We start from the raw sequence: 144,179 nt of genomic DNA on the forward strand, positions 1-144,179 counted from the left end.
CGCCCGAGCCACGCGTCTCTCCTGGGAGTGACACACTGCCGCAGGCACTGTGCTGCCCCAAACGGTCCGCCTGCCGCCTCCCCCTCAGCTGTAGGGTGGCTGAGTGGGAGGAGGCAGGCAGACTCCTTGGAGGCCCTGCAGAGCACCCTGCTCCAGCTCATCCTGCCCTGCGGGCGGCTGGCCCCGCTCCTGGGTGCAGGGCACGCGCGCCGCCCCAGGAGCATGATTGTCTTCCTCCGCCGCTGATCTGACTGTGCATAAGTTTCACAATATAAGGCAAAGAAATGCAAATACAGATCTGTGCTCTACTGATTCTATTCCAAAAAAAAGGTTGTGAGCACCAAATTTGCCTGCTAAAGCATATGATTATCCTTTTTCTACTGAGTTAACTGGTATTTGTTTTGCCTCATTCAAGAAAAAACAAAAAGGCTGTTTTTCCGTTATTGAGAAGCCGAGGATTTAAAATTATAAAGACTGTGAAGACAAAAATGATCTATAATTCCTTCTACAGGCTCCTGAAGCAACTGTATTCATTGATTTTGAGTTCATTGTTTACAGCAAAGGTGTCCTGCGCACACTCAGCCAAGGAAAGCAAGCGGCTGATTGTTAATTCTTTATTGACAAAAGGACACACTTACAGAAGCTCCTAAGGTGCACTGGGTGCACATGCACACACACTTCTAGTGTCTATTTAGCTGTATTCCAGGTTCATGCCCAGTGGAGCAGTTGAAGCAACAGTGGGACCAGACACTGGGATTATGTACCCTCGCCTGAAGAATAGTGAAAATGCAACCTGCACAGAAGTCATCACTGCACTTCCCTCTTCAAGCCCCTCCTGGTCCTAGGAGACAGTGGGGAATTGGCTGGTCCACCCCTCACCTGAACCACCTCTTCCTCTGTTTCCAACCTGCACCCCCACCACCACCTCCTTTCCTGAAATTCTACTCAATATTGATCTAGAGCAGAACTCCAGTGTATAGTTAGCAGAGGAAAAACTTAAACATGTTGCAGGATTCCCCCCACAAAAAAATACACCAGAGGCAATTAATATTTAATACAGCAGAGCTTTACTGCTACTGAAGGCAAATGAGCATTATGGTTACCAATCCAATACATTCAGAATTGGCACTGACCATAAGAAATCCAGTTGCAGCAGACTTAACTTAAACTTATAATAAGTCTAAACCTTAACACTAGCATACTATAGAAGGAAAATAGATAGAAAAAGAAAGTGAAACCCAGGCTCCTTCTGGCCCTACTTTTATAGTCAGCATGACCTTGACAGAAGAGATAAGAGAACTAGTTCAAACCAGCTGTACTCAGCTCCATTGAAGGTATAACCCAAACACCATGAACCTTCTGCTTGTTTCTTTCACACAAAGAAGCTTCCAGAACCATCTTGAATTAAGTAGAATAGGAAAAATCTCTACACATCAGATCAATACTTTCTGTACCAAGAAATACAAACTGACATCTCCATTGCTGACTGCTAGGGCCCTCTCCCCCACCCTGGCTCCCACCTCGCCGGTGGCACCAAACTTCTCAAATCACTAGCCACCTCTCCTGGGGTTGCTTCTGCCCCTCCCCCCAGCCGCCTATGTCTCTCACACACATCAGAGCCGTGCCAGTCCCTGACATCACCCCCAATACCTCAGAAATAATCCTGGCGACGGGAGTCCAGTATCTGCCCCACCTCATATTCTACCTCCTCCTGCACCTCCTGCACAGCACAGTGGTAATGGTGTTCCAGGATCTCAGGTGAAAGTAATGGCCTGTGGGACACTGGGTGGACTTTTGTGAAGAGCAGTAGACCTAGGCGGAACACCACCAGGTTGATCTGTTCATCCACCTCAAAGGGACTGGTACACTTTGGGTCCACTTCTTGCACTGCCCCTTCCAAGGCAATCACGGACCGAGAGCCACACATGGTTCCCCCACTTGGATCATGTTCCCTGTTTGCCTGTGGGTGCCCGCTGTCCTCTTGTATGCCATTGTGGCATAGTTGATGTCAGGAATCCAGGTTCCCGGCTTGATAACACAGTAAGCATAGGTCATTAAAAAGGAGGATTTATTGCAAAAACAAACAGATAGCTCCAGACGGCTCTAACAAAGCCACCAACATTATCACTCAAGATGAGCCTTCTGAAGATTCCTTCCGGTTCCTATAGAAGATATTGAACTTTCACCCCTTACTTCTCTTGTTTTCCTTCCTGTCTAGCAGTCCTCCCATTTGGACTCCCAAAGACTCTTTGGACTTATTGGATCAGCTCCAACCTCTTCCTGTTCCGAAAGACTGTATCTGTGTCTGTTCACGCCTGTTTGAGCTTCTTGAGAGCTTTGGCTGTGTTCCAGCCCACTCTCAGTTGTTCCCTTGGCAACCGGTCATCCAAAGTCACGGGGAGTCAATGCTGGCAGCTCTGGCCTCTGCTCAGCCTGCATCAAGTCTAACCTCTCTGTTCCTGCCCGTATTCTACAGCTGGCGGTAAAGTTCCACTTGGAGATGGCTCATTCCTGACAGTTCCCACAGCAGCTGTTGCACCACTTCAGCACCTCTACAAAGTCCACCACAACCAGCACCACCAAGAAGGGAGCTGGTGTCTGGAAGATGCGACTAGGACCACGGCTGCACAGATGTTATGGGCCCAGAGATGGAAAGAACATAAAGTCCCTACCAGAGAAGAATGGCAGGTGAAGTTGATGGACTATGCCAAAATGGCTAAAATGACCGGAAGAATCAGAAATCAGGAAGACCAAGATTTTAATAAGGAGTGGGGAAAATTTATCATTTATCTTAAAGACCATTGTAAACAGTTAAACTCGTTAGTGGGATTGGAATATCACTTGTATTTTAAGGGTGAATTCTGGACACAATGGAGATGTAAAAGATTTGGATAGCATGTTGTTGTATGTGAACTCTGCAAGAGGGAGAAAGGGCATCCAGTTGTCCTCTAGTCACTGACATAGCAGTTTGGGCTGAGTGAGGCGATATTGAATGAGTGGTCCAGACTGGCTGTCCAGCACCCTAGCAGACTTAATTCAGTTTTCGGTGCTGATTGATTGATTGATTGATTGATTGGTGGGTGGGTGGGTGGAGATCCAATGCCTGGCTAAGAAGGTCAGCTCCCATCAAGCCTGGAACGACACCCTCCCTCCCTCACACATGTTTCCTGCCAGCCAGGGGAACCTTGCATGCACCCTGCCAGTCCTTGACAAAGGGCTAGACTCAAGAAAAATCAATCGGGTTATTATGAAAGGCTGCACAGCATGTGAATGCACTATAATAAAGGCCACACAGCATGGCCCTTGGATTAGTGATGCCTTCGAATTATGTGTGTGTGTGTTGTATCTAGAGGAGGAGGGGGCAGTCCCTAGTATTGCAATGTTGGCTTGCCTAAGAAATCCTACTCCTTCACGTTCTGGCTCCTGTCATGTCGGGCTGTGAAAGGCTAAGGATGATTCAGTGATTTATGACCTCGCTGCTGCTGTGCACTGAGGGCTCTTTCACAAAGTCACACTGGTTGCCCAACGGCTCATTGCTCAAAGACATCGCTTCATGACTTGTAATCAAATGTGTGAATTCAATTACATGTTGTATCGGAGGTGATATGGCACCTTTGTCCAGGGTTTTGATTTCTGGTAGCGCGGTTTCACACACGGCAAACCATCGCAGAGGACTTGTCTGGACAATTCCTCTCCTTTCTGTTATTTTGGGAATGCAAGCAAACTTGATTTACCATGGGTGTTGAAGAAACAGCAAGCAAACTTGATTTACCATGGGTGTTGAAGAAACAGAACAAGCTTAGGCATTTTTGCTTGGAAGTATTCCCCACTGTGTTCAATGAGCAGAGCAGGCCCACACACCTGAGTGCCCCACCTGCCCTACCATCTCTGCTGGCAGCAGAGAAGCAGCACCAATTTTGGGCAAGGTCATGTCCATTTTGGGTGAGATCTTGCCTGAAATCAGGACAGTGGCAGCAGCGCTTCTTCCCCAGCAGTGGATGCAGCAGAACACATGGCGGCAGCGGCAAAGCATGTGGTGGCAGGAGCAGATAGGCTGTGGTGGGAACAGCAGCAGCATCAGGACAAGGTAGCCATTCCCATTTTTCATCAAGCAGTGAAATGGAATGTACCATTCCATTGAATGATGATCTACACACTCCCATCATCCAGGGGTGGAGGAAGCCTCTCTGGCACCTGGGGCGGGGCACACATGCTCGGCACCTGTACGGACTGCACATACGTGGCAGCCCGTATGGACACTGCACGTACGCCCTTGGCCACTCTACAGCTAGGGGGGAGGCAGCGGGCCATCTTGTCACCCCCCCCCCAGAGTGGCACCCGGGGCAAGCTGCCTTCCCCTTCATATGCCCCTGCCGTCATCCTTGACCATTAGCCACCCTGGTTTTAGCTGATGGGTGTTGGAGCTACAGGTTCCTTTTCTTGTCCCTTTGTTGTTCCAGGAGTTTGCTTTGCTCTGGGTTCTATTTCTCTTATACAGTGGTTCCTCAGGTTACAGATGCTTCAGGTTACGGACGCTTCAGGTTACAGACTCCGCTAACCCAGAAATAGTACCTCGGGTTAACAACTTTGCTTCAGGATGAGAACAGAAATCGTGCGGTGGCAGCGGGAGGCCCTATTAGCTAAAGTGGTACCTGAAGTTAAGAACAGTTTCAGATTAAGAACAGACCTCCAGAACAAATTAAGTTCTTAACCCGCGGTACCACTGTATTCTGGTTCAAAATTAATTCTATGTTTTGAAGATGTAAAACAACAAATCCAGATTGCTCTGAGTTACAATACACACAGTCCCAAACCAGATGTGGGGGACCTATGGCTCAGCCCTTCAGATGCCACTGAGCTCCCATCAGCCTCCAGGTAGAATAGCAAATAGCTAGTGAGGGTCTTCCTGGTAGTGATGCCCACCCTGTGGAATGTTCTCCCATCAGGTGTCAAGGAGATAAGTAACTATACAACCTTTAGAAGACATCTGGAGGTAGCCCCGTATCGAAAGTTTTTTTAAATGTTTAATATTTTATTATGTTTTCAGAATGAAAATGGCTCAGAGTGGCTGGGGCGGTCCAACCAGATGGATGGGGTACAAATAATAAAATAATTTTTAACAATGGATTACTGAATAGTTTAGTTCATGTAAAATATGCAGGGATGTGTGGTATGCAAAATGAACCACCAAAAGATAAGGGAATTCATTGATTTAAGGTTGTTTAAATGAATATTTTGAAATGTAAATTAGAAAATTTAATAAAAGTTATATATCAAATAAAATTATTATTATTATTATTATTATTATTATTATTATTATTACTACTACTACTACTACTACTACTACTGTATTATTATTAGAGCTGGAGTCCAACAACATCTGGAGGTCCAGATGTTCCCCATCACTGATCTACGTTGCAAAGCACTGACCTACATGTTTTAAAAAAGCATAGAAATGATTTAAATATATAAATAAAGTTTATAGAATAAAGATAAATAAATAAAGAATAAATAAAGGACATGTGTAGCACCCAGTTCTCAATGCTACACATGTTCAAGGGATTTCTAACTCACTGAACATGGAGATGAAGGGGAAGTTGGGGAAATACATTCCCACATACAGTGGTAACTCCGTTTGTGCACGGGATCTGTTCTGGAGCTCCGGTCAGATCCCAAGGTGTGCATATCCAGAGGTGCCACTTCTGCACATGTAAATGCACATGACGTGTAGAGCGCTTCTGCGCATGCGCACATGGGGAAACCTGGAAAAAGACTATTCCGAAGGATACGTAACCGGAGGTGAACGTAAGTAGAGGTACCAATGTACTGAGAAGTAGACACTAGCCCTTCTATTATATTTCCTGCCTTCCACCGGAGGCATGCAAGACAGAATGAAGGAGGAAATTGTTCCAAGGGGAAATAAAACTCAGACAATTATTACTGACTTTTACCACTGAATCATTAAAGTTCCATCAGGCACACTGAGCAGAGTTGGATCACAGGACGCTTTTAAAAGTAATCCAACCCAGGAGGGAATCCAAGATGAATAACTTACTGCTTCTAATATAATGGCAAAATGCCATTCTTCAGCAAGCCCTGTTGCAGGGATCAAGAAATGAAGAAATAAAATGAAATGGGTGTGATAGACACCGACTGATGGACCACAGAGATAGTCAGTGCTTAATTATCTTAATAATGATGACATTTTTTTCAAAATGAGGCTGTAATTGTTGGTGCTGATGGTGGCTCAGAGCAGGCTGATCCAGCTTCCATCCATCTTGTTATAGTTCCATGAGGGATGCTGGATTATAAAGTGCTAGCTCATGGCTGAGAAAGGATTAGTGAGTGTTCATAAAATGTACTTTTATTAAAAGGGAAATCTAATTTTGTGAGCAGAAAAATTACAGCGCATAAACAAACCAAATTCCTTGGTACATGAGAACACTAAAAAAATCAAATAAAGGAATGCACAATGTATTAGAAGCATAAATTCCGGTTACCTTAAAGAATACCTGCTGAAGCTGTTATACAAAATTGATTTTATGTATAATAAAATTGCTTTATACATGTTGTTAAATCACTTTGTGATGTTTCATAGAAAGTGATTCACAAATGAATTATGAGAAAGGCAGAAAGGAACATGTATCTGGGTGTTTTCATATTTTCTGCTTTCATAAAATCTTGTCTACAAGGTACAAGTGATGGTTCTCCAATTTGTCCTGTCCTGAAAGTAATCAAAGCTGCTGCTTCTTTAAGGGTTGTTGTTGTCGTCGTTTTGGCAAACACTCAAAAAACCTTGAGGCTTTCCCAGTATTTGATGGATCATTCCAAAGGTTTTCTGTTGCATTTGCAGCTTCCTCTTAGCCCAAAATTTACTTTAGGGTAGCTATGGGCAACCTGTGGACCTCCAGATATTAATGGATTCCAACACCCAACTGGCATGGTCAGTGTTCAGGGATTACTTTAGGATCATAGGAAGTTGCCTTATACTAAATCGGGCCATGGGTCCATCTATGTCAATATCATGTATATCAGGGGTAATCAATGTGGAGCCCTTCAGCTGCTATTGGACTACAACACCCATTATGCTCAACCATTGGCCCTGTTGGCTAGAGCTGATGGGAGCAGGAGTCCATCAGTATCTGGAAGGCATTACATTAGTTATCCTTGCCACCAATGGGCAGCAGTTCTCTGGGGCTTCAGACAGGAATCTTTCCCACCCTTCAGATGCCAAGAATTGAACCTAGGGACTTCTTGCATGCAAAGCATGTGCTTTTAACCAGAGGCGGAGCTAGCTGCTCTGGCACCTGGAGTGGCGCACACACTGTGCACCCACAGGGCTAGCCGCCTGTGGGGGCGGGGCTAGCTGCCCACAATGAGTGTCCCAGGGGGGTGCTGCCTGTCGCAAGCGTCCTGGGGGGTGCCGTCCATGGTAGGTGAGCGTCCCAGGGGGGCAGGGGGTGATGTCACCCCCCCCCAGGGATGACAAAAGGCAGCACTCTGATTGGTCCTAGAACAATAGGATTCAGAATGCAGCAGTCTAATTGGTCCCAGAACAATAGGATCCAGAATGCAGCAGTCTGATTGGTCCACAGGAGTCACCCAATCCAGCTCTAGGTGGAAGGGAATCCACAATCTGATTGGACTACAGGAGAATCCTGGAATTAGCCAATCATGTGGGGCCCATTGTGTAAATAATGTATATAAGGCAGACATTCTGGGGGAACTTCCATTCCTCCTCACCACTATGAGCTGAATAAAGAGCATGAAATCCACTCTCGACTCTGAGTATATTTCAACTACTGAGCTATTTTAGAACAGGGAGACTGGTGGCAGGCACTCCCAATCCCTGCAGATGTGTCTTTTGTTGATAGGACTGCAATTCCCAGCATTCTCAGTAAAAAAAAGAGAATGTCTCACATGTCATTTTGACCAGGGAGAAAGCCCCCAGATCCACTGCCTTACCCTACCCTTGGGCAGGGCTGGTGGCAGAGAGATTCAACCACAATCAAAGTTGGCACAACCTGTTCCCAACCCATGTGACACCCCCTTCAGATTCTTGAAGCAGCCCTACTTTTCACACTGACTTATCTGATCAGGAACAGCTCACACATTTGCCACAGATATTCAGTGTACAGCGGTACCTCAGGTTACGGACGCTTCAGGTTACAGACTCCGCTAACCCAGAAGTAGTACCTCAGGTAAGTTAAGAACTTTGCTTCAGTATGAGAACAGAAATTGTCTTCCGGCGGCAGTGGCAGCGGGAGTCCCAATTAGCTAGAGTGGTACTTCAGGTTTAGAACAGTTCCAGGTTAAGAACGGACCTCCAGAACAAATTCAGTTCTTAACTCGAGGTACCACTGTATTGCAGAAGATTCTGAGTCGTGTTCTTTGTAGTGATGTTGCTGAGATTTGTATTTCCAAGCTTGGAATTGTGGCTTTCAGGGGCTTAGAATGCCAACTCTGAATATGAGGTGAGCATTGCAGGTAGGAGTACATACTGGTGGAGGAACAGGGGGACGGGGGGAGTGCACCACCCCAGCACCATCGGGGAGGGGATACCATTGCAGCTGCCCCCCTGGACATGCGCCACACATACACCCCCACCACGCTGGGCACCATGCCCCCACAGGTGGTGTGCCACGCCCCCAGGACACACGTCACACCCCCACAAGTGACATGCCACACCCTGGGACACACGCCATGATCCCAGGACGCACACCAGCCATGCCCCCGCCTGCTCTCCGCCCCCGGTGCTGGAGCATGCAGCTTCACCACTGGGAGTACAGAATGAGATTCAGTTTCTTCCTCTCTCTCTTTTTGTTATAAGCTATTTGAATAGCTCCCCCAATTAAATGTTGAATAGCTCATAGGAGCAGGGTAAAGTTGACTCCAAATAGCTCATAGAAGCTGCTCAGTACTGAACTGTACAGAAAAAAAACTTTGAGTTGGATCCAAGTTAAGTTCAACACAGTTCCTGTTGAAATGAATGGGCTTATGTTTTTCTTTTGCTTAACTGATGTACCAGCACACAGATTTATCTTTGTGTTTTGTCCCGTGTTCATAGTTTATATGCATTTTGTGACACATCATTGCTCTTTTACCTGCAAAAGATGATGCATTAGGTAAGAAGGCTTTCAATCCCTTCTTCTACAATACCACACTCCACACTCTCATTTATCTCATGCCATTATGTATTCTGGGCTACTCCGCTGAACTGGGCAATTATCAGTCTCCACAACAGGTATTTTCATTGCTGTGTTTGTGATACCGAAAAGCACTTTGATTCAAGAAGGCTTGACAGGTGTTCTGTTTCTTTAGAAAAGCAATCAGAAACCAGAGAACCCCCGCATTAGAAACTGGAACACTTATTTACAAGAAACAAACCTTGCTTATTTGGCATTCTGATAACATTGCTACATTTTTAAAGAGGCAAGGAAGCTTCTAGGGAGGCTGTTCACAAGCGACAAACGTGACGAGTGCTTAGAATAAAACTGACAAAAGCACTTTTGATTTCAAGTCTGCTAGTGGTCTCACTGTACAGCAGGGATTAGCAACCTTTTTTCTATGGATGGCAGCATTCCCTTGTGGGTGATCTGTTAGAGGTCAAATTATGGTGGTGTTGGGTGGAGTCAAAGCCATGAAAGTGTGTAGAGCCTGATTCAAAGCCAACATGGTCATTCCATTTTCCTTCTAGCCTTATCCTCCTGGAATTTGTCTAATCCTCTTTTAAAGCTATCCAAATCGGTGGCTATTACTCATTCCCATAGCAACAAATTCCATAGTTTAACTGTGTGCTCTGTGAAACAGTTTGCCTGAATCTTCCAGCATTCAGCTTCATTGGTTGTCCACGAATTGTAGCATTATGAGAGAGGGACTAAAACTTCTCCCTGTGCCCTTTCTCTATACCATGCGTAAATTTATATACCGTATTTTTTGCACCATAACACTCACTTTTTTCCTCCTAGAAAGTAAGGGGAAATGTCTGTGCGTGTTATGGAGCGAATGCCTACGGGTGGCGGGGGGGATCTGCTGCAGTCGTGAGCAGAGGACCCATGGTTCCCCTTCCTTCCCTCCTCCTCTTTAAAGAAGAGCCTGCTTCTTTAAAGGAGCAAAGCGGGAGAGGAGAGGAGCCGCTTACACGAGTGTAAGCGGCTCTGTCCGGTTGGTTCCTTTAAAGCAAGCAGGCTCTCTGTCCCTCTCTCCTCCCCACTCAGCTGGCTACATAGCAGCAAAGTTTTTCAGCTCGCTAAGCTGGGGAGGAGGGAGAAAAGCAGAGCCTGCTTGCTTAAAATGAGCAAAGCGGGAGAGGAGAGGAGCCTTCTCTTCTTATACCCCTCTTCTGCATTATTAGCAGCATCCTTCTCCACACACCCCACGTGTGTTCCTTCTCCCCTTAAACCCCTCTCCTGCATTATTAGCAGCATCCTTCTCCAAACACCCCACGCATGCTCCTTGTCCCTTGAGTGCTTTTCCTTCCCTCCCCACTTAAAACGTGGTTACAAAGCATAGATCCACATGGATCCTCAGGATTTTTGCAATGGGCTACTCCAAACTCACTGTCAGATCACAGGTGTGTGGCCACAGCATGAACCACAAAAATCATACATCCACTGTTTCGTATAGAATTTTTTTTCTTCTTGTTTTTCTCCTCTAAAAACTACGTGCGTGTTATGGTCTGGTGCGTGTTATAGAGCGAAAAATACGGTACCTATCGTGTCTCCTCTTACTCACCTTTTTTTCTAAATTAAAAAGCCTCAAACACTGAAACTCATAGCAGAGTTGCTCTAAACACCTTGATCACTTTGGTTGCTCCTCTCTGAACCTCTTCCAGATCTGCAATCCACTTTTTGAGATGAAGTGACTAGCACTATACACAGGGTTTCAAATGTAGTCACACCACAGATTTGTATAATGGCTTTATGACACCAGCAGCTTTGCTTTCAATTCCTTTCCTAATGATCCCTAAGATGGAATTCATCCTTTTCACAGCTGGGTCTCTCTCTCTCTCTCTCTCTCTCTCTCTCTCTTGCTTCTTCTTCTTTCTTCTTCTTCTTCTTCTTCTTCTTCTTCTTCTTCTTCTTCTTCTTCTTCTTCTTCCCCTTCCCCTTCCCCTTCCCCATCCCCTTCCCTTTTCCTGCCTGTTGGTTGCCAGAGAAAACAATGTCTGCCAGGCTGTCGATATGCAATGTCACTGTTTACTGAGCACTTATTCTGACTTGCAAGGAAGTTATAAATCATCACCCAAAGTCGTAATTATCCCACACTTTCCAATGCATCTTCCCATCACTTTTCTGACCACAAAAAAATCCAGTTTGGCAGTTTGAGGAGGGGCTCCAAGAGCACAAAATGTGATTTAGTTGCACAACATAAATTTGCTAATATACCATGGCGCTGTACCACAAAATAGTAACAGGTCTGGTAGTTACCTGGTTGCTTGCTCCACCCTTTATACCCAAGTGCCAGTCAACAGCCAGGGAGGAATACATGTGCAAAATTATGCCAGAATTTAAAACCCTTTGTGGGAAAGATATGCAAGAATGCATATGGATCTTTTCTGCAAGTGACTTTCTTATTCAAACCCTTGCTATTTAAAATTCAAAGGAGGACGATTGATCTCCAGCCAACCCCTAATTTATTTATGGAAGAAAAACACCACATCAGAACAACACCATACACTCAGCATTAAATAAAACACATCCTTTTTTCTTCCTGATTGCCTTGGGCAACCAAACAAATCAACACTGCATTCAGAAATGGAACAAAAGACACAAGAGGCAATGCCTGTCCACATTTCTATATTACTTTAGTGGGGGGTGTTGTTGTTTTTGTTAATTTGCTTCCCTGCTGAATAGAAAAAGTGATTCAGAGACATATGGGAAGCTCAAAGGGAAAAGAAAACAGATTAAATCACTTCGCTGACAAAATGGATTGCCTTGTCTTCCCTCACTACCTCTTAATTTGCCTCTAGATCAAGCTAAATAATATAAAGATAGCCAGCTATACCTTAAGAGAATCTTTGTCTCTGAAGTCTAGCTGCTCGGCATTCCAGAGTTTGAGAAAAGTGAGTAGTTCATCTTCCAAGGAAAGGCAGTTTATCTCAGAGACTTTCCCTCCATGTCAGATTTAGAGTACAGTGGTACCTCGGGTTAAGAACTTAATTCATTCCGGAGGTCTGTTCTTAACCTGAAACTGTTCTTAACCTGAAGCACCACTTTAGCTAATGGGGCCTCCTGCTGCCACCGTGCCGCCGCCACGCAATTTCTGTTCTCATCCTGAAGCAAAGGTCTTAACCTGAGGTACTATTTCTGGGTTAGCGGAGTCTGTAACCTGAAGCATCTGTAACCCGAGGTACCACTGTATGTATCTTATAATACCAGACGTTGTTGGATTCATCCTCCCGTCATCCTTTGCCATTGGCTATGTTGGCTAGGACTGATGGGAACTGGAGTTCAACATCAACTGGAGGGTCACAGTTTCCACATGGCTGCTGTACAGCAAGGAGGGGAAACCTGTAGCCCTTTAGATGTTGTTGGAATTCCAACACCCATCACTTCCAACCTGCATGGTTAATGGTCTAGCATGGTGGGAGCTGGAGCCTAACAACTTCTAGATGGCATCAGGTTCTCCATCCTAGCTGCACACACTTAAAAAAGGTAAAGGTAAAGGATCCCTGACAGTTAGGTCCAGTCACAGACAACTCTGGGGTTGCGTCGCTCATCTTGCTTTAGAGGCCGAGGGAGCCAGCGTTTGTCCACAGACAGTTTTTTCCAGGTCATGTGGCCAGCATCACTAAGCCGCTTCTGGTGCAATGGAACACCGAAACCAGAGCAGCCCACGGAAACGCTGTTTACCTACCCACTGGAGTGGTACCTATTTATCTACTTGCACTTTTTGGCGTGCTTTCAAACCTCTAGGTTGGCAGGAGCTGGGACCAAGGAACAGGAGCTCACCCCATCACAAGGATTTGAACCACCGACCTTCTGATCAGCAAGCCCAAGAGGCTCAGTGGGGGTAATTCCCATTGAAGTCAATGGGGCATGTCTGAGGAGACATGTATAGAATTGTTAGTCAGGATTAGGAGAACAAATTGAAATGACTGGGGTATCTGTCAGGAACGTGAAGCAAAACAGGAAAAAGGTTTGGCAGATCTTGAATACAGACTTCTCAACCCTCCTCTTCCTAATTTCATTCTGCTCCCTAGTATCCTGTTTTACTCAGAGTAAATAACATGGAAAGATAAACATGTTGTTATGCCTTGTAAGTTATTGCACAGATGTGTTATTGACTGGTTTCTTCAAACACTAATTAAGTTGGGGGAAATTAAGTTGTTTGTTTTCTGGCAAATGTATAGCCTGCTCTCTCAGGGAGACAAATAATATTTCTGTCTCATATTCCTTTCAACAGAACCACTGCAAAAGATGTCATCAAAAAGGAGGGGGCTTTACTCCTCGACTGACTGACTGACTGACTGACTGACTGACTGACTGCCAGTCTGGGTAGGCCAACTCACTTACCCTCTGTTCCCTCTAACCCCAAATGGAAGGTGAATTGTGCGGAGGCATAGACCCCATCTGCACTATTTAAAGTGGTGTCATGCCACTTTAAACTGTCCTTGCTTCCCCAAAGAATCCTGGGGGCTGTAGTTTCTTAAGGGCGCTGAGAATTGTTAGGAGACCCCTATTCCCAGAATGATTTAACACTCAATCCCTCTTCCCAGAGAACTCTGGGAATTGTGGCTCTGTGGAGGAGATAAGTATTGCCTAACAACTGTCAGCATCCTTAACGAAGTATACTTTTTATTTTATTTTTAATTGTATTTTTACACAGATATGTTACTGCCCTGAGCTCTTTTGGGAGGAAGGGTGGGCTATAAATATAATAAATAAATAAAATATGTCATGCAGCTACAGACCTACAGATGGTATTTCTACATCAATAACAAGGTCTTGTAATTGATGAGACACAGCATAAAATAAGACACTACAGACCTGGCTGGAAGAAGCAGGGCATATATTAATAACAAGATCTGCTGATCCTCTTTTAAAACAATCCACAAGAGATCACAAGTGACCACTAAAGTTTCTGATGCCTAAGTGATTAATTTTACCTAAATCTCACTGTCTTTTGTATGCATGTCCCTCCACCCACCATTAACATGATTCCAGAAGAGAACTGAGTGATTAACTCACAAATAAAATTTTATAGGATCATCGTTTTGGCCCTTTGCATCATAATTCACACCACACTAGTAAAATGAATGCAGCATTCATGCTCCCAAAATGCTCTCCAGTTACAAATTTCTGATCATAATGTATGGTCAAGCCACTTCTTAAAGGTCACCATAAATTAAAGAGACACCTTTCCCAAGGCAGTTTGGAGAATCTAGTCCAATTTATAATATTTAAAACTTCATCAGTAGAGAAAGAATCTCAAAACCTTATTATGCATCATACATGCATTATCCTTGGACCTACCTATTTTCTTCTCCTCTTGCCCTTCCTTATCCATGAAACATTTCTGATCCTTTAGCTAAACCTTGAACCCATCCAGGTTCAATATATCTACCATGAATTCACTAGTTTCTCTGCTCCTATAAAAACTAACCTACCAAGCTTCACTCTCACATGCCAGCAATTTCCCTGACAGGGAAGTGTTACTATGGAAAGTATTTTTTACACACACTGCCTAGTTTTCTGCACTGTTTGTCAAATTGAACAGAAGGTTCCTGGTTCAATCCCCAGCATCTCCAGGTACGGCTGGGAGAGAAGCTTGCCTGAAATTCTGGAGCACCACTGCTGATGTACACAGCACTGAGCTAGATGAACCAATGATCTGAATCAGTTCAAGACAGCTTCCTATCAGAACAAACATCCTCATAGATGGGCATCAGAAGACACATGCAGCCATTTCAATGGGCCCAGATGAGCACCGCAGTGCAGATAAAATATGCATCTATTCTGTATGTTCGTTCTGAATAAGCTGCTCAGATCTCCTTGATTGGTCCTCGGTCCATGTGATTGACTTGACTGTGATTTGAGCTATCAAACTACATTGGATTAAGTAAGCTTTAAAATAATTAGCAGCACCTTGCCAACAAAGGTCCATATAGTAAAGTCTACAGTTTTCCCAGTAGTGATGTATGGAAGTGAGAGCTGGACCATAAAGAAGGCTGATCGCCGAAGAATTGATGCTTTTGAATTATGGTGCTGGAGGAGACTCTTGAGAGTCCCATGGACTGCAAGAAGATCAAACCTATCCATTCTGAAGGAAATCAGCCCTGAGTGCTCACTGGAAGGACAGATCCTGAAGCTGAGGCTCCAATACTTTGGCCACCTCATGAGAAGAGAAGAGTCCCTGGAAAAGACCCTGATGTTGGGAAAGATGGAGGGCACAAGGAGAAGGGGAAGACAGAGGACGAGATGGTTGGATAGTGTTCGTGAAGCTACCAGCATGAGTTTGGCCAAACTGCGGGAGGCAGTGGAAGACAGAAGTGCCTGGCATGCTCTGGTCCATGAGGTCACAAAGAGTCGGACACGACTAAACGACTAAACAACAACAACAACAACAACAACAACAACAACAACAACAACAACAACATGACTACTTTCCATAAGGATAATGCTCTGGTCCATGGGGTCACGAAGAGTCAGACACGACTAAACAACTAAACAACAACAAAAGAGCAACTGATTGATGATGAAACTGATTGCATTGTGCTGAGACTGATGACTTGTCACCCTCTGCTAACTGAGAAAAATTCTGCTGCGTAGTGATACCCCAATAATGTTAATGGCTCTACCATCTTTCAGATTTCTTACAATAAAACAAATCTCACATTTCATTGCTTAAAACCAGTGAAATATACTCAGAGTCGCAAAGTGATTTCATGCTCTTTATTCAGCTCATAGTGGTGAAGCGGAATGAATGAATGTCCCCTCAAAGGGGGCTTTATATACATTATTTACACAATGGGCTGCACATGATTGGCTAATTCCGGAATTCTACTGTAAGCCAATCAGGTTGTGGATTCACTTCTATCTGGAGCATGATTGGGTGGTTCCTGCCAACCAATCATACTGCTGCATTGTTCTAGGACCAATCAGACTGCTGCATTCTGAATCCTATTGTTCTAGGACCAATCAGACTGCTGCAGTTTGGATCCTATTCAACTCAGTACATAACAACCAGAGAAACCCTGTATTCTCAAAATGCCTAAAATGAATAGTGACAATAGTCTTTTCAGCATCAGTGGGCACTGATGCCTCAATACTTTTTTTACTTAATTTGCCAGAACCAAACTAATAAGATAGCTCTCCTCTCTACTTCTCCTGGAGCAACCACCATGAAATCAGAATGCTAGTATGTGGTGTATGTGAAATTAGATTATTTTTTTTAAAAAAATGAAAGAAAACACGAGCAACAAATCCCAGATATAAAATATGATGGCCAAGGTGGTATGTATTACTCAGAACTGTAGAAGAAGTTCACAATGTAATAATGGGTACAGAATTCAGATTCATCGAGAATCTCAACTTGTGTTTTTAAAAAGGTTGCTAGTCCCTGCTGATATAAAGATACACTCGAAGATGTGTGAGCAACGTCTGTTGAAATCTTAAAAGTCACATGGGTGATTTAATAAGCTTACCAGTTATCAGAAATGAGGTTTCAATGCTGTACAGAAACCTTTTGCCCTTTCCTATAACTTACAGTGAATAGAATAAATTATACAAAATAAGAAAACAATACGCAGGTTGACACAGTCTACATTATTTAGACAGATTGCAAAACCCACCTTTCTTGATGCAAAATTTGACTGCCTGGCATTGACACTGACCTGAATATTTTTCTCTACAGGCAGCAAAGTGCTCAGGGACAGACTCTTTTCCTTCCACTAAAACCTGCAAAGTGATTCATAGCAAATGCACTGAGAAACTGAACTAGGTTCAAGGAAGCTATTCCTGCTGGGAAAAGATTCTAATAACAGGATCCTTTTAGAAAACAGCCTCATTTCTGAACAAAGCCGCATGAAGTAAGGACCCCTTGGTGAAAATAATTTAAAGGTGCTTTTTATACCTCCAGATTCTCTCTAGCAAGAATTTATAGCTGCATGAAGTGATTAAATACATTCTCCTGGTTGTTGTTGTTTTTTAAAAAAAACCATAGGCTCAGCCATGTGAGAACAAGTTGGTCTGTCTCATCAGAGGCAGCTCTGGTCCTACTGTTAGACAAAGTGAGGCAGTTGTCTCAGGCGGCAGGTGCTGAGGGGTGGCTGCAGTCCTCTACACCATTCCCTCTGTGTACCCTAAGTTAACCTGTTCCTCATCTCCCAAGGTAACTGGTGTGTGATATTGTAGTGGTCCAGGGTCATAGGGGTGGGGTCAAAGATCCGCTTCTATTTCTGCAGTGGGGTTCCTGCAGGGGCCCTCTCTCATGTCCTAGAACAGACTGAAAACACGGATGCTTCAATTTCAAGAGAATGGTGTGTGAGTTCGGTTACATACAGTGGAACTTCAGGGAAAGCACCACTTGAGTCACTCTGAAAGACGGTATTAGGTAAAGGTAAAGGGACCCCTGACCATTAGGTCCAGTCGTGGCCGACACTGGGGTTGCAGCGCTCATCTCACTTTATTGGCCGAGGGAACCAGTGTACAGCTTCCGGGTCATGTGGCCAGCATGACTAAGCCGCTTCTGGCGAACCAGAGCAGTGCACGGAAATGCTGTTTACCTTCCCGCCGGAGCGGTACCTATTTATCTACTTGCACTTTGACATGCTTTCGAACTGCTAGGTTGGCAGGAGCAGGGACCGAGCAATGGGAGCTCACCCCGTCACAGGGATTCGAACTGCCGGCCTTCTGATCAGCAAGCCCTAGGCTCTGTGGTTTAACCCACAGCACCACCCGCATCCCTTGAAAGAAGGTATTGGAGCACTCCAAATCATCTGGCCTAGTATGTGCCCAGAAAATAGTAGACCTATCTGAAAAGCAGCACATGGAGTGCTACACTGATCATTGCAATGCATCCCTTATCATTATCATCATCATCTAATTATAAGATGGATGCATAATCATATAAAGTTGTGTAATGTTAGAAGGGGCTGTGACTATCATGAAGGGAGCCTGTTCTTCTGAATTTGCCCCTATATTACTGATCATGTCCCATCTCCAGTGTTGAGCAAAGATTGATTTGCCAGTCTGGTCAAATTCTTGGCCCAGAATGGAGGAGAGTGCTGCCCTGCCCTGCAACACAGGGAGCAAAATATCTTGGCTGGCCTGATCAGTGGCTAATGAACTCCAGTACAGTGGTACCTCGGGATACATATGCTTCAGGTTACATACGCTTCAGGTTACAGACTCCGCTAATGCAGAAATAGTGCTTCAGGTTAAGAACTTTGCTTCAGGATGAGAACAGAAATCATGCTCCAGCGGTGCAGCAGCAGCAGGAGGCCCCATTAGCTAAAGTGGTGCTTCAGGTTAAGAACAGTTTCAGGTTAAGTACGGACCTCCGAAATGAATTAAGTACTTAACCCAAGGTACCACTGTAACTGATTGGTATGACCAGCGCTATTTTTCTAGAAAAAGAGGTGCTGGAACTCACCAGGTACCTTGTTCTCTTATAATGACAATGGTGCCCACCTGAGAGGTGCCAGAAATGAGTTCCAGTGAGTTCCAGCTTGGGGGGGGGAATCCCTGGGTATGCCAATCAATCAGTTTGGAACAGAGGCCTCTAACCAACAGGCTGTTGCAAGGAACAAACCTCCCACGGACTAAGTAGCTTTGGAGGAGACATGCGATGTGCTGAACGATTCTACTGAGAAATCCAATTGCCTTCTATAAGTAATATTCAGTAAATGAAGACTAACTCATGGCAGGACAGAAAACAGATGCCTTGAACAGTACTAATGATTCCCCAAACACAACACAAAGATGATGCACAGATGCAATAAGATGGTTTTCCTGACTTGCTGCCTAAGGGATGATGTGCAACTTTTCCCTCTCTGCATAGTCAAGAGGACTGAAAGCGGTAATATAGCCAAGGCAGACAAACATAGCCAAAAATATTGTTCTAATCTCTCTTTTTATTATTTCAGAAACCTCCTATTCCCTGTAATAAACCCGGTAGTTACAGCTGTAACCAAAAATCTTTTAATAACAGTTATTGCCGGATTTATATTTTGCCATGAAAGAGCTACACATGCACACACAAAAGTGTGCAATTTGTAACCATTACTGCTCTGACAAAGAGAGATCCTCCTCCATCGCTACCCCACTTGAATGTTAAAGGGCAGCGGCTGCAGCATTTGGAAATCTTCATAATTGAAGACCAAGGCTTGCCAAGCTTCTTTCTGACTAGGACAAGCAGAAATTAAGTGGCAGGTTCTGTTGCTGGCATGTAGATTCCATGATTAAGAATCAACACATGCGACCAGCCATTGCTGAGAAAATGACTCATAATTTAAAAGTGAATTTAAAAAGAGAAAAACTGAATTTTTATGCAGGGTATGGTGGCCATTTATTCAATGTACAAATTATACTGGTCTAAACTCTCCAAAGCATTGTTGCAGATGTGGCTACCATGGATAGTACAATCTGTTCCACACTCTTTTCTGGGAATGCATGTCTGTGACAGATAAGATTTTGTGTGTGTGCTGTGTCCAGGACTTTATATGCTGGACTTTGGGATAATATGTACGGACTGATAAGAAGCCCTCGTGTTAAAGTATAACTTAATATTTGTTATAGTGGGGAGACATTAAGGATGTTATGTTATTATACAAAAGCTAATAAACATTTTTTTAAATAGAATCACTGCATACTTAAGACTTCTCCTTACTGGAATAATGTTTCATTTCTTCATTTGTATGTATAATATACATAGATAATTTTTTCTCCTGCCAAAATGTCCATCTAGTTGGTCTTACAGATCAAATATATGTTATTAAGGGATGTCTGGAAGTGACAGAAGAAACATAAGGCATTTTTATTGAATCATGCCTTTCTACTTAGGGCATTCCTACACTACAAACATATCTGCCTTGCACCAGTGTAATAATCATAGCTTTCTCCAAAGACACCTGGAAATTAGAGTCTTGTTTGGAGACTGGGGCTGTGAATCTTCAGTTTGCTGCTTCTAGTGCCCTCTACTGTTCCCTGGGGAGGACATTAAGCCAGCAGTGGGAAGGAGAAATTTGCAAAACCTCTGGGGCCAAAGGAACAGCAGCCATCTTGTGGTGCAATCCAAAGGGGTTTTATGGTATCTAGAGCAGCAGTGGGGACCTGTTACTGGACTCCATCTCCCACCAACCCCATCCAGCAGAACCAATGGTCAGAGGTGATAGATGCTTCATCTGAAGGGGCACAGGTTCTTCCCCTCCTCCATCTCTCTCTCACACTCACTCACTCACTCACTCACTCACTACAGCACCATCCAAGATTAAAAGAGAATTTGGCTGAGAATCCAAAGCTAACCTCCTCAGTCTCAGGCAAACAGGTCAGGTTGTTCCCATTATTAGGCAAGATATTGGCCATATTTCTGATGTGCCCTAAGAAAATAATTCCCACCACTGAGTGGCAGTTCCTCTTCTCTCTCACACAGCTGTTTCAAAAACCCTTTAAATTTGAGACCCTTCCCAGTCTCACCTGTAATGGAATTGTTTTTAAGACGTGCTCCTTGTTTTATCACTTGCTGTTTGCCACCCTGGACTTCATTGGGAGCCAAGGTGGAATAACAATGTTGTATATAATAGAAAAAAATAAATCAATAACATGCATCTCAGTTCCCCAGGCTTTATGATGAGGAAATATATATATATATATATATATATATATATATATATATATATATTCATACTCTCACACACAAGAGAACAAGCAGGCAGAAGCTTCCGCTCTGTGGCTCCAACCAGTTTTGATGAGAACAGCTCCATAAATAAATACAATGAAAATTATCTCGACTCGGAAGCCAGGTAGGGCTGGCAAGCCCAGGAGAATAGCTTAGCACAAATAAGCTGTCACAGCAAACAAGGTATCACCGGGACATTTGTGAATGAAATAGATGAGCAAACTGCGAATCTGGAGCAGGCAGAAAGCACCCCTAGTGTGCAAGAATTTTTTCATCTGTCAAAACACCTGCCAAAGAAGACAGTCCTTCAAGCTCTCTAACCTGCGATTCAGCTGAAGGGTGGGGGTGGGTGGGGGTGGCAAGGGAATTCAAAGTGCCTATAATAGAAAATTAAACCACAAAGAGCTGGTGCAGTGAGATAAACCCTCGGGAGATCAAGAGAGCTAGCTCACATTGGCAAGTCAGACGAGGGATTTTAGTTTATGAATGGATCTCCAAAACCAAAGAAGGAATCATCATCTTGCCATTCGCTTCCTGCCAAAGGAAAGGGAGCCCTGAATTAAATGAATGAGCAGCATGTGCGAAGGTCCTTTTATCTCCAAACACTGTCTGGTGAAATATAATTCCTACCCGAACTAACGAAGGCCAGCAGTGGGTAGAATAATGGGTTAGCGTCAGAGCACACAGTATTGTTAGTTTGTTTGCTTATACAGCTTATTTTAGATAATCATCTCAGCCTTCGGCACAAAAGATCCCAGACCGGTTGGCATAAACATTTCTATAAAAACACAAAATGCAAGTGCCCCCCAAAAAGAACAAAACAATAATTAAAAGAAAGCAACTCTATTCATCAATATGCTGTCCAAAAGGGTTTTGACTAGGGTGGAATTGCTCATCTGCTAGTGTGCCACTGCTGGGGATGATCAAGTGCTGAGAATCCTGGTATACCTGCTAAATCATAGATCTAGTCCCAGCTGTCGTGCTGCTGGTGGTAGATCCCAAAATGGTCCTTGGGACTCTACCCAAGCCACAACCCTCACTGGCCCTGCTTTGCCTCCTCTTTGAGTGTTTTTGCCTGGCTGGGATTTGACCTTGAACTCTGATAATGCCTCTTGCTTGTCTAGGACAGTGAGGAATGTGTGTAGAAACTAGCCTATTGTACAAAGGCCCACCACTGGCCCTGCTCCACAATTTAACCAAATGTTGTGAAGTACAACATACACCCATCTCTTAAGGAACAGCCGTTGCCTTATACTGCACTTTGATCACTGAAGAAGTCTGATGGGGCAGAATTCCCCATGCTCCTGAAGTTCGATTGGCCTTCACCAGAAACTGAGCTTTTGTTGTGGCAGAGCCTGCCCTGTGGAACTCCCTGCCAATAGCGGTTTGTCAGGAATCATCCCTACCTTCTTTCAGACATCTTCTGAAAACTATACCGCTTACACAGGCTTTCACGATATGCGTTTTGTTTTGATTCACCATTATCTACCAATGTTTTGATTATGTTTTATAGGTTATAATACAGGGTGAGTCTTTTAAAAAAGGCCCCATGGAACATGTGTACTCTGTATCCATGGGGCCTCTTTTAAAGGACTCACCCTGTATAACCTTAATTTACTGCATTTTTATATTATAAGCTGCCTTGAAAAATATATACTTGAAAAGTGTGGATTATGAAGAGTTGAATGAATAAATAAATCCCTGTCACACATTCATATGTACACGACTCTGCGTTCCAGATAACAGGCTTTCTTTGTCAAATGTCTCTCCATTTAGTTACTGATTAGTTGGAAGGTCCTTCTGATTAACGTTCCTCTTCTAATTGATAAACACCTCGTAAGCAAAAGACCTGATTGTGGCTCTTGTTATAGCTTCAGATTGTGCTGTCTCCTTGAATTTCTTTAAACCTCTCAGATGCCAACGAAGGCAGCCAGTGTTTCAACCACTTTTAATAGCACCATGCTATGCAAAGACCTCAGCAGGTGTTGACTCAAAATTTTAAGCCGTTCTGCTTGACAACAGGCCTCCAAGGCAGCTGCTGACAAAAGAAAACTAAGACACAAAAAAGCTGTAAAATTCATCTATTAAAAAATGAAGGCAGAGGTAACTGGTGCTAGATGTTACAGCTTCTACAGCTCCAACTGGTGCTCTTTAAAGGTTTAAAGGTCAGTGGTGCAGTGAAGCACAGCTCTATGGTAGTTGTTTTTTCATGGCAGAAATGATGACATCACCCACTAGAGTGTTGGAATAGCTGGTGGCCCCTCTTTGCTCTGGTGACTGAGCTGATAATGAGGCTTTCAAGTTTTTGTGACAGATTAGCCTAGACCAGGGGTAGGCAACCTAAGGCCTGCAGGCAGGATTCAGACCAATCGCCTTCTCAATCCAGCCCACGGATAATCCGGGAATCAGCGTGTTTTTACATGAGTAGAATGTGTGCTTTTATTTAAAATGCATCTCTGGGTTATTTGTGGGGCATAGGAATTTGTTCATTTTTTCCCCAAAATATAGTCCGGCCCACCGCATGGTCTGAGGGACGGTGGACTGGCCCACAGCTGGAAAAGGTTGCTGACCCCTGGCCTAGAGGAAGCCTAAGAATGAAAAAAATAATCAAGCAATGGCTGTGTACTTCTATCCTTTCCTTTGACGCGATTGCTACGTCACACTAGCAGCTTAAACAGTAACCCTTCTTTGCAAGCCTGTTTGCATTTCTAATCAAATGCTAAAGGTTGCCGTTCAGGTGGCTTTTGTTAAATCTCAGTATGTTTTACAAGTTCATCCTATGCAATCAGAAGCAAGCCCCACTGAATTCAATGGGGTTTTCCCCCAGGTAACCTGTATAGGATTGCATTCTTGCTTATCCTAATAAATGGGGAATTAGGCTATGTCGCCTTTGTGTGAGAAGGTGAGAGTGAGCTACAGAAAAATTGCTCTGAATCTTCAGAGGATGTGGTTTATTACAGTGAGTAACAAAACAGAGATGTTAAATTCTTATAGCAAAACGTTTCAGCTTCCCCATTCCTGAGCTACTCTTCTATGAATCAAAGGATGCTGAGACCCTTTGATTCTCATCAGAGCAGCTAAAGAAGGCAAAAGCTGAAATGTTTTGCCATTTCATATCTGCTTTGTTAGTTATATTAATATATTATCAACATAGCTCAGCTGCCTGCATTTTCGGATTGTCCTTGGGCATGGCTGTGGCACCTGTTGTGATGACATTGTACACTTCAAAATGAATCATGACATCACTGAGATATTGATGGTAAGGGAAGAAACATCGCTCCCCTAGACTGCTGCAGCCAAGTGGCACAAGGTGTTTTCATCCCTGGGGAGCAGATCTTTACTTAACCTGGGCAGGTCAAGGGTCTATGACACTGGGGAGAGGGACCCTGATCTATGACATGGTGTCTCTCCTGCAGTCACTGCCCAGAGGGGTTGCCTTGAATTTTTTGTCCCTGCTTGTGACACTGGTGGCATCCTCAGTCCTGGCCACTATGTTTTCTTATGATACTGGGACTGCACATGTGTAAAGCAGTTCAAAGAGACAGGTCATGGGTGTAATGGGGGGGCAGGGGGCAGCTGCACCCCCCTAAATCAAGCAAATAAATAAAAATACTTAACAAAAAGTAGAAATTGTAGGAAGATTTTGACAGATTTTTCTGAGCACTTAGAATCAAAAAAAAATTAAAACAACCATTGATGAGACATTTCATTCTGAATCTGCTAGACAGAGGGTGATGACAAGGGGGTGTCCTGCCCTGCCCCCCAACATAAATCCTAGCTACACCCCGAGACAGGTTCTTGCAATCCTCATGCTATCTCCATGCTGTGAAATGCTTCACCTGCTGATTACCTTCACAGCAAGCAGCTGCTAAATGCACAGGAGGCGTTCAGGCCAGAACAGAGGGTGGGGGCAGGTGGACCAATTGGGAAGGGCCTACGTTTTTGAGGGGGTCAAGATTATTGAAATGGGACCTACGTTTCCAGTCTGGCCTGGGCCTATTTGCAAAGCCCTGAGGCAGGTCATTGGTTAGTTAGCAACCATAGTGCCATCACCTGTCTATCAAAGGTAAGAGGTAAAGGACTCCTGGACAGTTAAATGCAGTCAAAGGTGACTATGGGGTGCAGCTCTCATCTCGCTTTTCAGGCTGAGGGAGCCAGTGTTTGTCCACAGACAGCTTTCTGACACAATGGGACACCTTGACAAGTGCCAGAGCACATGGAAACGTTGTTTACCTTCCCTACTTATGATGTGCTTTCGAACTGCTAGGTTGACAGGAGCTGGGACAGAACAATGGAAGCTCATCCCATTGCGAGGATTCAAACTGCCAACCTTCTGATCGGAAAGCCCGATCAGTGCTACCCACGTCTCTTTTACCTGTCTACTATGATATGTTCTATTTTTTTTTTATTAAATATTTATTAGCATTTTCAAATAACACAGAACAAACAAAAACAAAAAATAAACAAAACAAAAAACACAAAAATACATAACATTCAAAACTAAACAAAAAAAGAATAGAAAAAACACATAAAATTTCTAATACTTATTATTCTTAACCTTATTTCTCAGACTTCCTCACTCCTCCCCTTCTTGTATTCCAATTTAAATTGTCAGTTCAGCAAGTCCTTAACTTATTTCTTTACCTTAGCTTAAACATTTGTTCTAACATACTATTGCTTTACTTTACTTCTTTTTTCCATTTCTTCAATTTATTTTTAACAGCCTTATTTTCAATTAATTTAAAAAGAAAAGAAACCAATTTTACCTTATTAAAATTACACATCAACACTTATACCTCATTAATTATTCTTAAACCTTTTTCCTAAAGTCGACCAAAATTTCCCTTCCACGATTTACCCAATTTCCTTACCACTAACAAAAAATATAAAAAGCAAATTATCCTTATGTACCCTTTGGATTCCCAACCTCCACCCACCCTTTTCCCGGTTCCAGTCCCCAACCAATATCCATCAGTCTTTATGTTATTTATTTAGCCTGGAGATCTCACATCTGAGGCCCTTATATCTCTCTCAGTTCCTTTCTGCCGGTCTCTTTGATAGTCCTTAATGTTAAACCCCAAGTCTCGGAGGGGCTCCGGCCCAACAGAATCCATGTTGCTTCCAGCCAGTCCTCCATACTTAAAGGCAAAGCCTATGGGGTGCTCCAACTCTTGTTTCAAATTTCTTTCAGATCCAGATGTCCCCAAAGCTCCAGCTTTCACCAACAAATTTGTAATCCTCAGGTCTTCAGATCTCCTCCAAAAGGGATCTCTCCATTTTCCAGACTCCCGTTCAGACCAGGCTTTCCACATCCAATTTTTATTGTCCTTTTTTATCATCATGTCAGGCCTCATATTGTAACTCTCCTTTGACTCCTGCAAATCTCCTGCTCCTCCTTCATTTTCTTCAAAAACAACATATTGCTCCATCGTATCTACACTTTCAGTTTCATTTATTTGTTCAGTTGAATGGGCTTCCTGTTTCAAGACCTTATCAGGCTCAAAACTGTTGTTTACTGTCCAGTGTAGTAGTGATACCTTTGTAGACAAAGCATTGTACTCATCTTGCAAGTTTCCCAAGAGAACGAGTGCTCTGTCCAATTCTGCTTGGATTTTACATACTCCAGCCATTTTTGTGATGTAATGTCCCTATTACCCCTCTAGGGGGATTTTAGTTCCTTAATGTTCCTTTCAGCTCAAAACCAAAAGTCCAGTTATTTTGTATCAGCCCTCCTTATTTTCAACAAGTTATACCAAGTAAACCAGCAAAAACAGCAGAAACAATGTTCTCTTTTTCCAGCTGACAACTAGCTGACTAGCAGCTCACGTGACAGCTGTCAAAATCTTCAATGCAACAGGCTTTCTCATAGGACGTTCCCGGGTCTCGGGGGGGGTGAAATTTCAGCTCCCAAGATTCTTTTTATCCTCCAGTAAGTCTTCTTATAGTGTCAAAACCGTGAAGTCAGGATCTTTCATTAAAAAACAAAAAACAGATTCTCTCGACCTTAGCTGCCCAGTCCTTTGCTTTAAATTGTTTACAAAGAGGGGGGGTGAACTTCCTTTTTAGCCCCTTCCCGCTCGTTCCAAATCCAAAATTAAAGATTTTTAAGGTTCCAATCTCCGTATTACTCACGGGTTTATATTTTAGAGTCCAATCGGTCTTGGAAGAAGTTGGCGCTCTCTGTCAATGGCTTGCGGCTTCACTCCGTAGGCGAGGGAGTACTCTCAGCACCACGCCTCACCCTGCCTCCGTTCCGAAGCCTTTAAAAAGGCTCCGTCGCGGATTGGGGGGGCGCAAATGGTGCCCGCCGAGTCTCTGTGTTCACAGGCATCCGCGCCTGTGATTTTAAGGGTCTCCGCTTCGCCGCAGCGGCCAGACCCAGACGCTACGGAGCCGATTCCCTCCGGAGCTTGGAGGGAATCCGCCATTAAACAATGGCGCCAACCCGGAAGTCCCTACTATGATATGTTCTAACATGCCATCTTTGTGGACAATACAAACCAGATAAAGTCAATGAGTCAAAACTTTACTGCTCTCCAAAATCATGATGTGCAACAAATGGCACACCTTTAAACTATGTGTTGACCATGTTTGCTTTCTAATAAGGCAGAGCTCAGGTGCCAGACACCCACAATCCTTCTTTTTCTGGAATCATTTTAAAGAAATTAACCTTCCTCTCCAGGGAAGCTGTGGTGGTTGAGGTTGAGAGGCAGCAGTGGGAAATGACAATCTTATTTAATTTGTCTCAGAAGGATGTCACTGCTACCTTCAATTCCCATCCCTAATAACATCACAGTAGGGAGCAAATGAATCCTATTTAAAAAATCAATGGGATTTCCCCCATTGATTTTAGTGGGGTGTTTTTCATTGAGATATAGACTCAAGCAGTGTGGAAGGAGAGAAAAATCTTTAAATCAAGATGAGTAATTCTGTAAGTCTTGTGTGCAGCAAAAACAACCAAAATAAGAAGAGCTGTATGTCATAAACACATATACTTTGGTGTGAAGACCATTGAATTGGCTGCAGGGCTGCAATCCTATGTACACTTACTTGGGAGTAAAGCACCATTGTACTAATTGGGAACTATACATGTTTACTAGAAACTCAGCAACGTCAGGGTTTTACATACCTTTTACGGTGCAAATTTAAGAATAGAGGAAGAGCCCTATTGGAGCAGGCCCAGTCTCCAAGTGGTGTAAGATTCCAAGGGTTCCAGGCACTTACCCAGGGTTCATGTTTCCTTTGGAAATGAGGCACAGAGGAGTCTGTGGTGTCTTTATGATATATGGTTTATTTACACATATATACAACTTGAGCCTATGATGGAGGGACTTACAGCATTGACACCCCAAGAGGTTCTTGCTTCTCCTACGGCCACAGCAGCCTTGGATTCAAAAAGACACCAGCCATGACACAGCCTCTCTCCAATTTGCCATGTTTTACAGACTGCAATTATTTCCCTCCAGCCCACACCGTCCCCAACGGCAACCCCAAATTCCCCACTCTGCTTTGCCTCTGCTAATTATCTCAGAGCTCAAGAGTCTTTCCTTTCCTGATGGCCCATCTCACTGTCTTCTCTTTTTTTATATATAATTTTTATTGGTTTTTCAACATATAATATAAGACAATACAAACAACAAACACTAACAAACAAACATATAAACATGTATAATTTCATAATTTTTTTCATATACCCAATTTCAACGACTTCCCCATGCCTCCCTTTTCTGCATCCCTGTTTTAAATTTTTTCAGCAACCCCTGGTCTGAATTACTTATTAATTCCTTTCTTTAACCCTTTTCTTTCCTCTTGTCCAATCATTTATCGCTGCAAATCTGCTATGCTTTACCCATGGCATTTTAACACTCAATAATTTTACAAAAGTTTTTAAGATAAAGTTTAAATTTCTTCCAATCTTCCTCCACCGTCTCTTTCCCTTGGTCACGGATTCTGCTCGTCATCTCTGCTAGTCCCATGTAGTCGATCACCTTCGTCTGCCACTCTTCCAGTGTGGGTAGTTCTTGTGTCTTCCAATACTTTGCTAGTAGCACTCTTGCTGCTGTTGTAGCATACATAAAGAACGTCCTATCTTTCTTTGACACCAATTGGCCTACTATGCCCAGGAGAAAAGCCTCTGGTTTTTTGTGAAAGGTACACTTAAGCACCTTCTTAATTTCATTATATATCATTTCCCAGAAGACCTTAATCCTTGGGCACGTCCACCAAAGGTGATAAAAAGTACCTTCAGTTTCATTACATTTCCAGCATTTGTTATTGGGCAAGTGATAAATTTTTGCAAGCTTGACTGGGGTCATGTACCACCTATAAATCATTTTCATAATATTCTCTCTTAAGGCATTACATGCCGTAAATTTTATACCGGTGGTCCATAACTGTTCCCAGTCAGCAAACATAATGTCATGACCAATGTCCTGTGCCCATTTAATCATAGCTGATTTAACCGTTTCGTCCTGTGTATTCCATTTCAGCAGCAAATTGTACATTCTAGACAGATTCTTAGTATTGGGTTCTAACAATTCTGTTTCTAACTTTGATTTCTCCACCTGGAAGCCGATTTTCCTGTCCTGTTTGAAAACTTCATTTATCTGGTAATAATGAAGCCAGTCTCTTACTTTAGACTTCAATTTCTCATAACTCTGTAATTTCACATTTCCACCTTCTTGTTCTACAATTTCCCAATATTTTGGCCATTTAGATTCCATATTAAGTTTTTTAACTTCCTTAGCCTCCATTGGTGACAACCACCTAGGGGTTTTATTTTCCATCAGATCTTTATAACGAATCCAAACATTGTATAGTGCTTTCCTAACAATATGGTTTTTGAAACTTTTATGAATTTTTACCTTGTCATACCATATATATGCATGCCATCCAAATCTATTATTGAACCCTTCTAAGTCCAAAATGTCTGTGTTCTCAAGAAGTAGCCAGTCTTTCAGCCAGCAAAAAGCTGCTGCTTCATAATACAGTTTTAAGTCCGGCAGGGCAAACCCCCCTCTTTCTTTTGCATCAGTTAGTATCTTAAATTTTATTCTGGGCTTTTTGCCCTGCCAGACAAATCTCGATATATCTTTCTGCCACTTCTTGAAACAATCCATTCTGTCCACAATCTGCAGTGTTTGAAACAAAAACAACATTCTTGGCAAAACATTCATCTTAATAACAGCAATACGGCCTAACAAGGAAAGTCTCAAGTTTGACCATATTTCCAAATCTTTCTTAATTTCTGTCCAACATTTCTCATAGTTATCTTTAAATAAGTTCACATTCTTAGTTGTTAAATTGACCCCTAGATATTTCACCTTATTTGCTACACTCTGTCTTCTCATTACAACTAATCCAGAATGCGGCAGCTAGACTGGTGACTGGGAGCGGCCGCCGAGACCATATAACACCGGTCTTGAAAGACCTACATTGGCTCCCAGTACGTTTCCGAGCACAATTCAAAGTGTTGGTGCTGACCTTTAAAGCCCTAAACGGCCTCGGTCCAGTATATCTGAAGGAGCGTCTCCACCCCCATCGTTCTGCCCGGACACTGAGGTCCAGCTCCGAGGGCCTTCTGGCGGTTCCCTCACTGCGAGAGGCCAAGTTACAGGGAACCAGGCAGAGGGCCTTCTCGGTAGTGGCGCCCGCCCTGTGGAACGCCCTCCCATCAGATGTCAAAGCGATAAACAACTACCTGACATTCAGAAGACATCTGAAGGCAGCCCTGTTCAGGGAAGTTTTTAATATGTGACATTTTAGTGTATTTTTCATCTTTGTTGGAAGCCGCCCAGAGTGGCTGGGGAAACCCAGCCAGATGGGCGGTGTACAAATAATAAATTATTATTATTATTATTATTATTATTATTATTATTATTATTATTTCTCTTTTCATGCCCCATCTCTCATGAACACAGGAAGCTGAGTCCAGTTCTTAAGAGTCTGGCTTCCAGTTAAACTCTCCAAGCATTGATTAAATTCTAACACTTACTAAATCCAGAAATTATGAGTGTCTGGCGCACACAAGCTTTGGCACCCACAAACTCTTAACAATATTGTGCACTATTTTCTGTTCTGTCTTGAGTTCTATTCTTCAGTTGTACTTGGATCAGTCACCTCAGGAAGGGGCATTCAAACTTCTAGCTGATAAACCTTTGTACGTTATGCATTTGGCAGCTAAATTAAATGAGGAGGGGAAGAACCATGTGTGCTGCCTTCAGCTCCCCAGAGGAAAAGGTGTGATATAAATGAAATAAATAAAACACAAATAACATTTTTGCACTGACAGTCAAGGGGCTGCATTCTAACCATATCAAGAATTTACAATGAATTATACATTTTAATCTAATGCTATGTTACCCATGGAGCATGGCTATTCACAGTGGCCCTGTGACTTTCCATAACAAATTTCTCCTTCAATTCATGTATTGCTTTAAAATACATGTATAAAATATAAATAAAATTCTGTGTATTGTAAAGGCCTTTGGCTACATACAATAAAGTTGACTGTCTCCCACTTTGGGCAAAAGATTCCTGAATTGCAGGGGGTCAGACTAGATGGCCCTCATGGTTCCTTCCAGCTCTGCAGTTCTATTCTGTTCCGTCCTGTGATTTCAGGCATATGGTATTCAGAAGCATTGCTGCCTCTGACCATGGAAACAGAGCACAGCCATCATGTTCTTACAAGCATCTGATGAATTATGTGCTTCTCAGCATAATGAGTGATGGCAGGGAATGGGAAATGGTTTAACTAATGGTTCCACAAACTCAACACTATGATGATCAGCACAGAAGCAACTGGAGCGCTTAATCTGATTTTCTGCAATCTCAGCTCAGAAATAAGTCCCATTGATATCATTGAAACTACACCTGTGTAAAGTGAGAATAGGACTGCAGCCTCAAAGTATTATAGATACTCCTTGATGAAACGCAGAAGGCATTTGTTTATTTGGTGTCTGTTTTTTAAAGGACCCCTGCTCTCATCCAGGAGATTTATTTAAAGCGTTCATGAAATCACAGCATGGCCAGGCCGTGTTAGAAAAAGTCGGGGCCCTACAATGGACTTTAGTGGAAGCTGGGTGAATATTGGAGAATATCTGCACAGTGAATATAGAACAAAAGAACTCAGCAGTGGTGCCATCGACAGAAACCTAAGGCAGAAGCCAGAGGTCCCACGCAGTAGGAGAGACCCTGGAGAAGGTCCCAGGACCCGGGCTCAATCCCTGGTTTCTCCGGGTAGGACTGGGAATGTCTTCCTGAAACCCTGGAGAGCCTCTGCCGGTCAGTGCAGACAAAACTGAGCCCAATGGACCCATGGTCTGACTTGGTATAAGGCAGCTTCCTATGTTTCCCAAACGCGGGCAAGGCTGGAAGTATCACGGTCTGAGGTCATGCACCTTCTCCTCCGTATAACTCCGGAGCCTCCCATTACCTAAGCGCAGACTCCGTTTCTGCCGCCGTTCAAGTCCATAGATCTGGTCCTCGGCCACTTCATCGCCGACGACCGCTTGAAGCGCACGCTGTTGGCCAAAGCTAGCCAAGGGGAGGGATCGCGCGGCGGATGGAAAGGTGGGGAGGGGCAGTGAGAGCGCTCTCCCCAGCCTATGAAGCCGAGCAGCTTCGACGCCGGATTCACAGACGCCTATAAAAGTGGCGCCGGCAGCGGAGCGCTCCCCCTTTCCAAACAGCATTTCTGAGCAACCCAGAGAAGCGCGCTAAGAGCGCACTTGGAGACGTCGCGGGTCCTCAAGCGGCTTTGCCCCCACCGCAGCGGGGCTGTTGCTTCCAGGCGCGCGCCCCCGCTTTCCTTGCGCCTTCCTTCCCGGGCTGTCCAGGGTGGAGGGGCGCAAGGCGCGCGGTTTCTCTGCCGGGGAAGGCGCTGAGGAGTGAGATGACTTCGGTTCCCGCGGCCAACTGGAGCGGCGGCGGCGCTGGCGCGGAGCTGGGCAGCTGGAACGAGAGCGTATCCCCGACGGCCGGGAATTGGTCGGCAGCCTCGTTCCCGCTGGCGCCCGCCGCCAACTTCTCCAACCGTTTCCTGCAGCCGTCGTGGTGCATAGCGCTCTGGTCCTTGGCGTACGGCGCCGTGGTGGCCGTGGCCGTGTTCGGCAACGTGGTGGTGATCTGGATCATCCTGGCGCACAAGCGCATGAGGACGGTCACCAACTACTTCTTGGTCAACTTGGCTTTCTCCGACGCCTCCGTGGCCGCTTTCAACACGCTCGTCAATTTCATCTACGCGCTCCATGGAGACTGGTACTTCGGGGAGGCCTATTGCCGCTTCCAGAACTTCTTCCCCATCACCGCCGTCTTCGCCAGCATCTACTCCATGACCGTCATTGCGGTGGACAGGTGAGGAAGGGGCGGGCGGGAGAGGCGAGGAGAAGGCAGGCGGGAGAGGTGGGCGCGCCCCGTCGGAACCTCCGTTGCTCGCTCCGTTTGGGTGTCACTACTCAGCTGGAGTCCCCGCGAAAATCTGGTTGTCCCTCCCCCTTCCCCTCCCCCCCCCCGCCTTTGCTCTCTTTTTCTGCACGGTAAAGGGATTGTGGTGTGTATCTTAACAGCATCTTTGAAAGTTATCACAGCAATTGCCCTAACTGGACCGAACGTCGGGTGTTGTAAGCGCGCCTGGCCACGTGTTTCTAGGCTCTCCTAAGCAGGGAACTACTGGGTCTTTTTTTTCCCCTCCCAGGATCTGATATTCGGGGGTTTACTGCGCTTGTCCATGGAGGCTCCACTTTATCTCGGCTTTTAGTCATTGCTACCTACGTGCGTCACTTACCCTTTTGGCCATTCCCGGCTCCGCTCCGCCGCAGTACACACTCCCTTATCAAGCTTGTGAACAGTACTAGGTCAGCTATAATCCTGTAGTAAAAGTGTATTTATTTTCGCGTTTTCTTTCTTAATCCTGATTATCCCCTCCCTTTCCCGGCCCTTTTCATTAGCCTCGCTGCATTGCTTGCCAGCCCTCCCTCGCTGCCAGAGGGTCTGCTCTGATCAGGCGATCCGATCTGCGCAAGCCGTTCAAATCTCCCTCTTCTCTGTATTCTTACGATTATGATTATTTTCGCAGCAGTCATAGGGGAAGAACCATCTCTTCAGAGACGATGGGAGGAGTTGTTGTTTTTGCCCTGCATTTTAGAAAGCTGCATTTTAGAAATTGTGTTTTCTGTTGCCTCCGTCATTGCAACTGTTGAGGTTAATTGATCGCTTCCTGCTATTTTTCTCCCTTTTTTGTCAATGAGCTACTTGTGGCTCTGGGCGGTCTAGTGGGAGTGTCTAGGGCTGCTGTGGAACGTTCTAACAAACGCGCGAGTCTCTTTTGGATACGTTCGGAGGGTTCCGCTCATGAATGAGATCGGCTCCATCACTTTGCTTGGGTGGATAGGAGCGTGCTTGAGAGAGCCATCACCGCTTGCCTTTCATTTTGTGCTGTTGTAGGTTCAGAGAGTTGCTGCCATTTACTGCGTAAAGGACACAAACTTCGGATTCTCGGAGAGTCCGAAGCAACAGGGCACCGATCCCTTGTTTTATTGCTTGATTTCTTTTCTTTTTTTAATGAGAGTTAAAAAAAATCAAATGAGTTCTGGAGAGCTACTCTACTTCCAAAGATGGCGAAATGCTTGGGAAACGAGCCTGCTTATTGGGCAATGAGTGGTGCGTTCTGTGCATGCTCAGAGGCAGGCTCTCCTGATTACTCCAAGAATGCCTCACGGATGGGTGTTAGAATTAATTCATTATCTGATGCAAGCAAAAACAGGCTGTGATCATTCACTAATGAGGGCATACATTCTGTGTATACATGCTCATAGGAAAGCTATTTTTATTGGTCAGTATCGCAGGTGGCGCTGTGGGTTAAACCACAGAGCCTAGGACTTGCTGATCAGAAGGTTGGCGGTTCAAATCCTCGTGATGGGGTGAGCTCCCGTTGCTCAGTCCCTGCTCCTGCCAACCTAGCAGTTCGAAAGCATGTCAAAGTGCAAGTAGATAAATAGGTACTGCTCCAGCGAGAAGGTAAACGGCGTTTCCGTATGCTGCTCTGGTTCGCCAGAAGTGGCTTAGTCCTGCTGGCCACATGACCCGGAAGCTGTATTCCGGCTCCCTCGGCCAATAAAGCGAGATAAGCGCCGCAACCCCAGAGTCAGTCACGACTGGACCTAATGGACTGGACTGGACCCTTTACCTATCCAACTAATTTTTTTTTTTTAGCAGATCCTTGATATATTTTCAGTATTCTATTCAGTAAGTTTCTTTTTTCATTTATTTATTTATTTATTTATTTATTTATTTATTTATTTATTTATTTATTTTGCTAGTGCTCCATAACAGGCCAGTCACCTGGGTGCTATTCTTCTTTGGCCAATGAGTCATTGCTGAGCCTGCTGAGATCAGGCTAAGGTTTACCATGGTGAAAACTTTTCTCTCCTCCTCAAGGAGCCGTTAGCTCCAGTCAAAACAAAAGCTCAGAAAAACCTCCTCTGCGTGGGATCAGCAATGGTACACTTGGACGAAGTGCAATAATAGCTCTTCAGATAATTGCTTGGCTGGCTTCCCGCAGGAGTTGCCCCGAGCAGCTGAACATAAAAGAGACCAAGCAGGAGACAAACAGTTGGTGTGAAACCTCAGCAAGGCAGCTTTCAACTCCAGTGGGCCATTTGGCACATGGCATGGCAGTAAACCTTGGTTCACTATTGCATAGGGCAGCCTTCTTCAACACAGTGCTGTTAAGATATTCTGGACTACAACTTCCGTCAGCCTCAACCAGCATGACTAATGGTGAGGGATGTTGTAGTTCCAACATAAGAAGGAGCATAGAAGGGCACAAAGAGTCATCTAGTCCAACGTCCTGCAATGCAGAGCCCATCTAGTCCAACATCTTCTTCTCATTGTGACCAGCTACATAGATGCCCACAAGCTCCCCAATGTAGCACCATGCTCACCATGTGATTCAACTGGTATTCAGAGGAATACATCCATGGAGGAAGGGCATAGTCATCATGGCTAGTGGTCCTAATCATAATAACTTCCTCTTCTTTCTGAAGGACAGGGATGAGTGTGAATCCTTATTTAGCCAGAACAGTGCCATCCACATATCAGGAAGCTTGGGGAAGGACAAAATAAATTTAGGAGGGTGGGAAATACCCTAAGGAGAGAGAGAGAGTAAAAAATGTTCAGCCCAATGAGGACTGGGCATGCTCAATGGGCCCAGAAAAGTGGAGTACAGTGGTGCCTCGCAAGACGAAATTAATTCGTTCCGCAAGTTTTTTCTTCTTGCGAGTTTATCGTCTTGCGAAGCACGGTTTCCCATAGGAATGCATTGAAAATCAATCAATGCGTTCCTATGGAAACCGCCTTCAGACCAGGTCCGGGGACAGTCTGTCCCCCAACCTCTTCTGAAGGCTGGGGGGGGGGGACAAGGGCTTTTCTCCCCACCTCCCACCCCACAAGCTCCGGGGACAGGAGGGCTTTCCTCCCGACTGCCAGCATTTTAAAAGCCCCCAGGACAGCGGAGACTTCTCCGCTGTCCCGGGGAGATTTTAAAATGCTGGCGGGAGGCAGCGAAGCCTTCGCTGCCGCCCGCCAGCATTTTAAGATCGCCCCGGGACAGCGGAGAAGTCTCCGCTGTCCCGGGAAGGCAGGCGGGGGGGAGCAAAGACTTTTGCCCCCCGCCGGCCTTCAGAAGAGGTCCAGGACCTCTTGTGAAGGCTGGCGGTGGGCGAAAGTCTTTGCTCCCGATGGCCAGCATTTAAAAGAGGTCCCCGGAGATTTCCCTATGGGCTTTCTTCTTGCAAAGCAAGCCCATAGGGAAATTCGTCTTGCGGAACGACTCAAAAACGGAAAACTCTTTCGTCTTGTGAGTTTTTCGTTTTGCGAGGCGTTCATCTTGCGAGGCACCACTGTAATGGAGTATCCGGGGAGAGGGCATGGGAAAATGGGACCATGAACAGGAACACTCCACACTGCAACCTTTCCTTGGAGGTCCCAAATAACTTATTGTTTGTGATGCCCAGACAGAGACTTGCAAACACACAATAGGTAAAGGTAAAGGGACCCCTGACCATTAGGTCCAGTCGTGACCAACTCTGGGGTTGCGGCGCTCATCTCATTTTATTGGCCAAGGGAGCCGGCGTACAGCTTCTGGGTCATGTGGTCAGCTTGACTAAGCCACTTCTGGCGAACCAGAGCAGTGCACGGAAACACCGTTTACCTTCCCGTCGGAGGCCTATTTATCTACTTGCACTTTGACGTGCTTTTGAACTGCTAGGTTGGCAGTAGCAGGGACCGAGCAACGGGAGCTCAACCCGTCGCGGGGATTCGAACCACCGACCTTCTGATCGGCAAGTCCTAGGCTCTGTGGTTTAACCCACAGCGCCACCCGCGTCCCATAAACACACAATATATGAATATAAATGTCCATACGTTTTTTTCCTCGCATTTTATGGCCTTTGAAGCTCACTGTTTACATGTTCCCTTCAGTATGTGTATGAACATGTGTGTGTGTCTAAATATATAATGTGTGTACACATTCTGCCAACTAACTTAATGCATCTGATGAAACATTCTGTTGCCCATGAAAGCATCATAAAACCACAGGGCTCTTTGCTGATTTGACTGCAACTGGCTAACATGGTTCCCACAGGCAATTTGGGTGGATTTTGTGGCACAGGTTAGGTTGCTGTCAGTCCACATATTGCACACTGCTTACAGATGATTGTGACTGAGTAGATTATAAATGGTCAGAAATAAATAAATATTCTTCTAAAGGTGTGAAGGAGTTGTCCTGGGTTGATTCTCACATGTCTAGCAGATTGCTTCTTCCTTGAACTGCATATCGTAGTCACTCCTTGGTACAGCAACCAAGGTATACGATCTAAAGGCACACCCACACTTTTGCTTGACCTCTGTTTTTATTGTATTGTGTACTGATTAACTCCCCCGGGTCCGGTAGCTTTTCTTGGTGTTCTGCTGCTGTGCCTTGCAAAAGGTGGGTCTCACCTGATGAATCAGATCTGATCAGATGCGCAGGAAATCTGAAGAGAGATTTTGCTTAACCAAGCTTCAGTTTAGCGAGTCAGATTGGGTTTTCTCAAGGCACAGGGACAGAAGAAAAGCTCTCAAACCCAAGGGAATTAATTAGTACACAATGCAATCAAAATACAGATCAAGTGAAAGTGTGAATGAGTACTAACTCATTTTGTAAATCTTAGCCACTAGCACAAATGGATTAGAGTCCTGATAATCCCAGATTTCATTTTAAAAATGTAAGGGGAGGACGGGTCTTCATGCCTGTTTAAAAGGAGTGAGGGATGGTGTTTGCCAGATCTCACATAGGACTGAATTCCACAACTGCAAGAGACTAAGAAAATCTATGCTATACATCTCCCCTCTGTGATTTGGCATCTATCAAGCTCATAAGTGATTTGCAAAGCATCTAAATGTGATCATCTGTCTTTTGATGATTCATTTGCATTAGGAAACCAAAACAGCTGTAGCTTTCTTGTTTTGGGTCCTAATTGCATGAAATTTGAAGAAGTGGTAGCCTCCCAAGAGGAGAGAAACCTTGCCAAGTTTCAGACAGGTAGCATAGTGCCAGTGTTTTACTGTGATAGCCACCGTTAATGTTTGATCCCCGCCCCCTGGCACTGTGATTGCAGAGTGTTTGGTGAGATTCTAGCTGTGGATTGGAAGCTAGAGTTGTACATGAGCAAAGTCCTATTCTGCTCACACTGACAGTCATGTTAAATGGTGTTGTAATTAATAATTAATTACAATTAATTAATTAATGATTACTAATTACAACACTTTGGAGACAGGCTACCAGGGCTTTCTTACAGAGCATTTTTCAGCTCTGGAGCACTCTGGAGTGCTCCAAATCATTCTGGGTGGTCCTGACTTGCTCCAGAGCAATCCACAACTGATTTGGTTGAATTGATTGCAAAGTCCTAGCGTTTATTGGAACCCACAGAATAGATGGCTGTGTTTGCTTGTGGTGTGTGTGTGTGTGTGTCTTCACAACAGTTTCTCCCATTTGCAATGTGGCCCCAAAGGTTGGTGGCCTCAGCCTTAATGGTGTTCCAAAATACACTGCCTGCTTCTCCTATCTAGGAGATTGAATCAGTCCCCCGCCCTGTCTCTTCCAACCACCTAACCTTGACTAGATGAAACCATAGGTTCAAACTAGCTTTTCAAATGCTATGTGTTGTTATGCAAGATCTTCTTTTCATTACAGTAGCAAATGAAGCAATCTTTCTGTTTTTCCTACTTCACAAAAAGCCTGAGAAGCTTAATTGAGTTGGAGTCAATAGCACAGTGTGATCACTATGAAAAATGCTAAGTATTTTTTTTATTACTGCTGTTATTTTGCAAGCGGATCATTTCCCCATATCGCGGACATCCACGAAGCTTGGAGTATGGCATTAATATTTATCAGCAATAATTGCCACTTACTTTCCCCCCACAAAAGCCACTGAAAGGAGCAAAATGTTATGAAGGATTAAATTGACAGTTTGTTCATGTATTAATAGCAATATGAGGACATGGTGCACAGGGTATCAAAATTCTTCTGCAAATGAATCTGTTTTCCTTATGAGTGGGAGCTTAATGTTTCTGGCATCAAAGCAAAAAGAACACGGCTAAAAGCCATATGGATCATCATGGCCAAAATGGATCAGGAAAAGGTCCTGAGTGAGATCCATTGAAATGGAAGATGGATATATGTCACTTTGTGCAATGCCAGTTGCAGGTTTCAAGGGGTACCCTCCTACTAGACCCATTCCTGAATCTGTAGGACATCCTGGAGGTGGAGTTGGAGGGTCAACACTCCATGCATCAGCATTGGTGACCACATGCTTGAGGTGGTAGACAATTTTGTCTACCTGGGTTCCACCATAACCAGCATCCCTTCCATCAACAGTGACCTGGACAAGTGTATTGGCAAGGCAGCTAAAGCAATGGCTCGCATCTCCAAAACAGTATGGGAGAATGTGATGCTAACATGCAATACAGTGGTACCTTGGGTTAAGAACTTAATTTGTTTTGGAGGTCCGTTCTTAACCTGAGGTACCACTTTAGCTAATGGGGCCTCCTGCTGCCGTCGCACCACCACCACACGATTTCTGTTCTCATCCTGAAGCAAAGTTCTTAACCCAAGGTACTATTTCTGGGTTAGCAGAGTCTGTAACCTGAAGCGTCTGTAATCTGAAGTGTCTGTAACCCGAGGTACCACTGTATCAAGGTGAAGATCTACCAGGCTTGCATGTTGAGCATGCTGCTTTATGGAAGTGGGTCATGGGGCAACTTATAACTGCCAGGAGCAACGCCTCAACACTTTCCACATGTGCTGTGTCAGGAAGCTTTTGGGCATCACATGGCAGGCCAGAGTCTCAAATAAAGATGTCATCTCCCAAACAAACATTCCCAGCACGTTCACACTCCTGTCTCGGCAACATCTATTCTGGCTTGGTCATGTCCACAAAAATGGAAGATGGAAGAATCTCCAAGGACATGCTCTATGGGGAGCTGGCTTCAGGCACCGGGCTCATTGGCAGACCAACTCTGCACTGCAAAGAGGTCTGCAAACATGACATGATGGCTGGCAAGATCAACCCCACTGCTTGGGAATCCATTGCAGACGACTACAGCGCCTGGAGACAGACAGGTTGTGCATCAGTAACATTGACCAGAGGAGGAATAACTGCTGGGAGGAGCAGAGAGAGAAGAAACGCCATGGTGCGTCTGCAGCAGGATGCCTTCATCTGCCCCAGCTGCAACAAAACATATCTCTCCAATATCAGTCTCTACAGCCACAGCAGGCACTGTAAGCTTTGGTGTGATTCAGCAGTAAAGCACAGGTTTTTCTATGGAGGCGTGGATGGACCATGAATCAGCCCTACAGCAGCAGCTCTCCAGGATAGTATGCAGAAGACCTTCCCAGTCCTATCCTAAGATGCCAAAGATTGAACCTGGGATATGTTGCATGCAGAACATGTGTTCTGCTACAGGCTATTTGCTGGGCAGAGGGGGTTGCCCATGCGTTTTTCTTCCAGATTTTTGTACTTCCTATATCTAAGTTAATGTTCATTTTTTTCTGAAATGACATCCAAGCCTCTTACACTTGCACAGTTTTATGTCCTGTGGGTATGCTGGGACTGAAACAATGTAATTTCACAGATGTTCTTGATGTTTATATTGCTAAAACTGTGGGAAACCTGAGCTGATTATTTCTCCTGGGTTTCCATAGAAAGCCATTGTCTTACAGTGTTTTCTGCAAATGATATTTCCAAAGAGATGGGTACTAAAAGATTATCTTTCTCAAATATGACTTCTTAAAATCTTTTTTTCACAAGACACCATTTTATGGACTATTTGTTTTATTTCCCTCCAGCGTACACACTGCAACGCACAACAAAGTTCTCCCCTGCCACTCTTTACAGTAATGAGTCTGTGGAACTTTTGTTTTCTGCTACCTAATAAGAATAGGAATCTTAATTTGTGAGATTAGGTCGCTGACTGGTAGAGGCGAACAGAGATTGTGTGTGCTTGGGACATGTGTTTTCCCCACTCCTTAAATATACAGAACAACTTCCTTGAAGCATCAACAACAGAATGTTGAAATAACCATCTATCCAATTAAAGCACATCTCCCAAATGTGTATCATCTCATCCAAACGAAATGCTTGTTCACCCATGTGTCTCAGATAACTCACTCGTGAAGTAATCAGGGCTGAAATCTTTCTTTGTTACCTGTCTTATAGCACAGTTTGCAATTCAAGGTTACTACACAAACAGGTACAGTGGTACCTCGGGTTACATACGCTTCAGGTTACAGACGCTTCAGGTTACAGACTCCGCTAACCCAGAATTTCACGATTTGGCACTACAAGTAATTGTACTGGAGGATAAGAGCTAATTTTGAGCTGAGGTACCACCCCCCCTCAGATCCGGGAGGGATCCGCGAGAAAGCCTGTTGGAAAGGTACTGAAGAATTTGACAGCTGTCAAACTAGCTGTCAAGACGGAAAAAGGGAACTTTGTTTCTACTGTTTCTGCTGGTTATATCTGTAACAATTTGATTATACTTTGTTGAAAATAAGGAAGAACTGATACAAATTAACTTGACTTTTGGATTTGAACTGTAAGGAACACTAAGTAACCAAAATCCCTCTAGAGGGGGTTTGGGATATTACAAGAATGGCTGAAGGAAGGGAAATTCAAGCTAAGCTGGACAGAGTTTTTGTTCTCTTGGGAAAGCTACAAGGCCAAGTGGATGTTTTGACTATAAATGTTGAAACTCTGGACTTAACAGTAAACAAATTCATTGAATTTGATAAGGATTTGACCCAGGAAGCCTATGCAGCTGGCCAAGAAGAGAAACTTGAGAGATTTGAGACTGAGGGGAAAGAAGTATATGTTGTTCCGGAAGAAAAGGAAGGAGAAGCTGTAATGTTGTTAAAGAAAAAGGAAGGCCAGAGGCCTGACACGACGGCTACAAAGGAAAATAAGAACTTGATGAAGAAAATCTGGTTTGAATCGGAAACTGAAAAATGGAGGGATCTCCTTATGTGGAGATCTGAAGACCTAAGGATTACAAATTTGATCAAGGTGGAAGATGGAGCTTTGGGGACATTGGGACTTGAAAGGATCAAGAAACAAGATTCAGGCTCCATTTTTAAGTATGGAGGTCTGGCTGGAAGAAACAGGGACCATAATGGACTAGAGCTCCTCCGAGATTTGGTGTTTAATACCAAGGACTATCAAAAAAAACCGGCAGAGAGGAATGGAGAGAGAATTAAGAGCCTCGGACGTGAGGTCTCCAGGCTGATAGTAGATGGACTGATGGACGTTTCAAGGGGATTGAAACCGGGAAAGGGGGGGTGGAGTTTGGGAATCCAAAGGGTGTATAATCTAACTTGTTCTGTTTTTATTTTGTTTGGATATCTATATGAAAATTGGGGAAATCGTGGAAGGGAATTTAGGCCGACTTTAGAAAAAGGTTTAAAGAATAAGCAATGATGCATAAATATGAAGTCTATAAGGTAAAATTGGTTTTTTAGAAAAAGGAACTAAATATAAAAAGGTTTAAAAATAGGGATAAGAGCTTGTTGAACCAACAATTGGACCTGGAATACAAGAGGGAGAGGTGTGGGGAAGTCAGGGAAATATGTTATAGAAAATAAGGATTGTGAACTGTATGTGTTTTTAATTTTTTTTTCTTGTTGTTCTTGTCTTTGCCTTCTTTTTTCTGTCTTTTTTTGGTTTTGTTATTGTATTACGGTGGAAAATTTTAATAAATATCATTAAAAAAAAAAAATACAGACTCCGCTAACCCAGAAATAGTGCTTCGGGTTAAGAACTTTGCTTCAGGATGAGAACAGAAATTGTGCTCCGGCGGCATGGCAGCAGCAGGAGACCCCATTAGCTAAAGTGGTGCTTCAGGTTAAGAACAGTTTCAGGTTAAGTATGGACCTCCGGAATGAATTAAGTACTTAACCTGAGGTACCACTGTATGTACAAAAGTGATAATATTCCTTAGGGTAAGAAAACAGAGGGGCTGCATTGCAAAAAAATAATCATAATAGCTATTTGCCTAGTGCCCTGTGATGAGCTAGAGTTGCTAGAAGTCAGCACCCTCTCATTCATTGCTCCTTCCATCTCCTGGCCAGGGAAAGAGGGAATCAGCAACCCACACCAGGTTCTCTCTTATGAGGTGGGTGCATCATGCCTAGCAATGGGGTGGGGTGGGGTAAGTGACAGTGGATGAGTAAGAGTGAGACACAAATGTAACAATAGAAACAAGACAGGAAAAGGTTTCCCATAGGATTGCAGGTATCGTCCTTACACCAGGTGAGAGACAATTCGTCTATCTAGCCCATCTTGTCCATCTGAGTGACAGCTATTTTCCAGGGTCTTGGGCTGAGGTGATGGAAACGGACCCATCACCTGAACCCCTTTTAACTGGAGATGCTAGGAATTGAACTGGCAACCCTCCACCTGCAAAGCATGGGCTACATTCCCTCCTCTGGAGAAACACAGACCCCATTGTAAGCTATTCAACATCTTTTCCAGGACTGATACTTTGGACCAATTGGACAAATTTCCAATGAATGGGCAAGACTTGGTCCAAGTTCCAACTGTACCAGCATTGCAAACTGGTAAAAAGGTAATGGTAAAGGGACCCCTGACCATTAGGTCCAGTCGTGGCCAACTCTGGAGTTGCGGTGCTCATCTCACTTTATTGGCCAAGGGAGCCGGCGTACAGTTTCTGGGTCATGTGGCCAGCATGACTAAGCCGCTTCTGGCAAACCAGAGCAGCGCACAGAAATGCTGTTTACCTTCCTGCCGGAGCGGTACCTATCTATCTACTTGCACTTTGACATGCTTTCGAATTGCTAGGTTAGCAGGAGCAGGGATCGAGCTACAGGAGCTCACCCCGTCTCGGGGATTCAAACCGCCGACCTTCTGATTGACAAGTCCTAGGCTCTGTGGTTTAACCCAGCGTAGGTTTCCCTTAATTTAACTGTATAAAAATCTGAAATTTTGTTCACCTCATCTTTTTTTAAAAAAAAATGTCCCAGTAGATTCTAGAATGGACATTGAATAGACATTCAGCTCTGTTAGAGTTTGATCAGGGTAATAGCTGTTTATTATACAATTCTCTGCCAAGTCTAGCCAGATAGGCGGGCACTTGTGATTACAAACACAGAACCAATTACCATCCTTTGAACTATCATGATCTACCCCATATATATTTACAAGGTAGTATGGAGAATAATACAGCTTGTTCCATCGCTTAGATTTAGTGCCCCACCAACACCAGTTCTGCTGTCAACAGCAATGTAGACAAGAGCGAATGCACAAAAGGGCCTTGATGCTTTATGAACATCATAAAAAATGATACATAAAAACACTAAAACGAACTGGAATAAAAATCTGCCTGTTGTGCAAATGTTCAGAGGTAATGAAAAAAAAGGAAGAAAGGCATCTTGATCTTGAAATAGCAAACTGGGAAGTTACCGTGTGAAGCCAAAAGAAAAGAAGAAAAGAATGTTAAGAAAAGAAGTTTCCTCTTCCCAGGAACCTCTAGTAATTGTATGGGCATTGGTACACCCACTGTACATTGGTGGGTGTGATTTGAGCCATCTTCTGCCTCCATTACTTTTTTTGTGAGAGAGGGGTGATTACATGAGTCAAGCATATACACATACATTCCAATGAATGGAGCAGCTGTGTAACACATGACCCTATGGACATGTCTGTAGGGAGCATGCTGAGGCTTCTGCTGAATCAAGAGGATTCAGTCCCACGCAATGTCGAGGCAAGACATAATCACTCCTCTGCAGGGGAAACGGAAAGATGAAAGGCCTGAACAATGAATCAAATGGGCGACTTAATGGGCAGTTCCTCTGTGGGTTATTACTTTGGGATCATGGGAGCCTTCAGTTATTTATCTTCTGCCTTGCAGCCCTGTAGCCATCCTATTGCCCAACCACTGAGGAATGGCGAGAGACATCGCAAAAGAGTCATCTTCATTTCCTGCATTGTACTGTATGAAAAAGAAAGCAGTCACACCATTCCTGATTTTGTAACGTTTTCTGCCAATTTTGTTTCCACAGATATATGGCCATTATTGACCCCTTGAAACCTAGACTGTCTGCCACAGCTACGAAAGTGGTAATTGCAAGCATATGGATTCTGGCCTTCCTGCTTGCCTTGCCACAGTGCCTCTTTTCCAAGACGAATGTGATGCCCGCAAGGACTCTGTGCTACGTTTCGTGGCCAGGCGGCATGAAACAGCGATTTACGTAAGTCGCGCTTTAAATGGCAATGCGGTTTTGCATGCTTTGCTGTTGTTGTGTGGGCCTCCTAAGAGCATAGCCTATTGTGCTGGACCAAAGCAAAGATTGCGTAGCTCGTAGCTTGAATTAATAGTGAAAGTCCTTAGTGGAGAGGTGGAGGTAAAGGAGGAAAACGAGTGGCCTTCCTTCATCATTTCTGTTGCCATGGATGCAGTGTCAGCTAGGAAGTTGGCTCCAGCAACCACAGGCCCTCATCAGAAGACCTCGGGTGTCAAGAAGGAGCTCCTATAGGATCAAACATATCCTTAGATCATAAGTGGGCAAACAGTTGCTCTAGGTCCATATACAACCCTGGGCAGCCCTTAGCCACATTTCAACAGCTCTGGAAGCTCAGACCTCTGACAAGAGTAATCTGTTCCTGGCAGCCTTATGGGAAGGTGCAGAGAAAGTGCTTCAGGTGTGCTTTAAAGGTATTGCCTCTGACTAAGGAAAAGGAAGCTAACAGCCTCCCTAGGAAGGTAGGCATGGCTGAGGGCAGACCAAGGTTGGTGGTGCAGTGCCCCATTCACCCAAATGGACCAACCTCCCCTATCTTGGATGGAAGTTCTTTATGCTTTCTTGTTCCCTTTACACAAGATGAAGGGATGTTGTGTGTGAAAAAGAAATTAGTATACTATTCCTAATATTGAATGGGCACACTGCCCACGTTTCCCTATCTTTCAAATGAAGCCTGGTTGTTTTACCAAGACAACCAGATGCTTAACTTCTGAAGGGTCCTTCTCCAAGAATGCTTCAGTTCAGTGCTGCTCTCTTGCAGGTACCACGTCATTGTGATCGCCCTTGTCTATTGTTTCCCACTGCTTGTCATGGGTATCACTTACACAATCGTTGGAATTACCCTTTGGGGTGGAGAGATCCCTGGCGATACATCTGACAAATATCATGAGCAGCTGAAAGCCAAGAGGAAGGTAATGTACTACTAATTCTTGCTTGGTTGGTACAGGATTAATTCCTGTAGCTTTATGGTTGTGATTGCCTGTTTTGTAATGCGCATTCCAATGGTGCAGACAGCACAGTAGGCGTGAGGTCATGGGGTACAGGAGAAGCATCCATCTTCAGGCCAAAGGGCTGAAACTCTCCTTCTCTCCAAAGGAAGTGGGAGCATAGAAGAGGTGGTCAGGACACTGAGGCCCAGAAACTCTCAGCTCTCCTTGGTGTGACGACCGATGTGCATCGCTGCCTTGCTGCTCCAAGGACCAGCACAGGACAATGATAGCGAATGAATGGCTTTTGCACTGCCTCGTCCTTTTGCCCTTGGGATATTTAATAATACAAAACGTGTGATCGGATGGCTCCATGTTGTGGGTTTCCTATTTCCTTCATTCTGCTTCTCTGTGTTGGCTGCTGCTTGGAGGAATAGGAAACATAGAGAAAGGCTGTGTACATGCCATGTGTTTAAAAGCACCTTTTAAAGCCCAACAGCTGTGCCACAGCATTCTACACTAGCCACAGTTTCTGGACCAGCCTCCAAGGCAGCCCTACATAAAATCAAACTCGCCCTTGATATTATCAGTGCATGGATCATTGTAGATAAATGGTCTCTGTCCAGTTGGTGTGTCACATTTATAGGTACCTTAAGCTTTACGCTGGTAAGTGGGAAAGTAGGAGATGATAGATAGATAGATGATAGGTAGTTAGTTAGATAGATAGATGATAGATAGATGATAGATAGATAGATGATAGATAGATGATAGATAGATAGATAGATAGATATAGATAGATAGATAGATAGATAGATAGATAGATGATAGATAGATGATAGATAGATAGATGATAGATAGATGATAGATGAATGGATAGATGGATAGATACAGATAGATGATAGATGAATGGATAGATGGATAGATAGATAGATGATAGATGAATGGATAGAGATTGATAGATGATAGATGATAGATAGATAGATAGATAGATAGATAGATAGATAGATGATAGATAGATAGATGATAGATAGATAGATGATAGATAGATAGATAGATAGATAGATAGATAGATAGATAGATGATAGATAGATGATAGATAGATAGATAGATAGATAGATAGAGATAGATAGATAGATAGATAGATAGATAGATAGATAGATAGATAGATATAGATAGATGATAGATAGATATAGATAGATGATAGATGATAGATAGCTAGATAGATGATAGATAGATGGATGGATAGATGATAGATAGGTAGGTAGATAGATAGATAGATAGATAGATGATAGATGATACGTGTGTGTGTGTGTGTGTGTGTGTGTGTGTGTGTGTTTGTTTATACTTATAGCTAACTGAACAGCCTGGCTCTAATAAATCCACTATGATAACAGGATGTCAGTATCCTGTCTTCTCTGCTGTCGGTTCTGACTTCACTATGGCTTAAAAAAAATATTCTAAGCACTAATGAAAGAGCTCCCAATGGCCTTGGTTAAAATGATGATGCCATTTATCAACCTGACTTTCATCCATGACATTAATGAAGTCCTGCTTCTCCCTGATTGAGCGGGTACTGCCTTTTGCATAATGTATGGCCTGAAATGTTTGGCTGATGGGTTTCCCACCTCCTTTTTATTTTTTCAGTCACACTGAAAAGAACCATGGCACTTTCAATTTCAGGTGTGACTGTTAGCATCTTTTCTGATTGCACAGGCATTTGAGGACCGGCTAGAGGACAGTGTGCGCCTGTTCTCAGGGGGGAAGCTGTTAAAACATACAATATCTGCCTCTCCATCTTGTTGTTTTAATAAAAATATTCTTACCAGCTGTCAACATCTGAGATGAGGGAGATGAGGGAGAATACAATCTAAAATAAATAAAAGACGTGTGGCCTGGATTGGCTGTATCTGAGTTACTGGCATCTCTATAGAAGGTTCTGGAGTGAGTGATCACAGACCAGATCCAGGTGCTCTTGGAAGAAGCTGATTTTTCTGGGTCCATTTCAATTGGGGTTTAGGCCTGGTTTTGACACAGAAACTGCCTTGGTCACCCTTTATGATGACCTCTGTCAAGAGAGAGATAAAGGAAACATGTCCCTGTTAATTCTTTTCGGCTTCTCAGTGGCTTTCGATACCATCAACCATGGTATCCTTCTGGAGCAACTCTCTGAACTAGGAGTGGGTGGCACTGCTTTGCAGTGGTTCCAGTCCTACTCCCAGAGGGTGTTACTTGGGGGGTGTTTTTCAGCCCCATGGAACTTTCAATGTGGGGTTCTGCAGGGCTCAATTCTATCGCCCATGTTGTTTAACATCTACATGAAACTGCTGGGTGGGGTTATCCGGAAGTTTGGAGTATGTTGTCAGCGGTATGCTGATGACACTCAGCTCTATTTCTCCTTTACATCTGCAGGTGAGGCAGTGGAAGTTCTGGACCAGTGTCTTGCCTCAGTAATTGACTAGATGAGAGCCAACAAACTGAAACTCAATCCAGATAAGACTGAGGGTGGGTTAGTGGGTGGTTTCCTAAACCGGGTGGGTGGGAGATCACCTGCTTTTGATGGGGTTACACTTTCTCTGAAGGAGCAGGTCTGTAGCTTGGGGGTACTCCTCGATCCTTTGCTATTACTTGAGGCTCAGGTGGCCTCAGTGGCCTGGAGTGCCTTCCAGCAGCTTCGACTAGTGGCCTAGCTACACCCCTATTTGGACAGGGATAGCCTAACTACTGTTGTCTATGCTTACCAGATGCAAAGGACTGCCTTTGAAGTCGGTTCGGAAACTTCAGCTGTTGCAGAATTCAGTGGCCAGGTTGCTCACCAGAGCAAGACAGTTTGAGCGTATTACACCAATCCTGGTCCAACAGCACTGGCTACCAATTAGTTTCCGGGCCCAATTCAAAGTGCTGGCTTTGACCTATAAAGCCTCAAACGGCTCAGGACCACAATACCTCAAGGACTGCCTCTTCCCATATGAACCCACCCAGACCCTGAGATCATCTTCTGAGGCCCTCCTTCGTGTGCCTCCTTCTCAAGAGGTCCAAAGGGTGGCAACACAAGAACAGGCCTTCTCTGCAGTTGCTCCCCATCTGTGGAAGTTCACCTGGCGCCTTCATTATACACCTTTATGCACCAGGCAAAAACGTTCCTTTTTAACCAGGCCTTTGCCTGACTTGATCTACTTCCTATACCCTTTTTAAAATGCTGGCTCTCTGGGGGAGGGCGTTTTATTGGGTTGTTGTTTTTGTTTTGATTTTATGTATTTGATATTTATGTGAATCGCCTTGAGGCCTTCAGGTATAGTGTGGTATAGAAATAACAAGAACAACAACAACAACACAGGTTGTGCAAAGAGGAATTGGGTCACACCAGTATTTCTGTGCCTAGCACAAGAGGGAACTGGATGAGCCATTTTACTACCTCCTTTTCATTTTGTCAGTGAAACTAAGAGGGTTGAAAATGCAGAGTATAGGATTAACTACAAGACAAGACATGGGAGAACCTGTAAATTCCAGCTTCTCCAGTCTTAAGTCCAGTTCTTAAACCCTTGTGAAAATTCAGTAGTACTTTAGAGTGATATTGACATATTCACCTATTCCCTACTTCAGAATCCCAGTCAGAAGGATTACTTACTGTTTTTCTGATTGCATTTTTATCCTGCCTTTCCTCCATGGAGTCCAAGGTAGTACACATAATTTTCATCCTCCTCACAATCCTGTGAGGTAAATTAGGCTGAGAGAATTGGACTGATCCAAGGTCACCCCGTGAGCTTTATAGCCAAGTGGGAATTTGAACCCTGGTCTCCCAGGTCCTAGGGTATATCTACACTTACCTTTTCTCTGTGCTTCCCAGGCATGGTCCACGCCTCAGATCTCTGTGTCTGAGGACTCTTTCTTTTGCTCCAGAGCTTTCCCCATGAAGATCTACTCTTTAAAGCTGAATTGGAGCCAAGAGCAATCCACAGAAAACCCAAATTACCAATTCAAATCTCTACTCCTCCCCTTGCAGTGGTGGCTGCAGTGCTGATAAAGGGTTGCCGGTGGGCAGTGTTTTTATGTGCCAGATTAATTTCTGCTCTAGTAACTGAGATTGCTGGAGCATTGAGCACCTTGTACAAAACAAATGCTCTCTCCTTCACCCTAGAACTATTTCAGCAGCAGTTTTTCTGAAGCTTGATGCCAGCTTAATTGTGTGCAAGATTTAGTTGCAACCTTCTGCTGTTTAAGAGCGGTCAAATGTCATATCTGAGAGGCAGAAACCTACTTTGGTAACTGAATGTCAAAGCTATCCATATTGCATTGATACAAAAACATTTGGAGCACATCTTCAAAACTTTAAGCTTGACCCAAAAGCTCAAATTCAGATATACAATTTGAAAAACCATTTTAATACCTAAATTCTCTTGTACTTATCCACATACAAGTTATAATTTTTCAATGAGTGAAATGACACATTTCTCCAGATTACTGATGTGGGATCCCCAACACATTGCCCACAGACATTGTGCCTGCTAAAATAAAATGTGACTTTTGCTCTCACTTTTCATTTTGGGGGTAGGGGTTGGAGCGATAAGGACATAAAAAGCTGCCTTATACCAAACCGGAACATTGGTTCATCTAGCTCAATATAGTCCACACTGACTAGCAGTGAGTCTCCAAGTTTTCAGACAAGGAGACTTCCCCAGTCCTATCTGGAGATATCAGAGATTAAACCAAAGACCTTCTGTACACAAAGCAGATGCTCTACCACTCAATTATGGTCCTTCTCCCCCAGCAAGACTTGTCTGCTCTGATCGTGTTTTTGGTCTTTTATTTGTTTTGGGGGTATTTATAATGTGTTGCTTGTTTTGCAGTGGATGGGTGGGTTTTTAGCATCATCAGTGTCCCTCTTGTAATGCCAAGAGGTTGCCCTGGACTCAGAATGGTTGTTGACCTATGCAGTAAATCAACACTCATTTGTCCCAAAGAGCAGATCACTATGCTTAATATTGAAGCACAAGGAACGAGAGAGAGAGAGAGAGAGAGAGAGAGAGAGAGAGAGAGAGAGAAATCAAAACTGGCTAAATATATGCTGAAAGTACCATTCTGGAATGCTACGTTTAGGTCATTAGCATGGTCTGTAAAGAGTGAGAATGGGAACACCATGTACCATGTCATCCATTAAAAAGCTTCCCATTATCTTCAGCTTATAGGCTAAATGCTATAATGAAACAACAGCCAAATCCTTTACAAGGCAATTTTCTAGGTTGGTGCCACCATCTCCTTTTCTGTTAGCAAGAGTCCTTCTGCTGCTAAGGATCTGTCAAAGGTCTGGTGGTGGTGATAAAATGAGAAATCACTCGCTGTGCCAGACACTGTAAAGAAGAAGTGCAGAAGAAAATTTATTTGAAAGCAATGCTCAGAACAAAGAAATCTCTAAGGATGCAATCCTGCATATGCTGGATGTATGCCCCATTGAACACATTGTAATGCACTTCGTGCTAAGCCCAACCCTGATATGTGACCCAGAAGAATAACATGGTGGATGGTTTCAGAAGCTTCTGTAAGGTGTGGGAGAATGATCAGGGCAGCACTTCCATTGCCCAAATCACTCACCAAGACTATTGCCATTCCATGTTGTTGTTGTTTAGTCATTTAGTCGTGTCCGACTCTTCGTGATCCCATGGACCAGAGCACGCCAGGCACTCCTGTCTTCCACTGCCTCCCACAGTTTGGTCAGACTCATGTTTGTAGCCATTCCATAGCTGCACCTAAAGCCAGACTAAGATGGATTCAAGAACGAACCGGAGCACCACCTTAAGGCTTTTAAGAATCACTCCTTCCTTCAAGGAGGCATGAATCACCTCCAAGGTCCAAACACCCTACCCTGATCTCACTGATTTAGCCAGCCAGGGCAGGGAAGCAAACATGTGGAGGGCTTCATTGCTTGCTCCCATGCTGCAGAAGTTCCACCAGAAAACAAGGAAGCTGGCACAAGTCATGTGATGACAGAGACAAGCTAAAAGTACAGACCAAGAGTGCTTTTCTACTCTAGTTGCCCCTTCTTAGTTGTAATGTCTCAAATCTTCCATTCTTGGGCAAGGTGATTGAGCGAGCGGTTGCCGAACAACTCCAGGCACGCCTGGAAGAAGCGGACCATTTGGATCCCTTCCAGTCGGGATTCAGGCCTCATCATGGGACTGAAACTGCCTTGGTCGCACTGGTTGATGATCTCCGGCGGGCTAGGGACAAAGGTGAGAGCTGTTTCCTAGTTCTGCTGGATCTCTCAGCGGCGTTTGATACCATCGACCATAACATCCTTCTGGACCGTCTTGAGGGGCTGGGAGCTGGGGGCACTGTCATACAGTGGTTCCGCTCCTTCCTCCTGGGCCGTGTTCAGAAAGTGGTGGTGGGGGATGAGTGTTCAGACCCCTGGGCTCTCACTTGTGGAGTGCCTCAGGGTTCTGTCCTCTCCCCTATGCTTTTCAACATTTACATGCAGCCGCTGGGAGAGATCATCAGGAGGTTTGGGCTGGGTGTTCATCAGTATGCGGATGATACCCAGCTCTACCTCTCTTTTAAATCAGAACCAGTGAGGGCGGTGAAGGTCCTGTGTGAGTGTCTGGAGGCGGTTGGAGGATGGATGGCGGCTAACAGATTGAGGTTGAATCCTGACAAGACAGAAGTACTGTTTTTGGGGGACAGGAGGCGGGCAGGTGTGGAGGATTCCCTGGTCCTGAATGGGGTAACTGTGCCCCTGAAGGACCAGGTGCGCAGCCTGGGAGTCATTTTGGACTCACAGCTGTCCATGGAGGCACAGGTCAAATCTGTGTCCAGGGCAGCTGTTTACCAGCTCCATCTGGTACGTAGGCTGAGACCCTATCTGCCTGCGGACTGTCTCGCCAGAGTGGTGCATGCTCTGGTTATCTCCCGCTTGGACTACTGCAATGCGCTCTACGTGGGGCTACCTTTGAAGGTGACTCGGAAACTACAACTAATCCAGAATGCAGCAGCTAGACTGGTGACTGGGGGCGGCCGCCGAGACCATATAACACCGGTCTTGAAAGACCTACATTGGCTCCCAGTACGTTTCCGAGCACAATTCAAAGTGTTGGTGCTGACCTTTAAAGCCCTAAACGGCCTCGGTCCAGTATACCTGAAGGAGCGTCTCCACCCCCATCATTCTGCCCGGACACTGAGGTCCAGTGCCGAGGGCCTTCTGGCGGTTCCCTCATTGCGAGAAGCAAAGCTACAGGGAACCAGGCAGAGGGCCTTCTCGGTAGTGGCGCCCGCCCTGTGGAACGCCCTTCCAGCAGATGTCAAAGAGATAAACAACTACCTGACATTCAGAAGACATCTTAAGGCAGCCCTGTTCAGGGAAGTTTTTAACGTGTGATATTTTACTGTATTTTTGGTTTTTATGGAAGCCGCCCAGAGTGGCTGGGGAGGCCCAGCCAGATGGGCGGGGTATAAATAATAAATTATTATTATTATTATTATTATTATTATTATTATTATGCCTGAAGAAGACTTATAAAGTTCACTGGCTTGCCTTGAGCAAACCACTGGTTCAGATCACAGAGCCAAACCATGGTTTATCGCAAGCCGGTGGGTTCCCAGAGAGGATATTTTGGCTGCTTTGTTCCCCCTCTGGTGGTGCTGCTGTGCTACTCTGAAGAGAAGCCATTGTTTGGCTTAGCATGTCATCCAAATTTGGGCTCAGTTTGTCTCCTCCAGGAAAACCACAAGCTGTAAATCCATGAACAAAGCTTTGGTTACCACTCATGGTTTGTGTGGAGCAAGACAAGCAATAAACCCATATTTACCTGAGGCAGCAAATTCTCTTTTGGCTGGCTCCAGTGATCAGCAGTGCTGCCAACAATCTTCACATATGCTTGGGAGTAGTTTCTGTACCTCTAGCTGAGCAGATTCTAGAATTCTGGATGCAATGGGTTTTTCCTCCTTTCAGTAGCCTAACACTGGCGAAAGAGGAGAACCCAACGCAGGACTTGCTTTTGCTCACAGATCTTTCTGGCAGATCAGAGCTAGGATTTATAATAACCACTTGCATCTCCATTTCTTGTTCCAAACATCCAAAAAGAAAGAGCATTTTTTCAGAAATCTCATCTATATTCTCACAGGCATCTCTAATTTGAATTAAGCCTGTTAACGTCAACTTTCCTGCCACTGCATACTATTTATTTAACCATCCCACTACTAAAGGCAATGGAACACATTTCCTTACACTCTGCTAACGGAATAGCAATTAATTCAATTTCCAGCTCTTAATTTAACACTAAAATTGGGAGGGCAGAAGGTCTGTTGATATCAAACTTGGTAATAAATGGATTTAATGCATAGCAATGTAGATATGCTCCCACACCTTGACTTTCCCTGTGATTCATTCAAACCAAATGACTTCTCCCAAAGAACAGAGGCCTCTTCCAAATAAATGGTGTTTTATGTGTCAAACAAGTTCTGTCTTTTCACTCTTATTTTTTTTTTTAATGGGGTTCTCTTATCAATATTGACAATTGCTTCATGCAGCTCAGAACCAAACTAGAGGTGGCATCATTCATGCACTTAGCAATTGCATGGATTGATAGTGGGCAGAATATTAATTAGGCTGCGGGAGCTGAGTCTCAAGTATCCCTGCATCCATGTTATTTTCAAATAGAAAAAGATAGGTGCTTCTCTGCCATTAGCCTTTGCAAGCATCCAGTATTTCATTTTGGGCCATCAATTCCAGTTTCCGTGCAAAGTTTACTGCGGTTGTTAAAAGGCAACTCCAAAGGACAAAGAAATAGTTTATTGCTGAGGTGCTTGGAAAACTTGATAGCATTGCAATTTTGTTGTAATCCTCTTGAGACCAGTGCCAGATTTACATATAAGTTAAACAAGCTGTAGCTTAGGGCCCCACTCTCTTAGGGGCCACCAATAAATGTAAAGGGAAAAAACCTGGATGTACGTTTCCAAAATATAAGATAAAAAAAACAAATAAAATAAAACCTACATACAACAACAGTGTTTTGTGTTGTGTAGGCTCCTATGATGTCAGTAAAGGGCCCCGCCTGCTAGCCTGCTCCCTAAAATATCACTGGTTTGCTCATTTCTATATATAGGGTGCCTACATTCTGCATGTGCAAATGGCTTTAGATACCTATTAGGTCCATAAATTACCATATAGCCTATGTTCAACACAAAAAACAGTGACAATTTGTTGTTGACAAAGGACAGCTGGTCATATAAAGGGCCTCATTACCTTCAGTAGCTTAGGGCCTCATCAAACCTCAGTCTGGCCCTGCTTGAGACCAAGACCCCTTTGATAAGGATAGCTCAATCAGTGTTGTGAGAGGGTTTGTGGTGGTTGCTCTTAGCTTTGCCCGTGATTATGCTAAGAACAGAAAAATTCTGTTCTGTGACATAAGAACATAAAAAGAGCCTGCTGGATCAAACCAATGGCCTATTTAGTCCAGCATCCTGTTCTCACAGTGGCCAACCAGTTGCCTGTGGGAAGCCTGCAAGTGGGACATGAGGGCAACATCAGTATGCCCACCTGTGATTCCCAGTAACTGCTATTCAGGTGCATATACTGCCCCTGACAGTGGAGGCAGGACATAGCTGTCATGGCTAGTAACCACTGAAATACCTTTCCCCATCTGTGCTCCTGTTTCATTCTTCCACAAGAATGCCATGTCAGGGGTGTCAAACAATGTTCCCTAATGCAAACCATGCATCCCATCTATATTCCAGGCAAATGAAGAAACCTCAGATCTTCTTCAGGGATCTATGTAGCACAATGCCCTTACTAGGGCAAAGGGAACTGCTTGCCAATCACTGGCATTTGTGTGTCGGCTCCTCTTCCACCACCACCTCATTCTCCTCAAATTAGAAACTGGATGTCATAGAGCTGGAAGGTGGGCAACATGGGGGCCTTGGCCTAATTTCATCTGAGGAGGAAGGGTGTCAGAGAGGAAGGGAGTGGCAGAAAGAGAGAGAAAGGGGGCGTCCTTCTGGATCTGCCCTTTCTTGCCATGGGAATGACCTCCAAGGGAATGTGACAGTCGATAGAAAAGAAGGTCCCTCACCTCTGCCATGGTGCATGTTGAGTCTATGGTCCCATCTGCCCTAAACATTTTAAACAATATCATGGCACCTTAAATGATCATGGCTTCACCCAAAGCACCTTTGTTAATGGGGCTGAGTTGAAAGAGGACTCCCTGGGCTACAGTTCCCAGACTTCTCTGGGGGGAAGAAGAAGAAGAAGAAGAAGAAGAAGAAGAAGAAGAAGAAGAGGAGGAGGAGGAGGAGGAGGACGACGAGGAGGAGGAGGACGAGGAGGAGGAGGACGAGGAGTTTGGATTTGATATCCCACTTTATCACTACCCTAAGGAGTCTCAAAGCGGCTAACATTCTCCTTTCCCTTCCTCCCCCACAACAAACACTCTGTGAGGTGAGTGGGGCTGAGAGACTTCAGAGAAGTGTGACTAGCCCAAGGTCACCCAGCAGCTGCATGTGGAGGAGCGGAGACGCGAACCCAGTTCCCCAGATTACGAGTCTACCGCTCTTAACCACTACACCACACTGGCTTGAGGACTTGAGTGTTGAACCACTCCAGGAATTTTAGCTCCTCGCAATTCTTGGCACCTTTAACAAACTACAGTTTCCAGGAAGGATAAATATTGATGGAAAGGTGCACTCATTTATGCACTTTTATAGATTTTCAAAGTGACACGTCAGGTTGCTGGATAAAAATTAATAAATTATCTGCTGATTCCTTAGGATAAAGCAGAACTTGGGAGAAGCTGGTGAGAAACAGCCAGACTGATCACCAAGGGCTTAATCATATTGATTGATTGACGCCATATGCCTGCCAGCTAAATGCAAGGAACAACCTAACCCACTGGGAACGGAAGAAATGGAGTGGAGAAATGCAATTTGCCGTGAAAATTGCTGGATGATTTATGACAATATAATAATAATTTTGCCTGTAGTACTGGGTACTGTTTTTCAGTCCACTAATGATGCCATACTATAGACAAGTCAGCATTTCTGGAACGTAAGACAGATAAAAGGTTGAAAATGGGACAGTGGCATCAGAGCTGAGCTTAGAACAAAGTCTGGAGTGGCTGTTTGTTACCTGGTGTGGCCGTGTGCCCTACTCTGCAGAAGGCAGACTTCTCTTTGAAGAGCTGTCCACTACAGGTGTAATTTAAAGATAAAGAACCCAAAACCAGCAGCTGGACTGCAGACTGAGCAGGCACACCATCCACCTGATCCCAGTCTTCCCTACTTTGGAGTAACAAAGGAGTGGAGTCTTTAGCAGAGGAGTCACCACTTCCTAAGCCCTGCTAGGCTTGTCCAAGTCAAGGTGCAGCATGGGTAAAATCACCTAACCATCTATTAGGAAGACCCCAGAGCCTGTGCTACTGAATGTATTTACAGATGATAATACAGACTTGATAAATCCCTGCTTGGCTAATTTTGTAGCTGCGCGTATGACTATTGCCAGCTTTTGGAAGGACCTTAATGGAGCTGATTTAACAGCATTGTGTAAAAGGATTTGGCAGGTAGCCCTAGCAGAGAAACTTACATGTACACTAAGAATAGCTAGAGGAAGTAAATGCAGAGAAAAATTTGCAGGAGACTGGTAGAAATTTATTGCTTATGCAAATATTTCAGACAACGAAAGGAGAGTCCCTAGGGTGTGTGCCAATATATGGATTTGTTAAATGTTTGTCTTCTTCTTGTTGTTGTTTTTGTAACCCTTTACATTTATTCAAAAGTTTTCTTCACAAAGAAACATCTTCATATTTTTGTTTCTGAATTTGTTCAATTGGTTAAGGTCCAGATTTTGTAATGTTCTTTCCTCTCTTTAATTTATTTTTATTGGTTACATTTGTTATACAACTTAAAAATAATTAATAGTGTTTTTAAAGAACGAAAATGGGGTGGCTTTTCCATTTTTTATCCTCGTTTGATTTTCTTTTGCTTTTTCAAATTTTCTCCATCATTGATTCAGAAAATAGTTGTGCAGTGTCAGGGCTTGCAGATCTTTTTTTTCCCAGGGTGAGAAGGCATCTGGGAATTAGGGGCTTTGGATCCAGAAATCACAACCTTCCCCTGTTGCAATCCTGAAATGCCCCACTTTTGCTATTACCACCTGCAGAGAAGCCAGGACAGTGCAACTATCATGATCCCTGAATCCAGCAGCTATCTAGACACAGAGTCAGAGTTGACTGCTGGAAATCAGCAAACCACTGCACTCAAAGCTGTCAAACAGGAGCCCCCAGAATAAATTCCCAAGCCACCAGGGCCTCTGTGATGAGAGCCTGGACCCTATTGGGCACTTTCCCCTAAGCCTGAGGAACCAGATGCCTCCCACCAGCAGAAGGCTATGGATAGACAAAGCATTCCTGTCTTCAGTACAGGGGGTTGGCGCTTTAAAGCTCTGAAGTTCTCCATTAGCAGATAGAGTCTGGAGGAGATAGTCAGGAAACAGTGACTTAAAGGCTCCCAGTCTGCTCTGGACGAAAGTTGGAGCAAGTTGCTCACTTGGAGCTATCCATGGTCCTGAGCAGCCTTGCTGCTTTCCCTGTGGGATCTAGCATTGGACAGCAACAGATCTCTCTCACACACTTTGGAAGTCCATAGGATTTCACCCTTAATTCAACATTTCCATATGTTTTTATGTATAACAGAAGGCTCGTTCACGTGTTACTTTGAACATAAGCACAATCTATCTCTATAGATGCACACAGATGCTGATTTGTAGAGCTCAGCTAACAGACACATAGGTACGCAAATTATACCCTCATAGAACACCCACAGTGTTGCAAAGCCACGCACTTTCTTCCTTCTTTCATCCCAACCTCTTCTATGTTGCTGTCACCACACAAAGTTGGCTCTTGGAGATATTGCCATAGACATCTTTGCCTTCCATTCTTCTTTACCTGCATCATATTTCCTTTCAGTTACAATCCACCAACTACTGCAGCAATTGCATTTAGGTGCTATCCAATACCCACTGACCTGGAAGAAAGTCCCATAGATAGAATTGCACTACTAGTAGTGCAAAAAAAAGGTGATGTGACATCATCATGTTGAAAGACCCCACTTTCCCCAAGGGCAGGAAGGATGGGAAAACTCATAATGCAATCCCATAATGTTTAATAATGCAAAACATGTGACCAAAGCAGAGAGGAGGAGCAAAGTGTGAGTGCTCAGTACTGAGGTCATGTTTCCTTCTTCTCTTTTATGACTAGCAGCTGGAATGGAGAACCTATGTCTCTCTAGATTTTGTTAGATTCCAGTCCCTTCAGACCCAGCCAACATGGTCAGGGATGATGAAAGAGGGAGTCTTGACAACATCTAGAGAGGTACATGTTTCCTATTCCATTTTAGCATCTTCAATCTGAAATGGACTTCAATGATAGGGAAAGAAGCCGTCCATGAACAAAAGCAAAATATTTTCTCTTTAAGTATATGCTGCCTACTCTTTACAAGGAAATGTTCTTGTGTTGGGAGAAAATGCAATAAATAAATGCACACTGTTAAAATGTAAGTGGTAGTTATTGCAGTAGGAGGAGAGCTGGACTACAATTTTCTATATTTATAGGGCTAAAGTAGCACTGAGGAAAAGCACTAGTTTTATTCCTCCCAGAGTGCAGTAATAAAGCAGCTAGCATATTTGCAAAGCTTAAGCAGGGTCTGGTCTGGTTTCAAATTGGATGGGGGACTGTGTGTTGAGATTCCTATCTTACTTAGACAAGTTGACCCTTGGGGTCCCTTCTAACTCTACACTTCTATGATTCTATCATTCTAAGACGCAGTTTTCCAAATCCTCCAAATTCATAGTGGTGAAGCAATGATTTGGCATGTCTTCAAACTTCTTGTGCGGAAATAGATTGATCATTGCAATTGCAGGAGCAATCAAAACAATAGAAACTCTTTTCAGTGGTTCCACACCTGACTGGAGTCCTTTCAACACTTTTATTTATTTTACCATGTCTTGTAACCATAGAATCATTTAAAATGTTAAAATCTAGAAGTACTATTTTCATCTTTGTACTGATGTTGTTTGACGTTGCTGCTTTTAGACTGTTTCATGCTGTTGCTGATTTTGTTTAGTTCTAATTTCATGGAGGTGCTTAAATTGCTTTAAACAATTTCTTGTTGTTGCTGCTGCTGCTGTTATTGTTGTTGTTGTTGTTAGTATTATTTATTGCAAACTACCTGGAGAGCATGTGTTGCTGAGCAGCATGTTAATATTACTGCTTAAGACATGCAACTGCACTTCCAGATAAATATTTAAGGATGAATGTTGGCTGACACATAGTAACCCCTCAAAACCAAACCTTTCCACTATAACTAATTTTTCATGTCTTCATTGATGGGAGCAATTATTTTTTACCCTCCAGCCACCTTGGAGGTTGCTGAGCCAAAGCTCCCTGTTGCCCCACCCCAAAATTGCCTACTGCCAATTTATTTTGACATAAATAATACTCATCTGTATCTCTCTTTCCCTGCTGCAGTTGAAAATTGGCTGGAGTATGTGTTGATGGCATCACAGAGGGTGGACAGATTTGGCCCAGTGGCCTTCAACTGCTGGTGCCCTACTTCAGTGTTTCCCAACCTTGGGTCTCCAGCTGTTTTTGGACTACAATTCCCATCATCCCTGACCACTGGTCTTGCTAGCTAGGGATAGTGGGAGTTGTAGTCGAAAAACAGCTGGAGACCCAAGGTTGGGAAAAACTGCTTTAGATGGTCAAAAAGAATGTGAAAATTAATGAACGCATGGAGATAACTCTAAATAAATGCACTATTAATTCTTGGATCACTAGCACTACCAATTTCAATGGTGGGGGTGGGGAGTATCTTTGTTTTGTCAGTTCTACATATAACAGAAGCAGATAATTATTATTTATTTATTTATACATACATACATACATACATACATACATACATACATACCCCACCCATCTGACTGAGTTTCCCCAGCCACTCTGGGCGGATTCCAGTCAAGTGTTAAAAACAGTATAGCATTAAATATTAAAAACTTCCCTAATCAGGGCTGCCTTCAGATGTCTTTTAAAGAGAAGATAGCTGCTTATTTCCTTCACATCTAAGGGAGGGCGTTTCACAGGGCGGGCGCCACTACCAAGAAGGCCCTCTGTCTGGTTCCCTGTAACCTCACTTCTCGCAATGAGGGAACTGCCAGAAGGCCCTCAGCACTGGACCTCAGTGTCTGGGCTGAACAAAGGGGGTGGAGACGCTCCTTCAGGTATACAGGATCAGATCTCTGAGTTTGCAGTGACATAGGACGGGGAGGTCACAACACTGGGGAAAGCATTCAGTTAACAGTTATAAGCAGGCTTCCATCATCCACAAGCTGCCAAAAGACATGACCCACGGGAACAACAAGACATGAACAAACCCACTTTTGATATTGTATGTCATGGCATTGTGGCCTCTTTGCTTTCAGGCATCATCCAAGCATACACACAGAGAAACTGGGGCAGCAAAAAAAATTAACACTGAAATAGGAAGCTGCCTTATACCAAATCAAAAGGTTGGTCTATTTAACTCAGTATTGTCTACACTGACTGGCAGCATCTTTCTGGGGTTCCACATAAAGCACAACCCCAGTCTTACCTGGATGTGATGTGGATTGAGCCTGGAACCTTCCACCACAAGGCAGATCCTCTTACCATGGAGGTACAGTCATAACTATGCCAAAGGGGAAAAGGATGCCCATTGCTAAATCTCTGCATTCACCTCCTCTACACCTCTCTTGCAGGGGAGGTGGGTGCCCTTGAAGCCATCCCAGTGCATCTTATTTTAGTGTCCATTCTGACAACCATCTTTTTAAAAAAGAGTATTGTGGGTTTCTCCTCATTTAAAGAGTATTTAATCTTTCCTTCTTGTTTAATGCATAACCTAGACCATGGGTAGGCAAACTAAAGCCCAGGGGCTGGATCCGGCCCAATCGCCTTCTAAATCCAGACCGCGGATGGTCCGAGAATCAGCTTGTTTTTACATAAGTAGAATGTGTCCTTTTATTTAAAATGCATCTCTGGGTTATTTGTGAGGCCTGCCTGGTGTTTTTGCATGAGCAGAATGTGTGCTTTTATTTAAAATGCAGCTCTGGGTTATTTGTGGGGCATAGGAATTTGTTCTCCCCCCAAATATATATATATTCTGGCCCCCCACAAGGTCTGAGGGACAGTGGATGGGCCCCCTGCTGAAAAAGTTTGCTGACCCCTGACCTAGACATTTTCTTTCTGTTCTATCCTTTGTGCTCCATTGAGAACCTCTGGTCAAGGAATTCCATATTCTGTTTATGGTTATTACTTTTGAAGTAGAGGGAAATGAATGAAGTTAAGTGTTCCTTATCTAACCATTCTCAAGAGGGTCCACTTCATCGCTTCATGTGTCAAGTCCTTTGTTTTATCCGTTCATACAGTCGCTGGCTTTTTGACCTGCTGACCCCCAAAGTGACTAGACAACAAACTTAAAACTAAAAACTAAAACTAAACCACACACAACAGCACAATAAAGATCAAGTAATGGAGAAGTGGAAGGTGGTATTCATTATGTGTTTGTGGTCTGTGAATCACAAAAGAGATCTAGCTAGCCATTCAGCAAGCCCAAATGCAGATAGTTGCTTTTTCTTAAATCACAGAAGTCACTAAACCAAGCGCCTTGAGATTCAGATGTAAATTCTGTGCGGGCAATTCCCTTCTCAAAAAACAATGTTTGCCACACCAGGGAGAAAGTGCCCTGCAGAAAAACAGCTGCTCACATTAAGCCTTGCAGGGACAGTAACTTGATGAAAACTAATTCAGTCTCTATCCTTTGGCCTGGTTCCCTGCTGGAATGCTTTGTGCTGCCTGGGGGGGGGGGAGGAGGATATTGGCACATGTTTGTCCCTGCTTAATACTCTGCTTTGCCTCTTCCCATTATCATCCATATGTTCAGAATGTTGATAGATTTATCTCAAATTCTAACAGCTGCAAATGGGCAACATTAATAATCTGGTGTTGCATAGAATAAAAGACGTTCAGGAGCTATTATGTCAAAGAGATTATTACACTGTGATTTTTGCCTATTTCCTACATGGAAGCTTCTGATCAAATTCCAGTTTAGTACAGGTGCCTAGCTATCTCTGAATATGATGCACATGTCATATAGTAAGACATATATGCTATCATTTGTGTGCTTGTTATCCCACAAACATGATATACTATGGGTGTGATGGGATGGTGAGCTGCTTGTGCGTAAAATCCTAGTCCCTCAGAGTTTGGCTAAGTCCACAAACCTCTGTCTGTGACGGAGCGCCTTAAGCATGGCTCCATCAGTCGCTCGTTGAATCGGACAGTGGGCGTTTACGGAACTTCTTCCAGCATAAAAGCTCCTTAACGGAAACGCGTCTTCTGGACTCTCGGCGTGACAGTTTCCGGCGAGGAGTGGGTGTCCCTACAGGAGGTCCTGAAACCTCCCCACTGTTTTCGCTTGAAGTGTCTCTGAGCCCTCCCTCCGACTCACTTTCCCTTGGAACTCCACTTCTCCCCCTGCTGGTCCCCTCCTCAGCTGAATGGTCTCTCTCACCCTCCGTGAGCCCTTTCACCTCCTGCGTCTCAGATGGCAGTTCCCTGACATCCACCTCCCCTCCAGGGCCCCCTTCACCCCCTTCCCTCCCCTCCTCTGCGGGAGGCGAGGGAGCAAAACCCCTGAAGGAACCTCCCTCATCTTCCGAAGTTTCGAACACTTCCCTCCACCTCTTGCTGTTTCCGGTTTCCAAGTACTCCTCCTCATCGGAGTCTGTTCCTCCTTCCAACTCCGATTCCCTGAATCCTTCCAGTTCCTCCTCATCGTCGGTGGTGCCAAAGTACTCCCTCCGGAACCTCGCTACTGGCTGAGGTTTCCTGGGGAACCTTTGGTGGAACGTTTCGATCAAGATCTCGTCACGGACCTCCTCTGCCGTCACCCAGGTGTTTTCCGACTCCGGTTCCCCTTCCCACACGACCAAATACTCCACCTGATTACCCTTCCACCTGGAGTCGATGATTTCCGCCACATGGTTGCTGCTTTCCCTTTCTTCTATGGCTGGCCCCCGTGTGGATACCCCTTCACCTTCCCCCCTATATGGTGACAGTAATGACCTGTGGAATACTGGGTGCAGTTTCATGTGGTTCGGTAACCGGAGTCTGAAAGCCACTGGGTTGACCTGTTGGATGACCTCAAATGGTCCCAATCTTTTGGGTCTCAATTTCTTGCAACCCCCCTTGAACGGCAACCCTTGGGTTGATAGCCGGACCTGACTCCCCACCCTAATGGTTTCACCTTCCCTTCTGCTCTTGTCTGCCTGCCTCTTATATTCTTCTTTGGCCCTTTCTAAGTTGAGTTGGAGTTGACGATGGATCGCTTCCATTTCTTCTACAAAATGTTCAGCGGCCGGGACACTCCATCTCTCCCCTCCTCCCCCTGGAAACGCCCTGGGGTGGCACCCATAATTAGCCAAAAAGGGGCTCATCCCGGTGGACACATTCTCTGCATTATTGTAAGCAAATTCCGCTAGCGCCAACTTTTCGACCCAATCGTTCTCTCTGTCATTGACATAACACCTCAGGTATTGTTGAAGGATACCGTTTGCCCTCTCCGCCTGCCCATTGGTCTCAGGGTGCCTGGCAGTCGAAAAGTTGACCTCTACGTGCAACAAGCTCATAAGTTTCCTCCAGAATCTGGACGTGAACTGTTTCCCTCTGTCGGAGACCACCCTCAAGGGGGCGCCATGCAGCCTAAAAATATGTTCTACAAACAATTTCGCTGTCTCTTCCGTCGTGACTGCATGTGAGCAAGCTACAAAGTGACCCATCTTAGTTAACAGGTCTACTACGACTAGTATGGCGGTTTTCCCCTGGGATTTAGGCAGATCAGTCATAAAATCTATCGATACCGCCTCCCACGGTCGTTCTGGTGTGGGTAACGGTTCTAATAACCCCGCTGGTGCCCGCCTTTCTCCTTTGGCTCTCTGGCATTGGTCACACCTTCTCACATACTCCCGTACATCCTCCCTCACCTTGGGCCACCAAAACTCCCTGGTCACCAACCACATGGTCTTGTGTTGCCCAAAATGCCCCGCTGTGGGATTGTCGTGCAGCTGTTTGAGTACTCTCCCCCTCAATTCCCCTTCGGGTATATATAGTGCCCCTTTGTAATACAATGCCCCGTTTCTTTCTTCAAAACCTCCGGGGTCTTCTCCCTCTCTCCTTAAACCTCTGAGCTTATCCTGGGCGTATTCATCATTTACCGTTCCCTCTACCAGTTCTCTTTGCCCCACCCAGGCCGCCCCACACACCCAGTGGTCCTCTGGGATAATATGTCTCTCTTCAGGCGCTCCCTCCCCCTCCAAATATTCAGGTTTGCGAGAGAGAGCGTCCGCTCTGATGTTTTCTGGACCTGGCACATAGCAGATTTCAAAATGGAATTTGGAGAACTCCTGGGCCCATCTCACTTGTCGTTGGTTGAGCACTCGTGCCGTTCTCCAATACTCCAAATTCTTGTGGTCCGTACACACTTGCACCTTATGCTGTGCGCCAATTAGTAAGTGTCTCCATCTCCGGAACGCTTCGTGAATGGCGAGTAGTTCACGGTCATATACGGTGTAGTTCCTCTCGGATTTGTTCAGCTTACGCGAAAAGAAGGCACACGGTCTCCATTCCGACTTATTGCTCCCTGGCTGAAGCAGCACCGCCCCCACCGCCCGGTCTGAGGCATCAGTTTCCACTCTCATGGGTTTTTGTAAATCCACATGCAGGAGCTGTTCTTCCGAAGCGAATGCCCTTTTCAATTCCTCAAATGCTTGCTCCGCCTCCGCCGTCCAAACGAATTTCTTCTTGCTGCTTAGACAGTCCGTGATGGGAGCCGTTAAGTGGGCAAAGTTCTTGATGAATTTACGGTAAAAGTTCCCAAACCCTAAGAACCTTTGCACATCCTTTTTCGTTTTCGGTGTCTTCCATTCCAGCACCGCCTGGACCTTGCCTGGATCCATGGCTAATCCCTTGTCTGATAAGCGGTACCCCAGGAATTCCACCTCCTTGGTGTGAAACTGACACTTCTCCAATTTCACCCACAGCTGGTTTGCTTGTAGCTGGCTCAGCACTTCCCTGACATCCTTTACATGCTGCTCCTCATTCTCTGAATATATCAGCACGTCATCGAGGAAGGCCACGCAATTCTTGTAGAGCAAAGGTCCCAGGACATGGTTCATGAGCGATTGAAAACAGGCGGAGCCTGATTGCAATCCGAATGGCATAACGAGATATTCAAAAGCCCCCAAAGGGGTGAACATGGTGGTTTTCCATTCATCCCCTTTCTTTATTCGTATCAGGTTGTATGCCCCTCTCAGGTCCAGTTTCGTGAATATCTTTCCCTTCCTCACCCTGGTCAAAATGTCATCAATCCTGGGCATGGGGAAAGTCACTGGTTCTGACACGGCATTTAGCCGCCGGTAGTCCACTACAAGCCTGGGTTTATCCGTGTTTTTTTTGTCCACAAAAAACACTGGGCTCCCCCCCACCGCTCTGGACTCTCTGATGAAGCCCCTCTTCAGGTTTTTATCAATAAACTCCCTTAACTCCTGCATTTCCCTGTCTGACATGGCGTACAGCTTGCCCACGGGGAGCTGGGCCCCAGGGACCAGGTTAATTTGGCAGTCAAAGTCTCTATGCGGTGGTAGTTTATCTGCTTCCCTTTCGCTGAAGACCTTGCTTAGGTCAGCGTATTGTTTGGGCACCTTCCCTTTGTCCGCCACTTCCGTCCCTGCTAGAAAGGCTTTTGCCCCTTCTGCCACCTTTCCCTCTCTGCAGTGTTCCAGGCAATGTGCTGACCCAAAGGAGACCACTCTCTGATGCCAGCCCACTAGCGGGTCATGCAACGCTAGCCAGCTCATTCCCAAAATGACGGGAGCCCCTCCCAGGGTGGCCACATTGAACGCTATCCTTTCGGTGTGCCTGGCCACCCTCATAACCATTGGGACGGTCTGTAGGCTAACTTCTCCTCCCAACAGCTCCCTCCCATCGATCGTGGTCACCTGCAGGGGGTTGCTTAAAGGGAGTGTCTGTATCTGGTGTTCAGCTGCAAACTCCTTACTCATAAAATTACAGGAGCTGCCTGAGTCCAACAGCGCCTTTGTCTTTAGTGGGTATCCGTTTGCCAGCTCTAGCAACACCTCTATTACTAGGGCTGGTCTTGGAGGTTCCGGAGTGGGCACTTTTACTGCTCCTTGGCCTGGCTGCAGTGCCCTGACGGTGGCAGCCAGGCGTTGGCTTTTACTGGCTCCTGGACTCCCTCCTCCTTCCCCCCAACAGCTCCTGCCATCCCTTGCCATTCCTTTCTTTGCGGGCAGACTCTGGCAAAGTGACCTGGCTGCTGGCAGAGATAACATTTCTTGGCGCTCTTTCCCTCCTTCTTCCTCCCTTCACTGGGATTTGAAACTGCGCGCGCGCGCACTGTTCCAACTTCCATCGGCTCTCCTGGCGGGAAACTTGGCTCTGGAATCTCTGGAATGCGGAAATCCCTCCAACACTCTCCTTTCCCCTCCCGCTTCTCCAAGGCTCTTGCCTCCTGGCGCGCTCCAATGGTCAGCGCTGATTTGGTCAGCTGGTCCATAGACTCCGCCCTGGGCGCCCGGGAAAGTTCGTCTTTCACCGCCGAAGAAAGCCCTTCTTCAAAGAGCATTTGAATGGGTTCCGCCGATAGGTCCCATCCCAATTTATGTATCAACATTGTAAACTCAGTCCAGTACTCACGAACCGATCGGCTCCCCTGTTTGCAAGCCATCAATTGTCTGCGCACCAGTCCCTGTTCAATCTCACTGGAAAACATCAAATCCATGGCGCGAAAAAACTTCCTCGTGTCCTTCAGCATTTCACTATTCCCTGCCATCAGGGGTCTAACCCAGTCTCTCGCCCCCCCTTCGAGATGGCCAATCACAAACGCCACTCGCGATGCCTCGTCGGGAAAGTCGTTAAACTGCAGTTCGAGAGCATACTGCATCTCTGTCCTAAAGGCTTGGTAGTTCCTGGGGTCCCCCCCAAACTTCTGCACCAATCCTGGCATCTTTCTTGCTAGTGTAGCGCCTTTTGCCTTTTCTGCATCCTGCGCCCTCCTTTCTTCTAGCCTCGCCGTTTGCAGTGCTAGCTGGACTTCCAACACCCTGTACCTTTCTTCCAGGCTTGGACCCTCTCCAGCTCCTCCTGCTCCCCCGGCTCCGGCTGGGTTGCTCATGATGCCTCTCTGCACAAGCTGCTTTCAGGGACTGTCCGATTGCTGTGATGGGATGGTGAGCTGCTTGTGCGTAAAATTCTAGTCCCTCAGAGTTTGGCTAAGTCCACAAACCTCTGTCTGTGACGGAGCGCCTTAAGCATGGCTCCATCAGTCGCTCGTTGAATCGGACAGTGGGCGTTTACGGAACTTCTTCCAGCATAAAAGCTCCTTAACGGAAACGCGTCTTCTGGACTCTCGGCGTGACAGTTTCCGGCGAGGAGTGGGTGTCCCTACAGGAGGTCCTGAAACCTCCCCACTGTTTTCGCTTGAAGTGTCTCTGAGCCCTCCCTCCGACTCACTTTCCCTTGGAACTCCACTTCTCCCCCTGCTGGTCCCCTCCTCAGCTGAATGGTCTCTCTCACCCTCCGTGAGCCCTTTCACCTCCTGCGTCTCAGATGGCAGTTCCCTGACAATGGGCAACCCAGTCAGATGGGCAGAATTATTATTATTATTAGTGAGTTTCTTTATTGGTTTCAGTGTTCTTGTATCGTGTGTGTGTGTGTGTGTTCCCTGTATTTTAGTTCTATTCAAAAAATAAAATTCAATGATTAAAAGACATTCATGTCCACACATTCTTCCAAAACTCCTCTCCTTTTCTGCAGGTGGTTAAAATGATGATTGTTGTCGTCCTGACATTTGCAGTCTGCTGGTTGCCGTACCACATTTATTTTATAGCTACTGGCATCTATGAGAACTTGGGCCGCTGGAAATACATTCAGCAAGTCTACTTAGCCACCTTCTGGCTTGCTATGAGCTCCACCATGTACAACCCGATCATCTACTGCTGCCTCAATAAAAGGTAAGATTGCCTCAGAATTCCGTGAGGCATTTGTGGCTGTAATTTAGGAATAACCTGTTGGACAATTGTAGGCATTTTCGTTTCGCTTATTCACATTTTCAAATCAAGATATCCTATTTCCTCTTGAATCTTGCGGTACTTTATATTTCAAGCAGAAGACTCCTTCAAACAGAGGGCAGGCCTCTGCAAAGCAGAGCACATGGCCACCTTGGCTTCTTGAGAATTCTTTCTGCCTGATACAGTACATTCTAGGGAGGAGATGCCGCTGGAGCCCACCGAATGATAAAGTAGCTTTGAATTTGCTAGACAGATTCCAATTCATGCTGTTTCACACTATCACCACTTCCCTTCTATCTACATAATGAGTAGGAACTGTGTGCCTATTTCGTTGAACTCAGGTGGAATCTACACACATATAAAAACTGTTCTGAAAATGCTTTCTTAAAGCATTTTTAAAAATACATTGAATTTTCCATAAGGCTCACCATTGCCATCTAGCGTCACATTGCATATTGCACTTAAAACACACTTAAAACATTTTATTTGCGGCTGTATAGCTGAATCCTCAGACACGGAGTGGCATTGCCATCTTTTTGGGGGGAACCTTCGCATTTGACACTTGGAAATTCAGCAGATGAAGGTTTGCTCAATATGACACCTAAAACGCTATCTATCCACTGCAGTGCAGCAGGGCGTGATTGGGTATTAACTTGGGAAATCAAAATTCAAATTCGTCTTCTGCTGTGAAATGTATCTTCTACTCTGATCTACTTCTTGGCTTGTTACGAAGCTGAAATGCTCCTCTGAGGTAGAATATAGAAATGTTACAAACAAATGCTAGGAAACAGTTCACCAGTTGACTTCCTGCCCGCCATGAGTTTTTAATGGCACAGGAGCACATTTTGCTTTAGTGATACTGTTAAATGCCAACGAGGAACGGATTGAATTATTTTTTTTAATTAGCAACCCTTCATGACTGAGCCTGATTACACCTTAAAGACTAACAGATTTACAAGCATATGCCACAATAATCTGTTCATCAATATGGTGCTACAAGACTCCGCCTTGTGTTTACTGTAGCAGACTGACACGGCTTCCCTCACCCCTGCCATATTATGCAAGATGCAATGGATTGCAAGATGTGTAGATGTTGGGCTTGGAACACAAAATGAAGTAGCAGAAAACATTGTTTACTTTCTGCTCCCTGAAATGTGAACTATGCTTTTCGATTCATCTGTTAGGCACTGGTCTGCTTTTTAATTCTCATCTGACTTTGATTCACCTGCTTTAACTCAAACAAAGCATTTTGCCTCTGGTGGCTATAGGAACACTAGTTAAACTACATTTCTCACCTTGTTTCAGTCTCAAAACATATGAATGGCATTATTAATACAGAAAATAATGCATCTGTCCCTGCCCAGAGCTTCTGTTATTGCCTACATCTGTAAACATGTTGTTGTTGTTGTTGTTTAGTCATTTAGTCGTGTCCGACTCTTCGTGACCCCATGGACCAGAGCACGCCAGGCACTCCTGTCTTCACTGCCTCCCACAGTTTGGTCAAACTCATGCTGGTAGCTTCGAAGACACTATCCAACCATCTCGTCCTCTGTTGTCCCCTTCTCCTTGTGCCCTCAATCTTTCCCAACATCAGGGTCTTTTCCAGGGAGTCTTCTCTTCTCATGAGGTGGCCAAAGTATTGGAGCCTCAGCTTCAGGATCTGTCCTTCCAGTGAGCACTCAGGGCTGATTTCCTTAAGAATGGATAGGTTTGATCTTCTTGCAGTCCATGGGACTCTCAAGAGTCTCCTCCAACATAGAATCAAACATACACAGTCCTTTGGCTTTTATCAGCAGGTCTTTACAAATCCAGATAACTAACCTAGGCCTTTATTGCAGGGGAGAAGCTAACCTGATTGTAGCTGGACTTTATGCAAAAATCACAGGGTGGTTTACAATATAAAAACACCGAAATGCATACCATAATAAGAAATGAAAACAATACCTCTGTTTAAAAGGCTATAGATTGTTTAATTAGCCAAAGGCCTGGAAGAAAAAGAATGTTTTTGCCTTGCACTTAAAGTTATGTAATGAAGACACCAGGCAAGTTTTCTGTGGGTGAGCATTCCACAAGTGGAGATCCACCACAGAAAAGGCCTGTCCTTGTTTTGCCACTTTCTAGACCTCCTGTGGAGGAGGCACACAAAGAAGGGTCTCAGATGAGGATCACAGGGTCCAGGTCACATAACTAGGCAGACAGACACCTGGATCCCTGGCATGCATCCAAAACAAATTGAATTTATTAAAGCTTATTGCAAGTTTATACCAGGAAATAGGCAATTGAATAATCGAGTTAAAAGCTTAAAGCTAAGAAACTCAATTGGTTAGCTTCACAGAATTGTTTCTTGAAGACTTTTCTGTGGTTACAGACTAATCAAAAACAGTTGACCAGTGGAGGTGACCTGCCCGCCAGGGATCCCATGCTCTCCTGTCCAGCACAAGGGCAGGAGACCAAGTCCAAGAGATCACACATACCTCATATTTATACGGTTCTTAAGACACTGGGGTTCCTTAAAAGCTAATGATAGACACTTCAGTATCTAATTGGTTCACCTAATTTGCCTCTTTTCCCTTAGTGTTTCCCTCTGGCACTCTAGATGTCTTGCACAAGTACACCCCAGATGTCCTCTACATGTCCTGTTCATTTCTCAGATATGCTAACAGGTCCCTAGATGTTTAACTCCCATTGATGAATGTGCAGACATCCATGTGAAGAGTGCCTTCTCAGTTAAACACTTCCTTGTTCCCTTTGTGCTGCTTGTTCCCCTTTCTCCATTCCCCCTTCGTCCCACAAGCCTGATTACATTTTCTGCCATAGTAACTGTACTACATATTGAAACACCGCCACCTCTCCCCACCATTTTAGGCGCCTAAGCTTGCAACATAATGCTGCTTGATATCTCCTGCAGTACAAATACATTGCGAGTGACTGGGTTTCTTTGCTTTCAGGTTCAGAGCTGGTTTCAAGAGAGCTTTCCAGTGGTGTCCTTTCATCGAAGTATCTAGTTATGATGAACTGGAACTCAAGACAACCAGGTTCCACCCTACCAGGCAAAGTAGCCTTTACACAGTTTCCAGAATGGAATCCAGCATGTCGGTGGTATTTGACCCCAACGATGGAGAAACCACCAAGTCTAGCCGCAAGAAAAGAGCTCCTTCACAGGAACCCAGCTTCAATGGTTGCTCACACAGGAGCTCCAAAGCCATGTCAACAGCATCGAGTTACATCAACTCCCCATATACATCGGTGGACGAGTACTCCTAAAGTCTTATGTGGATGTGGGAGAAAGGAGTATTGCTCATAGGACAATGCTTAGAATGGGCATGGCCAAACTTAGCCCTCCAGATGTTTTGGGACTACAACTCCCATCATCCCTAGCTAACAGGACCAGTGGTCAGGGATGATGGGAATTGTAGTCCCAAAACATCTGGAGGGCCAAGTTTGGCCATGCCTGCCTTAGAACTAAACATCCAAACTTCTGGAAGGCAACTAAGCTACAGATCCCGAGCACTGATTGCATGTGTGTGTGCATAAATATGTTGTCATCATAAGCCTTCTTCAGCTCAACTTGTCTCTGTGCTTTGGAAAATACAACACTGACATGATACCTGTTTACGTCAGTCTAATGGCACGGTGCCATATTGTAAAATGGAATGTTTGGTTTTTTCAAAAATGGGTTGAATCCGGAGCAAATTGGATTCCACTGAAATCCATGTGAGAAGTTAGTCATAGCTAACTTAAGTCCAATTGATTTCAATGAGAGCTAAAAGTGCAACTACCTTGTTCTGGTTCCAATCCAGTGCATCTGCTTGCAATCCGTGTGATGTGCAGAAATTTTATTGGTAATTATGGCAAGAGGTGGCTCTTCTCTAACTTGCTGACTTGTAAACGCTACCATTTACAATGGCACAAAACATCTACCAGCATTTGGTTTACTTTTACTATTTAATTTGATGGACAAGAACTTTAAAAAAAAATGGTTAAGATTCTTCGAGAAGCAGATTTTGCTAATCTTCCACCTAGCATTGTTGGATGGATCTAGACTTCACTATGTAGCTGGGAGACAGCTAACCTTTCAAGAGAAGGGCTTCTGTATAGGGCTAGCAGGTTCCTACCTCACCACCTACTCCCTACTTCAGAGAATGACGTGGATGCCAATGCTGTTTAATTTTATTTCTATGCCACCATTCCTCTTGACAGAGTGGGGAACAGTGTAAAAAGTCCAGCAACTGTACGATGTAATTTAAAACAAAAAGCACAACTAAAATAATGATATCCTACATCAGTCCCATTTGCTACATCGGAAGGGAGAAAGGGTGGAAGGACGGACTGAGCTTCATTTCATACAGAAGTCAGAGGCTTCTACGTGCACATTTACATATGCATATCTCTCTAACCAGACAAGCAAGATAACTTATCACACTTCAGGGACACATTCCAGCTGGGCAAAAGCACTATTTATTTATTTATTTATTTGTTTATTTATTTATTTTAAAAATAGGGTAATTATATGCCACTGTATAATAAAGATATATCACAGTGGTTTACAACAATATAAAAACATAAATCCAAACAATAAAACCATTAGAAGTGAACCTTTTCATTAAGTTTTCAGAATTTACAAATTCTTTTAAACAGCACTCACATCCATTGACTTCCCACCCACCCTTCCATGGTGTTTTTTTCATACCATAGAAAGCTTCTATAGCAAACCCTCCAAGTGTCCCTATTTTCCAGAGATGTCCCTGATTTAGAGAAGCCATCTCAGTTTCTGATTTGATCCCAAAATGTCCCACTTTTCCTTAGAGTGTCCCTATTTTCATTGGAGGAATGTTGGAGGGTATGGAGTTATCTGACCCCCCGAGCCATCTAAAGGCAATCCTGTATAGGAAGTTTGGAGGGTATGCTATATTACTTGATCTTACCCATTATATACATTAAGTGGGGGGTGCACTCTTAATTGCCTGCATAGGCCCGGTGGAACAGAAGAGTATTCAGCAGGTGTTTAAAAGTTGGCACAGAAGGCACCTGAGAAAGGAGGGTGCAGGGCAGGGATGCTGAGGGGCATGGCCTAAAAGGGGCTGGGGGAGCTTTTATGGCCTAGTGAGTCCTGAAGGCCAAGCAGAGATGGCTCTAGGGCCACATTAACTCTTGGGTTTTCCCACCTCTGAATTACACTGGCTGGCAGTAACTCTCCAGGACTTCAGGCAGGGGCCTCGTCCAACCTTCTTGGAGTTATTGTAAATTGAAGATGCAATGTTCTGCATGCAAATACTGTGTTGTATGACAGCAAAGAGTGGCTGGGGAAACCCAGCCAGATGGGTGGGCTATAAATAATAAGATGTTGTTGTTGTTGTTGTTGTTGTTGTTGTTGTTGTTATTTATTAAGTTTTGACCCTTGCTGAAAAAATCCAGGATTTATCGGTCGGTAACTTCATAGCCCCATCCAAGCCAGGATGACGCAAGAAAATGAATAATTTACCTCAATTCCATACCTCATAATTTAATGTCACAGAAACCTTCTTCCAAGAGTTTTCATACCGGAGATAAATGATTACCCAAATGCTCAGGGTGATTTTGAGATTGTATAACATGTGACATGTAAGTGGACAATTGCTAAGGAAATGAAACACAGTCATAGTTGACCTCAAAGGAGGAACCTTCTCAAAATGGGTGGACTGGTGAAATGGAAGTTGAATATTGAGTCATGCTGCCTTGCCTTCAGATGCTATTGTTCCACCTGGTCTATACAATTTCTGGTTGATGGAAGAAGTTTGTCTCCAGAGTTCAATGCAGGGGTTTTTAGATAGGAAAAAAAATTCATCTGGTATCCTTTTGTTTAACAATCATTTCACCTTTCTACTATTATTGCAACCTAGCTCCCTGGAGAGCCAATCAATAGGCTTTCTGGATCCTCATGACCTCAAGACCTGGCAAGAAGGCCAAGCATAGAGAATCAATCACAGGACTGTACAAAATCAAGAAAGAGTCCTTCATTTCAGCCCAGCTTCATCTTTGGTTCACTCCTGAACAGAACATGGAGGTTGACAGAAGAAGTCCCATAACAGTGCTCAGTGTCCAAGGAACACTACATTAGAAGGAACTGTGAAGATTGTACAAAAAATGGAATGTACATTACATCGCAAGGACATTTTTTCCTCCACTCAGTTCAAACCAGTTTTGTCTGTACAGGTTTAATATTGTAATATTTTGTAAAGTATATGTCTTTACAAATGTGCAATGGCACGTGATCAAATGTAAAAAAAAGTAGAGAGAGAAAATGAAACCCATGTTTGAAAATATTTTCTTGCTGCTGAAATATTATAGAATCAACACCTTGTGTTTCTGCTGCATGCTGAAATTTATTAGAAGAATGTCCCTGCTTTGCTTTGGAGAGATCTGTAATGCCAGATGTCATGGTAACCATGAAAGTCACTTACCAAGTTACCAGTGTTCTGCTGTCCAGGCGCTAATTGTTATAGAGATGCACAGTTAAGATGGGGAGGACCTTGGGACACCATTCAGCCAATGTTAAGGACGTGTTAAGTCCCACTGGCATGTTTAAGACTCTGCTCCAGAAATTATTGGGAATTTAAATGGTATTACTTTCCCTGGATTCATTGCCATGGTATATTGAAGTGCCTACAATATATTAAACGCTGTGCGGGAATGAAATGAATTCATCCCTGCTCATAAGCTCACACTCTTAAAAAGGGTGAAATAAAAGTGGGAAATGAAAAGATTGTTACTAGGTACGCAAGGGCAAAGTGTGAAGCTTGGGGTCCCCAGATAGAAGCACTGATTTCTACCAATGCTGCCCTTGTCTGAAGCCTCCTGGCATCAAATCCCATGTGATTCTGAAAGGCCCCCTGACCAGAACAGGGAAGCAGGGGCAGATAGATAGATAGATAGATAGATAGATAGATAGATAAACTTTATTCACATTAGCCAACGGCCATAGCAACATAAAACAAGCAAGATATATATATACAAATAAAAAAGACAGCAATGGGTAAAAAGGGCAATCAAATGACCAAGGCAGGGGCAGATAGCAGACACCTTTTGTGGCTTCAGCTTACAGAAATGGAAATGGAAAAGTTAAAAACCAGGACCATAATCATCACACAAATGGTAATAGTATCAAGTTAATCAACAATGAATATAAAGAAGAACTCACAAGGGGGGAAATTGAATGTTTAAACATTCCTTAAGAGAAGGTCAGATGGAGGCAGTTCCATGTATGCCCATGAAGGAGTGCGAAGACAAGCATGAGCTGCTGGTGGGGCAGTAGGTTGGCTATGCCAATGTGCCCGCTCTCTGCCCCACCCACTCCAGACCATCCTGGTAAGAGGCACAGATGTTGCTGTCATGAGGCCAGTTCCACAGCACCAACCAACCCCATCAGCCCCTCACCTCTGACATCCACTAATAGTATACAGCAGTGGAAGTCTAGTAGGAGATTGGTTTTTAAGGTTAGAGTGAAAACAGAGAAAATAGATAAGAAGAGGCTTAAAATAGATAAGAAAATAGAAAATAGATAAGAGGCTTTTTTAGGCATAAAAGTGAGAAAAGGGGTTAAACTCAATTTGGATTGTGCCCAGGTTTCCCAAATGTGTGGCTCTTCATGCCTGGTACTAATACTGTAGTCACTGAGAAGCAAACTATGCTTTTTGCATCACAAGAATATTGGGTTGGATCCAGAACAAGTAGTCACAAGGATGTTCCTTTGATTTCAAGGGCTTCTGGTAGTCATTTCACGTTGGTCTTAATGGGATACAAGTGTGACTAATTTGTTCTGGATCCAGTCCATTATTTATACCACTTGCCTAAGAACAGCTAGAACAGCCCATTTGCCCAAAAATATGAAAGGGTGGTTTGTCCTAGTACATTTTATTCAAACACTATGAATATGTAGCACAGATTTCCTCCAACCTTGTGCCCTCCCAGAGTTTTGGACTCCAATTCCCATCATCCCAAGATAGCATGGCCAATGGTCAGGGATGATGGTAGCTGAGGTCCTGCAACATGTAGAAAATGTCAGGTTATGAAAGACTGGACAATGCCCTTTGCACTGCGGTCCCCAAGACCCTGACAGTCAGCAGGCTATCAGGCACTTGGGAACCCCATGCATGGGGATGGGGGCCAGATAAAGATTTGGCCCCCAGAGCCCAAAAGATTCCCCATGCCTGCTCCTAGGCCACCATCCTTAGGTAGTTAATGGCCAGAGCTTGCGTCCTTTTATGACCCTGGAGGATCCATTTAGCGCGGAGAAACAAACAGTAAAGCAGCTTGAATGTACCTAAAGAGCAGGGAATTCATAGGTCAATTAACTTACTCATAACACAGGTTGGAAAAGTTACAGGAGAAACTCAAATCAGCCCTGCCTTTCCCTTCAAAGGTCACTCTGTGCTGCTTTGTTCAACAAATCAAAGATTAGAGGTTATTTTCCTCCACCCCCATGGCAATTGTCAGCTTGTTTTTACACTTCATTAGGAGTAATTTCCATAATTACTGACTCAATGAAATGTCACAATACTGTAGAATCATCAAGCTGCACACTTGCCTCTGTAAAGCCCGTGTAGGGATAGTCTGATTTTTAAAAGCCAGGTTTGCAACATGAGAAAGGAGGGAAAATATTTTTACAGTAAGAATGAAGCAGTGTCTCTGGGGTCACAGATGGGTTCACACAGCAAAGGATGCTCCGATGGAGGTGCCTGGTGAGAACACACCACTGAGCAGGAATTACTTTTTGCACATCACCAGGCAGGATCCACACTTCTGAGGAGGTGAGAACCACAGGAAAGTCCACAGAAAAGGCAAAGCTGCAGTGATGTGCTCCCAAATGGATCAAAACATTCTGTGTGTCTGTGTCTGTTTCTGTGTGTTCACAGGACAGGACAGTATGAAAGAGTTTAAAACTACCGAGCAACCCAAACAAATACTGCAGCTTGTTATAATATTAAAAGACAAGAACATTTAACGTCTTGGCTGTGTACACATCATACATTTAAAGCGCACTGAAGGCACATGACTGGGAATTGTAGTTTGTTAAGAGAGCTAGGAATTGTAGATCTGTCAGGGGGTAAACTACAGCTCCCAGCATTCTTCATACGGTGTGTATGAACTCCAATCCAACTACAGATCCAGCTACAGTGGTACCTCAGGTTACATATGCTTCAGGTTACACACTCCGCTAACCCAGAAATAGTGCTTCAGATTGAGAACTTTGCTTCAAGATAAGAACAGAAATCAGGCTCCGGCGGTGCGGCGGCAGCAGGAGGCCCCATTAGCTAAAGTGGTGCTTCAGCTTAAGAACAGTTTCAGGTTAAGAACAGACCTCCGGAACGAATTAAGTACTTAACCCAAGGTACCACTGTACTCCAATCCAAATCCTTTCTGAATGGGAAATATTATGGGAAATATTATGGGAAAGTCTAATATTATCTTCTAAAGAACTGGCAGTCTCTGATTAACATGGGTTTCTTTGAGACATATACACCATAACATAGAAGCCAGTACAAGACTGTGATGCCCTGCTCTATCCCACTAGTGATGCTACTTGTGTAGCAGATGGAACTGATTATGTTAAAGGGCAGGAGGTATCCTAAAGTGTTTTCTGGGACTGCACAAGGCTACACTGGTAAACATCAACATGTTGAAACAAGCCCAGAAATCAACTACGGGAAACTTTGGTTATACAGTATATGCCCAAGTACAGTTTAAAGATAGCAAACTGTAAGAAAGGAGAGCAGAGGCTTGAAGACTCCTGTCCACCTTTAGTACCTGAAGAGCAGGCTGAGCTGGTACACTTTGCTCTTCCAAAGGGTTGGGGTAAAAGTCAGGTGCAATAAATTGAAAGGAATTCTCTTGAATCTGCATGATTTTACACAGTGCTATTTTCGGGACGCGGGTGGCGCTGTGGGTAAAACCTCAGTGCCTAGGACTTGCTGATCGTAAGGTCGACGGTTCGAATCCCCACGGCGGGGTGAGCTCCCATCGTTCGGTCCCAGCTCCTGCCCACCTAGCAGTTCGAAAGCACTCTTAAGTGTAAGTAGATAAATAGGGACTGCTTTATAGCGGGAAGGTAAACGGCATTTCCGTGCGCGGCGCTGGTGCTGGCTCGCCAGCTGCAGCTTCATCACGCTGGCCACGTGACCTGGAAGTGTCTTCGGACGGCACCGGCTCCCGGCCTCTTGAGCGAGATGAGCGCGCAACCCTAGAGTCAGTCATGACTGGCCTGTATGGGCAGGGGTACCTTTACCTTTACCTTTACTATTTTTCTAGAAAAAGAGGTGCCAGAATTCATCATGAACGCCTCTCTCATTCTATTAGAATGGCAATGGTGCCCACCTGAGAGGTGCCAGAACTGAGTTCTGGTTAGTTCCTGCCCCAAAAGCCCTGATTTTACATGGAGTCTCTCTGGGAGGAAATATCATCAAATTAAAGCTTACAATGGTAGATTACACAATGAAAATCATAGCTTCAGTACTAGTGAGCACCACCAAAAACATTGATTCAAGGCATGGATCCTTCATGAATTTTGACAGGATGACAACAAAACTACCCAAAAAACCATAGAATACATCTGTGGATGCAGAGGTCACCTATGATCTGATGATCCCAGGGGGCAGGTTAATGACTCCTCCAGATGATCAATGCTTTGCCAAGGAGTTCCTTCTTTCTTAGAGGTAGAACATTTCTGTGTCCTGAAAGTTATCTGTGTACTGAAAGTACATTATTTTGTATCTGGAAAATATCATTCTTGTCCCCATATAGCATGTTCACATTCAGCAAATTTTATGCTGCAAGAAAATTTACCCAACGTGCACTTTCTGCGGTTAGACTGTAAACTTGGGCTTCATCTTGATTATTTGGGCTTGCCTAAGCGTCAAACCTCAGCAGGTAACCTCTGCTTCCTTGACAAAAATCTGTCACGTCCTGGACTTTTGATAAAAATGCATCCTAGCGCCCTTTGGTACCCTTTGCAGTGTAACGATACAGCAAGCTGTGCGTCGAATATATCTGGATGGTGTTATTTTTTACAGGAGAGGTGGCTGAAGAAGCTGAAATTGCCTGAAGACTGTGTTCAGCTGGCTGGCTAAAATCAGGCTGGCTCGATTGTTGAGGCCTCCTAAATATAACTTCTTGTGGTCTGGGGTGTTTCGCAAGGTAGAGCAGCTAATCTCTTCGGACAATATGCAGTGAGCTACATCAGTGGGCAAACAGGATTTGCTATTTCAAATATGATAGAGGCACAGAGCATCCCTCTATGAGAAAAGCGAATACTAAGAGACATTGGAGCTTGGATATTGCTACAAAGCAGAATACCATTTTCTGAAGTAACATATTATATGAATTGACTCCGTGAGACCACACACAGGAGAACGCCCTTGGACTATACGCCACCGAAGAAGACTTTATAAGTCAAAACACATCTGACATGTTTTCTGAAATACACCTGTAAATTTATGTTCTGGATTTCAAGGTTTGGAGCAATCATACTTTTGTATTCCACTGCTGTGGTGCAGTTAGTATTTGAAAGTCAACACACTGCGCCTGCTTTGGGAAGTTGTGAAGCCACATAAGATTATTTGGTTATTGTCAGGCATTCTGTTGGCCACCAGCTGTAGATCTGGGGTGAGCATTTTTTAAAATTATTGCATAGCTAGGTGATAGAAATATATTACAGTGGTACCTCGGGTTACATACACTTCAGGTTACATACGCTTCAGGTTACAGACTCCGCTAACCCAGAAATAGTACCCCGGGTTAAGAACTTTGCTTCAGGATGAGAACAGAAATCATGCTCTAGCGGCGCGGCAGCAGCAGGAGGCCCCATTAGCTAAAGTGGTGCTCCAGATCAAGAACAGTTTCAGGTTAAGAACGGACCTCCGGAACGAATTAAGTACTTAACCTGAGGTACCACTGTATATTTATACATTTATTTAGACCATGAATTATTCATCTGCATCCAGGGGTTGCTCAGGGATTACCTCCTCTAGGTATAGGCCTGCTTTTCTAAATATGGAAAGCAGCTTGAGAAACACCCTTTAAAAATCAAAACAGATATAAAGGATATGGGCAGACTTTGCTCTCACAACCTCTCGCCTCCTAGCATACGAAACCATATCCATTTTGCGATATTCATTAGGCACAGAACCAAGAATATCTTCATCTGGAAATCTTCCCTCTGGGGACCTGGGCTCCTTCACTTGCACTCTGATTTTGGGGTAATTCCACGGACATTTCCATGCTGACTTGGGCATTGCTGAGTGTTTATTGCTTAACATACAGCACTGGCCTGTGACTGATCATGGAATATTAAGCTCAGTGAAGCTTAGTCCCAAGTAAGAGGCATAGACTTGAAGGCATGGATGGAGGAGAAGTTTCATTCACTTCACATTTAAAGGCAAACTTGCCTGATTTGCAATTTCTTTTCAAAAAATACACACCATGAAAATGAAAATGCAGCTATCCTTCAAATCTGTGTGAATTTCCTTAAAAATAGCTCAACAAATTTGTGTTCAAATTTTCACTTTTTGAAATATGGCAAGCCTAGCATAAAAATGCATGTGTGGGTGAAAATGGCATTAAAATATATTATATTAGAGGAAATGTGCTTTGCAGAAATGTGTGTTTCAAGCAAAATCACGTACAAGTCTATCTAATGGTTTTAATTATCTGTACTTTAATAGATCTGTTTTTCATATTGTTTTAATTAAAGTGTGGTTATTTTTAAATGATTCTCTTTTATATACTTTAAGCTTTCTGTATTTTATCCATCTTTTTAAAATTTGTGCAAGCTGACTTGAGTCTGGGGAAAAGGTTGTTGCTGGTATCCATCTGTCTCGAGAGAGAATGGAGTGCACCTGGGCAAGTGAAGTCAATGAAGTGACTTCCCCAGGGCACAAGGGTGGGCAGTGTGTTTGGAGGTCCTGGGCTGCCCACATGACAAGACCCCCCTCTTGGTCTCGCTGATGTGGTCCAAAGGAAAGGAAAGCAATCCATTTGGCACCAGCTTGGCTGCAGGAGTTGCCAGAAGGAGGCATACAAGGCGCCATCCAACCGTCTTAGGAACTTTGGATTTGTGTAGGGTTTACTCCTTAGCCTTTTCTTCTCCCAAAGATATCCCACAAGGCAGCTGAGGCTTTGGGTCAGAGTTTTCCTTCTCCTAGATGGGCTACCTTCCCAGGTTGATGAGCTTCATCTGCCCCTCAATTACCTCTACAGCACATGCAGAAACTGCCTTCTTGAACATTGGACCTGCTGTTGGTCTCATCCACTCAATCTGCTGGAGGCTGTCTTCACATGCAAGGAAAGTCCCTAAGTCACCAAGGGTTAGAGAGCCATCAGCTACCCTTACCTGGTTTAGCCAGCCAGTTGAATCCATTCCTAGGGTGTGGCCATATCGCATGCTGACAGCTTCTAGGAGCCACAGATGAGAGCTGAGTGGCGGGGGGGGGGACCAAAGGTGGACAACGTACACCAGAAGGAGCATGATGTGTTCCACACCAGAGATGCTACCCTTCCCCTAACACAGATCAGCAACCTGCGGCCCATGGGCCACAAGCAGCCCATGCAGGCAGTTTAACTGGCCCAGGAGCCGCCCCCGAACCGAGCTGCCCGCTCAGCAAGTCCCTGCACGCTGTGCTAAAGCGGCGCGGGGACTCGGTTCCGTGGCGCCAGAAATCACGTCTGCACATGCCCAGATGCCAGAAATCACACGTGCACTCACGATCCGGCCCATGGAGAGATCTCCACAGGACTTGACAGGCCCAGGAAGGAAGGAAGGAAGGAAGGAAGGGGCTTTATTTAAAAAAAAACCAAAAACCTCATGTGTACATGTAGAGAATGAGCACTCACACTTTACACTGTGGGTGCCCTTTGTGGGATCGCTTGTGGTGCTACAGTTCCCAGGCAGCTTACTGGCAAACAGGGGCTGGCTTGCCTCTCAGTGTTCATTTTTGGAGCTTCACGCCCAGCCTCAGCAATCAAGTTTCTTGCTGGGAGGTGGGGCCAGCCCCATTTATAAATAGAGGATGGAGCCGACAATAGCCAGGCATTCGGCTCTGGAGATTCATCCTCCCTCCCCTCCTTTTGTTTAATGTTTCTTGTTTGCAGGTTAACTTTTTCTTCCTGTTTAGCAGGTGTTGCTACAGTCTTTGACTGGTTGCTGTTGAAGGGCCGGGGAAAAAATTTCCTGCATTGGCAGGTTTTTGTCTTCCCCGTAGCAATTCGTCACAACTTTTATGGCCTTGGGTGGAATCCTTTAGCCTTTTCTTCCCTATATTGGGGGTGGGGCGTGAAGTGGTGACTCACCCCCCTGCAGCAGCAATTCCAGGGTTTGTGTGTGTGTGTGTGTGTGTGTGTGTGTGTACACACACATATATATATATATGGGTGTCACTGGCCATACACTGAAAGGTCATCAGTGAACTACCTAAGTGCAGGGATATGGGCTTGGCTGCCTGCTACACTTACGTCTTGCAGAGCACCCCCGTATCTCATTTACCCTGATGAGCCCCAGTTCCCCCCGGCTGGGGGGCTGGGAGGGATACACGCCCAAGGCCTAAGCCAAGCTCTTCCTACATTCAGAAGTTTAATAAAGTTGTGGCCTAATTTTAATTCCATATAATGTTGTCAGAGTTTTTATTCCTTCCTTTTGATCCCGGGGGGCTGGGGCTGTCACCACCCGGTCACGCAATTGAACTGTTGGTACAATTTGCTTCAGCTGTTCAGTGGATTTTAGAGTAAGCAGCCTGCAACAAGCCTCTCCATACCCCCTGTCCCACCCCACTGCCTGGTACCCTAGACAATTGTCTCAGTTCCCCGCTCCTAAATCCAGCCATGGAGTTAGGAAGCACAGGTTCAAATCTCAATTCTGTCAGAAGGCTTACTGGGTATCTTCAGCTAAGTCACCATTTCTCAGAGGTAATTCTGTTCTGCTTTCCTTGGCAGATGCTGATTACAAATGTAACCGCCTTTGACTAAATTCCCTCTTGTACACAGAACAACAAAGAATCTTGTGGCATCTTAAAGACCAGCACACTAATTATGGCATAAGTTTTTTGTGGACTGCAGAGGTGTGTATACACATAAGTGCAGGGATGATGAACAGCCGCCTCATAATGAATTCTAATTCAGTAGCTTAACATTGCCATCTTCCCAATAAGCTCCTTTGTCCAAGAATGACTGCTTTCAGGTAAGTTACAGAGTATCCTGGGTGGTTGTAATATTCCTCCACTAAGTTTTGGATGTTGCCATTTCTGATGTCACGTTCATGTACTGGGTCTCGGTCCAGTATACCTGAAAAAGAGTCTCCACCACCATCATTCAGCCCGGACACTGAGGTCCACCTCTGAGGGCCTTCTGGCAGTTCCCTCACTGCGAGAAGTGAAGCTACAGGGAACCAGGCAGAGGGCCTTCTCAGTAGTGGCACCCGCCTTGTGGAACACCCTACCACCAGAAGTCAACTATCTGACTTTTAGAAGACATCTGAAGGCAGCCCTGTTTTTAATGTTTAATGTTTTGTTGCTTTTGAGTGGCTGGGGAAACCCAGCCAGATGGGCGGGGTATGTATGTATGTATGTATGTATGTATGTATGTATAAAGAAAAAGAAAGAAAGAAAGAAAGAAAGAAAGAAAGAAAGAAAGAAAGAAAGTTCATTTATCCTTTTGTGTAAACAGTATTCATGCGCACCAGTAGCACATACAGAAAAGGTTTCAGTAAATATCCCCTCAGTGATTCACAATGCACAAAGATAGACTGTTATGAGTTGGGGGAGAGTAGACTGTATGCTGAGCCCCTTCTGATGCCTGGATCCAGCAAGTGTTAAAATATAAGCCAAACTAGTGAACAGATTGCCTAGGTGATGGGCCATTAAGGGGAACGAAGGAAGGGCGCTTTGTGCAGGATGGCAAATGGGCAAGGCCCTTCCCTCACTTCATGGGTAATTAGAAAGACAAAGCCAGAGTGGAGAGTGGAAAGTTGCCATGATGTGAGCTAGAGGGAAAGCCGCAAGCTGAAGAACGGGTTATTATTATTATTATTATTATTATTATTATTATTATTATTATTTATACCCTGCCCTCCGTGACTGAGACCGGGCTCAGGGCGGCTAACACCAAATATATAAAATACAATAAAAACACAAAATCAAATGGTTAGTTTAAAATACAATTCAAATCACATTTAAAATCAAAATAAAATTAAGTGGGAACCCACGAATCATAACCGGAGGGGTAAGGAATTAAAATTTCACCAGGCCAGGACATTCATGTTGGTCCCATATGGGCCGATAGAAATAGCCAAAGAGGCCACTTCTCTCCCATAGAGAGAAGGGGGTCAATCTGGGCCCAGACCAAAGGCCTGGCGGAACAGCTCCCTCTTGCAGGCCCTACAGAAAGATGTCAAATCCTGCAGGGCCCTGGTCTCTTGTGGGAGAGCGTTCCACCAGACTGGGGCCAGGGCTGAGAAGGCTCTGGCCCTGGTCAAGGCCAGTCTAACGTCCTTGAGGCCTGGGACCTCCAAAGTATTATTGTTTATGGACCGTAAGGTCCTCCGCGGGGCGTATCAGGAGAGGCAGTCCTGTAGGTATGAGGGTCCTAGGCTGTATACAGTTACAGCAATGTTAGATTTCTGTTTGAATCCAAGGCTGCAGCAATGACAGAACCAAGACCCTTCTCAGGTGTTAATGCTGTGAACCCCTCCATCGCAGCCTCAGGCTGTAGATGTGTGTATATAAACCATATATCATAAAGACACCACAGTCTCCGCTGTGCCTCATTTCCAAAGGAAACATAAACCCTGGGAAAGCAAATGGAAACCTCAAAGCACTGAGAGATTGGAACTGTGTGCAACAACGCTCTTGGGTCTTCCTGCTCAGTGTCTCAGCTTCTGCTATACTGAGCACATCCTCTTTAATGGGTTCACATTTTCTTGGATGCCAGGACTGGACAACCCCTTCACATCTGTTCTGAACAGTGGTTAGGTACAAGGAGCTTCTCTGTATGAGCAACCATGGCAGTGCTTGAAGGGTCAGCCGATGGAAGGGCATGCCCATGCTATGTTAGGGTCCTCTCTCTTTCTGCTCTTTTCTATAAGGCATCCATTTTGTGGTATGCCACACTCACATAGCAGCCATTTTGTGACTGGTATCCATGCGCACTTCCTCAAAATTCCAGATGTGCCTAAAAAGTTTGGTGACTGATGCCTGGCCAGTTTGTCCTGTTAGAGTGCAGGTCATTTTTTAAAAGTTGTTTTCATTAATGGATTTTCATAGCTAAGAAGGGTACATACAATGTCTCCATTTTCAATTCATAAGGTCCTTTCTACAGGTCAGCTACAGTGCAAGCTATTGTTGACAGATGAGGCTTATACATCATGTTGAAAAATGTGTGAATGAATGAAAGGATGTGTGCTGTATTTTCACATTCAGAGACAAGGACACTTTAACAGTTCAGTGCAAATTTCTGTAAAGAAAACAAAGGAATGAGATGCATTTTCTTCCCTGGCTAAAAGAACAAGATACTTCAGAAACACTGGACTATTTCTAAATTGCTTCATATTGTCATTCACTTATAAACTAAAGAATCAATTATGCTTTCCATATCTAAAAGGACTGCATTAGACAACAATAAACGCCTTGTAGTTTTTCTCAGAAATGAAGAGCTTCTTTCTTAAATCCTTGGAGTTGTTCAGACCCTCATAAGCTGTCCTTTATTGTGTCCTTAATTGTGGCCTGTGGCCACAATTATGTTCTCTAAAGAGCCAGTGCAATACATACATACATCATATAACAATTTATGTGTTTGCCTCTTTTGCATAGTTAAAACCATGCCCAAGGCCAGGGGTCAGCAAACTTTTTTTGGAGGGGCTGGTTTACCATCTCCCAGACCTAGTGGCGGGCCGGACTGTGCACGCAGAAGTGTGTGTGCATGCGACAAATGAGGCTTCTCTCTCTCCCTCTCTCTCCCTCTCCCTCCCCCAGCCCCTCCCCTCGCCCTGCCTACCTCCTCCTCTGCTCTGCCTGTGGTTAGGAGCCAGTGGTACCTCTCCTTTTCAGACCAGCTTTCCCAGGGACCAGGCGTGGGGCCAGCAGGCATGCCAAGCTCCAGCACACAGCACAGCCATGGGGAGAGGCTGGTGGGCGGGCGGCAAGGCTTCCTATCAAAGCCCAGCCCCCTTCCTCTGCAGGGCGGGGAGAAGCCAGGAAGGGGGGGGAGGGAGGAGATGCTGCTGTGGTGAGGGGAGGGAATTGCAAAAAATGGCACCCCCCAAAAATTGGGGGGAAATGGTGATTGCACCGATCCAAGCGGCGATTGCAGAACAGTTCGCGGGCTGAATCCAGAGGGTGATTGGGCCGGATCCGGCCCGCAGACCTTAGTTTGCTGACCCCTGCCCAAAAAAACAAACATAATTACAAACATAAAAATTAGTCATGAGCAATAAATAAAACATCAAAAAGTACATGAAAAAGTTAAACAATTTTCAAGAAATCATAATAAGCACCAAAAGTAAAGATACCAAAAAATAATATCAGTAACAGCACACATCAAAAAAAGCCCAATAAAATCCCCAGCCCAAGTGTCTTAGCTTTTGTAGCTGGAGTCAGTCGGGGCGCCAGCCTCCCAGGGCAGGTGGGAAATGTCTGCAAAAGCAGGTCTTCCAGGACTTACAGCCAAGATGGTATAGCGGTTTGCGTGTCAGACAAAGACCTGAATGAAACTCACTGCAAGATCTTGGACCATTCACTGCCTTTCAGCTTAACCTACCTCACAGGGTTGTTGTGGGGAGGGGCAGAGCTGTTTATGCCACTTTGAGCACCTTGGAGAAAAAGGATGGATATAACTGCAACAATAAATAAAAATAAAAATGTTCTGTTGTGCAAAAGGAATCTATCCACATTTCCGTTGCTGCTCAAGGGGAATGTAAACCTCTTTCTATTTCTTTCACACCATTTTTGGAGAAGCGAGGTTTGTCATTTCCACACCGATGGTTCACTGAGCTTTTAACAGGCACTGCTCACACTAAAACGAATACATATGCTAAACTTAGCCTTTAAACAGAACGTTTCTTAATGTGCTGCTGCTAGATGACACCAAGTCAACATGGTTCCCCTTCTAGTTGACATTAAAGGTAAAGGTACCCCTGCCCATATGGGCCAGTCGTGTCCGACTCTAGGGTTGTGCGCCCATCTCACTTAAGAGGCCGGGGGCCAGCGCTGTCCACAGACACTTCCAGGTCACGTGGCCAGCGTGACAAGCTGCATCTGGCGAGCCAGCGCAGCACACGGAACGCCGTTTACCTTCCCGCTGGTAAGCGGTCCCTATTTATCTACTTGCACCCAGGGGTGCTTTCGAACTGCTAGGTTGGCAGGCGCTGGGACCGAACGACGGGAGCGCACCCCGCCGCGGGATTCGAACCGCCGACCATGCGATCGGCAAGTCCTAGGCGCTGAGGTTTTACCCACAGCGCCACCCACGTCCCTTTCTAGTTGACATTAGAAATTGACAAATCCATCAACTTTGGCTTCTCTCGGTTTCTCATATTTCCGGTCTTAAGTTCAGTTCTACAAATTACCATACTCCATCAGTCAGCGAATTTGTTTTAAGCCCTCATGAAAAATCATCAGCATTTTACTGCACATTCCTCCAAATATACACAGCTGTGCATTCAATGTTGCCTAATATACACATTTTTGCAAGCAATTTTACTTAACAATTTCTCCTAGTATGTGCATTTTGGCATGTTATTTTCATAAATAGATGCTTTTTAATGCACACATTTCCCCACTATTTACACTTCTGTACACATGCGAGGCAGGGGATGAACTACATTGCAACTTTCAGAAAAGTGTGAATTTTAAAGGATAGCCAAGGTTCAAGCCACATATTGTTTCAGGGAGTGCGAATTAGGTGGGTTCCCATTAAAATGTGAACCAAACTGAATATCTCCCCCATGCCTAGCAGCAACAGTTTTTCAAATAGCTAATGTTAATAAAAGTTGAGGATTTTTATTTAAAAAGCCAACAACAGAGCAGCAAATAAAGGAGGGGAGAAACAGCAGAAAGTGGATCTTCCACCCCCAGTAAAGCAGAATATGGCTAAATGTTCAGTACAGTGCATACCCTCAAACATTTCTCTGATGAAAAAAGGGACATCCTATTCCATAATTAATGAATTTTTTATTTTTATTTTCTTTTATTTATACCCCTCCCATCTGGCTGGGTTGCCCCAGCCACTCCACGTGACTTATCTAAAAGCATAATAAAAAATTTTTTAAAACTTTGCTATATGGAGTTACCTTCAGATGTCTTCTAAAGGCTGTATAGTTATTTATTTCCTTGGCTTGGGAGTCGCATAGTTCCATACCTTCTGATGAAAATAGGGATGTCGTACCATACCTTCCCAAATTTATCCAATGAAAATTGGGTCATCCTAAGAAAAAGCAGGACATTCAGCCAATCAGAAGGTCAGCAGCTCGAATCCCCACGACGGAGTGAGCTCCCGTTGCTCGGTCCCTGCTCCTGCCAACCTAGCAGTTCGAAAGTACGTCAAAGTGCAAGTAGATAAATAGGTACCACTCCAGCGGGAAGGTAAACGGCATTTCTGTGCACTGCTCTGGTTCGCCAGAAGCACAGCCACATGACTGCTGTACTCCCTCGGCCAATAAAGCGAGATGAGTGCCGCAACCCCAGAGTCGGCTATGGCTGGACCCCTAATGGTCAGGAGCCCCTTTACCTTTACCAAGAAAAAGCAGGACATTCAGAGATCAAATCAGAAACCAGGGATGGCTTCTGTAAATTCGGGACTGTCCCTGGAAAATAGGGACACTTGGAGGGTCTGGCAGCGGTTCTCAACCTTTTTTCGGTCATGGAACCCTTTGAGAATCTGTTGAATGCTATGGACCCTCACCCCAGAAAAACGCACAAATATAAAATTGTCAAAGGAACAGGAAGGAAGTCAAAGAAAAAAATATTTTTGGTGCCCAGTTCACAGACCCCCTGAAGCCCATTCATGGAGCCATTTGGGGTCCATGGACCACCAATTAAGAAAACCCTGGTCTAGCAGAATCAACATTTAATTAAGATAATTTGGTCAGAACAACACTCCCAACTTAACTATGTATAAATCACCTCTACTCCAGTCTGTCCCTCCAGGCTCCCAATTCCCCCCCCCCATTTCTTCATATACCATCTATTTATACAGAATAATCAAAAGTTTATAGACTTTAAAATGGCCAATAATTAATCTTACTAGATGCCACTGTTTTTAGCTAAATTATACAGACACAAATTAATATTGACAGCAATGTGAAGAATACCTTAAATAAAACAGGTAATATTTTGTTATCAGTGATGAAGAACAACATTATTATCCTTGGAGGTTATTACATTAGATTCCTCCCTAGCAAATGCTTTCTCTAGGGGAAGTGAGAAAAAGGAGAGTGGGGGAGAGAATGTGAAATCTCAGAGCATCAGGCGGGATAATTCCCACATCCTGATCTTTCAAAGTGCTTGCACCAGCACATTAAGTCATTGCGAGTGAGGGAAATCAGCTAGAAAGCAATAACACTGCATCCTGAGACTTGCCGACTTGATTTATGAGAGATTTCTGTAGCTAAAGTAAAAAAAAAAGGACCAATCCATTCTTTGCATGTTTATTACTTATCTGCTTGAATCTAGTGTTAAAAAAGCAAGGAACCCATTCAAAATGATTTAAATACACATCAATATTCTGAAATATTAGTGCAAAGCACACTACCATATTCCATAGATGCAAATGCCCTGTTCAGTAGTTATCATAAGGTGGAAATTCCACATGGGAGGGGTTGAGCCTGCTAACTGCCCCATCACTGGTGTTGGTAGTGTGTGTTGTTGTTATTTTAAGGGATATTTGGTATTAGACTGTCTCGCCAGAGTGGTGCATGCTCTGGTTATCTCCCGCTTGGACTACTGCAATGCGCTCTACGTGGGGCTACCTTTGAAGGTGACCCGGAAACTACAACTAATCCAGAATGCGGCAGCTAGACTGGTGACTGGGAGTGGCCGCCGAGACCATATAACACCGGTCTTGAAAGACCTACATTGGCTCCCAGTACGTTTCCGAGCACAATTCAAAGTGTTGGTGCTGACCTTTAAAGCCCTAAACGGCCTCGGTCCAGTATATCTGAAGGAGCGTCTCCTCCCCCATCGTTCTGCCCGGACACTGAGGTCCAGCTCCGAGGGCCTTCTGGCGGTTCCCTCACTGCGAGAGGCCAAGTTACAGGGAACCAGGCAGAGGGCCTTTTCAGTAGTGGCGCCCGCCCTGTGGAACGCCCTCCCATCAGATGTCAAAGCGATAAACATCTACCTGACATTCAGAAGACATCTGAAGGCAGCCCTGTTCAGGGAAGTTTTTAATATGTGACATTTTAGTGTATTTTTCATCTTTGTTGGAAGCCGCCCAGAGTGGCTGGGGAAACCCAGCCAGATGGGCGGGGTACAAATAATAAATTATTATTATTATTATTATTATTATTATTATTATTATTTAGAAACTCTAACGTAGATGAACAGTTTCTCCATTTCACCAAACATGACCGCAGCTGGCTTCTTAACAGAGAAGCAGCCAGGAAATGACTGAAAGGAGGCTGGGAAAATAAATAAATCCTTAATATGTGCTCTCAATCCCTCTCTTATCAAACAGCTTGATTGCTTGACATTTCAGCTGACCTGTAAACCATAAAAACAAGATCCGGTGGGCAGAGCAGATGATTTAGACACCTTTCAAAACAAAAGCAGCAGCTCACCAAGGCTCGAAGAACAACAATGGAGATTGGTTTTAAAATTGGTTCTGTTTTGTTCTTTTTAAGGGAACTGTGTGATTTGTCACAACAGAAGCAGCCACGAGCAAGTTTACCTCACAACTTACAGCCACACATCCTGGTTTGCAGTGATCCAGGAAAGCTGGCCATTAAGTAGGCTAAATTAAAAATTAAAAATTTTAAAAATTGTCCAGTAGCACCTTATAGACAAACTCATCAAGAAGGCATTTCATCCTTTGCCCATATCCTGCGTCTCTCCTCCAAATCACCTACACCCACCCCATCAACTCACCAAATAGGGTTTAAAATGCCTCTTATCTGCCACATAGTGTTGTTGTGAGTAAAAACAGAGGGGAGAGGAAGTGTTTACACCACACTGAGCTCCTTGGGTGGAATATGAATGTAAAAATAAATAAAACAACTATTTCCAAAGAACAAGAACATGTCTGTACTTCATGAGCATCTATGGTATTTGCACAAGAGCACAACATCTTGCAAAGAATGTACCATCAAATACCTTTATGTTGTCTCAATATGCATTGGGTCTATTTTTAGCTTACATTTAGAACTTGGACATTTCAAAGTTTGCTGAAGTATGTTCAGGTGGGAAATGAATCATGCCATCCTAATAATAAGCTTTGCATTTGTGGCTATTGTTGACTAGTATTTTTCCCCCTTCCCCTTCAGTAATCTCAGAGATGGTTGAATCAATCAATGAGCCATTGTTAGTATGCAAAATATCATGCGGATACTAAGTCATTTGGTATCTGTTTATGCATAAAGTATAGCAGGTCTGAGGAAGGACCTTCGCTTAGCAATAGAGCACAAGATTTGCAATGCAAAAGAGGCAGGTTTCAGTCCCTGGCATCTGCAGTTAAAAGCTAAGTCCAGTCACATTCAGAGATAAGTGGTGTTGTGGCCAGACAATAGACATAACCATGTGATCTGGCAGCTGGCTGGGTCAGGGTTGGGCTGCTTGCAGGTGATTGGCCAGCACCAGCAGGTAACGCTGGGGCATTAGCTAGGGGGTGGACCTGGCTGGCCAATGAGCACCAGCCAGGCCCACTCCCAGGGGAATAAATTGTGGCCCCACATGGCTCTCCCCCTCAGCCACCCATTTTTTCACCAGATCTCCCTCCCTCCCTTAAATTAATTGGCTTTACTTATGCTACGACAATGGACATTGTTGGCTGCCGTATTCAGGGCCGGGCAGGAATTTTTCCACTTGGCAAACTGATACTGGCCATTTGGTTTTCTCCTACCTCATAGCAAGCATCACAACTTTGTGAGGTTAGGCATTGGGAAAGCCTTGGCTGGACTGGAGAGGAGGTAGTAGCCTCTGCCTGCCCCTTCTTGGGTAAGGGTATCCTGTTAAAAAGATCTGGGAGGAGTGGCTTCTGTCCAATGCCCAGGGCCATAGCACTCCTCTGACAGGGAGCCCTCGGAGGGGACCCCAAGGTGAGTTTGCCCTTAGATGCACTCCCAGAAGGCAGGCTGGAGTGGAATACAGTGGTACCTCAGGTTACATACGCTTCAGGTTACATACGCTTCAGGTTACACACTCCGCTAACCCAGAAATAGTACCTCGGGTTAAGAACTTTGCTTCAGGATGAGAACAGAAATCGTGCTCTGGCGGCACAGCAGCAGCAGGAGGCCCCATTAGCTAAAGAGGTGCTTCAGGTTAAGAACAGTTTCAGGTTAAGAACAGACCTCCAGAACGAACTAAGTACTTAACCCGAGGTACCACTGTAATGTGGCTTCACCCAATGCCTATGCTAAACCGTTCACATCTGTAACCAATAAAAGTTGTGGTCTCTTTTACCCTAAAACTATATGCTGTTGTCCTGTTTGGTTAATTGCTCTCTGGGAACTTCGGGGTCAGGGGATCTTGGCACGCAATGGAAAAGACATCTGCCCAAGTCTTGGGGAGCCACTTCAGGAACAGATAATACTGGGACAAACAGCCTGAACTGGAATGAGGCAGATTCACATTGCTTGCTGTCACTGCTGCCAAGCTTACTTTGAAATACGACTTTGGGGAAGGGCTGTAGCTCGGTGGTAGAGCATCTGCTTTGCATGCAGAAGGTCCCAGGTTCAGTCCCCAGCATCTCCAGGTAGGACTGGGAGAGATCCCAGGTAGAGCCCTGGAAAGCTGCTGTCAGTCAGTGTAGGCAGTTCTGACTGCTTCCTTGGTGGGAGAGTTGAATACCTTCTTTGCCCGATTTGAGGTGACACCAACAGTGACTCCAACAGGGATGCCAGAGCTATTGGCGTCACTACCTACAGGAAATGCTGCCAGGGTGGAAGAGGGAGAAGTGAGGTGAATATTAAAGGAGGTAAACACGAGGAAGGCTATGGGCCCGGATGGGGTGGCTGGCAGGGTGCTAAGAGATTGTTCGGACCAACTGGCAGGAATCTTTACGAAGATTTTTAACCAGTCTCTGGCCCAAGCCACTGTTCCACCCTGTCTGAAATCCGCTACCATTATACCCCTGCCAAAAACATCCAAGATAGACAGTCTGAATGATTTTCGCCCTGTGGCGCTGACACCCATTATAATGAAATGTTTCGAAAAACTGGTGAGGAAGCGCATCTTATCTTGTCTGCCAGTGGGACTTGACCCTTACCAGTTTGCGTACAAGGCAAAGAGATCCACAGAGGATGCTGTGGCAATGGCTTTACATGCTGTCCTGACTCATTTGGAGAAGCAAGGGAACTACGCGAGACTGTTATTTGAAATAGAAATAGAAATAGAAAATAGAAATAGAAATATCTTTATTGTCATTGCCCCCTCTCAGGGACAACGAAATTACTTGACTGCTCCATAAAAACACTAATTAAAACAATACGGTATAATACAGCAAGGAAGATTAGATGACTTTCAAAGTCCAGGCTTCCCATTCAGGGCTGAGATCGCTCTGGAGAAGAAGCTGTTCTTAAGACGGCTCGTTCTTGTCTTCATCGTCCTGTATCTCCGTCCCGACGGCAGGAGCTCGAAGAGACAGTGACCAGGATGCGATGGATCTTTTACTATGTCCAGTGCCTTCCTATGGCACCTTGTGGCATAAATCTGCTCTAAGGTGGAGAGTGGGCAGCCAACAATGCTCTCTGCTGCCTTAACAACTCTGCACAACCCCATCCTGTCCTGGGTAGTACAGCTTCCGTACCACACACATAAGCCATAAGTGAGCACGCTCTCAATGGCACAGTGATAGAAGGCAAGCAGCAGTTTCTGCGGAAGATGGTTTTTCCTTAGAATTCTCAAAAAGTACAGTCTCTGCTGCGCCTTCTTCACAAGCCCCCTTGTGTTGACACTCCAGGACAGATCCTCTTGTAATTCAATGCCCAAAAATCTGAACGTTGTTACCCTCTCCACTAGACTTTAGTTCTGCATTTAATACTATTCTTCCGCATAGATTGGTGCCCAAATTATTAGACCTGGGACTTCCACCATGTTTGTGCAGGTGGATATTAGACTTTCTATCAAACCATTCCCAAAGGGTCAGGTTGGGTTCCCACGTTTCTGCGGATCTCATCACAAATACGGGGACGCCGCAGGGATGCGTGTTGAGCCCGCTTTTATACACGCTCTATACAGCTGACTGTGCCCCCAAATACCCCAGTAATAAGATCATTAAGTTCGCAGATGATACAGCGGTGGTTGGTTTAATTACGGCTGGAGAGGGGGAGACAACCTATAGGAAGGAAGTTGAGCAGTTGGGGGAGTGGTGCAGGAAAAACAACTTACTGCTTAACTTAAAGAAAACAAAAGAGATCATTGTGAACTTTAGGAAATGTAAATTGAATATTCAGCCACTTATTATTGAGGGGAAGTGCGTGGAACAGGTCTCAGTGTTTCGATTTCTGGGAATGGAGTTGAGAGACGACCTAACCTGGGGAGAGAACAGCAAAGACCTGGTGAAGAGAGCACAGCAGAAGTTATATTTTCTGAGAATCCTCCGGAAAAACAATCTCTCAAAGGACCTGTTGATGGCATTCTACCATTGCACTGTGGAGAGCGTACTAACTTATGGTCTATGTGTGTGGTTTGGGAGCTGCACGGCCAGGGAAAAAACAATGCTATCCAGGGTTGTAAAGACTGCAGAGAGAATTATTGGGTGCACTCTCCCCACCTTAGATCAAATCTATGCTGCCAGGTGCCATAAGAAAGCGGCAGAGATAGCACATGATAGTACGCACCCCGGAAATGATCTCTTTCAGCTTCTGCCTTCTGGAAGAAGGTATAGGGTTACAAAGGCCAGGACTAGCCACCTGAAAAACAGTTTCTACACTAATGCAATTCTGGTTCTAAACGCAGCATAAGGGGTCTCTGTAGTATAGTGTTTTTTAAAATGGGGTTTTAGAGTTTTTAGGGGGTTTTGAATGTTTTATGTAGTTTTGTAGCAGTTTTATGTAGCCTTTATGTAGTTTTATGTAGTTTTCAATTTCATTGTTCCGCAAGGGACAATGACAATAAAGATATCGTATCGTATCGTATCTGAGCTAGATGGACCAATGTATGAGGCAGCTTTGTAAGTTCCTGTGATACACACATAAACTTGTCAACACCCTTTTCCATGAACTCTGACACTTTTTCCAGGACAACCTTCCCTTCTGCTCGCAGTTCTTTGTCCCCAAACAAATACGTGCAAGTATAGCTGAGGCAGGAACAGTTGATGGGCTTGTTGATCTTACTGTGAGTGTGGAAGTGGCATATGCACTCTCATTCCTTGCATACCAGGCAATATAGTGGTGATGGTAGTAAGAGAAGACTCCAGATCTGAGTGGAACAGAAAGTATTGCATTCCAGTCCTAAATATATTTACTTCAGAATAAAAGTCTATAACCTTGCATACAGAGCAAACAGTATCCACAGCAAGGCTGTGCTCCTTCTCAACATACTTGCCACAAAGTTTAAAAGACAACTTCATATAAATTTTGTTGGCATCCATCTGTCTCAGAAGACAATGCAAGTTCCCTTTCGGGAATTATAGGGGCAGAGCTACCCAAACTGTATAGAGATTTATTCATGTATGCGACTACAGTGGCAAGAATGCTATTTGCCGCAAAATGGAAAGAAGAAGAAGTCCTGACAAAAGAAGAATGGATACCAAAAACTTATGGAATATGCAGAAATGGCGGAACTTACCAGAAAAGTAAGAAATCAAGATAAAAAACTTTTAAATAAAAGAATTGAAATGGTTTATTGACTATTTACAAACAGGATATAAACAGATAAGAACATTGGCAGGATTATTGTAATAACCTACAGTTTGATAAGAGTATATATTTAAAGTAGATGAATAAATGAATAAGTTAAATTAATTTGGAATATGCAGGAAATATAAAGAAATAAATTTAAGGAACCACAGAAAGAGGGGGAAGGAAGTCAAACTTTGAAATGTTAGAATGATTGCAAAACTATTGAAATGCATATAACTGAATATCATTTAAAAAATTAAGAAGAGGAGGAAAAGGAAGAGGAAGAGGAAGAGGAAGAGGAAGAGGAAGAGGAAGAGGAAGAAGAAGAAGAAGAAGAAGAAGAAGAAGAAGAAGAAGAAGACAATGCAGTGCACCTCCGCTGAAGAATCACAGCTCCTGAAGTGACCTCCCCAAGGAGCAAGTCTGAGCAGTGTGTATGGAAGTCTTCAATTAACTCTCAGTGACCTTTTCCTGAACTGGCTCCCTGTTGAGCTGGTTCTAACCATGTCTATGGCTCCACATAGAAGGTCACAGAAGGCTTAGAGGACACCAGCCAAGAAGCTGGACAGTAATGTTACTGCTCTTGCAAAAATAACTCCACTTGTCAGAGTTACCCCTAAGATCCTGACAACTCTAAAATCACTGGATTAGAGAAAGTGTGTTTGTGTGTGCTGCCCTGTTTCAATAAATAGGTGTAACAAATAATAAACAAATAGGTGCCAAGGATCTACAGAAGCCCAGGGTGTCTCAAAAAGAACAAGTGGAGCCAGGGTCATTCCATGAGATGGACTGTCATGGGTGGCAGAATCCCACAGACCAGCACCCCACGGCCACCCCACCCACCCCTGCCATCACCGCCGGAGTCATGCTGCAGCAACGTCTGGTGAACTCTCGCAAGATCTCACTAGTTTCTGCCACCACACAACCTCAGAACCTTCAGTGGGGTGGTGGCACTGGGGCAGAACCTTTCTATTTTGGCCTCAGGCAGAAAAATGGGACAAGCCACCCCTGAGTGGAGCTATTAAACACAGACAGAGAGAAGAACTGGGGACGGTCCTACCCTTTGGTGGCGTGAAGCTTCCACTTTGTGGTGCTGGGGAATGGGAAGCCATCACAAGCTGTTGGAGGGCAGAGTTGTGTGTGTCATGTGAGCTGCTCTGCTTCCTCTAGGCCAGGCATGGCCAAACTTGGCCCTCTAGCTGTTTGGGGACTACAATTCCCATCATCGCTGACCACTGGTGCTGTTAGCTAGGGATGATGGGAGTTGTAGTCCCAAAACAGCTGGAGGGCCAAGTTTGGCCATGCCTGCTCTAGGCTAACCTACTGTCTTGGGTGCGGTGGAGAGTGTTGTACAGTGGTACCTCGGGTTACATATGCATCAGGTTACATACGCTTCAGGTTACAGACTCCGCTAACCCAGAAATAGTGCTTCAGGTTAAGAACTTTGCTTCAAGATGAGAACAGAAATTGTGCTCCGGCGGCATAGCAGCAGCAGGAGGCCCCATTAGCTAAAGTGGTCTTCAGGTTAAGAACAGTTTCAGGTTAAAAACGGACCTCCGGAACGAATTAAGTACTTAACCCGAGGTACCACTGTACTGTCAAAACAAGATTCAACAGTCAGCCTGGTCAGCTTCTGCACATAAAATTAGAGTGGCCTCCATCTTTTTCTTTGCCTCAGGCAGAGAAAATGTTTTTCCCTGGGTGAAAATATGGGTGCATGTGACACATAGCTCCATTTCTGATAAGGTGGCTCATATTAGGCAGGGCTGACCTGAAAATGGACAGATGCAGAGGAGAGTTTGAAATGGCACCAACTTATCACATCGGAAGTTCAGGCTCATGAATCATGAATGAGTCTAAGAGGCTTAAAGCTCTTAATGCAGCCAGATCTGGGAGACTGGATTATCTCTCCCATCCCCCCACCCAAATTTTTTTTGAAAGAGCTTGAAAAATGAATCCTTTAAGTTTTTCATTTTCTGCCTGTTTATCCCGACTCACAACCACTGACAATCTTGCCCAGAGCTCAACAAGTCAAACTCATTAAGCAGGAGACAGACCTAGAGGCAACGCAGACAGGCACAAATAATAAACAGCCCTTGACGTCTGCTGTGTGGCTTTCACTGCATTACTATTTACATTAAAAGAGAAGAATGGAGTAGAAACAGTCCATGAATTCATTAAGGGTTAGAGATCAGGCACTGGTTTCTAATCATTGGAAGGATGAAATGCAGGAATGATTCCCTTAGAACAATTCAGGAGATGAAAGAAACGGTTTCGTTGCAAAATTAAGCAGGGTGGAAAGACTGGGGGAGTGCCACAGGATGGAGTCAGCTTCACTCTCAATGAGAATCAACATTCTTCTTTACCACTTCTTCAAGACACTGCTAGATTTAGCATTCATATAAACATGGAATTGGAAGTGACCTCCAAAACAGTCTAGACCCTGTGACACCCATGGGATCAGTGGTGCCCATAAATCATCTGAGGCCCCACACCTGCAGACCTTCCAAGTGTCCCTATTTCCCAGGGATGTCCCTGATTTAGAGAAGCCGTCCCGGTTTCTGATTTGATCCTGGAATATCCCACTTTTCCTTAGGGTGTCCCTATTTTCTTTGGAGAAATGTTGGAGGCTATGGAATTATCCGACCCCCCAAGCCATCTAAAGGTAATCCCGTATAGGGAAGTGGGTTTTTTTTAATGTTTCATGTTTAATTATGCTTTTATATATGTTAGAAGCTGCCCAGAGTGGCTGGGGCAACCCTCTAAAATGTGTGGGGTATAAAAAGTAAAATTATCATTATGAAATGGGACTTCTCTATTTTCATCAGAGAAATGTTGGAGGGTATGCACCAGTTCCATCACTCCCTTCTTGGTGAGGGTGACTACCTCTTTTTCACCTGAAAAATGCGTAGATCTGAGGGAGGAAATTGGAAGAGTGTCGCTCTCCCACTTCCTTTTTCACCTCTATGTGCTTTTCACGGATCAAATCGACACATGAGCAACTGAATCAAGGGGGGGGTGACTGAAAGGGTATTTTTCTTACGTATTAAATTCCTATCCTGCCCTTCCTCACAAAGGAGCCCAGGGTGGCAATGAGTAAAAGAGCAAAGCAATTAAAAAAAAAAAGTTGAATTATTTTAAAACAGTCCAATATTCCAGGTAAGTGTGTATTAGGCCTGTAATATTAGCACAAGAATGTGAGCTGTGTTTGCAGTCATGTGATCAACATGAGACGACATCCAATCTTTTGCCCTTCAGATGTCAACTTCCATCACCCTTAGCATTGGTCATGCTAGCTGGGGTTCTAGGAAGAGGAAGCAGGCATAACAGTGGGAAAGTGTCTTCTAAAGGTAAGGTAAGAGGTTCCACAGCAGCTGTGATTATTTAAAGCAGGGATGGGGAGTCTGTGGGTCTCTGGATGTTGCTGGACTCCTTATTTCCCCATCAGTGCCAATCAGTTCTCAGGATCTTACTAAATCAAAATAAAACAAGAATTTCTCTTTTTTGTTCTCATTCAGCTGCTGGAAATGTGCGGAAAGAGACACCGCAAGTGGAATGTGAATCTGATACATGTTTCCTGTGAATGGCGAGAGACTGTTATGCTTTGACCTTGTGATAGCTGAAAAGGTGGTGTTAGCCTGAGGAAAATCTTGCACTAAGAACAAGCTTTGACATTTTGGATTTTGACTAAAAAAAAAACCACATAGTGCTAAACTGAATAAAACTACATTGCATTGCCTGGAAGACAGTCAAGGCTGAATGCTGTGGACCTTTGCAGTGGAACATCCATGAGGACCTGCCTGGTTTGTGGCACACTTGTCCTTCTAGCCAGCCATTCTTTGGCCAGGTTAGACACAAGAACAGTGGCCATGCTGGTAGTAAACCAACAGATTCCAAAATGATTCAGCTAATTGGAGTTGTTGACTACCTTAGGCAGTGGAGGCTGGTCTATTAGGGCGAATGGGGCACTGCCCCCACCAATCCTAGTCTGCCCTCCTCATTCCACCACCTGCTTGCCTTCCCAATGCTATCTTTAGGCCAACTAGGCAGCCGCCTGGGGTGCAGACCTTAGATGGGCACACAGTACCAACCTTAGAGAGGCATTAGTATGTTTAGTATATTTGCAAAGGAAAAGGCACACAAAATGAGATTTTGACATGGCCAAAATTGAAAATTTAAGAGACTTAAATTTTAACCTCACCATTCATAAGATTATTCGTAATGATTTGTGTGCTTAAACAGCTTCTTTTGTATTTGAGAAAGGTAATCAAAGAGTGTTGTGTTACTTATTCTTGAAATTTAAAACAGATTTCTTTTTTTCAAAACATCTGCATTTGAACATTGAAGTAAGCCATTTTTCGCAGGAGGTGCAAGTAGCTAGCCTTGCCTAGGGTGCAAAATAGCCTGGCACCGGCACTGGACGTTGGCCACTGTGAGAACAGGGTGCTGTGCTGGAGACACCTTTGGCCTCATCCAGATAGGTGTTTCTTGTGCTCTTATGAGGCAGGGAGCAGAAGTGAGTTGTTGGAAGAGGGGGCTGAGCATGTCATGTGGCCTAAGTCATGTGGGAAACTGGCGGGTGCATTGAATCCTAGCCTCCGCCCATAAGCTGTTGCCACCGACTGACTGTCAGGTGGGTGTGGCTTTGGTCTCATGAGCCAAACTGGACCCCTTAGTGAGCTCTAACACAATTTAGATGGAACCCAGGGATAACCTTTTCTTTCTTAAGGCAGGCTTTCTCTGACTTTGACTATCTGCATGAAAGTGAAAAATTCAATAGGCAAAGGTTGCCTCATTCAGCTTAACATGAAATATTAATATTCTGCTCAGATCAGCTTGTTGAAATCTAAGCAATTTTACTGCTTGACTTGAATTAAATCTGAATGTTCAGCTTGAACTTGCCTCTGTCTCTACAATAGCCATTTAAATTTTTATCAATATTTATATTCCTTTCTATTAAATTACTAATGCATCGCCCTCTCACCCCAAGACCTGCCATGGAATGGCCTTTATCTTTTATTGAAGTAAAACTTCCTTTCCCCTCCCAAAAAATTGCTGGCATCTAGTTTTACAGCAACTTTATTTGCCTTGCTTTGATTACGTTATTATCTTAATTGTCAGTCTCTGCAGAGGAAGCTGAAAGGAGTTGATAAGGTCTTTGTGGGGAATACTTTGGGCCAGGACTGGTTCTGGGAAAGGGGAACGTGGAAGGACATCTCATTAACTATACAAGCGGATGGATAAATGTAATTTTATCATCTCTGGATTGATTCTTCCATGAACAGCCCTCTTAAAAGTCAACCTGTATAAACGAACTCTTTTTTAAATGAATTTAACAATGGGTTTCATGAGAACTTTGTGGAAATAAAATGAAAATGAGGAATGACTAATCAGAGGTCGGGACCCCAAATAATCCTTCACAGGTTGGCCAATAAGGCAATCTTAATGCCTGTGCAAGGGCAGAACAGAAAAGATTTTTTTCACACCTGGAAGGGTATTTTGGTAAAACACAACCTGAGTCAATGTTCTGAGACAAAGGTGATCAAGCGCTTTCTGCTTCAACAATGATTCTCTCCCAAAGCTTCGCCAGAGCCTCTTCTCAACCTGCCTCTGCCTTCTCTGTGGTTACTGCATAGAGAACTTCCAGCAGAGGGAGCTGGAAATAAAGTTTGGGATTTGGCAATAACAACATCTTATTTAAGAGCAAGAATAGCAACCACAGAGCCTAGGGCTTGCCAATCGGAAGGTTGGTGGTTCAAATCCCCACGACGGGGTGAGCTCCCGTTGCTCAGCCCCTGCTCCTGCTAACCTAGCAGTTCGAAAGCATGTCAAATTGCAAGTAGATAAATAGGTACCACTCTGGCGGGAAGGTAAACGGCATTTCTGTGTGCTGCTCTGGCTCACCAGAAGCGGCTTAGTCATGCTGGCCACATGACCCGGAAGCTGTACGCCGGCTCCCTCAGCCAGTAAAGCAAGATGAGCGACGCAACCCCAGAGTCGTCCGTGACTGGACCTAACGGTCAGGGGTCCCTTTACCTTTATGGAAACAAATTCTAGGAAAATTAGTTGCCCTTTATAAAATATTGCCAGGAATATAGTTAGCTCCCACAAACGCAAATTCAAGTAGGGTTTGCGGAGGGGTTTTAGAAAAAATACGGGGCCAAATACACTCACCTAGTTCCATTCGTGGAAGCACAAGGACTCCCACTAATGCAATGGGGCTCCCGCCCCCCCCCACTTCCCTGCCAAGTACCTCCGATAAATCCACTTTGTGGGGTTGGGAGAACCCTGAGAACAGTGCATGGGAAGGAGAAAGGGTTTGCCTCATTCTCTCAGGCAAGCAGAAATGCTAATGGAACACTCTCCTAAGCACTATTGTGAATTCCACCCACTGTAATTTTACATTCCTTTACATTTGTTTGTATAATATTATGATACGGAGTGAATTTTCTTTAGAGTGTGGCTGTGTTTTGGCATACATCATCTTTCAAAAAGTGCAAATTGCAAATGGAATCACACACACACCCCATTTCTACGTGAAGCATTATGCTATAAAGTCCTCCATAAAACACAACACACCCATTTCTAGGCAAGCACTCAATCTCCCTACCCCAAACCATATCAGAAGAGGTGAGGAAGTTCAAGTTGTATCCAGCATTATTCATACTCAGAAGAGACCCGCTGAAATTAATGGACATTTCTAACTTAGGTCCCTTAATGTCAACGGATCTATTCTGGATAAAACATACTAACAGTCTATTATGCCTCTGTCTCCTTTGGAATTCTACCTGTCCCACAGCCTCAGAACTATTATTCTGTATCAGGGATGGATAGACCATGGCCTTCAGATGTTGCTGGACTACAGTTCCCATCATCTTTGACCATTGGCCATCTTGGTTGAGGCAAATGGGAATTAGAGTCCAACAACATCTGGAGAGCACAGGTGATTTCATAGTGCATCTTTAGAAAATTTCTTTTCAACATTAAAAAAAACCAGTCTGGGATTTAGATGTTGATATGGATTACAGACAACCATACCAAAACCACATTTTTTTCTCTGAAATTAAATTGGACCTGATCCAAGAAATGAGCATAACAAACATAAACACACAAACACACGCCTGAAGGAAATTGCTGTCTAGCCTCATTCTGAAGTGACTATTGCAAACGAACATTAGGTTTCCATCCGTGGCAAAGAGGAAATGAATTGCATCAAGCAGTTTGAGAAAGTTTGCTTTGTTTCTTTGCCTTTACCTCCAAGTGCAGCTGAAATTACTGTTTTCCAATCTATCTGTTCTCTCATTCTCCTTCCATTCCTTCCTCCTCCCTCATCTCTGGGTACCAGTGCAATAATTGCATCTTTCCACATATTGCAAAAGTGCCCCCCCCCAGGTGAAATGATTATCATTTGATATAAATCTTCATTAACAACATGGGGTTGTTTCTCTGTGTGATTCAGCTTCTAAAGCCCTGTACTGTTTGCAGGCTACTTGGCCGAACAATTTTATCAGTGCCTTGCTACACACCAAAAGTGAAAACATAGTTTGTGTTCCAGGCCTGTGGTGTTAAACACATACCCTAAAGCTCAGGTTGGGAACCTCAGACTAATTTCATGTGGCCTGCAGAGATGAACTGGTGGGTGCTGGGGGTGGGGGAGAGAATGGTACAGGGTGACACAGAAAGAGAAAAGCAAACACAATTTTGCAGTGTTACAAACACTACCACTGACTCTGCTCCGCCTACAATTGGCTCTAGCTCCACCCACCGTCAGCTATGCCCCCTCCCCCATTTAATTTTTCCATTGGTCAACAGCCATTCATACCCTAAAGACATGGGGCAAAATCCACTGGGAAGTTTTCCTCACCAAACCCTCCCTCTGCACAAACACACACACACCTGTGGGGAATAGAATCATTAATGAGAAGCAATGCCTACTTGAGAATTTATTAAGACAGGCATCAGCTGGGTAAACTTGCATCCCCTTTATCTGAAGCTCATGCAAAGTCAAAGACATCGAAGTTTGTTTCACTGAAGTAGAAGCTACTCAGTAGGGAAAGATCATTATAAGCATTCCTATGAAGTTCTCTGCAGTTAGGAACCATCTACATCTGCCACACACCTAAAACTGATTCATATTTCACCTAAGCGTTTGTCTACAACAATATTTCCTGTCATGAATTGGATGCTGATTTTATTGTATTGTATTGTATTGTATTGTATTGATTTTATTGTATTGTATTTTATTATTGTAATAAAACACTTGATACGGGAAGACTCCAGAGTCAGTAAGGGCCTAATGATACACATCTTAAACAGGGCTATGCACCAGATTTGACTGAGACCTGAATTCGAAGCCCGATTGGGCCTATTCGGTGGGATCCAGGCCTCGTTCAAGTTGCGTTGAGACAGCCCTGAATCGCTGCAGGTCAGGCTGAGCAGCCCAGATCCAACTGGGGCTGTCAGGGGGTGGGACGTCAGGTGGGAAGGAGAGGCAGGCATAAGCAAGAATAAGGTGAAAGCACAAAAAAGGAAAAACCTTCTGAACATCTTCACAGGATAAAGTGAGGGGTGCTGTCAAGGATGATTCCCAGCCAGAGAAATGCACATGGCAACTCTTTATTGTCAAAGATAATACTTACAGTCACTTCTACAACTCTGGATATCTACATGCACCAACGTGGCATCTAGGTAGCTATTCCAAGGTCCACACTTGATGGAGCAGTTGCAGCAACAGGGCAGGGGGGTCACTTCCACACGCCCCCCAACTCACACACTGCCAGAGACATCGGCTGCATGGCAACTTCCTTTGCTCATCCCTTTTCAATTTCCTCCTGGTTCTGGGAGGAGGAGGAGGAGGAGGAGGAAGAAGAAGAAGAAGAAGAAGAAGAAGAAGAAGAAGAAGAAGAAGAAGAAGAGTAGTTTGGATTTGATATCCCGCTTTATCACTACCCGAAGGAGTCTCAAAGCGGCTAACAATCTCCTTTCCCTTCCTCCCCCACAACAAACACTCTGTGAGGTGAGTGAGGCTGAGAGACTTCAGAGAAGTGTGACTAGCCCAAGGTCACCCAGCAGCTGCATGTGGAGGAGCGGGGAAGCGAACCTGGTTCACCAGATTACAAGTCCACCTCTCTTAACCACTACACCACACTTGCTGTAGTGCAGGAGAGGGTGGGGAAGCACCTGGCCCTTCACTTGCCTGACTTGCCTCTTCCTCCTCTTCCTCCATCCCATCCTTGTGCTCCACCCTCCAGCTCTGGAGCTTCCTGTGCCTCTGACTCTTGCCTCCTGGCTGGAATAGCTCCCCACAAATCACTAAGCCCCTCACCCGAGTCAGACTCCAGCTCTTCTTCCCCCAGTGTATACACACCAGTGCCCTGTTAAGCAGGAGGATCTAATCCTGCACAGTGATGGTACACCCCCAACCAACCATATTTTTAAACCCTATTTTAACTGTTATGTTATATTTAAAAACCCTTAACCCTTGATTCAGGGAAATCTCCGGGGGGCGGGGGCTGGAGCATATGGTGGCACAGGGTGAATCAGCCCAATCCTGGGGCCACAGGGTAGATCACAAGACCCATGTGCAGCTCTATGTGGCACTTGATCCAATATCAGGGGTAACCCTTCTTTTCCTTCCACAGCTGCTCTGAAAAAAATAAAATGCAGAGAGGAGGAATTCAAAAAATAGCTATCATTAAAACAACAACAACAAAACCCCCTCTCATTGGCAGCAATGTATAGTATCCAATATGGAGAAATTGTGATAATCCAGTCTAATCCCAAGCACCTCGGGAGAACCTATACAGTGGTACCTCAGGTTACAGACACTTCAGGTTACAAACTCTGCTAACCCGGAAATAGTACCTCAGGTTGAGAACTTTACCTCAGGATGAGAATGGAAATCGCATGCCAGCAGCACAGTGGCAGCGAGACGCCCCATTAGCTAAAGTGGTGTCTCAGGTTAAGAATGGTTTCAGGTTAAGAACAGACCTCCAGAACAAATTAAGTTCGTAACCAGAGGTACCACTATACTGTGTTCACAGAAACAATATTTTCCAGAATCAATCCATGCCTGGCTATAGGGCTTAATTCAAGAGGTAGGGTGCACACAGAACTTCTTCTGAGCACTACTTCTGTGTAAGACTATGTGCTGGTGACCAGTGCTGTATATCTGTGCTGACTATTACCTATCTCCATGTTTCAAATGAAAGCCCCAGTGGTGGAATCGTATCTATATGGTCTACTGAGGACCAAGTCCCACAGGATTCAATGGAACTCCCAGGTAACCGTGTATAGGATTGCACCCCTAATTCTCTGCAGTAAAGCAGCAGCAAACGTTGCTTCATGAAATATGTTTGCTGCCAGCTTCTGGAAGTTTAATTTCTGCAGATTTAATGCTTGTATACATTTTAGACAATTCCTTGAAGAACTCCAAGTTATTGTTTTTAGAGTGCACTGTTATGCCCGACAGATAGAAAAAGCATCTTATTTCTTGGTTTGTCATCTATTCCTTACAGCTGCAATTCCTCTTGTTGAGTGGGTGGAGTTAGTAGTGTGCTGTAACCACTATGTCAAATGAGAAATATTGGAATCTGAATATTAAAACTTTACTTGAGTTGCACAGGGAAATAATTACTGGCAGTGGGTTCCAGTGGCTGGGTTTCACACCACCTAGGTTGAAAGTTTTCCTGTGAAGCAATCAAAGTGCAATTTCTCTGCCTTTCCATTTTCTATCAGTCTGATGTCACAAGCTAATGGACTTCCTATTTTTCTGCAAATAGCCCTTCCAAACGTAGAGGTGGCCATAAGGGATCTTCCTGAAATGCTTAAGTGACTCCCAACATCAGTTTAATTGGACTTGTCAGTGGTGGATGTTTCTAGAGGCCTGTTCCACAATGGGCTGGATGGTGTTCCCATCAGAAATGTCAAGCCATGTTCTCAGTTCATTTCCCAAGCTACAATTTGTCTTCTAATACACTAGCTCTAAATTGTCTACCTACTTTATTTCACACACAAGCAGACTGAGAAAGAGACTGAGAAAAGAGAGCTAAGTTCAGTTCTTGGTTTGGAAAACACAGAAAACAATTAGAATTTGTCTGGGTTGCATTAAACTCAAGTTTTGGTTATCATTTTCATGCATATATATCCCAGGAAAAATGAGTCTGGGCGATGTCCAGCTTCACTATCATAAGGAGATTTCACTACGCAGTAGAACTTTCCCACTCTCTTCTCTCCTCACATACCTCCTGTGCATCCCATAAATCTGCTCTGGGGGGCTGTAGAGTGGAACCCAGAACTGATTTAGGGGTGTGTGGCAGGTCTACAGGAATAGGAGAGTGTGAAGAAGTGCCATTGCCCAACTTCTGGTTCTAGTAGAACTCTTTAGACTATATGGCAGGTGGTGTGAATTGCCCTGGGAACTTTGGATGATATACATGTCCCCTCATTACTCATTTTTTCCACTGGAGTAATACGGATAAGTCCAATTAATAGAACGGCACTACCCTTTTCCCTTGTGGCTCTGTAGACATGCAGGAGAATCCGATGCTAGTCATACTCAGAGTAGACCCACTGAAATCCATGGGCTTAAGTTAATAGTCATGGAACCCATTTATTTCAGTGGATCTGCTCTGAGACCACCCAAAGTTTTTGCTGTTGCTGTTGTTTGCATACATGCATTTGGTAAATTGCTAAAACTAGCTTATCTCATTTAGGCTCGTCCATAGGTAGCTCATATGATTTCTTTCCTTCTTGAGCCCTGCAGGGAGATTTAAAAAACACATTTGTTCCTATCTGCTGTTAGTTGCTAGTTACTTGTTTCGAGGAGGGCAAGGTTCGTTGTTGTTTTGCTGTTGTTTTATTACTGGATTCTGGTGTTTGCTCTCAGCCTTGGTTTTTCAATTGAATTGGGGTTTATTATTATTATTATTAAAGAAGCACCATAAATCAAAACAGCATCATAAGCTGCATTGAAACTCTTTTGGGTTGAAGGCTGAGTATTAATTGAGTAAATAAATAAACAGACTGAAGTTGCTCCAGCTTTGATATATACAAAGTCATATGCTCAACACATGGCAACTCTCAGCTTCTAGGAGTGCAAACTAGGAGTGCATTGGGTGCAAACCCTCCAACATTTCTCCAGCAAAAATATTTCATTATAATAATCAGGGCTTTTTTTCCCAGCCAGAACTCACTGGAACTCACTTCTGGCACCTCTCAGGTGGGCGCCATCGGAATTATAAGAGAACAAGGGAGGTTTTTCATGGAGAGTTCCGATACTTGGATTGCCCTAGCCACTCTGGGTGGATTCCAATATATATAAAAACATAATGAAACTTGAAACATTGAAAAACTTTCAATGAATATAGGGACATCCTAAGGAAAAGCAGGACATTCCAGGACCAAATCAGAAAACGGGATGGCTTCTGTAAATCAGGGACTGTCCCTGGAAAATAGGGACACTTGGAGGGCCTGTACACATATCGCAACCGCTAGGCATACAGTTGTTTATTTTTTCATGGGTGAGGAGGAAATCCAGTTCCCCAGCTCTGATCTAGATTGATTGCAGCCAGCATTCTCTCGAATGCCAGCCATTATTTATTGCTTATTTATTGCATTTATATCCCACTTTTTTCTCTCTCCAAGGATCTCATGGTTGTCTCCTGAGAGGCAGTAACTTGCTTCATGGCCAAGTGGGGATTTGATACAATCTGCTAATTTTCCCTTCGTGGACCACTAGGGATTTGAACCCTGGTCTCCCAAGTGCTAGTCTGGCACTCTATCTACTCCACCACACTAGCTGTCATTGGGGGATAGAGGTGGAGATTACCAGAAACATGGGAACTTTCTTCCCAACTGCAAGTTTGGGTGGAACTGCTATGAGAAAAATAATCTTATTCTGTACAAACAATCAAACCAAACTTGTCCCCTTTCCCCCTCTGTAGAAAAGGACTTTTTTTTTTAACCAGCTGTGCTGCAATCCGTTTCTAAGAACAGCAGCGGCTGTATTCCTAGATTAGGTAAAGGTAAAGGGACCTGGCATACAGCTTCTAGGTCATGTGGACAGCAAGACTAAGCTGCTTCTGGCGAACCAGAGCAGCTCACGGAAATGCCATTTACCTTCCTGCCAGAGTGGTACCTATTTATCTACTTGCACTTTGACGCACTTTCGAACTGCTAGGTTGGCAGGAGCAGGGACCGAGCAACGGGAGCTCACCCCATAGTGGGTATCTGAACCGCCGACCTTCTGATCGGCAAGTCCTAGGCAAGGCCAAGGCTCTGTGGTTTAGACCACAGCCCCACCCGCGTCCCTAGATTAGCCTTTTCCAACTTGATGCACTGCAGGAATTTTGAACTACAATTCCCATCACCCCAGCCAGCATAGCCAGGCTGATCCAGGCTGATGGAAGCTGTGAGCCAAAACATTTGGAAGGCACCAGGAGGGGGGGGCGCAGTCATACATTTACACAATACAATAAGCAGGAAATGAAAGGGAGGCGGATACGTCGAAATTCACCATTGGCTTCTCCAGGTGTGAAATAACCTGAAGGAATGAGCTGGGTAGAATCAATAATGTAATAAAACTGAAATGAGTGAGAAAGTAAATACATTGTGTTCTCTCTGGGCATCAGGTAGATATAGACGGAAGTTTAATGGAGGTTATTTGCAGGAGCAAATGATGCAGACCTCATGTGGGCAATGAATTTGTTGCCCATCCCAGGAATTAAGAATAGGAATGGGCAGTCCCTGTCTGATACAATACAAAATTAATTTAGATCTGTTGGGTTATTGTTGGAGAACATGAAGGCTCTTTCTGCACCAGACACTTAGAATGGCCTCACCATCCTTTATCTCATTTTCTGCAGAGAATTCACATATGATGCAGCAATGAAATCAGTGCTGACCTGTCTCTTCCCTGTATTTCTTCTACCACCTTTTCTCACAATACAGAACGTCCAACTTTTTCATAAGGCCAAAGCAGTGCAATCTCTGCATGTCAAGAAGTACTCAGTGGTAATTCTTTGGACATTTATCTTCCATGAGTGCAATGAGGTTCAGAGTTTGGGCAAGCAGACTTCAGCCTTGTTGGATCTACATTGTTGTTGTTGTTTACTAAAACTTCAAGACCTACCAACCAGTGCAAGGTGGCTTTAAAGCAAGATTAGAAAAATTCCTGGAAGATACGGCTATCAAGAGCTACTAACCAGGTTTGCCATGTTCTACCACCACTATCAGGGACGCGGGTGGCGCTGTGGTCTAAACCACAGAGCCTAGGGCTTGCCAATCAGAAGGTTGGTGGTTCGAATCCCCGCGATGGGGTGAGCACCCATTGCTCAGTCCCTGCTCCTGTCAACCTAGCAGTTCAAAAGCACATCAGAGTGCAAGTAGATAAATAGGTACCGCTCCAGCAGGAAGGTAAACGGCGTTTCCGTGCGCTGCTCTGGTTCGCCAGAAAGTGGCTTTGTCCTGCTGGCCACATGACCCAGAAGCTGTATGCTGGTTCCCTCGGCCAATAAAGTGAGATGAGCACTGCAACCCCAGAGTCGTTCGCAACTGGACCTAACGGTCAGGGGTCCCTTTACCTTAACCTTTACCACCACTATCAGAGGTGGGGTAAATTCATCTTTTTATAATAATGAACACTTTTCATAAATAACAGTTTTTTTTCTGTTGATGTTGTTTTAAATCTTTGTATTTGTATGTTTTTCACAATTGTAAGTTGCTTTGAAATATTCAAGGTAGTAAGTGATGGATAAAGGTAAATAGTAACAATATCAGTTTGCTGGGAATAGCAAGTGGTGGAGAGTGCTATTCAGAGCCAGCTCTGCTATTAGACAGACTGAGGCAGCTGCCTTGGGTAGCAGAAGCTCCCAAGGCAGCAGCCACATGGGCACCCCACCTGCGCCAACACCAATGGCACAGAAGCAGCGCCAGTATCAGTGCCAATTTCAGCCCAAATCACAGAAGGTGTTGCAGAGTGTGAAAGACATTGCACAATTTCTCACCCAAAATGGATGATCACTTCTCTGCCAGCGGCAGAGTCAGCAGGGCAGGTGATACAACAGTGGTGGTACCAGGTATGGTGGAGGCAGGAAAAAGTGGTGCTTCCTGTTCCCTGGTGCTATTGCATTCTGGTCCTGCTTGCAGACTTCCCATAGGCATCTTGCTGGCCACTGTGCAAAAAGGATGCTGGACTAAAGGGGCCTTTGGCCTTTGGCCTGGTGCTGCAGGCCTCTTGTCTGACCCTTGGCTGAAATGAAACTTTGAACAGCAACAAGCAACACGTAGGTTTAATATACTGACAATATTTTTATAACACTATACTGTTTCAAAATTCATAAACAGAAGGCATATAATATGTGCATGGAGTCACAAATTAATAAGAATCAAACAAATGTTCCATGAATAGGAATGGTAGGTGTGGTAAGTCACTGTCAAAGATCACTGAAATGGAGGCAAAAATGCCTTTCCACAGTCAATATCCTACAAATGTGAGATGAAGGGTGCTCCGAGCACAGCAGCAGACAGGACAGTTCTTCCAGGATAATGAACTGTTTCAATGAGTAATTCTTCATTAGCAAATTAATTGTCCCCAAAGGTACATCAAATAGCCATGGATCAGTGATCACCTAAAAGTGTAGTAAGCTGAAACTTTGTGAGCAATAATTTTGCCTTCACTGTTCATCTGTCTTTCATGATACCCCAACTTCAAATTCAAAAGAAAGAACATTGCAGTGGCAGAAGCCAAATTAGGATAATTTGTACAGAGGAAGCAAGGAAGACATTTTAATTACTTAAACTGACACTGCAGTTAGGTAAATCTACACTTTCCTCCCTCCCTTTCTTTTAAAAGAGTGACATTCCTCGGTCTTCTATGGCCATTTGCTAATTAACAGTACAAGACAACTAGGTAAGTCATGATGTATTAGTACTGATAAAAATCAGTTGAAGAAATTAATCTCACCAAATTCCACATAGAAGTCATGATTTCAAGTTGGCCAATGAAAAACAAATGTCAAGTGCATGCACACATACCGTATCCGTGTGGAAAAACGACAAAGAACTTCAGATTTTGATGTTTAAAATTAAAAACATCAGTCACTATGTCTATCAGGGTAACACGATGCAATTATAATGTTGACACCACATTGATCTTGGTGTGAGTATTCTTTGAGGATTTTCTTTCCTAAGAAATGTTAGCTTATCTGATGGGAATTTCATTTCTTGCCCATGTTCAGTTTATTACTATTATTATTTATGTTTCCATCATAGAACCCTTTGTTGTTTCAAAAATCAGAATACCGTTATCTGTTCTTTGCAAACATAAAACTACCAGTGTGTTGAAAATTGGGACATCTAGAAATGTGCCATTAAGTTGATGGCTTTGTTTGGTTTTCAACAAATTATCTTAATTTGCCCCTCTAAATCCTCTGTTATAAGTAAATAGGTTAAATATCTATCAAATCTCTTCAGTGTCAGTATCCAACACGAGGCTAGGCACTCTTTGAAACAGCCTAGTAAATGAAATAGGCATTTGGTCTGATGCGCGACAGCAGCTCTTACGGTTTTCTCCAGTGATACTTTATATTTTTATCTCTGATATTTGATAGCAGTTCATAGACTCTGTTATGGGATATTATTACATGCCACCCAATCTCCTCCAGGGGTTACAAGGTTTGGTTTTCTTAGCATGAGAGTGGAGACTGTAGTGTATTTAGGAAATATGGTTTTATTTACAAATATATACACTCTGAGCATTGTCCAGCACAGAGAAGCACAAAGCAGGACATGTCTCTGTGTCCCCAGTGTGCAGCCTTCTTTCCAGCTCACTCAAGAGCAACTTATTTGGTTATGCCAAATTGTGGTACTAAACTAGCAAGCCAAAACCATTTCCTTGACAAAGAAACTGGTCTGACAATGTGTCAGATGGCTGTGGTGGTTGCTCATGAGTAACCAGGCAGGACTCAGACCTGTCTTTTACAGCTTTGGGTGCAAACTATTTACAGTGCAGAGCCACAAGTTCATGTCTGCCTCAATCGCTAGCAGAATCCGGGAGTGGTTGTTTCCTGGACCTCCCCCAACATAAAAGTCTCGTTACTCCCACCCTTTTCCTTCCCTCTTTGTGCTTTAGACCTCTGCGCAGGGTGGGTGACGGAAGGAGCATGCTTCCCTCCTGGCCGGCTTGACCAGGAGTGGTGCTGAGGCTCACCGCAGCATCCTCAGGTCTTTTTCCCTCTTCCCCACTGGAGGCGGGGTGTGCTGGTCCCGAGGGTTAACCATGCGGCGATGTCCGAGTCCAGTCTGAGGTCGAGGGTGTGGTATGGAGGCTGTCCATCATAGCTGAAGCAGGATCCAAGGCAGGGAGTCGGGTGAGGTCAGGAACTCTGGCAGAAGAGCAGGACAGGGTGCAGGCAGGAACAGGCTACCAAGGATGTTGCTCCCGCAACCTGGGACTGGGGCTGGCTGGCTTTTATCTGCCCCGAGGCATAGGGTGGCCCCGATCCACAGGTGACTCGCCTCTCCTGGCCTGGAGGCGAGCACTCCTCCTGCGAGAACTTAGTTCCCTCTGCCTTTCTGCCTGAGCCTCTGCAGCTCAGGAGAGGCTGGAGGGTTACCGGACCCAGAGGCAACCTCAGCCTCCCCTGACAGAGCTGAGAGTGGAGCACCTGCAGGCAATGGGTCCTCCATCACCTCAGGAGCCAGAGCAGACTCAGCTGGTGCCTGCACCTGAGGATCCAGCACAGGTGAGGACCCTTCAGGCTCAAGCCCCAGCCCCGGCACAGGTGGTTCTGGAGGTGGGGACTCCTGTGCAGGCTGGGATTCCTCAGGTTCAGCCTCCGAGTCCGAATCCCAGGCCATCACATGGAGCTTTCCTCATCACCGGAAGAAGAACTGCTTCGCAAGATTTTCAGAGGCTCCCTGTAACACGACTGCCCCTCTGTTTCCCACCCCTGTTCTGATGGCAGTTCCCTGACACAATGCATTCTACCCTTAAAGATACAGGGATCCCAAGAATTGGAAGGGATCTGGGATATAATCCAGAGTGACCCACACACACACACACACCTCACTAGGTGTGGCCTGGTGAGAGAGGTGTGGCCTGGTGAGATTCCCGAGGGCAAATATCTCTGTATTTTGCATCTGACTATTTTGTATTTGACACTTATTGCTACTTGATATCTGACATGCAAAACAGATGCTATACCACAGAACTATGGCCCTTCTTAAAATATATGAGAACTGTTGCTAATATTGTGACCTTAGGAAACCGCTCCACCATTCAAATATACCAGGCTTCCTCAAACTCAGCCCTGTAGATGTTTTGAGACTACAATTCCCATCATCCCTGACCACTGGTCCTGCTAGCTAGGGATCATGGGAGTTGTAGGCCAAAAACATCTGGTGGGCCGAGGTTGAGGCAGCCTGAAATATACCATGTACTCTCTAGGTAGCCTCAGTTGAACCATTATTGTCTCTCTACCTTAGTTTTCTGCCTGCATTACTTTACACAATTGTTCTAAGACGGTATATGCAAAGCACTGGGAATATTTTAAAATGCCATAAAATTGTGACTACGGCTGCAGTCAAAGGATCGTGTATTAGCAGGTCAGTCCCCTTTAGCTTGTGAGTCTTGCTTGTGAGTAGAAATGTATAATACTGAGCTGTAGAAACACTATGGAAATACTATTAAAAACAAAATGAATAGAAGGTGAATTTTGAAAATCAGATGCAAAGGCCAGGACTAAACTGCAGCCAGTGATTAATGGAGTTTTAGGGGCTTAAACTCAAAAGCAAATGTCAAGTGTGATTACTGAGCATGTATATATTTACTGCTGTGTGTTTTGCTGTGTGTCTTGCCAATTCTTTGATTAAACCTAATTCTTAACATTTGTTTTTTGGATGGTTCTTATGCACACGGTTGGACGAAAAGCCCCTCGAGCCATGAGATGTTTTGAGGCCCACAACATAAGAATCAGTGGCTTGAGAAGTCTGTTCCCTAACCGCAGCATCCTCGTGGTACTATGATACAAGACATGTCAAATGGGGCAAGATGTGAGGGATGGGAGCAGACATAGAAAGTGACCTTATACCTTGGTCCACCTAGCTGAGTATTGCTACAGTTGGAAACCACAGGAGGGGAGAGTCATATTGTGCTGAGATGCTGCTTGCAGGTTTCCCACAGGGATCTGTTCATGCCACCGTGAGAAGAGGGTGCTGGACTAGATGGGCCATTGGCCTCATCCAGCAGGATCTCCTTACATTCTTACACTGACAAGTGGCAGGAAGGGCTAGAGCTCAGTGGTAGAGCATTTGCCTTGCATACAAAAGCTCCTGAGTTCAATCCCTGGCATCTTCAGGTAAGGCTGAGAGAGAACCCCTGGAGAGCTGTTGCCAGTCAATATAGACCAGCCTTTCTCAACCTGTGGGTTCCCAGGTGTAGTTGGACTACAACTCCCATCACCCCTAGCTAGCAAGGCCAGAGCTAGGGATGATGGGAGTTGTAGTCCAACAACATCTGGGGACCCACAGGTTGAGAACCGCTGGTATAGACAATATTAAGCTAGGTGGACTAGTGGCAGTAATTATTATTATTATTATTATTATTATTATTATTATTATTAGAGTTTGGATTTGATATCCCGCTTTCTCACTACCCTAAGGAGTCTCAAAGCGGCTAACAATTTCCTTTCCCTTCCTCTCCCACAACAAACACTCTGTGAGGTGAGAGACTTCAGAGAAGTATGACTAGCCCAAGGTGCAGCTGCTTGTGGAGGAGCGGAGTTGCGAACCCGGTTCACCAGATTACAAGTCTACTACTCTTAATCACTACACCACACTGGCTCTATTAATAATAATAATAATAATAATAATAATAATAATAATAATAATAATACCATGCCTATCAGGCTGGGGTTCCCTAGCCACTCTGGGCGGCTTCCAACAGGATATTAAAAGCACAATAAAACATTAAAAACTTCCCTAAACAGGGCGGCCTTCAGATGTCTTCTAAAAGTCAGGTAGTTGTTTACCTCCTTGACATCTGATGGGGGCAGCATTTCACAGGGCGGGTGCCACTACCGAGAAGGCCCTCTGCCTGGTTCTCTGTAGCTTCACTTCTCGCAGTGAGGGAACCGCCAGAAGGCCCTCAGAGCTGGACCTCAGTGTCTGGGCTGAATGATGGGGGTAGAGATGCTCCTTCAGGTATACTGGGCTGAGGCCATTTAGGGCTTTAAAGGTCAGCACCAACACTTTGAAGTTTGCTCAGAAACGTACTGGGAGCCAGTGTAGGTCTTTCAAGACCGGTGTTATATGGTCTCGACGGCCTCTCCCAGTCGCCAGTCTAGCTGCTGCATTCTGGATTAGTTGTAGTTTCCGGGTCACCTTCAAAGGTGACTCAGGATAAGGCAGCTTCCTATGTTTTGCAGAGTTTTCAGATAGGAATCTTTCCAGGATCTACCTGGAGGAACCTGGATGCAAAAGAGCTCTTCCCCTAAAAAGGTTGTCATCTTTGTAAACCAAAATCAAATGTCTAGAGGAATTTCTACACAGCTTCATTATCTGTTTTTCTAAGTTTATGATTGGAAAAATGCATCTTGCAATGCTTTCATTGGGGATTAGCCTGGTATATTTTGAAATGTTACGTAAATTACAAGCAAATCAGCTCATGGGTGGCAGGTGGGCATGCGCACAAACACACAATGCTGTAAAAAGAACATATTTATCTATCTGGAGGGAAGCAGATAGAACCAATAACTGACTTCACATATGAATAAGTGGAACTGGGGGACAAGTAATAGAAAACTGCGAGAAGTTGCTGTATACGGAATCATTTATTCCTCCAGAAAACACAATGGTTAATTAATGGTAAGCACAATGGTAAGTCCCATGCTATGGGCACTAAATCACAGCAGCCCAGTAAACAAGTTATAAAACTTAGGCTATCACTTTTAAGAACGCCAGCATTTGCCATCTTTTCCGCAGATTAATTTTGCACATGAGTAATTTTGTGGCTGCCATATCAAATCAAATACAGCACATGTTAAGCCGAAGATGGAGCTGTGCTATTATTCATCACTCACTAGATGCATGATTACTTTGGACCCAAGCATGTCGTTTTATATAATGAGGCTCATCTTTATCACCCACAAAAAGCTTTTATTACAAGCAACAATACAACCTGAAAGGAAAAATAGTTTTTTTTAAAAAAAATAAACCTATTAAAATGTCAAGCTCTTCACTATACAAAATTACTATTGTGTGGTTCTATGGCCATGAACTTTATGGCACAGATCCATTAGAGGTTTTCAGTAAACAATGGTAGATCCCCTGGCTATTCAGACATGAAGCCAGACTCACAGTTGCATGTCGAGACCCCGTAACCACCCTCCATGGCTGAGTCTATTTGCGGCTTCTAAAAAAGATTCACCTAACTCCAAAGAGCCTTGGAGGCACATTAGTCACATTAAAGGGGAAGACGAGGGTGGTGTGGCTGTCTTGCAACCAAAATGGCTGCTCTTGCCTGGTCAGCTGTGATCCAAGGGACTTTCATAGCACTGCAGGGTTGCTACATGCCTATAATTCTACATTAAAACAGTTCCCATCATGTGGGACATCTTTGCAGTGAGATCTGAAGCGTAAGTCATTTTCTTATCTGTATGAAAGCAATAATCTATCTGACAGCTCTGAATAAACTGACAAGGTCATCATAATGTACTGTCTGCTGAAACTAAAGGGGAGAAATGGCAGGGATCAATTAGAAGCTTCTGGCACTGATGGATCTAGCTCAGCAACTGTGAAACCTCAGACAAGTTTGAATAACCAACAAGGCCAATGTTCCAAAGCCCCTTGACCCTTAAGAAGCTGGCTACAAAATGGTTGGATGTAGCAGTAACTGCAAATGAGACTCTAGAGATAGGGTCAGCTTTCTCTTTCAAGGTTTAAGGACTGGGACTTGCTGTTAAATGAGCTCATGTGGCAGCGCTCCTTAAGAGATCCTCTCCCAATGTAGTTTTATTATAAAAAGTCACAGGCATCTAACAGATGCAAGTGGAAATGGGTTGAATAATACATATGTGCCCCAGGCAATTCTAAATCACGTGGAATCGCTGTCATCATCTCCAATACATGTCCCTTTCAAGTCTCTGATCCTAGAGGTCTCTATTTACTTGTTAAAGGTAATTTAGCTTCCCCCAAATATTCTATAAATAACTCCAAAAATAGACAGTGGCAGCCACCTTTGCCAGCCACCTATAGAATAGCTGGCATTTTGTAATGCAGCTCCTCCTGGGAGGAAGATGGCACCAATTCCCTGCAGCTGTTGGCTTTCTGATGAATGGGGAATTGATCGAACCAGGCCTTTTGAACTAGAATTATAATAACAGAGTATCTGTCCTGTAATTAATCCTGTTCTTCCTCTGTGAGCTGCTATGATTGATCGTCATTGTGCAGGACCAAGGCCAGCTATGGTAATTGTGGTGCAGAGACACTGGGCCAAAATCTTGCAGCCAGATAAATGAGCCTGATTTACAGCTGCACGTAGGGAAACCTTTCATTTCCTAGCAAACTTTACAATGGGAAAGAAGAGTGTGGACATTTGTTCTTCAGCGGACAACCGCGGCTGAACAGAGTGGGCTAGGATCCCTAACTGAGTCTGTGGCACTGGAATGAAGCAGATGCACAACACATCAGGCATTTAAAGATTTGATTCATCTGCTATCTTTTATTCAGGCTGGAACACTGTTAGGCTGATCGTTCTTGGCAGGAACAACTCCAGATGACATAGAGGGTAATCGTTTGCTAGGACCAAAGAACCATGCAGTAGTGCTGCTTATTCACTTCTTTACATTTTAAACCCCTCCCCCCCCCCGATAAGGTCAATGTTGATTCAGTGGAATGCTTGGTGAGAGAATCCTAGTTTGAGCAGGCCAGGTGCAGATGCTGCTCATTTATCTTGCGGCCAGCAGAGCAGGAATGGGGAACCTTTTTTTCCACTCATATTCCCTTGTGGGCAACCTTCCATGTAAAGTAGATGGGGCCAGAAACAAAAGTGGGCAAAGCAGTAAATGTGAAACTGACCTTTCAGGCATACAGGCGCGAAAGGTTCCTGTATATGCACACACATACAGTGGTACCTCAGGTTAAGAACTTAATTTGTTCTGGAGGTCCGTTCTTAACCTGAAACTGTTCTTAACCTGAGGTACCACTTTAGCTAATGGGGCCTCCTGCTGCCGCCGTGCCGCTGGCGCGAGATTTCTGTTCTCATCCTGAGGTAAAGTTCTTAACCCAAGGTACTATTTCTGGGTTAGCGGAGTCTGTAACCTGAAGCGTCTGTAACCCGAAGTACCACTGTATATACACACACACTCATACAGCAATTCATCCAAGCAAGTAAGAGCATTATCACAGATCAAGTGCACATTTCAGCCAGGCAATAGCACTCAAGCATGCAGAGGCGAAGCTAGCTGCCCAGGCACCCGGAGTGGCACACATGCTGTGCACCCAGGGGTGGGGCCATGGGGGCGGGGCGAGTATCCCAGGGGTGAGCAACGCAGGGGGCGAGTCGCCCATGGTTGGTGGAGCAAGCTGCCCAGTGCGGGCTGCTTCCTGGGCAGGCAGGGGAGGGAGTTGCGCCTCTTCCTTTAGGCAGCTCAGGGGAGGCTCCCCCCCTCAGGAAGCAGCCTGGGAGCAGGGAGCAACAGCGCACCATCCAGCCGTGACTCCCAAGCCTCCCCTGAGCTGTCAAAATGAAGGGGGGAAGGCCGCCAGCAAGGTGGCACAGCTCCGCCCCTTCCCCTGACGGCTCGGGGTAGGCTTGGGAGTCGCGGGCGGGCGGCGCACCAAATGTCACCCCCCTCAGTGATGACACCCTGGGCGGACTGCCCCCATCACCCCCCCTTCGTCTGCCCCTGCAAGCATGGGGCAGCGCCAGTAAGGAGCGTGGCCTAGTGAAAAGGGGAGAGGCCTGATAAGAGTTCTGAGGGCCATATTTCGTTTTGCACCTGAGGTTCCTTTCACCCTGTACAGCTGAGGGCAGAGACTTGTGGCGCTTGTAATGTGTGTGTTGCACATAATAATTTCAGGCATTTTCATAATGGGAAAGCCAGTCTTCTATTCTGCCGGGCGGTTTTTCTGCAGCCAAACCCTGAAAACATCTCCAGACCTTTGGGTGCCTGCCATGACTGTATTATTGCGATACTTTGGATAAAAGTTTTATTGCTTCAGCCTCAAACTAAAGTAAAAGACTGAATCAACCACATATTAGCATTCTATGACTTTTAAAATGTGTTTGTGGGTTAAAATGGTTTGTTTCTTGGTTGTGTTTTATTATGTATTTTGTGTTCTCATTTTGTATTTTTATGTTGTGAACTGCCCTGTGACCTTTGGATGAAGGGCAGTATAGAAATTTTGAAAATAATAATAATAATAATGAAGAAATGTGATTCTGTCTGTGCATGTCACAGACACAATCACATGCTACATAAGAATTGCCAGCATTAACAGGCAAAACATCTAATTACTTCGGTTGCAGTATTCTAAATTATTGTCCGATATATATGTATGTCCGTATTGCCTCTAAGAGTCTAATTGTCATGCTTTGCTGATATACCTAATAAGATTTAGCAACAAACAAGAGATGTTTCAAATAAATTTCCTGCCCAGAGATTAATGTATATGGAAGTAAGGTTTAACAACAGTATGAAAATACCTCCTGCTTGCAAATGAAAGCCAAGAGGTGGTTCTCTGTGGCTGTTCAATGACTGTGCCTATGTGGCAAATTAAATTGATGGGTATAGTTCACAGCAAGTAAGCTTGAAGTGGAGTGATGGGACGAGCTGATGAATGACAGTGTTATTTATGGCATCTTTCAAGATTATTAGCACCCAGCAGAGCTGCCAGAATTAAAATTCACAGGGAAGGTAGAACACATAATTGTTTAGGAAGCTTAATGTCAATCGAGCTATTCTAGAGTAAGGCACTGGAACCACATATTGCTTCCTCCTTTCTGAGGAGGAGTTTGCTTTCCATCTTAGGCAGTTTCAAGCCTTGGTTTAGATGGAAACCCTGGTTAGCTTCAAGCAGCTTACAAGGCAGTGTACAATAGATCATGGGTAGGCAAACTAAGGCCCGGGGGCCAGATCCAGCCCAACAGCCTTCTAAATCCGGCCCACGGATGGTCTGGGAATCAGCTTGTTTTTACATGAGTGGAATGTGTCCTTTTATTTAAAATGCATCTCTGGGTTATTTGTGGGGCATAGGAATTTGTTCTTTTTTCTTCTTCTTTTCAAAATATAGTCCTGCCCCCCGCAAGGTCTGAGGGACAGCGAACCGGCCCCCTGCTGAAAAAGTTTGCTGACCCCTGGAATAGACTGTCTACACCTGTGGAAATTGTGCAGCTCTCATTGGTGTGTTTGTGCGTCTGGGTTTTTTAATAAAAAAATACTTCTTTCCACTCTGCTTGACTCCTCCTTGGGCCCAACCTCCTAAACTAGATATGGGAGGTGCCCTTAAAGCTAAAGTCACATTTATCCTCACAATTTTGGCTAAACTTGATCTCTTGCTTAGTGGAATTTTAAAAAACAAACTTTGTTCCATCCACAAATACTGTGTTTTGAATGCAATTTGCAGCATAGCAAGCAAGTGGCAGGAAATTGTTTATGAATTTAGATGAATGCATTGGTAGTGTATTTCATGCATGCCCCATTTCTATTATCTCGGCGATCAATGTAATAGTCCAGTAATCAAGTATGCTAGCCTTGCTACAGATTTGGAGTGGGGGGGGGGGAGCCATTCTGTCCCCAGAGGGAATAACCGTATAATTTGAGATATGAAATCATGATGTGCTCTCATGCTCAGTCATATTCTCCTGGTGATAAGTTTCGTACTGTGCAAGGGTCAATTTTTCATATTATACAAGGTTCAATATCTGCGTCACTTTTAATTAAAATACATTCCCTGTCTCTTGGTGTGGAAATTGAGAATAACCACAGTAATGTGAGTAGCTCCTGTACTTGGGCATCTTGATCCACCATGCTAATTTATCCTTAGAAAAGATATATATCTAACACTCCATCTAATCATAAATGCAAGTAGTGAGTGTCAACAGGATTGTAGCCAAAATGAGCCCACTGAGAAAACAAGAAAGGGGTATCAGCTGGCTCAGAGTAACCCCAACATTTGCAAAATATTACCGTATTTTTTGCTCTATAAGACTCACTTTTTCCCTCCTAAAAAGTAAGGAGAAACGCGTGTGCGTCTTATGGAGCGAATGCAGGCTGCGCAACTATCCCAGAAGCCAGAACAGCTTTCGCTGCGCAGCGATCCCTCTTGTTGTTCTGGCTTCTGAGATTCAGTATATTTTTTTTCTTGTTTTCCTCCTTCAAAACCTAGGTGCGTCTTATGGTCTGGTGCGTCTTATAGAGCGAAAAATACGGTGCCTCAAAATACAGTTAATTGAAGGCGATAGGCAGCTAACTAATTCCATCAGCGCAAAGATTTACACTTGCACCAGGGAACTTCTCCTCACCCCCATGTGACCCTCATACCCTCCCCAAATCTGCTCCGGGAGTTGGGGGAACCTTCCATGAATCCCCTTTCCATATCTCGCCTACACAAGTTAAGTTTTCTTTGGTGCTGTGGCAAAACATTCTCCTGCCCCCCCCCCGCCAACCTTTCTCCATCAGTTTATGAGAAAAGAATTTGTATTCAAAAACTATGAGTAGACCTATCCCCCATGACCACCCTGCAATGACAAGGTACCGTAAGCTCAACCCCACCTCCACCAATATTAGAAAGAAATTGTAACATGCCCTGAGAAAGGGACAGAAAGATGGAAGCTTCTTTTTGCAGAAGAAAACTTTCATTAAATTGGAGCACTAGTTTAGTCATCTGCAAATAAAAAATGGGGGGGAGGGGACAACCTGACCTTCATATATTGCAATTTAATTAGATCATACTAAATATAGCACTGATGGGCTGAATTTCTTTGTTTCTCAAATCCAATTTCCAGAGCCAAGCATTCTCCAACAATGGATAAACTTGAACTGGATTAAGAGTACACCATGTTTTAGAGAACCATAATACCACTCCATGTTAGGAATATGCCTTTATTCAAACAAAGAGCAGAAACCAAAGCCGCTGAAAACCAAATATGTATGCTCTCCTTTTATTTTAGCCATGCAGGCTTTTGAGACTGATGAATAGGGATACTGAATGTATACATCAGACTCTGGAGATAGGTAGGTAGGTAGATATAGAATGGAACAGGTAAATTGCTTTTAAAAAATAATGATGTGCCAAGGCTCAGGTTTCTGTGAAAACTGCCTGCCCTTGAAATAAGCTCTGTAAGTTAATTTAGTATTAGTATTAGTTTCCCATCTTTATGCCTAACAGGACTCAAGGAAGCTTACGGATAAAAATGAGAATCGCTAAAAACATGGGGGGGGGGAGAGCATCTGTAAAAAACAAGTAAACATTAAAACTATGTACATATAAAAATCTGTTTAAAACATACCCATAATTACGATTAAAAAAACATCAGAGCACCAGCCCTTTCATTAAAAGCAGCCAGTTCCCAAAAGCCTGTTGGAACAAGAAGGTGTGAAGGCACAGAGTAATTATAATTTGAAGCAGGAGTTGGAATTTTGGGGAAACTATGGAGGGATGAAGGGGAAGTCCTGGGCTGACTGACAGAATGCTAAATTTGAAATGTTGTTGAATCATAGAGGGAGGAATAGGCAACTGACCCATGTGTACAAATGGCGCAGTGTTATATTCCTTTGCCATTTTTTAAAAAAATTATACTTTTCAGATATATACATTTCACTGATTTTACAATCATTTTGACATTTTAAAACTTGACTTCCTTCCTCCTCTTTCTGCGATTCCTTAAATTTATTTTTAATATCTTCTGCATGTCCAAATTAACGTAACTTACTCATTTATTCATCTTCTTTAAATATATACTCTTATGTAACTGCAGGTTATCGCAATAATCCTGCCAGTGTTTTTATCTGTTTCCAATTTCTCTGTAAATATTCAATAAACCATTTCCATTCTTTTCTTTAAAAAAAGTTTGTTATCTTGAGTTCTTATTCTCCCAGTAAGTTTTGCCATTTCTGCATATTCCATAAGTTTTTGTACCCATTCTTCATTGCTGGGACTTCTTCTTTCCATTTTTGGGCAAGTAGCATTCTTGCCGCTGTAGTCGCTAAACATGAATAAGTTTCTATACAATTTAGGTAGTTCTATCCCTATAGTTCCCAAGAGAAAGGCTTCTGGTGTTGTTTTTTAACAAATGTTGTTTTAAACATCCTTTTCATTTCATTGTATATCGTTTCCCAGGGAAATATATTCCTTTGCCATTGACCACTTTTCTATGATGTTTTTCACCGAAAGAGCGAGCCATGGGGTGATACTTATCTGTGATACTTATTTCCCATTGAACGGCATCATTCTAGCTGCTACTTCCCACAGGGAAACCCCAGCAGCAAGGACATATAAAGGGAACTACTCTGAAAATGCAGGTAGTATGGCGAGGCAGAGGCACCTACCTGACCTCTGAACTTCTAGTATTATGAGAGAGGCAGATTTTCATCTATCCACTTTCTCCTCACTCTGCCCAATTTCAGACATTTCTATCATGCCTCCTTTTACTTGCCTTTTCTCTAAACTCAGAAGTCCCAAACCCTGCAGCCTTTCCTCATAAAGGGAGTTGCTCCATTCCCTGTCTATGAATGACAACCCTCTCCTATAGAACGGTACCATTTATTTCCAATTCAGCTCAAATGTAATTAAGCTGCCAGTGATTAGGGCCTTTGAAAATAAATAAATTAGAATGGAGCAAGCAGGAACTGATGTTCTGTTCATCAATATGTATATGTACATTGTGGATTATACAGCAGTAAGTCTCTGAATTCGAGAACAGACCTTTAATTAACCTGCCAAAGGATGTTACAGTTTTTAAAAAAGAAAAAAAGAACAGAGCCACATTAAAATTTGTAATTTTAGGGACTTTTAAAGAGCACTGCAATTCATAAAGAGACAGCTGTCTGAAGCCTTCAGGGAGATCAATTATTTCAGTGGCAGCGTGATATTTCATATCATTAACACCCAAATCAGCACATTTTCTCTGCAAATATTCTGACGTGCAAAACCTCCCCACCATGAGAACATTACAATAGCCTACTGGATCAGGCCAATGACCCATCTAGTCCAGCATCCTGCTGTCACAATGGCCAACCAGAACTCTGTGGGAAACCAGCAAGCTTAACATGAGCAAATAAATAAAGCTCCACCATGAGGTGCTCTGACTGTGGTATGGTCTAATCTTTTCCCTCCAAAACTCAATGGAAGCTTCTAAAATGGAGGGAAAACCTGGGGGTTGTATCCAACCTGTGTGTGTGGGAAGTTCCATGGCACAATGGAACTTGTGTTTGGTCTCATCCCTCTAAACACCCCCAAAATCTTCACAGGAGCATCCCCTAACCCTCAGGAGCTGATTTTGAGGGTCTGCAGAGGTCTGAAGGTATGCAGGGCGGGAAACGAAGCTCTGCTGTGTACACAGAAGTCTATTGTGCCAGCAGAGCTTCGGTGTTGATGTTTGGCTTGGTGTCTTATTGGAATCTTCGACCTATGCAAAGACTGTCTCGGACTCCCAAGCGCACCTTTGTTCTCTTGACAGTTTATCCATTCTTAGGAACTGACAGGGCTAGCTGTGCTAGAGGTCTAAACATACCATTGGCTCCCTGTCTATCCTGATTTGCAAATCAGGAGTCAGCCTGAGGAATGCATGCGTGCTCCCTCTCCCTCCAACTGTGTGAATTTTCCTCTCTCTCCCCTCATCTTGAAATGAATGAACAAAGTTCTTTCTTTACCAAAGGGTGAAGCATTCTCCACAGTGCCAGAATCAAGCTATCCTGTGACATTCACCTTTGATACACAGCAGCAATTCCAGAAGATGCATTTCAGAAGCTCTGTTTAAGGCAAAGGTGGGAAAACTCAGGCCCAGCAGCTGAATGAGGGCATCCAGGTATCTGGTCCTTTGGATTCTTCCCAGGCCATACACTTCATTGGCCCTGCTTCACACACAAAGTGTTTTTGCCTGACTAAAGTGTGGCATTGAACTCTGACAATGCTTGTCTGGATGGAGGATAGAAAGTGGGCTGTTCAGGTGTGCAGAAACTAGCCTGCTTTACAAAGGTAAAGTTGACATTCATTGCTCCACCCACTTTTGCCTCTGGCCCCACCCACCTCTGGCATGTGGCTGCTAGAAGGCTACCCTGGTCCTGTTAGCTAGGGATGATGGGAGTTGTAGCCCCAAAACTTCTGGAGGGCCGAGTTTGCCTATGCCTGCCCAAGGGCCTCATCCATCTCTGAGCCCTCGGTCAGACAATGTATGGTCCTTAGGTTGAGGGTCATCGCACCAGGGCTGGCTCACTCTTGAGGCAAGGTGAGGTGACTGCCTCAGGTGGTAGGATCCACAGGAACAGCAGAGCTCGATTCCAAGGAATGCCTCACCAACTGCTGCTTCTGCAGTGGTAGCAACAGCTGCAATGCTCTCCTTGGAAACTGGATCTGTTTCCTCCTTGGCAGTCTTCCCCCCAATGTCACCTCTCAGCAAATAGGAGGCCTGCTTGCAGACCCTCCAAGTGTCCCTATTTTCCAGGGACATCCCTGATGTCCTGGTTTCTGGTTTAATCCCAGAATGTCCCACTTTTCCTTGTTGTTGTTTGTTATTGTTTATTCGTTTAGTCGTGTCCAACTCTTCGTGACCCCATGGACCAGAGCACGCCAGGCACTCCTGTCTTCCACTGCCTCCCGCAGTTTGGTCAAACTCATGCTGGTAGCTTCGAGAACACTGTCCAACCATCTTGTCCTCTGTCGTCCCCTTCTCCTTGTGCCCTCAGTCTTTCCCAACATCAGGGTCTTTTCCAGGATGACTGCCTTTTCCAGGATCACTACCCCTTCATGGATCACTGCCTTGTCGTGGCGAAGGGGCTTGAATAACTCAGAGAAGCTATGAACTATGCCAAGCCGGGCACCCAAGATGGACAGGTCATAGTGGAGAGTTTTGACCAAACATGATCCACCTGGAGCAGGAACTGGCAAGCCACTCCAGTATCCCTGCCAAGAAAACTCCATGGACGAAGACAACAGGCACTTTTCCTTAGGATGTCCCTATTTCCATTGGAGAAATGCTGGAGGGTATGGAAGTATCCGACCCCTGAGTCATCTAAAGGCAATCTCATATAGAGAAGGGTTTTTTATGTTTAATGTTTTATTATATTTTTATATATGTTGGAAGCTACCCAGAGTGGCTGGGGCAGCCCAGTAAGATATGTGGGGTATAAATAGTAAAATTAGCATTATGGAATGGGACATCGCTATTTTCACCGGAGAAATGTTGAAAAGTATGTACTTGTCTCCTCTCACCTCTAGAGAGAAAACATTGGGGGCTGCCCTCTGGGGTCTCCTAGACTTTGAACTCACCTGAAATGGATTCAGAGTTCACCTCTTTCCCACCCTCCCCCCAACAATGGCCTTTGAGTCCCACTTCAGCCATTGGGTAAGGTTGATTTGATTCTCCCCATCCCCTATGTAGATCTTTATTCCTCCCTTGCTCCTGATGTAGATATTCACTCACCCCTTGTTCCCAGAAGTGTGGGATTCCATTTTGTGGTTCCCTTCAGGTGCCAAAATGCCTTAGGTTGGCCCTGCTTACAAGAGGTCTTGCTCACAAAAGCATTCTGGTGCCCTGATCTTCTTGCCACAGACTTTCTTCATTATTACACTTGTTGCGGTGAGTGCTTTTAAAAAAGAACACCACTCTCCGTAGCTTATATTAAACTGTCTGTGATACTCCAGGCACTTTCAATTAAAATCTGCTTCTTGAAATATACATCTGCAGTTATAGAGGTCAGTGAGATTGTTTGTCATAAACAAAATAGAAGCTTGTATTGAATTGTTCCTTCCAGTTGTCAAATTACTTTGCAAATCTGAAACTACAGAGCTTCGAGCTAAGAACTCCTTTTCACTGCACTTTGGCGTCTGTGCTTTTCAGGGGAAAGTGCTTTAATATTCTGCATCAATAAACCTCATTGTAACTAACTTCGTTAACATAGATGTCAGTAGGTTTGCTATATTATCTTGACAACATTCTCCATGCAACGTTAGTTATTGTATCCCAAAGAGCATTATTGTATTGTATTATATTATATTATATTTTTTACTAACTATCTCCCCTGTTTTCCTTTAATTTGGTTTTTAAAAGCATAAATAAGATGTAAAAGCAAAGCCATCTGTGCTAAATGTGAGTTATACTATATGCAGTTACCCTTTGGGATCACAGTGCTTACAGGTTGCCATTGCATCATAATAATTAAGTTGCCACAGAGTAAATATGAAGAGAGAGCAGAAAAATGTCTGGTCCACCAAGACTCCTACGTTGGTTCATCAGGATGAATGATCAGAATGGCCTTGATCTGGTTCGTGTCCCTTATTTGAGAAAACCCTTTTGCAGATAACATGGAAGTGAGCTATATTCCCAGAAGTGGCTTTTATGTTGTGCGAAAGCTCAAATACGATGCAGAAATCAACCATTAGGGAAATGTTCAGAAAATGGAATACGGTGTGTTACTTCAACTGTTGTGGCAACTTGGCTAATGTTTAGAATAGCCACCTTTGGCATGAAACCATGGGGAAATGGTTTTGAAAGGGAGAATAAAGTATGGAGAATAAAGCTACTGGTGGCTTGGAGACATGATGGTCCTCTATACTACCCCCAGGACCAAAAGCAACATGCCTCTTAATACTTGTGAACAACAGCAAGGAAGGGCTATTGCGCTCATACTCCATTTTCAGCTTCCTCAGTATCAACTGCACAGCCACTGTGAAAAACAGGATGCTGGACTAACTAGGTGTTTGGTTTGATCCAGCAGGGCTCTTCTTGTTCTTATGAAGCATTTGGACACATGGAGCCCTTTCCAAAGGCTGCCATATTATCATGGGGTCTTGTGAACGTATGCCTCCTAATCTGTGGGCAGACGCCTGTTCCCCTTTCAGAACTTTGATGTGATTCAGAAGAATTGTACAAAGAGTTTTTGGGCGATTTGTGAGCCAAACTCTAGGAAGCCAGGAGGAGCCAATTAGTTGAGTTAATGCTAATTGGAATTCCTTGTTAATTGCGATTCCTTCCATGCATGCCAGAGGTGCTCTGCATAATTCATTATTCATTGTTCATAATTCATGCTGCCTGTCTGTACCTTCGGCAAAGCCACCCAGACAGCTTGCTGCATCGATGAACATCTTCAGAGCCATATCACCTGTGATTTCATAACAAGCCATTCAGCTCAAGAGAGGCAGTGGCTTTCAAGGAATGATGTCTGCGATTTGCTGGCTGGCTCCCCAGCTGAGATGAATAAATCTGCTTCCTAAATGTAAGCTTTTTACACAGCAAGAAAGCTTCCCGTGCCAAAGCCTGCTGGCTCCTTGTGCAGAGAGGAATAACTTTCCGTGAACTAAAACTATTCTTGCAGTATTACACTTTTCTATGTATGCTTTTCTTTCTGCTTCAGATACATCTGTTTCTGGGCTTTGCCTATGGAGCAATGAAGAGACCAAAATGAAAGGAGAGAATTGGGGTGAAGATACCTGGAAGGAAGCCAGGCTCCCATAGCAAAGCATTATGTCGCCTCACCTGATAAAGGAGACAGCTACCTGAAGATAATGAGTCATTTAATTTTTCATGCAGACCCGCCCCCATTAAGTATATCTGCCCTCTCTATTCAGTTGTAAATGGGATCTCTGCATGCTGAATGAATCATATTTGAAATTTCAGGCAGTCATGGTTCTTGAATGGAATTTTAAAATCAATAACTCAGATCTTCCTTGGGGAAACGTAGTGAATATTATCCTCTAAAATAGTCTGTGATGGGACGGAAGCTGGGAACTTGCTCTTGAGTAACAACTGCAGAAGCGTCCAATGGTCTTTGCCTGTTGTATGCATGTATAAATGGCCCCTGCAGTCTTGGCAGACCACTGACGTCAGAACCAAACAATAACATAAAATGGTCAGGTTTGGAATGCTGCTTTAGCTGAAAAAAAATTAACCTGTCAACTTCGAAAAAGCACAAGGATGCACCACAAAAGAGCATATAATAGGGTAAAGTGTGCATAATAATAATAATAATAATAATAATAATAATAATAATAATAATATTTTTTTATTTATATTCCGCCCTCCCCAGCCGAAGCCAGGCTCAGGGCGGCTAACAACAATAAAATGCCTACACAATAAAATGCCTACGCATGCAAAAAAAAATTAAAAAGTGCATTGCAGAAATGTGTGTTAGGAGAAATTCACTCTAAGATCATGGCGAATTTGCATGCAGATCTATAAACAAAAAATCATGCACTGATGTGAACATGCGCTGAATTGAACTTGAAAAGTTTGTTTAAACGAGAAGATGAGAGAAGATGAGAGAATCAAATCCCTTCTGCCCGCAGCCACCACAGGCATGCAGATTTGCCCATGAGGTTATTTGGCTGAAAAAGGCTCCATGCCACTGACATGAACACAAGTAACAACACCTATATAGCAATATGGCTTTCAACAGGGTCAGAGCATGGCTGGCACTGAATGACGCAGCCAGAGCATTGTGCAAAATCCCATCTTCTCATATAGTTTGCAAAAAAAAAGGTCCTTACATCTTCCGACATCCTCCGCTTTTGTGATACCCAGCCACGATACTCAATTATGTTTTGTTAAAAACCAGGATTAAGGGATTAGACACAGTAGGTTTACAAGTCTGTGTTCATTCATTTCTATCACAATGACACTTATCTGGGGTGAAGCACTCTGGAGACGCGTTTAATTTTCAACGCTCTTCAAGGGAATGATAAAATTTTAACAGATGCTGAGAGCTTGGAAGTTGCCCCTAATTGAAACAACAAAGGAATCAGCTGTCAGTCTCAAAGTCTCATAGAAAAGATGAAGAAGAGATTAGCAGTCCTACCACCTCCAAGGAAAAGGGGGTGTGATGGGACAAGTGGAAGGAATCGCACAAAAAGAAAACAAATCACTGAAGACTGGGGAATGTGGTGAAAAGCCAACTGTCTTGTTTGTAATAAAAACAGATTAAACACTAATAGGTATTTGGTTGAATAGAGATTCGCATAAGCCTGGAAATTAGTAAGAGGATCAGTGATTATGTGGGATTTGAATGTTAAAACAGTTTGCTCTGCAATGAAGTTAGCTAATCGTTGGATTCAAACAGCCCTGATCACTGGAATCTTTTGAAAATGAAATGTGTTCTAGTATGATGTAGACAGACAGACGGGTAATCAGAAAAAGCTAACATTGGGCTCTCCAGATGTGGCAGGACAGAAATTCCCATAAGTTCCTGCCAGCAAATCCCACAGCTGGATCTATCTTGCAGATATGCTAGCAGGACCTCATGGAACTTGTAGCTCAGTCACATCTGGAAGGTCAAAGGTTAGCCATCCCTAATCTATATTGATCTATTAACTATCTAAGATGACTAACCTTTGGCCTGGCAGATGATGTTGTGTACAGTTTCCATTAGCTCCTGCCAACATAGCCAATGAACAGGGATTGTGGATATTGTAGTCCGGCATCTGGAGGCTCACAGGCTAGCCACCCCTGAGATCTTTTAAGTCATACAGACATTAATCAGTGTGATACATATCTGCTTTATAAATTCACTGCTTACTTCTGGTGCCCTGAACAAACCAGAGAAAGAGAGATTAAGTGAACCCCTTCATAATTTTCCAGCACATAATATGTTTAGTGGCCTTGAGAAGGACTGGCTCTACCATATGAGATTGCTGCTGTTTAATGGTACCTGATGTGAGCAAAGTTAATTGTTTAGTTATCTATTCCATTTTTACCACCATGGGCAGGGGGAAGCAATCTGGATTTTCCACCTCAGGAACCAGGCTATCTCTGGCCCTGAGAAATTCACTTGGCCCCAGAAAGACCCTGACTGTGACCTTACTTCCTGTCCCCACTCTAGTGGTAATGGAAAGGATCAGGGCCACCACAGACAACCACTGGAGGTGTATGGTAGGTTTTCAACTCCTGAGAAAACTATGCTGAGGCAAACCAGTCACCTGAATAATTTGTTAGTAGTACAGACATTGGCATGGCACAACACTCTTAACTATCTTATAGTGGATGGAGAGTCAATGTCCCCAACAACTTATGCTAGTTGTGTGAATTTCCCCTGACTCACACTTGACACACTGATGGGCTCTCATTTGTGTAAAGCCACTTCCTTCTGCAAGAAAGGAAGTACGATTTTTCAGTAAAACTGAAATATTAATAATACGGCATTTATTTATTCATTCATTCATTCATTCATGTGCTGCCATTCTTGAACTGAAAGTGATTGTACATGCTGTTCCCTGTCAGGTTTCGACCCAGCCACTAACCAAACTCAGTGCTTTTCTGCTTCATTTCAGAAAAGTTTCTATCTCATGTGTCTCATGCCCTTGTGAGGTGCATAAGCCTTTTAGTGTTAAATGGAAAAGCTGTGAAGCACATCTTTCTGGAGAAGGGTTATGCCACTAGGAGATCCAAAGAGGGAAAAGCATAATTTAGGAGAATTTGTTTCAAAATAATATCATGGGTGGCAGTAGCCTATGGTATAACTTTATGCCTGATGCTTCAAAGGGGATTTGCCTGTTTTAAGGAAAAGGGCTGGTTATTGCTGGTCTCCCCACTCCACCCCTCGCGGGCTGTAATAGGGCATTTTCTCAGTCTGAACAGAGAAGGAGTAAAAGATACATGAAAGCATCCCTTTAATGAAAGCCTTCCTGGATACACGCTGTCAGCATCAGCTAGCTGCTTCAAGGATTTATTGGCTGTGCTGCTATGATATGAGGAAACAAACAGAAACGAATCTGTGCTTCTAAGTAGCAGCGGATGAGTTGAAATGGCCAATTAGGCCCTGCCACTCAGTGTGAGATGGTGGGGAAGACACATTATCTGCCTTCAGAGGCCTCGGCAAACTAGCGCTGATGGTTTTCTTGGAACTGGCCTGTGGAAAGGGACAATCTGTGGAACACAGAATCCTAAACTGGGGATGGGGAAAAGAATCGAGAGAGAATTCTTGAAGAATTCCCAACTTACTTGCAGAGGCTAGGATGTGTGTGTGGACAGGAGAGTCTGCTGCCACAAAGACAGGGGCAACACAAAGGCGATAACACGTATCTAAGCTGGCCCAAGATGTTTTGGCACTTGAGGCAGAGCAGAAAATGGCACCCCATTGTTGTGCTCCCCGCTATTGGCTGAGACAACGGGAGGCAGCCCAAGTGTTAAATGTTCAGAAAAAGTCAGAAGCCCAAGGCAGTCTAAGTTCCTCAGCTAAGTTTATTCAACATTTGTCAGTGACAACAGCTCACTCATAGGAACACAAGAACCAAACTGACTGGACAACACATTAATAATGCCGAGCATGAACTGACCGTTGACAGTTGAAAAGTGCATGTGCTTACTACCATTAGAACGTTTGTCTACCAACGCTTATGCGATTGGTTAGAACGCGCCTTGTAACATAAAATGTGTTAAACCCAATACATAACACCAAGGAAGCCCCAGCATACTGAATGCAGCAGGGGAGAAATATTCACTCTCAAATTTCTCAGTTGCTGCCTGGCTTTTTCTTCTGCCGTGCTCCTGACGTCAAGCTCCTTGGCTAGACAGTGCCCCTGCTGATTTAGCATACCTTGCATCTGTTCTGCCACTCTTGCTTTGCTGGACAGCTCCCCAGCATCAACAGTAATGACAAAGACTGTAGCCAAACTTCTCAGCTGAGCATAGAGAACCTGATGGAAGTCAAAATGTGTCTCCCAGTATCAAGTGCATCAACAGAACCTGGCACAAGTACATATACATATATGTCAATAGGTATCCTATATGTGTTTGCCCAGAAAAGCTAATATTAGGGAATTAGCAATGCAACTCTTGGGAACTTTTGGAAGACGATTGTGTGCACATGAACTGGATTGTAAAAGCAACGACCACATCTTAGTTGCAGTGGCAGTATTTATTTATAAAATAATAAATATTAAAAAGTAAAAACATGCCAATACACAAGCAAATAAATAAATGAAGACTTGAAACACCGCTACAGAACCGTACAAAACAGAAAGGTATAATAATGCATTACCCAACTTACCCACATGTTGTCTGGACTGTAAGTTTAGGTACAATTACAGAGATGAAAGGGAGAGACTAGAAACGTTGCATTAGGCACACTGAAAATACAAGGAAGATTAGTTGGGTTTAATTAAGGCGAGATAGTTGGCAGCCTGGCCTCATTCATTTACAAAGGACCATTAGATTAATGGCCAGATCATAGGTGCTGCTTGCAATATGTATGGTGCTGTGCTCCAGAATTAATTGAAGTAATTGCAACCTCCCGTTGGTGGCTTGCACATGCTGGCCTGCACCATATTGGCTTCCCCTGATGTACAACAATGATGATCTTATTGTTCAGAGCAATGCTAAATCAAACCCACAGTTCCAGGGCATGCACAGAGTTTCAGCTCTACCCATATGTGCATATGGGAGTATAAATCAGAGTATAAAAAGAGATTGAGACTGCACACACACCCCTTACATCTCCTGCATCTGTAAAATGTCATGATTACTCTTCTTGAATGGTTACCCTTGCCCACTTTTTGTACAGGCACCCTTCTTTGGTATAAGGATTTTAGCTCGCTCTTACAGCACCCACTAAGTTCTTATCTCATTCCATAGCAGACAACATATAAGCACTGCATACATTGTAGGAATGTCATTGGTGTTGATGATAACAGCACTTTTCAAATCAAATTTGACTTGGTGCTATATGAATCCATGTAGCATGTTACATGTGCAAGTGCACCTGCATTTTAACAAGGTCTCTTTGTGTTTCTTCCTCTGGCACACACAAGGAAGGGGCCTTAGTTCAGCGGTAAAGCACCTGGTCTGCATGCAGGTGGTTTCTGACTCAATCTCTGTCTCAAACCCCTGGAGACTTGGGATGGGGGATATTGAAGTAGATTGACTGTCTTCCTATGTTCCTGACTAGTGGGGCGATCCCACAATAACTGGGTTGTTGTGTTCTGCAGCTTTGCAGGTAACCAATCATATCTTCCGCATGGGGTGTGTGTCTTACCTCTTTGGATAAAAGTTATCCAGGGTAGCTATCAAAACAGATTGAAATACATGGGCCAATCTCCTGTAGAAAGGTAACCGATGCTGAAAAATGCGCAATAAAAACTAATTAGTGACCAAATTAACAGCAGAAACAGGGGGGAAGGATAATCAGATCAACTCAAGAGCTTCCTGGAAAGCTGTAAACATTATTGGTGTCTAAAGGACAAGAATGAGTAAGAGAAACTTGCCTAGGGAGGGAGTTCCACAGCTTTGAGGCCACTGTGGAGAAAGCTCTGTCCTGTGTTACCATCTGCTGCCATCCTTTATACACCAAATGGTGTCTGCACAGAAACCAGAGCCCCTGTAAAAGGTGCCAGCGCATGGCTATATGCTCCCCCATCCCCTGCTGCCTCAGTCTGCCTGATGGTAGGGCCAGCTCTACGAGGGGGCCAGAGTCTGATTCTTGTTGGCTAATCACAGGTTGGAAATGAGTACAAAATTGACAAGCACAATCCATCCCCCTGTCGGTGGGCATCAGCTCAATGGAATTCTATCCTCTCCCTCCCAGATGTGAATAATTCACCAGCTGAACAGAGGTCAAGGCACATACAGGGGAGGAGGAAGGGTGTGTAGTGTTGATATTTTTACTCCTCCCATTGCAAGAATCTCCTGATCTGATGTTTTGAGAAAGGAGGGGGCGGAAGCTACTCTTCTCTTCTTCCGCTCCTGACTGACTGCCTGACTCTGTGTGTGGAGAGTCTTATCTATGTAGTGACCAGATGGCTGAGTGGGAGATGTAACACTCATGCAAGTTCTTTAGAAATAAAAGGAGTTATCCTTCACAGCTAGCTTCCGCGTTATTTATACTCTGCTGAGTCAGGTGCGCACAATGCACAGTTGTGAATCCAGTGCACTGGGACCTGTTTTTCAGGATTGGAAGATCTCTGAAAGTGCTCCAGTAGCCTAGCCCAGTAGGGGTAGAACCAGTTATTGAGCCCAGTCGCACATTGGTTGAAAGGCTTACTGACACGGTGGGGGCGTCTGCCCCGGGTGCCACTGCTCAGGGAGGTGACAAAATGCTGGGCAGCACTCACCACGGGGCCTGCAGTGCACCAGAGCCACACATCTCTCCTGGAGAGACGCAGTGGCTTGGGCGCGCGCAGGCTCCACGCTGCCCAAACGGTCCGCCCACTGCCTCCCCCCGGCTGTAGGGCAGCTGAGTGGGAGGAGGCAGGCAGACTGACTCCAGAGGCCCCACGGTGCGCCCACCCCTATGGGCAGCCCGTCCCACCCCAGGCGCCCGAGAGGCTTCCTCCGCCGTTGGGCACATAGGTCTCACAATATGAGTGATGAGCAATGACTGTGGACTGTGGTGCATGTAAACACAGAGCCCAATCAGTGAAGGATCCATTCAATCCCATTCTAATCCCTTCTCGTATGTGCAGGACCACCTTCAGTGTGTGGGTGGTGGCCATTATCTAATCAAATAATATATATATATATATATATATACACACACACACACACACACACACACACACACACACACCTACACAAGCCTAGGCATCTTGTTGTTTCATCAAATCTATTTCACATTTTACATTGGTGAAGAAAGCATATTGCTCCTCCTTTCATCCTTGTCTTGATGCAAACTTAGAAATCCTTTTCTGCTTATTTGGAATTTGCTTGCTGTGGTGATTCACAGTTAGGAAATTAAAATCTCATTTTCTACCAACACTTCTTCCAGGGAAACCTAATCATGCCAATCTGTGCAGATAATGAATACATGGGGGATAAAAATGTATCCAAAGGGCATTCTTTTTGTGAAATAAAAATTAAAATAAAAGGATTCGTGCTTATTAATAGAGCTGCTCTTTTCTGCCAGCTTCTCTTATAGGCAAATTGTATGGTTTGTTCCCAAGGAAAAATTAATCTAATGTAATGACTTTGTCTCCTTTTTCTGACTCCCAAGTTTAATTTCCCCCTCTTTTTATTTTATTTATTTTTATTCTTGGCTTTTATTACATTTCAGAGATTTTCCTAATGGTGCTATGAATTGACATGTGTTGTTGCTGTTTTTTGGTTTTTTTACTTTATCATTCATGTTTGCTCTTTTAGTATTATTACAAATTTGTTTTTGGGAAACCAAGGAACTCTGCATAAGAAAGCACTATGTGGCACTGTTATATTGTTACATTGGTTTGATACATAGCTCTGCTCCTTTTTTCTTTCTTTTTTCCTAGAGCACTGTTGATTGTTTGTTTTGACTTTTTATTTCCCTGCTCCACTTTCAAACGCCTAATTTAATGCTAAATGTGCCTCCATTAATGAGCTCTGCAATTGTCATTAGTGTTTCAGGGCAGTAAAATCCTGACAGTAAGAATGACAAAGTAGGCTATTCATCTGCCCATGGGGAAATCACACACAAGTGAAGATAATCAGATACTACTTTAAAGCATAATTTTAGCCCCGCACTGCCAGTTTCACCTTGCGATCAACACCAAATAAGTGAAACAATGCTATGTTCTGCACAAGTTTCTGATGATGAAGAGACACCAGCTGTACTTTCATAATGAATGTACGTTTCCGAGCACAATTCAAAGTGTTGGTGCTGACCTTTGAAACCCTAAATGGCCCAGTATACCTGAAGGAGTATCTCCACCACATCATTCTGCCCAGACACTGAGGTCCAGCTCCAAGGGCCTTCTGGCGGTTCCCTCACTGAGAGAAGTGAGGTTACAGGGAACCAGGCAGAGGACCTTCGCGGTAGTGGCTCCCGCCCTGTGGAATGCCCTCCCACCAGATGTCAAGGAGATAAACAACTACCTGACTTTCAGGTAAGTTTTTAATGTCTGGTGGTTTACTGTCTTTTTAATATTCTGTTGGGAGCCGCCCAGAGTGGCTGGAGAAACCCAGCCAGATGGGTGCGATATAAATATATTATTATTATTATTATTATTATTATTATTATTATTACTATTATTATTATTTCTACTTGTGATAGTATCGGGGCAGTTATATGGAATCCATCTTTCAATACTGCCCTGCAAAAAGTTTTGGGGTGAACAAACTGGTCTGTTTCCAACTGAGGCATGTCTTGAGCTTCCTGCTGAAATCCTGCAACTTTTGAACACAAACCACTGGCACCAAAATGTATGGGGATACACACACACACACACACACACACACACACAGGATCTACCCACGTGACACTGACCCAAAGCTCTTCATTAATGCTAAGCAATAAAATGAAAAAACAACACACACCCATCTCTCTTCTCCCTCCACTGTTTCCCCCCAACTGTACTTTTCTCCACTTACTTGTCTTTTCTACATTTATAACACAATAAAATCTCCTGTAGGGTAGCAGATGTACTAAACTATGGATTTGAAGGCTCAGGTTGTGTGTGTGTGTGTGTGTAAATGTATGTATATAAACCATTTCTCCAAAAGATACCACGGTCTCTACTGCACCTCATTTCCAAAAGGAAACACAAACCCTGGGTAAGTGTCTGGGACCCCTGGAATCCTGCACCTCTCAGAGATTGGGGTGGTGTGAAACATTACTTTAGCAATGCTTTAATCAGACCTGAATTTTTCATTGCTATTACTTACTGCTCGTTTATAGTGATTTACGGTATTTCCAAATATACTTCCTCTGGGTATTTTCAGGAAAACCTGTCCTAGTTATAAGCACAAGGAAGTGATCGTAGAAGTAGATGGCAAAATGGCTCCACCGATGCCAATCTTTGAAGAATGGAATTGGCTCAAAATAAGAGAACTTTTCCCTTGTGAAGGCATGGTGCTCACTTATGATGCAAAAAGGAGCAGATGAAAAAGACATGTGTTTCCATTTTAATCTTTAAACAAAACTTGGGTGCATATCTTCCAACATTTCTCTGATGAAAATTGTTGTTGTTTAGTCGTTTAGTCATGTCCGACTCTTCATGACCTCATGGACCAGAGCACGCCAGGCACTCCTGTCTTCCAATGCCTCCTGCAGTTTGGTCAAACTCATGCTGGTAGCTTCAAGAACACTGTCCAGCCATCTCGTCCTCTGTCGCCCCCTTCTCCTTGTGCCCTCCATCTTTCCCAACACCAGGGTCTTTTCCAGGGAGTCTTTTCTTCTCATGAGGTGGCCACAGTATTGGAGCCTCAGCTTCATGATCTGTCCTTCCAGTGAGCACTCAGGGCTGATTTCCTTTAGAATGGATAGGTTTGATCTTCTTGCAGTCCATGGGACTCTCAAGAGTCTCCTCCAGCATCATAATTCAAAAGCATCAATTCTTTGGCGATCAGCCTTCTTTATGGGCGTCCCATTCCATAATGATAATTTTATAGCCTGCCCTTCTGACTGGTTCGCCCCAGCCACTCTGGGCAGCTTCCAGCATATATTAAAACACAACAAACCATTAAACATAAAAAAACACTTCCCTATAGAGGATTAGCTCCGGGGGTCAGATAACTCCATACCCTCCAACATGTCTCCAATGAAAATAGGGACATCCTAAGGAAAAGTGCTCCCTGGAAAAGACCCATCTCCCTGGAAAAGACCCTGATGTTGGGAAAGATGGAGGGCACAAGGAGAAGGGGAGGACAGAGGACGAGATGGTTGGATAGTGTTCTCGAATCTACCAGCATACGTTTGACCAAACTGCGGGAGGCAGTGGAAGACAGGAGTGCCTGGCGTGCTCTGGTCCATGGGGTCATGAAGAGTTGGACACGACTAAATAACTAAACAACAAAACAAGGAAAAGTGGGACATTCCAGTATCAAATCAGAAACCAGGGTGGCTTCTCTAAATCAGGGGCATCCCTGGAAAATAGGGACACTTAAAGGGTCTGTGTGTGTGTGTGTTTGAAAAAATCTGGATGCAGACAGCTTGGTGGTAAACAGAACCTTAAAATGAATGAGACTAATAAACTTGCTAACAAAGGTAATGAAGATGCCTGCTGTTGCTTTTAATTGGGATTGATTAATTGTTGCCCAGATAATGAAATAAGAAAATGGGGCTGCTGAGAGACCATTTCACACACACGCAATGTATTGCAGGCAGACAAAGAGGAAAAAAGAAAGGAAACCAAAGAGGGTCACCAGAAATAGCAGGAGATTTACAGTGCGCTCTGCTCAAAAGTTTCATCTAGGACTCCCCTGAGCAGTTTCAGTTATTTAAACAGCATCCCAAAAGTGTGGGATACTTGATTTATTTCCTTTTTTTTAAAATGGTCTTCTGGTCCCTACCTGTGCAGCCATATAAGAGTGTAGTCTTGCAATTTAAGTGTGAAGCCACAAATAGATATTGGGGGGGGGAGGGATTCAAGTTATCACTGCCTCCTGTGGACATGAGTTCCACAGTTTAACCAAGCACTGCATGAAAAAGCACTTTTTATCTGTCCTGAATCTTATAACAGTCAGCTTCCTTGGTTGTCCACAAAAACTGCTGATCATGAACAATCTTGTTTGTTGTTTTTTTCCAGCATACAAGATGTGACATGAAGGGAACTTGCTTTCAATAATGTCAGTTGCATTGTTGGACTAGCAGGTATATATTTTTTTAAGGTTTTCAAGGGATAAATCCAGATATATAAACAATGACTCAACAAACAAACAAACAAAATAATTTCAGAACAACCATCTTTCTGATTAAATGTTTTCAGTAGCATGTCTATCCCTGGATAACAAAATATGATTTCAATCTTCCTAATGATTTTTAATCTTAACTGTTCTTTTCCTCTCTTCCTGAAAAGTGGGAAAATTTCACCATGTGTTCCAACCCCCTTTTTGACCAGCCCTCAAATAAAGAACTCTCAGTCACTTTTCCTGTTTCAAGCAATTTTTAGCTTTGCGGTTGTGATGTATGGAAGTGAGAGCTGGACCATAAAGAAGGATGACCACCAAAGAATTGATGCTTTTGAATTATGGTGCTGGAGAAGACTCTTGAGAGTCCCATAGACTGCAAGAAGATCAAAGATATCCATTCTGAAGGAAATCAGCCCTGAGTGCTCACTGGAAGGACAGATCATGAAGCTGAGGCTCCAATACTGTGGCCACCTCATGAGAAGAGAAGACTCCCTGGAAAAGACCCTGATGTTGGGAAAGATTGAGGGCACAAGGAGAAGGAGAAGGAGACGACAGAGGACGAGATGGTTGGACAGTGTTCTCAAAGCTACCAACATGAGTTTGACCAAACTGTGGGAGGCAGTGGAAGACAGGAGTGCCTGGCGTGCTCTGGTCCATGAGGTCATGAAGAGTCGGACACAACTAAACGACTAAACAACAACAACAAGCTTTGCTGTGTAACTGAGCTATTTATCATTGCACCATACTATGTAGCAGGAAGGAAGGAAGGAAGGAAGGAAGGAAGGAAGGAAGAAAGAAAGAAAGAAAGAAAGAAAGAAAGAAAGAAAGAGGTATGTACGTGATTAATTTACTGTGTCCCAGCTTTCCTCCATGAGGCTCAAGGTTCTCTTCCTCCCCATTTTATGCTCACAACAACATTGCGAGGTAGACTAGGCTGAGAGACTGTCACTGGCCCAAGGTAGCCCAGTGAGTTTCTTTTTTCTTTTTCAAAAATTTTTATTGGTTTTCACAATATTATAAACAAACAAATACTCAATATAAACAAACATAAATCATAGCCTTATTGAAAATTACACTTATTAACTTTGTTAAGTGACTTCCTCGCTTCCCCTTGGTTGAATTTCATTGCATGTCCTTTTTCGGGTTTTCCAAATCCCAATTCTTATGAAATTTAACTTAAACATTAACATCCTTAAATCTTCACCTTATGGAATTAAACATATTAATTCATCACTTAACATAAATAAAATCCTAAGCCAATTAAGTATCTGAAGCTGTTTTCAGTTAATTTAACTTAACAAATTTAACCAGATAATCATTAAATTTAATCCACTCTTCCTGATACTCCTCCTCCTTCTGGTCGCAGACTCTTCCGGTTAGGTCGGCTAGCTCCAAAAAATCCATCATCTTCATCTGCCATCCTTCTATCGTTGGTAATTCTTGGGTTTTCCACTTTTTAGCTAACAAAATACGAGCAGCAGTTGTGGCATACAAAAATAATTTAACATCTTTCCTGGGCAATTCCAAATCCGTTATTCCAAGAAAGGCCTCTGGTTTCTTTATAAATGTATATTTCAACATTTTTTTCAATTCATTATAAATCTTTTCCCAGAAGTCTTTCTAAGGTAGCCCAGTGAGTTTCATGGCTGAGC

The 144,179-nt window shown here is 44.2% G+C and overlaps 1 protein-coding gene across 1 annotated transcript; it reads left to right on the forward strand.

Annotated features, from left to right (window-relative positions):
- The first annotated feature begins 32,283 nt into the window (after positions 1–32,283).
- Positions 32,284–73,439, forward strand: TACR3 (tachykinin receptor 3). Its single transcript, XM_053403928.1, has 5 exons — positions 32,284–33,195; positions 45,455–45,643; positions 46,455–46,605; positions 69,522–69,718; positions 72,724–73,439. The coding sequence occupies exons 1-5, from the start codon at positions 32,735–32,737 to the stop codon at positions 73,037–73,039; spliced, it is 1,314 nt and encodes a 437-aa protein (XP_053259903.1). The 5' UTR covers positions 32,284–32,734; the 3' UTR covers positions 73,040–73,439.
- The last annotated feature ends 70,740 nt before the right edge of the window (positions 73,440–144,179 follow it).

The sequence above is a fragment of the Podarcis raffonei genome, chromosome 9 (genome assembly GCF_027172205.1).
Source record: "Podarcis raffonei isolate rPodRaf1 chromosome 9, rPodRaf1.pri, whole genome shotgun sequence".
Taxonomy (NCBI): Eukaryota; Metazoa; Chordata; class Lepidosauria; order Squamata; family Lacertidae; genus Podarcis; species Podarcis raffonei.

What these genes read in the sequence shown, in the direction of transcription:
- TACR3 (XM_053403928.1), top strand. Translation starts at nt 32,735, where the DNA reads ATGACTTCGGTTCCCGCGGCCAACTGGAGCGGCGGCGGCGCTGGCGCG. An exon ending in ACCGTCATTGCGGTGGACAG is followed by an intron (nt 33,196 to 45,454) that starts GTGAGGAAGGGG and finishes TTGTTTCCACAG; the next exon opens with ATATATGGCCATTATTGACC. An exon ending in GGCATGAAACAGCGATTTAC is followed by an intron (nt 45,644 to 46,454) that starts GTAAGTCGCGCT and finishes GCTCTCTTGCAG; the next exon opens with GTACCACGTCATTGTGATCG.